Genomic DNA, 135,281 nt, shown 5'->3' with positions numbered 1-135,281 from the left:
ATTTCTGATATTTGATCAATTAAATAAGTTATTTATTAAAGGAAAATGTACTGGTTTCAGCTTCTCAAGTGTGAGGATTAGCTGCTTTTCTCTGTTTTATATCATTGTAAATTGAATATCCGTGGGTTTTGGACTGTTGGGGTCGGACAAAAAAGCAACTTCAAGACATCAGCTTGTAAATTGTGATAGGCGTTTTTCACTATTAATAAAAATAATATTGTTAAACATAAATAAAACTGGGATGAGGCCTCGGGGAAGACCCAGGACTAGGGGGAGGGATTGTATCTCCAACCTGGCCTGGGAACGCCTCGGGATCCCCCAGTCGGAGCTGGTTAATGTGGCTCGGGAATAGGAAGTTTGGGGTCCCTTGCTGGAGCTGCTACCCCCGCGACCCGATACCGGATAAGCGGACGAAGATGGATGGATAAATAAAACCATTATTGCTGTTTAATATTATATTATATTATATAACTGGTAATATATCCATTACAGACGCTTGATAGCAGGAGTTTAAGTTTTTATTGGGGTTTCTTTACGAAAGGGTTGGTACATGGCAGTAAGAAAATCTAATTTCAGCATTAGACACTATCACAAGATATGGTGTAAATAATGGATATAAAAAAGTCTCAGAAGTTCTATATAAAAAAGGTTAAAAAAAAGGTCCCAGGAGACAATCCCATCTTCCGAACTACCTTTTAAATCTATTGAGCATTAGTCTCAAATTTCCAGACCTATCTCCACAGCGCTGTATCAGCTCGGTAGTATGGTCTGGCTACACTGCATCAACATGGGATAGGAGAAGAAAACGCTGTTTGTATTTCTTTTAAACAATCACAACTATCCTGGGCGGCGCTTAGCCCAGATGTAGCGGCGGTGCCCTTGCAAAATAATGTGCAAAATAAATGCCGGATCAGGCTTTATCCCAGCAATGTACATCCGTTGAGCGAGACTAATTGAGCACAGACTCACAGATGTTATCTCTACCATTGTATTTACCCGAACTTTCAAATCTGGAGCTTTTATTTCCAATGCCTCAAAACGATTCTCATAATAACTGAAAATGCACATTTTGATATATTCTGAATTGTAGATCTGTTCCCCAATAAACATAAAGCAGCAAAAGAACAAAACCAACAAACCAGGATTTCCTTAACTTTCACCCAGAATGGTCTCATTAGTGTACAATGTAGGAAAGATCCCACCTGACAAATACATAACAATTAAAATGTCCTTATTATTGCTTACAACTATATTATGTGTGTGAAAATTATTATATACTGCTTATATAAATGCTAGAAATGGGTAAAGATAAATAATGTAATGTGAAGTAGGCCTATTTGATGAAGACAAATAACTTGATGGGTAAACAAAAGTTGAAACAAACAATGGCAGATTGAATTCAGGTTACTAATGAGACTATTTTGAGATAAATGTATTTATTTTTCAGGTATAAAAGATCACACAGTGCACAGGGGCTACGGTGAGAATGCCTCTAAATGTTTTTTTTTCCATGATTCGGATCACTGAGCAGCACATAAAGTGTTTAACCTCTCCTCGCTTTGTAAAGCTGAATTAATTTTTCTTGCAGTGTGCCTGAATTCAATTTGTGCTAAGTTGCAGGGAGAGATTTATGCATGAAATCCCTCTTAGAGCTTATTTCACTCTTTCTTTGCTCCATAATCCCTCCACCACTGCCGCCTTGTATGACTTAGTTATATCATTATTGATTTACAACAAGTGGACACTGTCCTGATTAGCACAGTGCGATTTGCAAAGGATTTGGACTCCAGGAGCACACGATAAAGCTGCGTGTACATTTGAAATGATGTCAGACAGAATGGGAGTATATAATACAGTTGTAGAGCTTTTCAGTTGTTATGCAAAGTCATTTCATGATCCAAACACTATTTTTAATCTTGTTTTAATGGAAAAAAATGTAAGTTCTACTAGGGCTGCACGATCAAAATGATAATCACGATTATTTTGATCAATATTGAGATCACGATTAATTATCACGATTATTTGTTGGTTTTAACCAAAACAAATTTTATTGTCACATAGGCTAATTATAACTGCTTTCACATCCATATTGTGCTACATTCCTGCTAATGTACAAATATGTGCATCACCACGGTAAGATTTTCTCTGGCTGTTTGGATTTTTTGACGGTGTAACATCTCCATGACAACGCCTCGTTGTACTTCCGTTCTACTTCCGTTCTACTTCCGACTTCCAGGCTTTTTGTAGCTAGATATATCATTTGTTTCGTCTATGTATGAATGTGGATAACGTTTGTGATAGTAAGATGCTTGCTACAGTTAAACTACTTGTGATGAATCGGCGAAAACACGTCACGGCTTTGTTCTAACGTTCTTTTTTTATTAACGAATTTCTTGGCCCTCATACATTCATCGTATTGAACTTTATGGTGTTTTTTTAAGTGGTTAAAGAGGTTCGTTGTGTTGCTTTGTGGCGCCAACACAACTTTACGCCACTCTTTGCATATGACCTGTTCTTGTTTTGTGTCACTTGCCTTGAACCCAAAATGCTTCCACACAATGGATGACGATCCGATTCTCGGGACAAGCCCCTCGGCCTCGCCCTCTGCTACATTAGACATTTTTTTGTTTCTTTATGTTTATAGCCTCATGACGGATGGAATTTTCCTCACGTTACTCTGTCCTCTTTGACTGTCTACATCTAGAAACTAAGCCGCACGGTGCAGGGAACAACTCTGATTGGCTCATGGAGGCACGTGATCAGACAGTGGTTTACGGAGAGCTAGAATGGCTTTGCAAAAAAAAAAAAAAAAAAAAAAAAAAACTTTGATATGGAGCGTTCTATGAACGGAATGACACATTTTAAATATCGCTCGATTGCGCAAATTTGACCGTGGGAAGTCAAAATCGTGACCCTGATTAAAATTCGATTAATTGTGCAGCCCTAAGTTCTACCCTCTGGTCCTGCATGAATAGCAGTGATATAATATCAAATGAAAATATTATGAAGTTTTTCTTTTAGGTAGAATACTCAGTTTCCAGTGTTCAATCGCATATTTTTATCCAATGTAAAAAGATAAAATAAGCTCCTTTGAAATGTACTGAGCTGAGCTGTTTTATTTCTGTGCACTGTGAAGTGTGTGGGTCCACAAGGAGAGTCCCCCTTTTTGCTTTGTAATTCAATTTCTCTGCCTGTTGTTTATTTCATAGCTCCCCTGTGAAGCATCAAACGCGGATGTTCTGTCAGCCCCTAACTGTCGTATATGTTTGTCATTCACAGCCCTTGTTATAAGAGGAGGGAGAAAAAAGGGAGCTTGACTCTTTCCTTTCCCCAGCTGAGAATTCCCAGAAGCAGAATTATTCTATTTAGATGGAAACTTTTTTGTCACTTTCCTGTCTAAATTGGCATATCTGTCTCTCTCCTCTGAAACCAATAAACTGTGAACCTGGATGTAACTGTCAATCAGGCTCAAATTGACTGCAGCATGCCAGATGACAACAGCATCCTCTGGAATATAAATATACAGTATATATTATTTACTGTATGATATATATATATATATATATAAGTGCGATGGGATGATCTGATTGGCTCTAATCAGCACCTGTCACTGTCATCGCTCATCAAACATTTACTTCATATAAAAAATCTACAGTAAAAGCACAAAAATGACGTCTCAGATAGACTGACTCCAAGTGCAAGCTTACATATAAAATTGTGCAATGAAACTTTAAAAACTTATTGCATGCATGAAGACATTTTTATTTAGATGAAAAACTAGTTCAGTAATCAAGTTAATGCACGAGTGCTGAAATCTTGATTTACTGCACATTTTATACATGAAACGGGCCGTTGCAGCTGTGATTTTCTATACTCAATTTCTTGCTCCATATCTAACTGTGACGTTAAAGTTATTACTCCTCATTGGATATGCAGTAATTATCTTAATGTGTATAGGCCTCATTCTGTAGATTGTTGAATTAGTATGCCTCAAAAGTTGCAAAACAAAAAATCTATTTTATTCTATTATATTACGACTTATGGATTTATGATTTGTTAAATACTGTTCATCTATCATTTTTTTAAAGAAACAGGTCTGAGAGTTCTGACAGCAATCAGAAACCTCTTCTATTTCAGGTATTACAGTATAACAGTGAACCTTGTCATGCATATCTTCAAACCACAGTGTCAGATCTAACTGTTGACCTTTCGAGCTGCTCCACACTAATAAATGCTGACTGAACACTCTCTCTGTGCGATTTGTACAGTAGTTCTATGAATATGCCGCAGCAACTGAATTATAATTTGGTTACTGGTGTGTCAAATGTACAATAAATCCTCAGGATGTTATCATTTGCAGTGACACACCAAGACGAGGGGAGGGGGTGTGGAGAAAATATGAAAATGCATTTCACGTCTTTATATCTGCGCAGTGGTTTGGACGATACGAAAAGAGGGAATGGATCTGCTGCTTTATGTGCTGTATCTAATTGGATATGGCAATATATAATATGATTCTTCAGTATCCATCAATTCCTGTGTTAGACCTGTTTGTATGGCCGTGTCACTGGGGCAGCCTAGCTTGTTATGATGCCTGAGGAGCAATTATGAGGTAATTTTTGACTCTTGCTGTGTGAGACCATCCAGAGGATACTTGAGGGGAGGTTCTTAATGAGTGAGCATTGATTGATTGGACATAAGTGTGCTGCTTGACTGAAAGAGAGTGTGAGAAAAGAGGGGGGGGGGGGGGGCGGCAGTGAGATTTGGATGACAGGATATTTCCAAATGAAGCAAATGACCAGCGATTAGATTTGTGTTAGCGTATAGGTGAGCGCCACACCTCTGCCAAAACAAGGCTAGCTGCCTGGCTGGCTCAGCCCAGCGCCAAACCTCATTTACCTTTCACCAGTAAATAATTACCCTAATGGCTATTGTGTGATACATGATGCAATTAAAGGCTAATGCAATGCACCTCTCTTAGTGAACTTGTCAGGTCCCACATAACAGGTGCTGGTGGTCCTGGGCTAACGGGGCTCGCTACCTGACTGGCCAGTAATGAGGATATCCTCCAAAGCAGAGAGAAGAGATCCCTAATCAGCTGGATCTGTCATCCAGGCGTGTTTGTTTGCAACCGGGGGGAGCTGGGAAATATTCAGAGAGAAGTGAGGAGGGAAAGCAGAATTTGATGCAGGCTATTCCTGTTCGCAGAAGAGGGAATAATAGAAGCGGGTAGAAGAGAGGGCAGAAGCATCAGCCCCCATCCCTTTCCCCTCTATAACCCCAGCTTCTCCTGCCGCTCCCCTCACCCTCACCTCCCCCACCACCACACTCCCAACACCCCAGTCACTGTCAGGCCAAACACATGATGAATTGCCCTGTCAACAGAATTCATTCAGGGACCAATTAATTCAGCAGAAATGAACTAGAGCCATCAGTCGCTGAAAAACTCTGAGCAAAGAGAGCAAAGTAGCTCTCTTTGGAAGAAAGAGAGACAGTGTGTGTGTGTGTGAGAGGGAGAGAGAGAGGGAGAATGAGAGTGAGGGTGCCAAGGGAGTGCAGTGGAAGTTAGCCTGACAGGAATTGGTCATTTAATGCTTTAGCGCACTGGAGACAGCCCCTGTCATAGAGGAAGCCATGACAGGACTCCCCTGGTACTTTATTTATTAATTATCCAGAGCAGCAAGGGGCATTTAACTGTCTCACTCCAGGCCTGTCAACTCGACTTCTTGTCATTTCTCCCATAAACAGGTCCTTTAGAAACAAAACCAAATCAAAGCAGGAAAAAATGTAATTATTCACAGAGCAGACAAATATTTGTGTTGTGACGGCTGTTGGATTTTGAAAAAAAATAAATCAATTGTCATGCCCAGGGTTGTTCTGAAGTGTGATCTTGCTTTGAAAATGTAAACACTTAATGGTCGCAGAGGAAACAATATCTGGCATTGTGTTACTGTATGTCAGCTGATCAGTTGTCAGCAGTGAAAGGGGAGTCAGGTCACTCTCACGACCTCTTCACACAAAAACAACACAAACATAAACACCCCTCCAAGAACGCATTCTCCTGTTAGAAAAAATGCATCTAATACAGTGTTGTATATGAGCAGTACACTCAAAGGGTGGAACTTGGATAGGTAACAATGTAAGGTATTTCACAAAAAAGAAAAGATTGGAGAAATGTGTGACAAATACAAATGGTTTTATGTAGCACAATTTAGTTATTTTATCTTTTCTACCTGGGTGATCAGCTTGTGACCATTTAGAGTCATCTCATGTTTGGATCCACTGATCTAATGCCTCATTTCCACAGTATGGTTCAGCTCGACTTGACTTAACTCACTTATGGTACCAAGTCCTTTTCACTATTTCGTTTCACCTGCGGATAGTACCCCCCTATAGGCGGGATTCTCAGCTGATCGCTAAGTTTTGCAGCCTGCCATTTTTTTTAAATATGGCTCGAGTGAATAAAAAAAAATTGTGGTCACTATTGACGCTTGGCTATATACACATTAGGGTGACCAGACGTCCCGAAAAATTCGGGACAGTCCCGAAATCCAAGCAGTTATCCCGAATCCTGCCGTAATTGTCCCGAGAATTAGAGCAAAGTCTCAAGAGCAGACTCTCAAGTAGCTATAGTCTGATAGAACATTAAAAACTGTTGCTGCTCATTGGCTGCAACAGTACGTAGGTGGCTAGGTGCGAATTCTGATAACACGCATTGCTATTTTTCATTCATTCATTGTTGAAATGGAGGCTCAGGCTGGTGTCCCGGGACCCGATGAACACTTAGCTAAAAAGCAAAAAGATCTCTGCAGGTACCGGGAGGACTGGGTAGGGAAATACCCCTGGATTACTGCACTTTTACGTGATGCAAAGAAAGCATTTTGCAATGTATGTAGGAAGGAGTTTGGTATTTCACATGAGGGGTAGTCAGACGTCAGGCTGCATGCTAGCAGCAAACTACATATAACTAACAGCACAACTGTACAGACCAACACTTTGGTCTCATCCTTCTTTAAGCGGAAGGATGACTCCATGTATAATAAAATAGCTGCTGCTCAGCTGATTTTTTTATTTGTATTTTCGGGTTTACATGACAGACAGTTGAATTCCTGAATAAAAATAATAAATCATTTTGGTGCAGAGTTTTGAAATTCATGTTACAGCCTCCCCCCCCCCTGTCTGTCCCGAATTTTTACCCATTCTCATCTCGTCACCCTAATACACATACACATACACACAATACAACTATTAGGGTAATGATTATCAATTATACAACAGCCTTTCTCAGTGTAGCCTTACATTAATTAACCAGAAACAAAGAACCAGACCAGATAAATAAACAATAAAACTCATCAATAATAACAAATGGAACAATATTAAGCTACATCAATTAAATAACCTGATTTATAGACAGAACAGCAGAATAAAACATCACCAAGGCAACAACATGTAGACTATCAACAATATTAAACCATAGACTGCATACTCCACTGTGGAGTCTGTGCCACAAGCACACATATTACAGCAAAAAGAGAGTGCAGTTTTAGCGCACTGTGTAGTGCGCACACACGCGCACACGACGCTACGTTGCTTAGCAACATCGACATATGCTACTCGAGTTACATCACTATTAGTTTGTTGGTGTACTTACCTGTCTAAACGGATTTGTGAGTGTTGAGCACCAAGTCCTCCTCAATCTGCTCCAGGTTCAATCCTCTGCACGTTCATTCTCAACACATACCAGTCCATTCGGCCTCACTGTCCCAGTATTAACCAGTCCATTCGGCCTCACTGTCCCAGTATTAACCAGTCCACAGTCCATTCGGCCCCTGTCCCAGTATTAACCAGTCAATTCGGCCTCACTGTCCCAGTATTAACCAGTCCATTCGGCCTCTGTCCCAGTATTAACCAGTCCATTCGGGCTCTGTCCCAGTAGGCTATAACCAGTCCATTCGGGCTCTGTCCCAGTAGGCTATAACCAGTCCATTCGGGCTCTGTCCCAGTATTAACCAGTCCATTCGGGCTCTGTCCCAGTATTAACCAGTCCATTCGGGCTCTGTCCCAGTATTAACCAGTCCATTCGGGCTCTGTCCCAGTATTAACCAGTCCATTCGGGCTCTGTCCCAGTATTAACCAGTCCATTCGGGCTCTGTCCCAGTATTAACCAGTCCATTCGGGCTCTGTCCCAGTATTAACCAGTCCATTCGGGCTCTGTCCCAGTAGGCTATAACCAGTCCATTCGGGCTCCCTGTCCCAGTGCTCTCTCTCTGTCACTATGACAGAGATTAACAGCCACAAACAGAAAGTCCTCACACACCTCACTGAAGGTAAAAGTTCCTAACTGAAGCAGAAATCACCTGGAAAATCCATCACGAGCATGTTAGCATGTTAGCATAAGCCACACCCAGCATGCACCTGTTCAGGTAACGTCATGGGTGTGTTTGATTTGAGTCACTTAGCGTGCTGATGGTGCATTAAATCACTGCTGAATAAAGATAAAGGCCCCTTATTTTAGCCATTCAGAGGTACAATGTTGCTAACATTAACCCATTATGACGTAATTCTTCATTATATTGCACTGTTGTATTTCTTTATTATGAAAAGGATGCAACTTGAAATGATGTAGGCTACAGTACTTGAGATTAAAAAATAGGCTACCAAGAAGAATAAGGCCTACTGATTTTTAAATTACTCAAAAAAGTACACAAAAAAAGATTTTGTTAAATTTGTACTTCTACTGAAAGGCATGGGTGGCCTTTCAGTAAAGGGACATTAATCTCCAAATCATAACAACACAACAATGCAGAGAGGGCTAACTAATGGTGTTGTATTGTAGACAATTATTATTACAATATTACAATTATTAATTTTGATGATCTTAATATGAAATCTACTGATCTATTTGAACAATAGGCCTACATATTGGCAGGGTAATAGCAAATGTTTTTATTTGTGAGAAAGATTTTAAATAGTTTGTAACGTTGTAGACGTTTTTGGCCTAAATGGATTAAAGGTGGGGAAAATTAGACATTGCATCATTGTCCAGAATGTGTGCAACAGGCCTATTTTTTTTATTACAATATGCTGTGTTCTCACTTCAACTAGGAACTCATCAATACAATTCCCCTACACCTCAGTGTTCATTTCAGCCCTTTACTTTTCTAATGATTTCCTTTCTTTTATCTCCTTTAGAGTTACAAACCATTGACTTCTTGACTACAAGCTGATTGTAATGATCTGCAAATTGTGGCTTATTGCACTCTAGCATCAAATGTAAGTCACTTTGTATAAAAGATAATCTGTGAAATGAATGACTGACTGATCAAACTGTTACAGGACAGCGCTTCCTTTCTAAATGTGGAACACAGGGTCAATATGAAAGAAAGCTGCTTTGAGGGATGACATCAACCCCAGGTACATGGAAAACTATAGCGAGATTTTTGAATGCAAAAGAAACTTTTGGAAAAGAAAAAAATAATAATAGCCAATGAGGATTTCCAAAGAAGGAAACAGTGCAACTGTTGTCTTCCTCTGGCTGATACGGTTCTGTTTACTCTGCTGGAAACTCAATGAGTGTGGTTGACCTATTCAGTCAAAGGTCTGATCTTTCACTATTGTGTCGTGTCGATCAGGTGGTAAATATTTGATGAAACCTTTTCTTTCGCACGTCATGCATCCCGGTGTAACAGGAGGATGAAGTGGCAGCTGGGAAGCTACTTATGCCATCAGGTATTCCTTACCAAGATGACACAGCAACCACCAGCCAAACAACAACTTCACCTGCCCTAACAACTTTACAAAGCACTTTTACAAAAAGGAACAAACTTCCTCTCAATGTTAAAGTCTCATCCAATCATCCAATCATCCCTTCATCGTGGAAGTCACACTACTTTAAATAAACACCTTGTACTGACTCCTTATCCAAAGGTATAGGCCGATGTCAGATCCACACACTTTCACAGTTGTTTCAACCCTAAACTAAGCACCAACACTTGTTTTCTGAGAGCTGATCTTCTCTGCAAGTTTAAAAGAAAGGCGATGAAATCCAGAGGAAGCCAAAAAAAAAGGAGATGTGCTGCAGTATATAATTAATTAAATGAGACTAATTAGGAACATGAGAGCAGGTGCCAGGCTATGGGCTGACAGCACCGACAGCCAGACAACAGGAAGGGGGAAAAAACTATGGGTAAGGGGTGTAACGTGACAAGAGGAGGGACAAAGCAACTTTCTGTGTTTTGTCACATGAAACCTCCAAGGAATATATATGTGACAGAAACTGTAGACCCAGACGCCATGGGGGTCTTTCCCTTTGTTTAAGACAGATTTTCATTTCGCCAATTTGAGGTTGATGTAAGCAAGAGATTTTCCTCCTCATTATTTCCCAGCGTGGATTGAAAAAGAGCTGTACGACTGAGGGACTAGTATATGAACATGTGCAGTAGCTCACCAGAGACAGCATAGAGATGCCATGCATTTAGAAATACTATGCATATAAATGGTAGCGCAAGGCTTCTATCACAGACTGCACAGCAGCCTCTGGTTAAATAGAGAATTCCTGCATTATAAGCACCAACACTTTTCTTGAATAAAGTTGATTGAATTGATTGAATATAGATCCCAAAGAACTCAACGTTATTTTCTGTCATTTTTAGGTGATAAAAGTAATTTCAGCTTACTAGTTCCTGTTCCAGAGTGACATCAGGAGTAACATCACAGTTATTCATATGAAGCATTCTGTTACATTACTAGTGTACAAGATAGAACAAAACCTGTATTTTTGCCACAAAAAGCACCTCTCATCCTCTTTTTTCTTCCATACCGATGTGGTTCCCAACATTATGGAAAGTCCAGCGTGTGCAGCAAGAGACGCTCAGAAGGGGCATCAGCCTATTTTATCACAATTTGCTCGCTAACCAGTTACAAATGTGGCATGTGATGACAATAATGAGGCTTGATGTCACTTAGCCTTTGGGCAGTGTGTGTGGAATAGCAAAGCAGGATGTCAGGGTGCTGCAGGTCCTCCACTCTGGCACTGAGAGGCCTCCTGCACGCGAGGTGACAGACACCACGGTTAGAGAGAGAGCCGCCTCTCTAACAGCATTATAAATTACTGTAGATCCTATTTGTGTCAGTGAAGGCAAGTGAGGGGAAAATTCAACATCAGCCTATTTATCCATTTACTTATTCCCTGGCTCGGTCAGGCTCAGTGCTGCCGGAGAGGAGCTCTGCAGTGCCACTCTGCCTCAGAACAAATGCTGTGTGTTTACAGGGACACATGGGCATTTTATTTTAGAGGCACTGGTGATATCAGAGTCTATCAGGCCATAGACGGGAAAGCATTACAGTACAGTTGATTTTTCTTTTCCTTATATAGATGGAGCCTGAATTTCTAAACAACCATAAAGTGTAAATAAACCTGCAAGCATAGACAGCATGTCCACCATGGGAAAAAAGTCCTTCCTGAGACATGACAGAAATGCTGAGAAGAATTCACTCACAGATCTTTTGAAAAAATCTTTATTTACAAGTCTGCATACTTTAATGACAACATGTATGTGGAAAGGTGTATGTGGAAACATGCTATGTGTAGGTTGTTTTATAACAGAATACAACCCAACCAAAACCAATAGGTTATTTGTCCAAAATGATCCATTTGATTATCACAAAAACTATTAAGATGGCCGTTTTCCAAACTTTCCTAAAACATTGACAGCCAAAATGTGGTAAATTAAAGTCTTGGTAAGTGAGAGATTTTTTGCTGCGTGCTCAATTAACAGGCTCACTGAACGTTCAAAACAAGAATGTTAACAGTTCTTACTTTGCGTGATCAATAACAAGCGACAGAGAATGGATTCACAAAAAAAGTCATTTCCCAGCTAACAATGCCACAAGTGATTTAAAGTAACAAAGTGGCCGCAGCTCGATATGTTTTGGCGTGCACTTGTTAATTCACCAAAAAAAAAAAAAAAAAAAAAAAAAAAAGCTAATACAGAAAAAGAGATGGAGCTTTCGTTTAATTATCAAGGGATGGCTTGGACTGTGCATCATCATTAGTTTGACTAAATAGCGTCGGTCAGTGACTCAAGTAGTGGTAAATGGTACAATTAGCAGGCTGAGCAGGGAGAGGTATATTCAATTAGAAAGCCTTCTTTCTTGATCCATCTCCTATGATCATGAGAAATGCTGAGCTATGGGCTTTTACGCTTAATGACATTAATCAGGTTAATTCCAAGTAAAATGTCGACATTGTAATCAAGAACTAGCACACTCCAGCAAAACGTAAATGCATGGACAGTAAATTGAAACATCGCACAGCTTTTATCTTCCCCATCTCCATCTTGTCTTTTTGCAGAGATTCCTCTGTTAGAAAGTTGGCACATTTCCTCTTCAGCTGGGCATATTTGATTAACAGCTAAGAAAAAAAGAAGCACAGATTAGTTTGAAACCTACGTAGCAACCAGCAACAATGAATAGCTTAAGTACAGACACCAGGGAGGTGTTGACATGCTTCCTTAACATGAATCTGTTGTTCCTTGTTCTCCTCCCAGTGCCCCAGTGCTTAATCCCTCAGTGCACTTGCTCTGTAACCCCAGCAGGTGCAGTGGGAATCTATAAACACAGCTGGTGCGTCTCAGCGTCAAAACTCTCAGATCTTCCCTAACCTCGCACCTCACCCCACCGAAAAACCCACAGTTTACCCTGAATACCATGCATAACCCAGATTCATGATGCTGGCTGATTCTTTTATCAGGGCTGCAGGCAAGAGTTCATGTCAACTAATTACAAGTACTCAGTGTTTCCGTCAGGATTCTTAGAAATCTGTCAGGGTGGAAAAGCCACTGAAACAGCTTAAAGACCAGTATGGGACACTAAAGCTCTAAGAATTAAATCAATTCTTCTCCGGTTTGCACCTTTTTTATTCACTTAATACTGCTTATGTGTGGTAGTGTTTAGGGACAAACCCAAACTTTGATTGTGTTGACACTGACAGGCTGATGTCAGTATTTTATTTAAGGGGAATTTCCTATGAATTCATTCTACAAAGGAATGTTGGTGTAAATGGAAACTACAAAAATCAAGTCCAAGACCAAAACTGATGAAGTTCAATTCGAGGTGTGTGTAAAAGAGGTTCATAACTTAGACTAAGGACCTAGAGTGGGCCAAGTCCAGTTCAAGACTGCCATCAAAACCATGTATGTCTCTGCCAAACATAAAATATAAATATATAGGGAATTCAGTATGGATAAAAAGAGATTTGGAACTAGTTGATGAGTTCTGCTCTAACCTTCAACATCCAAATAGGTCAACAAGTATATCTAATATATACATATAAATTTCTAAATGACAATTGTTTTTCAAAATGATCCATATGAGCATTACAACACTGTTTTCTTTATATTTCTGTTCTGATTCATTTAGCTACAATTGTGGTCAAGAACTAAATATGTGTGTGAGGACATAATACAACAAATGACACATTTTTAATTACAGCCATGATGAAAATGTGATGTCTTCTTTATAAATCTCTACTGTACATGTGCAAATATGTTTTCTCTACAATATGCCTAGGACCGTCTGTTCTGCTATTTCGGATCACGTCATTACTCAACACGTATCCGCACAAAATTTGTACAATATAGTACACACATGCCCCGGCTATTGTCTTCCGAAGTTTGTCCAGTGCATGCATGCATCAGTGTTGTTGCATGTGTACAAAATATTCTGTACATTCATCACCCTTCACCTTCTCCCTGAGAGAGTTGTGGCATTAAAACATCACACTACTTTCAACTCAAAGTCAGTCTAAAAGAAGTTAAATATATTGGAAAAGTAGAGGCCGAGACTGGAAAATAAAACTTTATACCGTATGTTTAATACTGTGCACTGCACCTGCTTCCCTGTGTTGTATTTATGTACAGACGTGTCACCCACTGTCTTTTGTCTTTTGCCTGATGACTCTGGGTATCGGTTGTCTCATTCACTCTGATTTAATGTTCTACTTGGCTTTGCATTTTACCTCGTTAAAGTGTCGTAGTCTATACCTGCCCGGGAACGTTAGTCCTGATTGCTTAGGAAATTCACCGCTGCCTGCCTGTAATGAGAGTGGACAGAGGTTAGAACAGCTCAATAGAAGAGATAACCAGTCTTTGATCCAAACAGCCATGCAGAACATACAGGCAATACCATCAGAAAATGTACTGTCAGGAATTTTGGATTTTAAATTACACCTGATTAACCGGAAGGGAAGTGGAAGACAGTTTGGTAGACTTGGACATGCTGGAAAGAAACATGTGGACACAAATCCGGTCAACTTTCCTGAAGACTGAAAGCGTTAAAGGTTGAGACAAAGAAAGAATTCATGCTAAAACATATACAGTTGCCACATTTAAAAATAAAATACAAGCTCTTGGTGATGAGGGATTTTATTTCATGCACCTGTCATTCACTTCCATCTCAAGCGCTGCAGAAGTGTGAGAACAGCCCTTGATGATCAAGATCAGTGAACAGTCTCACGTCTGCAGATGTCTGCTGTGCTATTATCAGAAAACAGCTACACATCAGACTGCTGCCATGAAACATGCATCCTAGAGAGGTTTGATTCAGTCTAACTGACATTTGAATTATCCTCACTTTTTATAAGGAAATATTGATACTTCAGCTATTGTGCATGTTTTTTTTCTCCAGTTTTTGGACATTTTTGTGGAAACTCTTCTCATGGCAGCTGTTGACTGACATCTGAGGGCCAGTGTTGCTACACATATTGAAACATGTTTATAGAAAACCTTTTCCCCCTTTTTTTAACCATCCTACATGACATCAGCTATCAACCAACAACGATTTAAGCCATACCTTTACAACAGTCAACATTTAGGAGGGACCCATCATATTGTTAAGTTTGTATTCCACTCAGAAAGTGGAAGCTAGCAAGCTAGGCCTACTAGCTTCCAGTCTAAAAGTGGAAGCCAATTAGGTTAGCTTGCTAACATTAGCACTGATTCCTACTGTAGAAACAATTCCAATTGCCATTACTAGACATTATTTTCCAGCATTACTGTAAATGTAATGTATTATGAGTCACCTTTCTATTTGAACATGTTATTTACTATTCTATTTTTGTTATTCTTGTTTATAATGTAGGCTCTTATATTAATTTTCTCACTGGTACCTACTGCCCTCTGTTTGGCCCCAAATTCAGTTACCAGTCTGCTGTAATAAGCTCCATTAAAATACCGTAACAGTTTTTTTTTTGTTGTTGAAATTGTGTTTTGTATTACATGTTAAAAGGGCTTCCAATTACCACAGCGGATGCTTTTGTGACGTATTGGTTGTGTGTAATTTGTTGCAGAGTAATTTTTTCAAGCGCACTAACCAGCAGTGAGCTTAATTATTTAATTCTTTATTTTAGTATTTTCTGGTTACCATGAGCTTGGCTATGAGAGACCTATCATTATGATGTTGTTATCAGGTACATACTTGTTTTACATTTAAAATGAATTAGCAATATACTGTATCCTGATCTTGTGTATTTTCTGGAGCATTGTTGTCATGAAGTTTGCTGTGGGAGACAACTGAAACACTACTAGATATTACTTTTCCTTCATTTCAAATTCACTCACTTAGCAATAAACCTGTATAAAACTACCAGTATAAACTGAGTTAATAAGGATAATAATTAAAAAGAGGAAAGTGATTTGTTCTTCTCTATGAGATAAAAGTGTCCCAAAGTAGTATTTCCCAGTAGACTGGCATGAAAAACATATCTGTTGATGAGATACCTCCTTTAATTAATTTTTTTTTTCTCTAATCAGGATTATGTTTTGACAAATCTCCTTGTCTGACTTTTATTAAAACTGTAAATTGATACTAAAACATTGTCTCAAATCCCTCAGCTCCTGAATATTCACGAGGGTCAGCTAAAAAAAAGATGCAGATCACCCAGAGTTGCCACAGTCTGACGGTGGCATCCAAAACACCTGAGGGGGGAAAATGATTTCCTCATCGCCAGGCTAATGGTGTTCATTTCTGTTAATCTATGGTCCAGTGTTTTCCAATTTGGAGGGTGTATCCTCACTCTCCACTATCTATTATGCTCCAGGGCCGGGGAGAGGCCACTTTCTCCCCATCTTGGTGGCACTTGAATTAAATGGAAGTCACTTGATCGCTGGGAAGCACACGGCTAAGCGATAAAGCAATTAAGATCGTCCAATTCTTAGCCAAAGGATGGGGCAGCTACAGCTCAGGAGATAATTAATTTGTATATAATGATATCCTCTAGTCTTTTTATTCACATTTTTGTTTCATGGCTCTTTTGCGCTCTTTTGTGTGGTAAGCACACCCCTCTCTTAGCTTGTCAGAGAGATGAAAACAAATCTGTGGTTAATAGGTCCTCTGTGGACAGAAGAGGTCTATTAGAGAGTTGTTTGGGAATGAATGGGAGGACCAGCCTGAAGAGACCAGAAGAAAGGGTGTAGACACGGATAACACACTGATGACTGCTGCTCCTCTGCAGTTTGATTACTGCTTAGATTCATTTATTTCAAATCACATTATTCAAAGTGTTATAAAAATGTTTTTGAAGGAGATACGGTTGTTTAAAATGAAATCCCGTTCATCTCCATTGTATAAGGGTGGAGGCAATATAAAACAGGTATCTCAAAACCTGAGCAAACAAAGCCAAAACTATCTACATGTATAGATGCCGTATGGGGTAAGTGACAAAATGTGTTTGTTTTTTTTGTAATTTGGGTTCATTTAACTTAATTCAGTTGATTGTAGCCAATTAACTTTGCACAAGGATGTAACTATACTTGTTCCAGAAAAAAAACAAAGGAGATCAAAGGGTGGTAATCATTTTCTAATCACGAGTGTGATGGCTTATAGACACTAAATGTTTGAGAGCAAACAATTTTCTCTCCAGCTGGCCTCTTTATAGATCATGAAAATATACTACTTAAATCAATGGGAGACATCCCACACACAATGGCAGCCCTGCTGTTCAATGATGGCTTTTGTATTGGGGATAATCTGCTAAGGTCATCAATCATGTCATGCATCCTCCACTCTGAAAAGAAAAGAAAAAAACGCTGGCAGATGTAATGGATTGAAACATACGTTTTATAAAACAACTCCGTTCTTCCATTGTTCACAAAAAGAAGATGAGAAATATCTGTAAAGAATATATATGTTTAGCTTAGCACCATGCAAGAAGAATACTCTACACTAAACACCAAGAGAGTCAATAAAGCAAATTGTTGCAAATTCACTGTCAGGCATGTGGCGAGACACACATTTTCACAGTAAAAGACTCCCTAGTTGAGCTGGAAATGTACAATTGACCCTGTCTGCCTTTTCAAAATGGTGCAGCATTATAACCTGGGGGAATGTGTTGTCATCCAAATGAGATAAGTTTATTTTCTGCGATGTAGCATTTGTTCATCAGGCAGGGAGGCTATAAAGCTAGAAGGATCAGCGGGGAGTCAAGCTCGGCACATGTGGCGTGAACGAGGAGCCCGACGAAAAGGCTTGGCCACCGCCCAAATCTCTGCCTCTGCCGTCTGTGCGGGCCCAGCCTTGGAAAGCAGGAGGCCACAATATTGTGGAACAAATTTCCTCTAATCTGAGCGTGCTGGTTTGGGGCTCCGGTGGGAAGGCTGCTCTCCTGTGCCCTCCCCACCTGTCCCAGAGATCAGCCCAGTTTACCCTTCACAGTGCCAACACACTGCAAGACGGATGAGATGTCGGCGGGGGGGTTAGAGCTGCCGGGATTCCGGCCCCTTCCGTGGACCGCTCATGTGTGCTCTCAGCAGGCCAGCGCTTTGCCCTGGAGAAAGGAGCTGAGTGGAGAAGAGCTGGCACAGGATTGGTCAGCTCCCACCTGCATCCTCACTGCCAACACTGATACAACTTCAAAGCATGTCACTGTTAGTCTGAGAGTAATAACATAATGAACACTAAAACCTGAACGGATGTTTGGTTTTTCTTCCTCTCTGGATGCTCAAATTAAACCATTCCATAGAAAACAGATGGTGTGAACTGGTCATTTTCATACTAAAAACCTTAAGTAAGAACATACAGTGTATATAATACATTTCCAACTGGAAAAATCCCACACAGCAAAGTGAGGATCCTCCCGTTGTCAAGGACTACATTTAGATTAAATGTGGTGCCATAAGACAGGTCACGTGTTCTGCTGGGGACTGTATCCATCAGCTCCCAGTCATTTTGCAGCAGCATGCAAGGCTCCTCGGCTCAGGATTGATCGAGACAGGAAAGGAGTGGGAGTGATGAAATGTATAGCAGATAATTATTTATGGATGCTCCTCCAGCACTTTTTTTCAGGCAGTTTCTCAGGGACTAAACAGTGTTTATACCCCAAGTTTGAGTGGGGAAAACTTTAAATTTAAAGCTTTAAGACGAATTCCTAAAAACACATCTTTGTAACTTGTGGTTGAAGTCTTAGTCTTGATTTGGGGAGTAGTGTTGAAAGGATCATCATGACATTACAGCAATTTGAAAAGGTTTAAATGTGTTTAAAATTAAAGCCGTCATCCTGTTGGTATAACCTGAAAAATGTGCATTAACAAAAGCTTTCTCATCATAAACTTCTTCATAACATGTTTTTTTATTAGACTTCATGCTATGTTTACAAAAAAAAGCAGATGAAAGATATCAAAATTATATATATCCCTCCTGCAGTTATCAACACGAGTTGGATAACCTTTTTTTTTCTCCTAGTCAGCAGTTCATATTTACAGAACAAGAGACATGATGTGAAGGCAGCAACTAAGTACCAATTACCTCATGATAGTTCAAATAATATATCTAATCCTCTTGAGGTGAAATCAGTGTGACTGTCATTGGCACCTGGTTAAGGATGTCATTATGCTAGAGTGCAGCTCCCCTTCAAAATAAAAGGCACTAAAAAAACAGATATGCAACATGGGGCAATGCAACCCAGTTTCACACAATGGCAACCAGGTATATTTGTATCTATTTCTTTGTTTGGTTGGTCTTTTGTGTTTGTTTGGTTGGTTGTTATGATTGTGTATGTATGAATATGTATGTGTGTGCTTATATGAATGCATATACAGCATATGTGCATGTATAAACCGTATATGTGTGCATATGTCAGTATATGTAGATTTATAAAGGATATATCTAACATGTTGGTAAAAAAAGAAAAACGAGCTGGGTTGGGTTTAAAAAAAAACGTATTTGCATACAATATACTTTTTCAGGCTTATTTAGCTGGAAACAACAATATAATAATCATTAATCTAAAATAACAGGTGTCATGTCTTCCAACACAGGTTGATGTCTTACACATCCTGTCCAAAATGTGCATGCATATGCATTGTTACCTGTGAATCGCATGTACAGGATTTAACTCCTACAGTGACAATGCAACCTGCCAGAGGGGCAATTATTATATAAAAATTCAAAAACATCAAACGGCTATTGTTGAACATAAATAGTATCAAAAAAGATTTGCTATAATGAAAAACATAAGGATTATAACTTTTGATATATCAAAACTATCCCGATAGAATAGATATTTATCATATTAATGATATATAAAAGAAAATATCTTACCAATAAACAGTATGTGCCTGCACTACATTCCTATCATGGATATTTAAAAATGAGGAAGACTGTTAAGCAAGGAATTTTTCAGTGTCCATCTCTAGCCAGCTTACTGGAGCCCATTCTAGGAAATTTTCCAGCTGTAAAGCTGAGCTGAGCACTGTTAAGCACCCAAGTGCACCCCGAGCCATTTTCCATTTGCAATAAACCCCGTTTGAAACAGGGCAGAACAACAGAAAAGTTGACTTGTTAACACAGGGAGAAGGAGGAGGACTTGTATGGTCTCAAAAGAGCAGTCTGGGGCATTTTCATGCACTCAGGGGGGTGGGGGGAGGGTGGGGGGGGGGGACAGGAGGGGACAGGCAGGGAAGAAGGGGAGCAGGGGGGGAGACAGGCAGGGAAAAAGGGGGGGGGGGGTTTCCATAGCAACAGTCAAGTCCCCAGCTGTCATGTTTGGGCTGAGATAGGTGCTGTGAGCATAGGGACCACTTAACCCCAGCCACACTTCAACTTAGGAAGTTAAGATGCTGCTGAGTGTCTGTGCTGTGCCTCACTTAAAATGCAAACTCTATACCCCTGGGAAGATAAGGGAATGCTGCTGAATTAACCCGAGGATACAGGAGCTATGCAAAAATCCTCCTCAGAAATAATTAACCATCAATGTTTTTGGATGTCATTGAATGAAGTGTAAAGAAAAAAACTCACAGTGGGAGCATTGAACCAGGAACAAACACAATCAATCCCCAGCTTATCGTCACGTGTCACTTGAAACATTTTGACAATTATAGAAGCTATAGGGTCTATTGTTTAGTAACCCACCTCAAAAGTAACACCATGAGGAGAATCTTTTTTACAAAAAATTATTTGTCAACGCTGATGAAATCCACCTTATACTACACTCATGAATACTAATTCAAACCTTTTAAATGGCAGCTTTAACATTGTGTAAAAACAACTCTAGTAGATCTAATCTAAGATGGAGTGTCAAAATAAAAGCTGTGACAAATTGCTTATTTAGCTATTTATGACCTGCACCATTCTCTCTGTAAGAAACTATACTCACCTTACTTCTTATTCTCTGCCACTGTCCAGATCACAGGGCTCATCTCTCCAATTACAAGCATCTGAGAACCCTTAAGTGAGCCAAAATGAATTCATATTATGTCTGAAGCTTAGACAGAGAACATGGTGTGGTTACAGTGTTTAAAGTGAGGCTCTTTAGCTGCTGAAACACACTGTAGACCAGTGTAAGCGCACAAGCATGAGAAGCAGTGAAAAGGAGGGTAAAATGTAGAGAAAGTGTATAATGGATAAACTACAACTGAGGTATTTTTTCAATAAACAGCAATTGCTGACAGGACATTTATTTTGACTTTCTCAACCAATAAGTTACCTCATTTTGAATGATTCATAAATTAAATGTGTATTTTATTAAATGAGCATCAAGGTTGAATGCATGCGATCTAGCTGGCATTCGAATATTGGGATTTAGTGTTATGGATTGCTAATAAATTTGGCAATTGTGTTCCTAAAAAAGATAATTTCTGCTTTAAATTTAAAGGAAAACATAATTCAAGTAGTATTATATAGTATTATATATTCAAGTATTTGAAACCCTTTAGACCCTTTAGGAGATGGAAGGAATAGTTCAACATTTTGGGAAATACGCCTTGCTCTCTTGCGGAGAGTTAGATAGGAAGATCAATACCACTGTCATCATGTCATTACAGTTAATGTGAAGCTACCCCCAGCAGCTGGCTAATTTAGCTTAGCACAAAGACTGGAAACAGGGGGAAACAGCTAGCCTTGCTCTTTCTAAAGATAACAAAATGTAAAAAGAGCGTATTTCCCAAAAAATATTTAACTTGTGCTCTAGAATTAAGATTATCCTGACCCTAACCTTTAAAGAAAGAGTTGAGAACCTGTTTAATAGCAGACTGTACAACCAGGATGTTGATTTTCATGTTATCTATGGTACATTCTTCACATATCCATATACTACAGTGTTATATCAATATACTGATATCCATCAATATTTAGGATGATATTAAATTATTTATATATTATAATTATTAAATCAAACAGGGAATTATGTAAATGTGCTCCCTTCCACACCCACCAGGATACGTGCACTTTTGTTTAAACGAAGGAGACTGCAGTTTGAGCAAGCAGTCAACTCTCCATGCAGGATCACTCAGTCTCCTCTGAGCTTTTCAAACAGCCTCCCACAACATAACAGATATTACTCGCGACAGGCAAGACAAAATGTCCCTGTTGTTTTGCAAGGGAAAATGTGGCATTGTCCCTCCACTGCGGTCCCCTTCTGGGTGTGAATGGCCATCTAATCAAGCTCTCCCTTTCACTGCAGCTGGTTTACTGCGAGCAGCGGGGCTGACCTCTGAGGGGCCCGCCTCCCCCCTCCCTGTCCTCTGGGACCCTTCAACAAGCTTTAGGGGCCAAATGAGGTGTAAGTCTATTAAAAGGGAGTTTGTGTGTAGATCACAGTCCCTCTGGGGGTGGGAGCCTTTGCCTTGTCATTCAGGTGCGGCTAATTTCCTTCTGCTCCACACGCAGACACGAGGTCTGCCCATGATCCACAACGCAACTTAGACGAGACCCGCTGCTAGAAATTCAAATGACAGCTTCTTGCAGAGGCAGCAGGTGATATATTAAAACAGAAGAGTGAAACAAAGAAACACTGCCTTTATGTTGTGGATTATATGCACAATGAATAGTGTGTAATGTTCACAAACCATGATCCAATTAATGTACAAGGCTTATAACTAACAGTGCAAATATCCCTGAATGCAAATAAGATGGGAAATCAATCATTCATTCAATCAAATCATTTTTAAAGCTCATATTTAAAGAAAAAAAGAAGCCAAATTTGGTCAGATTGTTGTCAGGATGTGATAAATAACTGCTGCTTATTGAACTAACTGAGAAAGGGAGAGGCTGGAGAAGCCAACAAGGGAAAGAGGAATGAAGGAACAAGGCCACAGGCAATGCTTGAGTGAATGTGAGTCAGAATTTGTGGCATAAATTGATTGGAAGTGAGGGTTGTCAGAATAACACGATGTTCTACCAATCAGGGTTCTATCGAGAGATCTGTTTATCACAGCACCCAGAGAGGCACCTTAAACCTCTCAGCCCCAAACACAGAGACAATCACAGTAGAGTGTAGTCAGGTAGTATCTGACAGGCACAGCGCAGTCAGGACAGTGATGTGGTTTTCTTGTCTTAACTGTGTACTCCAGCCGATAGATTTGAAAGGAAACTATGACTGTGAGGTTAAAGTGCTGACACTTAGCTTTAAGTTGAGGCTATTTACATCTATATGCAGCTATAGGACAATGATCCAAAGAGTTTTATGATCAAACAGTTAAGTGTTATTTACTGGCCAACTTCATTCCAGCTGATCATGTGTTTCATTTACTGAAGACCAGAATTAAGGCAAAAAATAGCGAGAAGCATGTGTCCGCTGATGTCTGTGTGTCATAGACTTCAGACAATTATGGATGACAAAGAATTTGACACAAAATATTAAATATGATGACTTTGTTTTAGTTGTATAGGTTATCTTGTCCAGTTATTTTCTGTCTCCTAAAATTAGGTACTACTGTATGTATAAAAAGGGCTACAATTCCTGCACGGTTCATCCAATGTGAATGTAAACTGATGTTAACACCCTCAAATTGAAGATAATTCTATATTTTTCTATTACACGGCTTGGTTGAATACTTGATTCCGATTGATCAATCACAGCATTCATGCTATTTCTGTATAACAGACCGTTGCTTAGTATATAAGAGACCATTGCCATGACTGAGTTGTGATCATAGACTCTGGCGGACCATTTTTAAATTAATACAAATCGTTTTTAAATCAATATTTGTGCTAATACAAACCTTATAGCGCTGATTAGCAGATCACAAAGGGAGAGGGTGGAGAAAATGGGGATTGCTAGCAGCGCTAATGGCTACAGTGCAAACAGAGCAAAGCTCCATGGTTAGCTCACTCACCAGGGCGACCTTGCTTCCGCCAGAGAGCTGTGCTGATCAGCGGTAAAGTTAACCGTCCCAACCGGGACACAGGCACCATCAGCAGGTAACCTCTGTAAGAGTAGCCGTTTTAATAAGCCGTGTAATAAACTGTGTAATAAGCGGGATAATGTAGAGCAAGCCGGTCATTATTGCGAATTGAACCCCTTCAGTCCTGCATCACCCTGTCGGGGTTCAAATTCGCAATAATGACTGGCTTGCTCTACATTATGCCTTACATAATGTGTATTTGTTATGATAACAGATCTAAGATCTAAGATGATCGGACATGTTGTAAACAAGCCAACAGTTTAGTAGCCAGATTATCTCAGCCACTTTATTTGGAGGTGAACCAAAAGTGAGTGCACACTAAATATCCGTTGCAGTTCACCTTTTTGTTTTCTCTTACAACTAAGGCAACCTGGGGGGTTATCTGATCATCTGATTACTTTTGTTTCATGCCCCATCTGCCCCTTCTTTTTAGAGTTGCATTCAGGCGCCCCTGATGAATCACAGTAGAGAGTTCACTCCAAAATAACTTTTAGTCACCACTTTCTAATAAGATAAGGGCTTTTCATGGTTAATAAATAATTTAGTAATGCTTTATAGAACTGTTTTAAGGCATTCATGTAAAGTGTCATGCTGGACATGAGGACAAACACCAGCCACAACCCAAAAGTAGTTTTTCTTAATGGCTTATAACTGTTCTAAACAGCATTAGTAAATGTTTTATTGACTGTTAATAAAGATGTTGTGTGAAAGTGGTGCCTAAGTTGTTTATCTTGTACAGAAATAAAGAATCAGTTGTGCATGTATGTTAAGGAAGATTGCTGGATCATCTCTGTACCATGAAAGCAAATGTATTTGGCACTTAGCTTTACTGCTATATTACTGGACTGTTGGACTTACATGTGAATCCTTGAACACCCCTCAAGCAACCTTCGGAGTGGACCGCCCTGATATTTGTCTGAGGAAGAGCTTTTCCGAATCGAGCATTGACAGTGTTTGTCAGAGGGGACCAGGGTCAGCCGAGCTGCATTAACCTCTGGGAGACCATCTCTGTGCAGTGCATTAGTCACATAGAGGAGGAGGAGGAGGGATGTCCTGTAATAGATTATTGACCAGCGGGCAGCGGCCTGCACCGCGCCATGTGGTCCTAGCCAGCGACTGACCTCTTCATCACAGATGGAGCAGCCCACCTGCAGTCCACACACGCACACTCACACATAAACATAAACACACACTCACACACTCACAGCAGTATAACCCCAACGACTAATGAGAAACACGAAAGTAATATTCTCTGTTTGGTTGCAAGACAGTTAGCAGGACAAGGAACCTGAGGGGTATGAAACCATATTCATAGCTATAAAATGGGAGTCCTTGGCTCATCAAATTGAAAGTGCTGGGGAAACAACAATTGCTTCCATGAACTTAGACTACCTAATTAAAGGCAGGCAATTTCTCTCAGAGAGTCACACTCAGGATCTTTAATTGAAATCAAAATGAATATCGCTGGAACACAGGGAGCAGGGTGGAGTGGGGGTGGGGATGGACACATCCTTTGCTATTTCACTAGTCTCACTGTCAGCTAATGTGTCTTCATGTTTGATTTGTTGATCGCTGAGAAATAGATTTTAAAATAAACCATTCGTTTTCCTGCTCTTTGGGCTTTAAACAAGTCATGACTCGCTGCATTACAGCACCCAAAAGCATGAAAACAAGAGAATAAAACAAATCAGAAGACAGATTGTCTTAACCCAGAAAGACAAGAGCATCTCCAAAACCATTGCCAATATCATCTGTGCTCTGTTTCCCTTTGGCTCAGCCCCGTTTTTTTTTTTAAATTGTTTGATAATTCATCTCCGAGCTCTAATTTACCCCCCATCGTCAGCCCTGTATGTTCGACCATTGTGTGAGACATTCAGCCGAATTTCAAATGAGCTCGTAGCATATAAAGTCTTTCTTCCAGGGAAAGCACCTATTTATGGACATGTTTGTTTGTTTTCCATCAACATTAACCCTTTGGGCGATGAACGTCCGTATGCCGTCTTTTCAAGAACGGTCCCGGGAACGTCCTTGGGCAGGAAGTCACACTGTTTTAGTTAGTCTGGTTTCTCAGTGACTCCTGGGGTGAAAATTCACGATAATTAATTTTGTTTTTTCAGCATCAGAACACATGACCTATAGAATGGTGTCTTTAAGCTCTTATCTTATAGCTCTCCGTGAAAATCACCTTACAAATTCTCTCTAAAGCGCATCATACATAGTTTTCTTTTGCGATAGGACATCCAGATGGGTTAGAAAACAAGGAGAGACTATTCAAAGGTGTAAAATAATAATATATCATTATCAAAATGAGTTGTATGATAAGGTTGAGTATGCGTGTATAAAGTCATGTCACGTCCAAAGGTAACAACAAAATATAACCCTTAAACAGTGAGCTTTAAAGGTGCTGGAAGGCAGGTTTTGTTACTGTTGGACAGAGAAAGGCTAGCTGTTTCTCACTGTTACCAGTCTTTGTGCTAAGCTAAGCTAACCCACTGCAGGGTAGCCTTAGCTGTAGGCCTTATATCCAACAGACAGGTATGAAAGTGGTATTGCTCTTCTCGTCTAACTCGCGGCACTAAAGCAAATAAGTGCATTTCCCCAAATGTCAAACTATTCCTTTAAGGGTTGGCAATGGCTGCATAAACTGCAGGATGTAAAGGTAAAAGGATTTTGTAATAATAATAATAATAATAGGAGTAGAATTTTGTTTCGGACATGGGAGTTTAACTTGCAAATGTTTTATTTTTTAAGGAAACGTCACACCATGATCGTTAACTAATAAATTATCTCTGACAAGATGAAACCTTCGTTGGTTTCTTGTTTTTCTCAGTTGTGGTTAGAGATCAAATATGAAAAACCTAAAACATATCAAGCGTTAAAAAAACATGTGTTCCCTGAAAACACAACAAACCTTGCTACACACACACACACACACACACATACACACTCAAACAAACACACACTCAAACAGGACTGAGAATATGAGGCTATCAGAGCCTTGCACATTACATTGACTGGTGGAGGTCTTCACTGTTTAAGTGGAGCTGCCTGCTGAGGTTTTCCTCCCCGGCAGCAGGCCTATAAGAGTGGTAAGTGTCGGTGATGAGACACTGTCCCCTGTGCCTCCTTCAGCTGCCATTCCCTTTAAATTGAAACAGAGTCTTGCAAATAAATGCCACATTCTGAGCAGGGAGAATGCCTGAAAGTTGAATTTCATATAAGCACCCATTGGGGAATTGGCCCTGGCGCAGTCTGCTTTATTCGCTCTGCTTTTTGTTATTTATATGATGAAGGAACAGGGCTACGTCAGGGTCATTCAGTGTTCATTTATCTTTTAATGTTGTGTTCTGAGGCAAGCTACTAATAGCCAGGCTGCCTATAGCGACAAATTCTGCAACATGACTTCCTTCCTACGCCTCTGAATATTACAGACAATCTTATTCTGATGCTTTCACCTCTTGGTATCAATATGCATTAGTTTTACCCCCTGTTCATTAGCTTTAAATGGTATCTCTCTTTAAGATTAATTGAAGCTGAGATAAAAGAAGATGGCTCCCAAGAGTGGCCCACTGTTTGTTATTCATGTTGGCCTAAAAACGGCAACAGTAAATCCTCTAAGTTGTTGTTAAGCTGGCTGTATTACCGTATGTGTGCCATTTCCATGGAGTGACAGACCCCCCCTGGATCAAATGGGGACTATTGATCCTGAAGCACTCCATTTCAAGTTAATTGTGCTTGAAATGAGGTGCACACACTCAAGCATACCTGCATTGGGAAGGCTTTATTTATTTATATTTGTCAGGGAACCCGTGTCAGATAAACAGAAAATATTCAATTCACGTCTTATTCAATTTTGCTCAAAAAAGCCAGTTGTGCTGAAGTATGCTGAAAGGGTTGAACCAGATTGAACCAGACTTAAGGTTGGTGCTCCATGGGACTACAGGCTGCAAGGGAACACATTTAGGCAATACAATGCAGGAAACTGAAATTATAGTTGTAGAGCAATGATTTAACCTCATCAGTGGAAAAACCCTAATAAGATTCTGACAATACTCTCACTAACCCCCCGCCAGATTCCTCCTAGGGCTTCCCAGCTCTATCCCCAGCTGGAGACGTATGCAAACCTGGCTGTAATATTTCAGAAGGGGTCAGGTGAAATCTGGCCTCTCCCTGACCCCTATTCCCTCTGACACTAACAAAGCAGGCTCTAAGGTAACCAGGCATGAAGAGCCTGGCAGAACTGAAGAGGCTGGAAGCACCGGAGTTCCTCAGCAGACATCCCGCTCAGCCTTCAGCGTGATCATGTGCCAGATTAGGACTTTGAATACACTCTGCACACAGCCTACAAATCATTTATCTCCCCACAGCACGGTGGGCTGAAAGTGGTGAACCTGGAGTGAAAAAGAGGCACAGGGAATTAAATGTTTCAAACACAATCAAATCGGAAATAGATCAAATCTCAACATATTCTCATGATGCATTATATAACCTCACTAAAAAAGCTAAAATGTCCCGCAGAAAATGTTATTATAAAAGAAAACGTTTGTAGGAAAACTTACTGTAAGGTGAAATGAAATGAAGTTATAACTAAAGGTAGACTGAACAGTTATAGTTTAAGGTAGCTGTGAGGGTAATTCCATATTTTCTACACCACAGCATATGCTCCCTCCACCGGCCCCAGGGTCACTGCATAAAGAAACAAGCCAACACAGCACCATTTGTAGAACATACCCCTCCCTCAGTTTGTTTATAAGCCTATTCTTTTATAATGGTATATATAAATAAGTGAAATTGTGTAATGGATCGCATTAAACAGGCAGGCATATTGAGGCAGGATTTAATTTGCATGCCAGATTAGCTTGCTATTGGCATGGGCAGTGCCGTAGGGCAGCCTATTCATTAATAGGATCTAGTCTCTTCAAATCCATTAAGTCAATTGAACCCATACATAATCTGATTTCAGAGGCACCATGTAAATGTTGTACTGGTACGCCTTTGGGAGCGCAAGTGGTGTGGTGGTATTTGCAGAAGTGAGGGAGCGCATGTAAGCAAATAAAAAGGTTAAATAAATAAAAAATGTTAACATAAAAATTGGCTAGCGCAAAGTGCAGTATGTGTTGTTAGGCCTTCCCTAGTCTATATCCTTCGCGTTCCACTTCCGGGATTGCTCCGGTGCTGCAGGAAATTCCGCCGGATGTATGTATTGTACGTTTCCTTCCGCTTTCTTTGTGTTGGAATTTTAAATTTGGTGGATTTATGAGGACTATTGTTGACTGAGATCTCTGCAGGGTAAATTGAGACAGCTAGCTAGACTATCTGTCCAATCTGAGTTTTCTCTCGCAAGACTATTTTGAGGCAACTCTGTGCGGAGCTTAGCGCCGGCCACGACGATGCTGATTGGTTTAAAGAAACCAGAGCACGTTTTCCTCCCATCCCCGAATGCTATGTGGAGTAGCCAGACCCTCCTTCAGAGCGCTTTGGAGGAGGGTCTGGCAAAGCGAGACTAGGCCCTCCCTAATCCCTTCATCTGTAATTTGAAAAATGTCATTTAGTTTTAAGAATAACCCTATAACCCTAACCCTCAAACAAGTATTATCCTTCAAACAAAACATCACAAGAATAACAGCTGAACTTGAGATGCTTCCTGAGTTGCCTCTGCCACTAGCAGCACAAAGGTGATGAAAAGCAATAACTTCTTTTATTCTTTTACCCGTCACTGAGGATGGAGGATGGATTCTGGAGATGTGACTGCACTCCTAACAGCACCACAGCTAGATCAGGAACTGCATATAAAACATGTTGTTGTCTCTTGCCCTCATCCTTTGTGAAATCTGAACTGACTTTGTCCATCATAAGGAGTATATGATAAGGAGTAATGTCAGCCGCTCATTAAAGACTCACAGCCACAACAAAGACATTACAGTATACGTCCAAGCAAGCAATTCTGAATGATTCTGCAAAACCCTGGAATACATTTAATGACAATGGGTTTTAGTTTTTTTCATCCAATGCTAATGTTTGTACAGTTCTCACTTTCCCCAGTCTCTGCTCATGGCAGGTATGGTTAAGGTCAAGGATATATTTTTTATGGTTCAGGTTTCATGTATCATAAACAAAGAAAGAGACATTGTTGAAATATGTTTGGATTTCTCTCTTCATTTTTTTCCTGGTGTAATTTGAGTATTTGCAGTGTGTAGATTTAGTTATGTGATGGTATGTTGTTCAAAAAATGTTCAATCAATTCAAATCCATCCTAGTGAAAATTATATTGCCGACGTATTGTTTACAGTCTGTGTCCCCAGGTCGGATCCAGGAGCAGCATGGTTTCTGTGTGCTACTTGATATTATGACCAAATGTTGCCAAAGTAAGGCACTTTTAAATCAAAATATATATATAAAAAATGTGTTGGCAGCCATAATGCCAATTTTTTTATTTGGGGGTGTTACAACAAAACTAGTTACTATCATATATGTGGCATGTACCGTATGAAATTAGGTACCTAAAAAGTCCAGCCGGCTCCAGCAAACATTTCACAAGCCTAAAAGAACCAAAGTACTTACTCACATGAAACTAAAAGGTGCAATCAGTATGGTTACAGACTCTGGTATAGAATTAAACGTTTTGCAGAAACAACACTGGTAAACATCTTAAACTTCACGTCCACAGATCATCAGAGGCAGTCACTCCCAGTCATGGGTGATGCAGGGGGGGGTAAAGATGACCTAAATCCTTGTTTGTGAGGCTGGCTGGTTGGAGCTGAGGAGGGGAACAGTGCTGGAGGCACTCAGAAGACAAGGCCCGACGTAGTCCAGGTCATGCCTGAGCGACCCGACTAGCCCCAGATTTACACACTGTACACACCCCAGCATCTGGGCCAACAGGGAGCCACACATGCACGCACACGCAACCAGCTCACAGATACACACACATGCACACACTGTAGATGTGAAGAGAGGACAGGGACTCACCATGGGGAAATCTATACAGTTTATAATTGGGGGAGGCTACAGAAGGAAGAAGAGAACCATAACAAATCTACACAAGGGTGCATGAGGCTAAATAGACCCGAATGTCTAAAAGGAGACTCAAAAAGTGGGACAATTTCAGGAGAAGAGGTGCAATAGATACATTTGAAGTAGTGCTATCCATGCAAACAGCCAGATATCTAACTAACCAGCACACTGTATTCAAATATTATCAGTTTCCAGTTCCTCCAGTAATTTTTTTTTGTATTTATTTGTATTCGTTTTGGTCCATTTTGATAAAGAATTTAATAAGAAAGTAGCTTCTGCCTTCATTTAAAACATCCATATTTCTGTATATTGGCATACACATAAAGAAATAAATCTGGCAGCATTATGTAATTGGCTGGTTGTAGGTAAATACTGCAAACTCTTAAATAAAGAATCACAGTAAGAGGCAATTAATTACACCTCACCTGAAGACTCAAAGACTTCATTTACAGTCCTTAAACTGTACCACAGTAATTTCTATGTCAGAGGATTTGTCACCTCTGCTGTGAGGTCTTCCTGCTTTTCAAAACACACAATGGGGGAAAAATTAAATCCCTGGAGGAGGATTTAGACACTTATATAACTCCCCAATTATAAAGTTTTTTTTTCTTCATGAAGCCTCAGTGCCCTCCCTTCTGTTTATATGACTCACAAATATCTAATACTGAACTGTGTATAATGCCAGTATGCCCACATGACTGCAGAAAACGCTCTTTTGCTTTCTGCCCGACTGAGTTAGGCATAATGGGAGGCTTGAAAAGCTGCAAGCTTAAACCAGCGCGGTCTTGACAAAGCCTTGTTGGCTTGCTGGGAGACTGCGCATCCTAGGAAGTTGCCAAAAACTAATTTTCAAGAGCACTCAGCATGGTCTTAAAGCTATCTAATGGAACCACACCCAGACTGGACCTTAAATACCTCACTCCTGCATGGGCAATTTGCTGACAATGATGAAGGAAATGACTCCGTAGGCTACTATAACCACCAATAACATTTAAGAGAAAAAATGAGAAATAATGCAAATGAATGTACATTTTAATGAAATTCAACACTCTATTGCCATATTAACGTGTCAACTGCAAGAAATAATTTAAAATATAAAGATAGGCAAAAATATAGACACTTCAACGTTACACCCACTCATGTGATTGTTGAAAATCTATTCCCCGAACTATGTGCATTAATATGCTGCTATAACAGCCTCCTTTCCAAAAATGTTGGAAGCTGGCTGCATTCAGCCACAAGAGCATCAATGACGTACTGATGTTTTGGTGCTGGATGGTGCTAGTTGATGTCAGGGCTCTGTGCCTGTGCAGTCAACGTCTTACACACTCAGGCTGCAACTAATGATTATTTTCATTATCGATTAGTCTGCCGATCATTTTACGAATTTATCAATTAATCGTTTAGTCTAAGAAATGTTTTTTTAAAAAAGCCCAAAGTGGTTTTGGACCTTAGTATTTCACACAAAAATAAATATTTTTTGTTTGTCCGAAATATTTCATTGCTTTTGTATCACCTTAATAATCTTGTGACCCCTTAGATTTATCTTGGGAAACCTTGGGGTGTCCTGAACTAGAGGTTGGGAACCACTGTTGTAGTAGCATTACAATTTTCCTGGCCCAAACCACAAAAAAAACAGCCCCAGATTAAAAGTACTCTACGGTATAATGTGTCCACGTACTTTTGCCCATATAACGTACTACATATATCCTATCCAATGGATCCAGACCTAGACTGGACATTTAACCTATAAATAATAATAAATAATGCAAACTGTCTAATAAGTTAAACAAAACTGTAATTTACAGCGCAGAACATTTACATCACTCGATAGCTTGTGGAGGTGTGATTATAAGAAATTACATATACAGTATTCAAACTTATGACACATCCCAGAGATCTGAAACATGAGCAAAAAATCATGAGGTCGCACCTACCTGATAAACTTACACATCCTATACATTTGTTCTCTACAGTCTAAGTTAGAAATGCATCTGATACAGGTGAGAGAAGCTTGTAAAAAGCAACATTGTTCTCCTACAAGACATATTTTATGATAAACCAGGACGCCAAGTCATCGAGAGGTCCCAGTCCCCTCTGATCCCCCTACCTGCGAGCCTCTAACCTCCCCTTCCCCCTTTACTTAAATTTCAACCCACCTTGATGTACCTGTTCACTTGGCTGTGGGTGGTCTGGCTGATACTAAAACAAATTTCCTTCCACCCACACTGGCAGATCCAGGAATAGAGTATACCTGTACATGCAATTTCAGGAAACGGCTAAACCTGCCTGCTTGTTTTGCAGTTTACGGGTATGAAAGAGGCAGAAAAGGATCGAGGGTGGGCACATAGAAGGAGGTGGATCATTCAGCGAAAGAGTCCCCTGGCCAGGCCTCAGGACCACCTAACCTGTAGCTGCTATTCCTGACCCCATAATGTGTGTGTGGGAGGGGGGATATTACCTTTTCTCCGACGGTGCTTCCCCATATTCCCTGACCCCACAGAGACATTACAGTGGGCAAATATAAAGCAAGGCTTCATGAAGCCTGAGCTTATCTGGACTCTGAAAGTATGTGAGACATGCCTGGGAACAAAAGGCCGTCTCTCAGCCTGGGAGCAGGCCAAGGGGATCTCTTTCAGCAGCCACAGATTGCCCTGTGTTTTCTTAATTGACAGACCCTGGCCACATTTGATAGAAATGACATGCAGCTGGCAGGGAGCCCCGGCCTTCCAGGTAGACCACCTTTCAACAAGAAAATTGTCCTCAATCTAGTTCATAAAGAAAGTTCGATGGAGGTCTGCGTCATAAACATATTGTGCTGTGGTGGGTTCAGCTCATTGTGGATTAGGCTATACACCTGCGTGGGAAAAGTTGGTTAATTCAGAGTGTGGGGTCAGCTTTCCAAAGCTCTCATCTACACCCACTGATGAGCTTGGTGGCAATTACTTCACAAAAGCTACTTAGAAAATATCAAAAAGCAACATCTATTTAAGGTCTACAGATCCAAATGTATTGGCTTAAAGTGTTCTAATTATCAAGGAAACACCCACATTTAACAATAAGTGCTTATTAATATATATATATATATATATATTACTGATTGTATTAAACTCAGACCTTTTTCAACTCTATATTGTCCTCTACACTGTACACATTACACACCCGCTTGCTGTTTATAACATAACCAAACTCATTCTACTGTATATAGTTTGTATTGGTTTCTGTTCACACATATTATCCCATCTCCAATGTGTTTTTCTCTATATGGACATTTGCTACTGTTTGCATTATCTGGGTAGATGCTAAACTACATTTCATTGTATTGGTACTTACTATGTGCAATGACAATAAAGTTGAGTCCAATCTTATTGCTGGATTTTTTTTAGGGGAGGCTACATAAAGCTATATGTTCCCTTTTCCCAGTCTGAGGAAAGCATGTCCTCCGCTGGCCAGATACAGTAGTGCACCCTTTTTCATTTTTCTTTAAATAGCCTTTGTCAATTAATCCTGAGAGATGTAACCTTGCTTGATCTGTGTTTACACATTTAAGACCAAAATGTAATGTCCAGTAAAATACAAAGCTGGCTGCTGCTGATGTTTTGGGATATTTTAGAATGATGATGTCTTGTTCTGTCTTTCGCTGTTCTCATGTTTCTCTTGATTTGATAAGACTACCGGATTTTAAAAAGAATCACTGAAAACACACACTGATAATACTATTCCATTTGAATCTTAATAAGCTCAGTTTCATGTATTTGTGTCGACAGATACAATCACCTCCTCAGTGCTGAAAAATGCAAATGAATCTCAGTGATGTGCCAGTAACCACAAACAACAACATGAACTGCCAAAATGCCTTTGTCACAGCACATATTGTCAAAATCTCTTGTGTACATTTAGATGCTGGGCATCCCAAAAGCCCAAACTCCACAGGGAATAAAAAGGGGCCATATGGCATCCATGTCTCAAGCCCCCCGTGATCCACCCAGGCTGATTTCCCATCCGGTGTAGGAAAAAGGATTTCAGGGTGCCAAACGCTGTTGGTCCCCTGTGGATATTAGTGGGCCATGGAAGATAAGAAACTAGCCATCCTAGACAGCCAGTTCCATCAGCAGATAAGAGCAGAAAAGGCCCCTCAGCTACACCTGAACCTCCAATGATCCACTTCAGGCCTGATGTGTTACGACTTTAAAGCATTTATCCAATACCAGTTTATACATAATATATACATACATTATATACATATCCATAAGCAATATTTAAGTTTCAATATCTTGAATGGTGTTCAGGATCAATTACTTGTTAATTAAAACTAAATAATTCTCAATTCCAGGGGTGTCAACATAAAATACCACTTATAAATACATACATATATATATATATATATATATATATATATATATATATATATATATATATATATATATATATATATATATATATATTTCAACAGAGCCTCTGTTCACACATATTATATATTTATTCCAAAGCATCTTATGGTTTGCCTCATATTTAGAGGTTCCCATCAAATATTGTTTCTTCACTTAAAATGACACTTCAACTGCTTTCATCACTTACTCTTCAACTGACATTATCATTCTTACCACTATTTCAACTACTTTCAATATTTGTATTCTTTGTACTTCACTTAAATTAAAAGTGCGTAAAATGTTTCAGTGTTTGAACTATTTCAAATGTCAACTGCCCATCTTCAGCAGCGAGCACATGTACATTTTCTCTAGCCTTTTTTAGCATCATTTCAAAATGCTTTTTGGAAGCATGCAGCACATTTCTTAATCTTACATGATCTGAAACTCTATACTCCAAGGACTCTGACTCTAAAATACTCTGAAATATCAGCATTGAGCTTATGCAACAAATCATCAGGTTGGGACCAAAAAAAAAAGCTCCAGATTATTATGAAACTCTCTGCACAATACATCCTGGTGGAGCTCCTGTCACTTTGAGCCATGCTGATCCTCTCCCCAGCTGCCTTTCTGCACAGGGAACCCCTTTTTCTCAGAGGCCCAGTGAAGGCAGAGGAAGATTTTTTTTAGGCAAAAGATGGGTCACAACTTCCCTCCCTTGCTCTGCAGATGCTGGTCGATTAATGAAGTAACAACAAATTGGGCCGCAGGCTAATTTGGAGTGGCGTTTCCTGGCCCCTCTTGGCCCATAGAGATGTGTTTCATTTTCTCTTATCAGTGATTCAGTCATGTGGATTTACGCATGGACGCCTCTGTCTCCCCCGATCGCTGTGCTAATGGAAACTTCGTTAATGTCATTAATCTACGGGCCGAGACATGTACTAAACACATATTTTGCTGTTTGCTCTCCGTTTGTCAAATAATACTAAGAGCTCCCTTTGTGTCAGAACAGAAGAAATGAAACAGAGGAAGACAACTATTGTTATTATTGCTTCAAACATGTAGACTATATCCCACTACAAATGGTCATATTCACTACTATCCACAGACATTGATGGTCTATGATTTAAATTGCACAAGTAAGGAGCACAATGAAAGCCTCTAACCACTGTGCAGTGAATTCTTTGTCTTGAATCAGATCTTAATCTCCATACAAAGTAAATGACGAGACGGCCTCTAGCATCTTTTAAGCATAACAAGATGTGATCTGTGATTACGGCAGAACGCTGAACTCTGATCTCTGCTGGCTGGAGGACACAAGTTCAACACTGTTACTTACAATTTAGCAGCACAGATTAGTCAGAGGGAAAAATGCTCCTGCCAGGACGAATCCTTGTCATGCTTATTGTATACATATTCTCCATTAGGTAAATCAGTGTGTTTATATTGCAGGCAACTGAGCATAGCTACAAAAACTTGGCCTCTGGGTGCTCAGAATTGGGCTGGACTCAAGTCTGGATGGCAGAAGGCTCAAGGTCAGAGTGGGACACTGGCAGGAGGAAGGTCACCTCTTAAATAGCAGGACTAAAAGCTGAGAAAAGGGTGTAACAGAACCATGATTTGTAAAGAAAATGAAGTGACTCATTAACTGATCAGTGAGTGCCAGAATGCAAAGTGCTTATTTTCACAAGATGTAAAAGTAATAATAATAAGTTACACTATTATCACTTCACAGTTCAAAATATCATACTGTAATCAGAATTGTATTGCAAAATACATCTAGGTTACAAATGGAATGCACTATTTTGCACAGGAAATTTGAGTTTGAACTTCGTGAAGCATTGTGGGACTACTATACTGTAACTCTACAACAGTGATGTGATGGGTATTTTACTGTAAAATCACTTTTATTAGTTCAATGCAGAAATACTACAGTAACAACAGCTACACAACATTCATTTGATTCAATAATTGACAGTAAAGTGACAGTATAATTCATTGTCAATGTCATTTTACTACAATTTACTGTAAAATGTCACAGTAGCTGGCTGTGAAAGTAATGCAACTAGTAGCAGTAGTACAGTGAAATATTTTCCAGTGTATGCTCCCTATAGACAATACTGTACTACAGTGATTCCCAAACAGGGGTACAGAGTAATAGATAGTGGAGCAGCTCAGCTGATTTGAAAAAGTAGAAATTATGATTTGATGAATGTGGGAAATGAAGACACATATAGGATTACTAATTGGTGTGATCTTTAGTACAACCTCTTTTATAACCCCACATGCTGCAATTGAAAGAGTATGGAAACTAGTAGGCAACCAAGCAGTTGTCAAAATTGACAGAGAAAAATAATGGATTTATGGTTGAAATATCAGCTTCTGCCACTCCAAGGGGCAGTACAAATGCAAACTTGACCAAGAAGAAACAAAGCCTGAACATCGACAATTCCAGGATCACTGTGTATTGTATGAAAACTCATTGAGACCATATTCACTTTTATGTAATAAATGGCATTAAATAACACCCAGTTTAAAATCACATGACAAAGTCTGCAACAAAGTGAAAGTGTCTCAATGCACAAGCAGCTCTTAAAGGGGAACTTCACTGAGTTTACACACCAAAGTCTGTTAACAGATCTTAGGGGTACAACTGCATGTGAAAAAGGTTGTATAAAGCTTTTTGTGGCTCCAAAAGGAGCAACGTGAAATCTGATAAACCTTCTCAAGTGATTCACAAAATTGTCTTTATCAAATCTTGATAGGATGGGAACAAGTTCACAAAATGATCCACAAAACAGAACTGGGCCAACACATTCTTCACCCAAGCATTGAATATTTGTGAGTCACACGATGCTACGATGCTCTATTCATTCATAAACTATGTGAGTAACTAGCGGGGCTAGAGCTAGCTGACCGTGTGTTTCCTGTCCAGTCTGGGGTTAGGAGCACAGTAATTAGGAAGATGCTAATGGGTCTGACAGTTATGAGTCCTAGAAAAGCTGCAAACGTCGCTTCAATTAGACGCCAACCTGAAGACATCTTGTGTGGCATCGTCATTCATTCCACTCAGAAAACAAAACTGCCCTCGGCCTGAATCTCCTCATAATAGCCTTTTTTCATTAAAGCTTCACACCCATGGCACACATGTGAACCATGAGGAGGTAGTTTGTTCATCAGTTCATCAACACCTTCCAAAATCTTCCTAAACATGTTTATTCATGCTGATGTTAAAATCCAACATTATTTCTTGCTTGGTTGATCGACATTTTGATGGCCGTGCTCGCAAAGCCACTTTAATGTTGTCATTAGTTATGCTTCTCTGGTGGCCAAAGGATGGATCCCTAAGTCGCAGGATCCAATAAGGTTGTACGTGAATGGTTGGAGGAGATAAACTACATCAAATAAAGGAAAGAAAGACTCATTCACTGATGGAAGACGGGAGGTAAAGTCAGTTAATTAAAAATATGAAAATGAACAAAATCTCTGACACAGTTTTGGGCCCATCAGAGGAGCCACAGTAATTCTCTCTCCACCTTATATGAACTTCATTTAATTAACAGGAAGCTGAAAAGTGGCCTAAACCGATTTCTGATTATTTTTTTGAGCAGGATCTGCTGAAGATGAAAAAGATTATTTTGTATTTATATAAATAACTAAAAGAAATACATGAAAATTGCTTGCAAGTATATATATATATATATATATATATATATATATATATATATATATATATTCCAAACTAGAATAGGGTCTTATTTACAGGTTGCCTGAAGTAAAATTGACATTATGTCTTTTGTTTGACTGTGATGCTTTGTGACAGCAGACAAATGGCAGTTGACCAGTAGATATAAGGTCAACAGGGATTGCATCAAATACTAAAGCATATTCTTTTGGTGGTCTAGAACTTGCTATAACATCATTGCATGACTAGAATTGAGGAGCTGGTTAACTAGATAAATTCCATGGACGAACAAGGATATATTAATAATGCTGGGGAGGGCCTTGCTTTTAAAAAAAAAAAATGAAATATAGGATCCAGCCTCTTTCCCCACCCCAATAACTTTCACACAGTCCTTTACTGACACTTGCTTAACAATTAATGTTATTACACCGGTGCTTTTTCCTATGACAAGTCAAAATGTCTGCAGTGAAAAAGACCTGTTCAGCTGCCAACACACATGAATGAACCTCACCAGCCTCTGAACAGCCTCAGTAAGTTACTCTGTCAGAGAGGACTTTAACAGCAGCCAGAGATTAAACTTAGATTTATTCTTTGTTTTAATAAGAACAGTATATTACACGCTGCCAGGGGCTAAAACTACATACTGAATAAAATGGACCAGCTTCATTGTTGTGCCTAGGTATAAAATGATCAGTTGCTATTGATCAATAATTTAGACAAGTGCTAGATTATTGACAGGAAGACAAAATATGTTAGGCCAGCTATGTTTGAGAAATCCCCCCATACATTCAATCACTGGAACAGAAATTGCTCCATGGTATATAATAACGCAGCTATGTTTCTTTCCCCCCTGCAGATCAATGCTAATTGAGGTCCTACATGATGAATGTAGTCTGAAACGTTTTTAACCCACCGACTGCTGAGCAGCAACAAGGTCAGGCCACTGAACACTGAAGATGTTATTTATACTAATAATTGTACAGATGAGAAAAGTTATTTTTTATTTCATTAACTGTCTTACTTTAAATTGAAGTTACCTTTTCATGCACTATAATACAAGGATACTATCTATATTGAATCATTTGGTTAGCATCATGACTTTTCCTCCTCAATATAACAAACTCTTCACTCTGTAATTTTTGTTTTAAATGTGAGGAAAAACCTGCTACATTTTGCTAAATCTACTACATGATAAGCAGCGCGAGTTGCTTCACAAATTGAAATTTACTTTATAACTAATGATGTTTCCTCGGAGTCACGGCGGTACAATATGATGATCAACACAGCTAACAGAAGGATGCTGGTCGATCCCTGATGCCCTCCAAACACAACTCTCTGTTGGTGCAAATTCAGCTTTGTGGACAGCATGCAGCAGATGGAGTAAACCATGCCATCAAGTGGAAAATAGACCTGTTGTGTTGTCACAGAGACAAGTTACAATATAGTCTGCCAATCGGACCACCAGAGGAAACTGCAAGAGGGAGTTTTAACACATAGCAGCAACGGGAAGCATTATTCTTATTGTGCATTCACTGCATCAAGTGTTAACAAGATCATAAAGCTGTTTACTTTTGCAATCTGCCCAACCTCAAACAATTCTCATTCTCTAAATCTTAGAGTAAGAGATTCCTGGCCTTTTTATTTACACCTGACACTGTGTTCTGACATATTTAACATTGTAGACTATCACAATGGTTTCTGAATGTACTGTAGTTTAGTCAGTAAGTCATACAGCCTCTCAAACAACAGAATTAAAACATATCCTGACTCATTGCTGCCACCTTGTGTCACTTTGAGTCATAAAACAGCTTTGCATTGAAGAGGTGAACCCTATCTTTAACTCCACCACTGCAATGCTTTTTCCTTACCCTCTTATGCTTGACAATCAAGGAAATTATAGGAATTATAGGGATCCTGTTACTCACATCAGATTACAGATATGGGCCAAATTTGTCTTATTTTCATTAAGAGGCTGAAATAAAGAATAAAATAAGTAGGCCCTGGCCATTGTTTTTAATCATTTTTAAATATTAAGTCTGTCAAGGTATGTGGAAAAATCAACTTTGCCTCTTAATTTGCTAAAAACCATGTTACATGTACTTGAAGAGTACTGTTTTACTGTCTTTGTCATATTTATCACTTGCTTGGACAAATATCCACCAATCCACATTGTCATTATAAAATTCTGTGATTTTTGGTACATTAATTCGGTAATGGCAGTTGTTGATTTTAGCACCCCAGAAATCTTTCCCCTCATGTTACCTTGAATAAAAACTATTTAAACGTATAGAGTGGGAAAGTGACAACAGTCGTTTCTGAAGGTATTTTGCAATTTAATATTTCATATATAATTTATATACTGTATTACTGGGCAACAGCATTTTACAGGTACTTTTTACAAAGCTCATTTCAAGGGTTTAATGGGTCATAATAAATTCCTATACTTATTTCAAACAAATACCAGGCTATACAAGTAATCATTTATTAACAATATGGATTATGGGTTGCTTCACCCACGTCACAAGAAAATGTATAAACATTTTCCCACTGAGCTCAACATGGCATCTAGCCACATGCAGATAGTTTTGGGGTTTCTGTAAGCAACAAAACTTGTCAACAGTTTTTATAGAGAAGCAGTGAAACACGGTGAATTATCCTGAGGAGCCAGGACATTGTTTCTGGAAGACACATGGTCAGCACCACTAGGCATGGGCCGGTATAAGATTCTGACGGTATGATAACCTTCAGGAAAAATATCACGGTTTCACAGTATTACAATTACAGCTTTAGAATGTTTTAGTTTTTTTTAAATGCCTGGGTAAAAAAAATTTTTTTTTCCATTCAACACAATGTATTTAACCCACTGCACACTGGCAGGGAGAGAGATTTCTAAACTGCACTTTATGTCCTTCACAAAAAACAGCTCATACCTTAGGAACGGTATGACAGAAAAGTTCAGTGGTTTTGAAACTTTTTCAAACCACGGTACACCTTGAAACCGGTAACCGGCCCATGCCTAAGCACCACTAACAAAATTGCATTCACCTTCATTGTATTTTGGTGAAAGCAGAAGTCTCAGTAGTGCAGACACATTAAAAAAAACCTGGACACATGAAGGTGCAAGTGAGAAAAAATGTTTTTGCGTGATTTGGGTGAATTTATACTTTAAAGGTCCCATGACATGGTGCTCTTTGGATGCTTTTATATAGACCTTAGTGGTCCCCTAATACTGTATCTGAAGTCTCTTTCCCGAAATTCAGCCTTGGTGCAGAATTACAGCCACTAGAGCCAGTCCCACAATGAGCTTTCCTTAGTATATGCCATTTCTGTGTCTGTAGCTATTGAGGAGGAGAGGGGGGGGGGGGGCAAGGTGGAGGGTGGGGGTGTGGCCTTGACCAACTGCCACTTTGCTCGTTTGAAAGCCATGATGTCTCTCTCTCATGGGTGGGCCAAATTCTCTGGGCTGACAAAGCAGAGAAAGGGGAGGTAACCTTGCTCCTTATGACCTCATAAGGAGCAAGACTCCAGATTGGCCCATCTGACCTTTCAATAGGCTCGTTCGAGATGAACTGCGCCTCGCCTGTAAAGTGGACGAGAGCAGGCGGGAGCAGCCGGGGGCGGAGACAAAAAGCTACGGTCAAGTCGGACAGTTTCCAGCCATTTCCAGCAGCCTTCGGGATGAGCAGGAAGTCACATAAACACTCACATCCTGTTAGGTCCGAATCCGATTTAATAAAATGTTATCAGACCCATATATCAGCTCGTACACAGTCTCCAGTTGTTATTATGACAGAGTAGCTTTCAAAATGCTCTACATGCGATCTGTTGCTGATTTGAATTAACAACACACTGTAGATGATCCGTAATCCGAACAGATTTAGTCTCTCTGACTTCTAAACGTCACTATCAGCCACACAACATGTGGTTTGTACAGAATAAGCCTTTAAATCAGACAAATAGCAGTTAAAATCCCTCCAAATCAAAATCAATAAAAAGTTTATATAAAACGTCATCATGTTGAGTCGATTCTGAACCAATCAGCTGTTAGATCAGCTGAGAGGCCGGCGTTTCCCAGCATGCCCTGGGTCCGCCTGGGTCGTGCAGTCGGTGAAAAGCAACTGCGCTGCCTGCGTCTCAAACTATCGTTGCCCACGTGTGCATGACGTCAGAGCAAGTCGGGATCAGGTCGGACACAAATCTAACCGCCACGCATTGGGCGGCGATTGCTGGTGATCGATTCTGCGCAGAACTGGCTCATCTCGAACGAGCCTATTTTCTCAAAGGTAAAGCAGGATACCCAGGGCTTGGTTTACACCTATCGCCATTTCAAGCCACTGGGGGACCATAAGCAGGCTGGGGGAACGCATATTAATGTTAAAAAAAACTCATTTTCATTCCATGGGACTTTTAAACTGGCACATACATGCAAAATGAAATGTTTAATTAAACTCAAACATATTTTTTTAATGTTTCTAAATGAAACATAAGATTAAATGTTTCTTAAAGTGTCATACACACAAAGTAAAGTATGTAGTTTAACAACAACAAAACAATACACTTTACTTAATTGTCTGTACTTAAATAGCCACATTATTACAACACTGAATGATTACCAAATAGTGCAGTGACATCTTTTGGACATGAGGCAGAAATTCTTAAAAGTACATGGCTTTCTTCAGTCATTTGCAAATGCAAACTTGTTTTCAGTTTCATCTTAAATATGCATTTTTGATCACACTCCAGTGAGTGTTTTTGTCGACATTATTTTTAAACTTGAGTGTGAAAACATCCAGGTCTGCTTGAATTGTCTTGACGTGAGAGCAACTCACGTACACGTGATGCAGCAGAGTAACTGCTTTGATGAGGACACCTGTAACAAAGGAAGGTAAATGTTGATAATTGACTGTCACTACCAGTATCTTCTGCAAATTGAATAATAATACATTCATTGTGGTTGAGTTCTAGCCCTTTTTGGATATTTATACAGACAGTTTTTGATATAAACATGTCAGAAGTTCAGAGAGTAGATATACTGCTCATATTACCTACCTGTGTGCACTTGTTGGACAGATAGATGGCCCTTCGGCTATATCTGGAGATTGATAAAGGGAGCAAACCCCAGCACATCCTGAAGAAGCACCAGAGCCCTCTGTAAAGGTGGCTCAACGTCTATCACTACATTGCGCTTCCGTAGAGGATCCAGGCTTGACTCTGTCACATTGTGACAGTGATTCACCTTCAAGGACTGCAGCTTCGGGCAGTACTCTGCAAGAGTCCTGTGAGCACAGCATCCAGAGGATATTATGGATGGGTGCACAAGTGAGGTGGTGCATGTCAAAGTGTGGGCAGGGTTGGCACAAACTTAGCTGGATTACACTTTGAAAATAAGATATGATATACCTGATGGACTGGTTCCTGACCCGCAGGCAGCCTGTCAGGTCCAGCTGCTCCAGGCCCCTGCAGTTTTTGGCCACCTCCTCCACTGACTCATCAGTGATGTTGGCGTTGACTGCACAAGATAGAGACCTCAACTTCAAACACTTCTTGGCCAGGTAGCAGATGGCGTCGTCTTTGAGCTGGCGGCAGGCGGTGAGGTCAATGGACTGCAGCCCCCTGCAGTGGTCAGCCAGGCTGCGCAGGGACAGGCTGTCCACCCACTCGCAGTGCGCCAGCCCGAGGTTCTGAAGGTGCATGCAGCTCAAGGACACTGCCACCAGGGAGTGACGGGTGAGCCAAACACATCCGCTCATGTCCACTCTCTGCAGGTGTTGGTTCTGGCCGATAACTGGCAGCAGCTCCTTGTCTGTCACCCAGGCTGAACAGTTCTGGAGTGACAGGCTGTGGAGAAGTTTGTTGTCCTTTAAGATGGAGCAAAACGCTTCCTTGGGAATGGATGGTCCAATCTGTAAATATCATAACAGAGCAGATAGCAAACTTCCATTACCATATCTCTCAATATATGTATAGGCTACTAAAACTCTCACACATCAGGACTTACCGAGGACAGATCAAAAGTCCTGCAGTTGGCCAAATACATCTGGATGAGGCTGTGGAACTGCTTGCTCACCCTCTGCAGGCTGACAAGGTGTTGCAGCGGCAAATAGCACAAAATGTGTGGAACAAGTACATCCTCCCAGGGCAAGTCCAAAAGATGACATCTGCTGAAGAAATCCAAGCCTTGTTTTACAACTTTGACACTGCATGCAGAGCTCAAAACAGTCATAAACACAATTAAATGTTACGAAACGTTTTTAAAAGCAAGAATAATGACAGTAATATTATATAACAATAAGGAATGTTATATCAGCCTCGCCATGGACATATATAATTAAAGTTAGTGGCCGTATATAAATGGGTGCAACAACAACCAGCTACATCCCTCTTTGACTTGGTTGTTGTTGCTATCGCTTTTAACGTTAGCTGACAGGCTAACCTGCCAGGGCCACTAATCCAGCTGCTTTTTAAACACAAAACTACCATTGTAAAAGGCACTTACGTTCGCATCTTTGCTTCTTCATCCATTGTGAGCCTACTATGTTATACAGAGTTTTTAAGGACGTGCTGTTCTTCACAGAGATGCCAAAATAATATATTTTCCTTTAGCATTTTGCAAGCGTTTGAGGTGTAAACCAAACCCAAGGCTGCGTTCATGGACTATCGGAATATTTTTATTGTGATCGGAATGGTACAGTAACTATCAAACAAAGTTGTGAATATTGCCAAATTTAGCATTTAGTGATGACGAGAGCCAACAATAGAAGGTACAAGTGATAAAACAACACATATATATATATATACTGTTATCACTGCCTTGTAGGCCATTTTCCCCCATTTTATTTTGTTGGTAAACCACAAAGTAGCCTAAATATGCGCTACTGGACTTGTTGTACAACAACAACTACCATTACCTTTTTGTACATGTGTTGTTGTTTACTATTTCAATTATGGTTCTTAAAGGTCAGAGAAGTGGTATTTTGGTGACTAAGGTCTAATGAAATCATTGACTTGACGTGTTTACGAAGAACATTTGAACGCAGCAGTTTAAATTTTCCGGTTTTACGCGTTTACGTCAATGAGATCATGTTAAAGCAATTTACATTTTGCTGTAAAGATTAGGCCTATAGCTAACTCTAGATCAAGATAACTCTTTTAAAGTTTAATAGATGCCTCCTATACTCTTATAATCATTACAATTATATAACAATACTATAAGCAGTGGTTGGTTTAATGTGGACTTTTAAAAACTCCTTTAGGCTATTTACAAAACAATATTAACGGTATATATATATGAATCAAAATAACGAGTTCAAAGATCTTATCAAGAAAGAATAGAAATAGCCTATATAGACCTAAATACATATAAATCTGTACAAAATACATATTAAATATTGTTATGTGCAGTAACTTGAAGAAGAACTGTGAATAAAGACTACAAAATATACAGTAGCCTAGGCCTACAGCACAATACAAACATAAAATTGAGGAATTCCTGAATTTCACTCTTAATGTCAAACTTCCTTCTGTAAGTGTCTGTTCTACAGAGGAAAGGATGGATCCAAAATCAGTGTGACCCACTAAAATAACACTACCTTGCCGTCCTCTCCACCCGACTGAACACACTTTATTGGCTTAGAATTACGGCAACAATCGCTAAACACACTGCAAACTCACGGTCCTCTCTTCCCAATTTACAGCCCCCCTCTCTACGGCCCTTGAACAGGCTACACGTTGTAAATAGCCGTGGCCCGCTTGCCTGGTCCTCCGGTAACATTAGCTAGCAGTTAGCCACGACCAGTTGGGATTACTTTACTGGCTGTGTCTCAATTGTTTTTGCGAGTAACCAACTCGGGTACTCTGTTGAAATGACATAAAATGCCCGTCCCTTGTAGCCGTGATAAATTAACCTGAAGCTAATGCTTATCTACTTCTTCAGAAGGAAATTAGCTAACTCTGCATCCTTTTGGGCTCTCTAAGCTGTCTCCATCTTTCAAATACATCTCCAATATTTACCCAGGTGTCTCTGGTCACGCAACTGTTAGAAACATGCCATTTTTATCTATCTCTGTTGATTGTTTGTTTGCTGCTTTCATGGCTGTACAAACGTTACAGCTGGGTTTACGTTTTTACAGGTATATGTATATATATGGCAACCCGGCCTGGCTGTCAAAACTGGGCAGTTGATAACAACACACAGACCAAAACACAAACAGAAATTCTGTCACGGAACGGAAATTTCAAAAGGAGAAAATACTGGCATTAGCATTGTTGTCAGAAAAGTGTTTCAACTTAGTATGTTTCCTTAGTATCTGATGACGCATTGGGGTCATTTGGGGATTTATTACAGTAAATACAGTGTATTACATATTGGACCTTTAATTGCCCAATGCCAATTAGCTGTCACCACATTAGCAGCCTTTTTTCCTGAACACGTGTGCTGAACAAATGACCATTCTGCCAGCTCACCTCTGCCCAGGAGAACAATGAAGTCAGTCATGCTGAACAATTGCTGACCCATGAGTTATGTTTCAGTGAATGAGATGAGCCAACAGGATAGCCGGGTGAATACTCACTCTTGACTGACTACAATCCCATATACAAGCTAAAGTACAGGCATGGCGAATAAATCAATCTATGATTTCTCTGTTGAGACCCTGGATGGACAGCCGGTTCCGCTCAGTAACTACAGGGGTAAAGTGCTTCTCATCATCAATGTTGCCACCTTCTGAGGGTCAACAATAGAGGAGGTAATATTCTACAAGAGCTGATTGATTAAGGTCAGATCACATTATCTCATAACACATAACTTGTTCAGTCATTTTTTATTAAAGGCATTTGAGTTTGTGTCCTGTTCCCTCAGTACCACCGAATGAATACACTCATGGAAATGTTTGGCGACCTCAACTTCACTGTCCTAGGATTCCCCAGCAACCAATTTGGTCTTCAGTCACCTGGTGGGTACTCAGAAGCTTTTAAATTGTGACAGAAATAACCGATTCCTGTATAATAAATTAAATTAAATTAAATTAAATTAAATGATTATTTACCTGGCAGTATACTGTACCAAGAGGAATGCTGTACTATAACTAATACTGTCTACATTAACTGTGTACATTTACTCAAGTACTGTACTTAAGATTAATTGGGAGGTATGTGTACCTAACTTGAGGATTTCCATTTTGTGCTACTTTATACTTCTGCTCCACTACATTTTAGAGAGAAATATTATACTTTTTTATGTACTACATTTCATGTTTAGCTATATTTTTCTATAGTTTCTTATTGTTATTAAATTAATTGTACATTACAATTATAACACATTATAAGCTTATTAAATGTAATACATTGTTTAAGATGACCAGTGATTGATAATTTCAAAACCTTTTGGCTGTGACCCCTTACAAAAAAAGCAATTTCTGGTTTGGGTCCATTGATACATTTCAAATGTCAAAGAGTGATTTCCTCTTACCCCATTAATCATCTTATGACCCCTCAGATTTATTGTGTGACCCTTTAGAGGGGGTCTGACACCTATAGGTTAAGAACCACTGAAACTAAACTACCAGACTGTATAAAGTTGTTGAAACTAGCACCAGCTACAATAGTAAAATGAACCTAATGCATTGATACATGGGAATGTGTTATCCTGCAGAATGAGTACTTTTTGGTGCTTTAGGTACATTTTGTTGTTAATATTTCTGTACTGTAAAGCAGGATTTTGAATGCAGGACTTTTACTTGTAATTGAGTATTTTTACATTACTGTATTGATACTTTTACTTACAGTAATTCAAGGATCTGAATACTTGTTAATACATGGGCCTACATTATGGTTTTCATGAAGCATTTTAAACCACATTGGTAATACATATTTGTCCTTTTAATTTTTTTAGAAGTGAATCATGAAACCCTCAATGTTCTTAAGTATGTGAGACCTGGTGGCGGGTTTGTGCCAAAGTTTCCTGTCTTTGGAAGGATTGAGGTGAATGGATTAAATGAAGAGCCTCTTTTCGCCTATCTAAAGGTACTGTGTTTTACATAGGATTTGGATATATGATTATGAATGACATTTCTTGTCATATGATATATTTGGACTGTCAGTGTTGCAGCTATTTTGCCCTGAAAAGTCCAAATACCCTGTCATTTTTTGTACACCACAGGAATCTTTGCCATTTGTGAACCCTGTAATTGGAGATATGAAGAAATTCTACTGGTCCCCAATCAAAGTAAATGATATCCGATGGAATTTTGAGAAGTTCCTAATTACTGCAGATGGCATGCCCTTCAAAAGGTGAAGTTATAGACCATAGCCTGCGAGTTAGAAACCCAATCAGCCCTTTGTTAGGTCAGATCGGTAACTATAATAGTGGCTCTAATGTTTTCCTTTTACTGCAGATATGAACTTCACTGCCCCATTGAGAATGTGGAGAAGGACATAGCAGAACTTCTCTAATGGATTTTCTTCAATTTATCACCGGTGGCAGAGTGACGATCCCCCAGTAAATGCACCCGTGCACCTGAGTTGGATCTGATGGGAAGAGGAACAGGCCTCAGGGCTTCAGTGCATTCACCCTGAGAACAAGTTCCCTTCAGCCACTGAGGAGTTTTCATGTCAATCTTACACTTTTCTCTAATGTGATAGTATCTGTTACTCAAAAATGAATACACATGAATAAAACACTATGATACGCATTTTCTAGTAGTTGCTTTTGTTGTCACTCCTGATATTACTACATAATGAATAGGTTGAATCTCTGGGTTGAATCATGGATGTATAAAATTGAGAGCTCACGCAGCAGATGTTTAGTATGGATTAAAATTGCTCCTTATGCCGACCCATACCCTATTTTGCGCATGCGCATTTCTTAGTCTGTCAGACAGCAGCAGCAGCCAGTAAACATGGCTGGTGTTGGTTTCCGACGGTGGGCCCAGGCTCTCTCTAAAGGGAAAGGTTCTGGCATTTCAGCGCTTTTGTCGGGATGTAGAGCAGGTCAGTAGTGCTATAGTTTTCGGTCATACTGTCTGAAGAATTTATCTTTGGACACATTCATGGTTTAAAGTTTAAAGCCTCGAATGGACGTAACCTTGACTTGCTAACGTTAGCTTACGCTAGCTGACCCGGCTAACGTTACCTCTATTCTGAACAAAGTAACACTGCTATTTCTTCATTCTCATTCACTTTCGAGATTCATAACTTTGGCTTGGTTCATTCAAATATGCAATTGTTTGTGGTTCAGCCTCTGGTGCGTCAAAGGATGGCCTACCTGGTCCATACCCGACGACCCCCGATGAGAAGGCTGCTGCTGCAAAGAAGTACAACATGAGGGTTGAGGACTATGAACCATATCCCAACAACGGCGAGGGGTGAGCTTTATTTTGAAAGAGACTGTCTTTCATTGACAAAGTCTTGTGATGGTTAACTAACTGTCATCGTTATGTTTTTGTAGCTATGGTGATTATCCAAAGTTACCAGATAGATCTCAGCATGAGAGAGACCCCTGGTACCAGTGGGACCACCCTGACCTGAGGAGGAACTGGGGAGAGCCGGTAACAGACTGATGACTTTATTTCCTGTTATTTAAATTATTTACTGTTATGATATCAGGTGCACATGTGCAGCCCATATATTTGTTAGGGATAGGAGCGTATCACAGATATAGCATGACTGTTGTATGTGTCAGGCTACAACTCACAAGAAATTGCAGTACATGGGCTGGTTCCACCAAATTCACAACATGAATATAATAATTCTCGTATTGCTCATTCTGACATGTTTCACTTATCAAAACAAACACCATACTTGCAACCCATGCATGAGCATGCCAGTTCGCTTTAGCAAATAAATCTGCAATTTTTGAGTGACTTTCATAAGTGAAGCATGACACTGCCACCATATGCATGTAATCAGTAGAAATGCTAAATATGTGTTTGCTGTAATTTGGAAACAGTGTCCCACTTGGTACATATCTTAAGACCAATTACTTAAAAAAGGAACATTTTAAGATAGCCCTATTAATAATGGTTGATGTTATGTGTAGTCATAGTGTATTGCTACTGCACTACAGAGACAAAACCCCCACATAATATTGTATAATTTCTGAAGATTGTACATGCATAATAGACTGTGTGGAAGCACCATTAGAGCTTTAGATTTTGACAGTTCTATAGATAACAAATACATTTCTGAAGTATACTATAGACACTATTGCTTTTGGATATTCTGACAGTATTAAGATCAGCTTGATTGTACAGAGACAATGCATTCTCTATACAAATCAGTGCCTTTGTACAATCACCAGTTCACTTAGATGACAAGATAAATAGTCCTTACAGTATGACATTGCCCGTTAATCAGTGATTCTTCTCTGTCTATTTATAGATGCACTGGAATTTTGACATGTTCATCAGGAACCGTGTGGATACATCTCCCAGCCCTGTGTCCTGGTCCACAATGTGCAAACAACTGTTTGGTTTCATCGGGTTCATGCTGTTCATGTTCTACGTTGGGGAGAAAATACCAGCTTACCAACCTGTTGTAAGTACAGACCAATGCAAGGATTTATTATTTGTACTTTGTACTAATTTAAGGAGATGTGAAATGACCTGATCAATTAATCAAAAAGGGAGAAGATTCCTGGCTTTAGCTCACCACTCTGGCTTGTTGAATTATTAGTTTTTTCAATTATTTAAGTTGTCTAATCACCTAACCTTAACCGTGATGTTTTCACCTGCACCTTTAACAGAATCAGATAACAGACACAGTAAAAACGTTTATCAATATGGTTTTAATTTCTTTCATCTTCTCCTTTTATTTAATATAAATGAACACTTTTCCCCCGTCTGTGTATATTGGGATATTAACATTTTGAATGTCATACATTTGCTTACTGCTTCAGTTATTCCATACCAACCTGTAAGAATAAAAGTTGCTCAAATTGCTTTCCTGTTTAACTTGTCTGACATACTGTAGATCATAACTGCTACTAAGTTCATGTTTTATTAAGAATATACTAGGGCTGCACAATATACTGGCACAATATACATATCGCGAAAGGCTGCAACATATCTGGATAGACAGAGATTTTTCGTTTTGGTTGAAAGAACATATCAGTAGAAAACTGCACTCAGAAACTGTTATTCTTATTTTAGTGGTGCCTTTTATGTTTAATTCAATGTTGAATTTGTTTAATAAAACAATGATGGGAATTATTATTATTATTTTTTAAATTTGTTTCAAATTCAACAAGCAATTTGTTGTATTTTAGAAGAATACTGAAAGCAGCATTATTCAGAACATATTTGACTGTAAAAGAAAACGCGGCTGTTTAATCAGCAGATAGGACATAGCATTGCAAAGTTCTGCTCAGACTTGAGGATTAGAAGGTTAGACAGACATCAGTTAAATTTACCATATAGTCTGGATACTTTATTTGCAAGTAAAGCAAAGTCTGAATACCAAAATTGATATAATACATTTAATAAATTTAACATAACATATTTCTCTGTCAACTAATTTGAGACAAACACCCAGGACAACTGTCAAAGACAGCTAGATAACAAGTTCTCCAACTAACTAATAGATCTGTACAATTGATTTTCTTATAATCTAATGTTTATTGCACTAAAAGGTGCTGTAAAGTGTCACTCAGCTTTACAATTGCTTAATTCCCAAAGAAACAGACAATTAGAAAAAGAATGAATAGTACAGAATGATTATGTCCAACTAGTAACTCTGACGTGTTTATATGAATTGTATTGTAATTGAATTGTAACTGTGTTTATGTGAAGTACCTTGTTTACTGTATTTTACTCTTTTCTGGCTGCCTCCATACTCAGTTTTGCAATGAATCCATTTCACTAATGAATAATTTTGATCAATGTGAGTTTTATGAACATTTGTAGTATATGTTTAGTAGTTTTTGAGTATTTTAATGTAACTTGTTTTAGTGCTGTGCCACCTGTATATGAGATGCTTTTTAATTGTGTCCTTTATTTATTAACATGCACATTTAAAATAAAGCATTTGCCTCTCTTCCAGGCACCGAAACAGTATCCCTATAATAACCTGTACTTGGAGAGAGGAGGAGATCCGGAAAAACAACCAGAGGAAGTCAAAAATTATGAAATCTAATGACTAAAATCTGATTCTACCTGTGTATATATATTTCTGTCAAGAATAAAAACTTATGTGAAGTTACATTTGTGTTGTTGTTTTGTGTATAGTAAGAATATCAACCTGCTAAGTACTTCACACATTAAAGGGTTGAATTTTGACTGACAAGTGACAAGAACATTTGACAATTCTTGGATCCCTCAATATGAATGCAAGCTATATACAAAAAACATTTTTGTTGGGTCAACGGTGACATTGGGGTTACCTTAGGCTGCTTCCCTAGTCTTGCATTGCCAGACCTGTCTTCACAGTGCTGGCTATACCACAGATACATACTAAGACAAAAATAAAATGCTCTGGGTTGTTTACATCTCTTTTTATACCAATCACAATTGTTGCAGATTTTTTAAGTGGAACCTGCAAAAGAAAACGGCACATAGAATAATAAATTAAGTTAACTGTTCACAAAATACAGTAATTGGAGCTATTTAAATTAGCTAAATAAATAGTTAAACATAATTTGCTCTGTATCGCCGTGTGTACTTTGTCCATAATTGCCGCCAGTCGATCCCGAACAACTGGCGGATTATGTTTACAGCTTTAGTAAATGCTGTTAACATATTCTTTGTAAACCTTTACAATCATTCAGCAAAAGTACCATGCAGGCCTGTCTTATTCACAATTAAAAATTTTCGTCAAAACTTGGCATTTTTAACGTGTAAAGTTAGCTTGCTAGCTCGGAGGTTGTTCTTGTTGTTTCCACAGCAAAGGGATTTTAACACCTTTTCACATCCAGGACCCCTAAACTGACACAAATTAGACCATTGACCCCAATTTGATAAGATTTTGTCCCAGGCTCCTGCATTTGATAAGATTTTAGCTTTTAGATGTTTTATTACAGAAAGTGTATGAATCCCATGACCAAAATAGTCATACATGCTGCCATTGTTTTACTTATGGGTTGAATTATAGTAAAAAATCAATTATTCCCCGTTTTGCTGGGGACCCCCCGTAACTCCCTCAAGGACTCCTGGGGGGTCCGCGGAACCCACTTTGGGAACCACTGGTTTAGGCCACTCCCAAATGAGAAATGTCCATGTCGGGTACCGTAGCTCAGTGACAACACAGCAGAGTACTTTGATCGGAATCTCCCTGCAGCTAAGCTAAGCTAAGCTAAGCTAAGCTGCTAGCTTGGCTGATAAGTAGCTAGTTCTCCTGTTTGTTGTGAATGCGGACAGTCAGGCTGTGATTAAGACAGTTGACGTGAGTTACTCTCAAAACCGTATTTATCTTTTTTTGCTGGGCCTAAACGTGTCTGACACACAGCTTCTCTGTTTAAATGTGGTAACAAGGGTGGTGGCTGTTTGATTATTAGCTAGCTAGAAGCAACATCGGCTTCGGTTATACATTGCAGGCAAGATGCAACGTTAACCTGTTAGCTCATATGACTTCTTATGTAGTGGCATGCATGAGACATCAACTGATCCCTTTAAACTATTGGAGTGATAGTTAGGTAACGTTAGTCGGCAATCAGATATTCTGTGTTCAATGTTATTAACTAACGTTAAGGCTAACGCTGAGTGTATGAAACGTGTTTAGGGCTGCAATTGTCAGGTTCGCTTACGTTGATTTAATTTCTAAGTGGTTTGGCGACAATTTAATATAGGTTATATAACCGGTAACTACAATGAAGGTACTGTGATGTCGTTGACTTATAATGTTGGTATAATAAACAGTGTGTAACACCGGTGGAAGCTAGCTGTACGGGCAAACGTAAGTAAACGTTAGCCATCACTTTCAGGAAATAGTCGGAGGCAATCTGTCAGTAAGGGTGGCACCCTGTTGGACCTAAAGTTAGAGGATTATTTAAATTATGAGGGCAGATTTGTAAGGTACTTAACGATGTATTGTTAACCCATAACAATTGTTAAAGGTACCATATCATGCTCATTTTCAGGTTCATACTTGTGTTTTGCGTTTCTACTAGAACACGTTTACATGCTTTAATGTTAAAAAAAAACACATTATTTTTCTCATACTGTCTGTCTGGATGTACATGTATTCACTCTCTGTCTGAAAAGATCTATTTTAGCGACTGTTACTTTAACCCCCCCCCCTCCCGAAAAAGCCCAGTCAGCGTTTCTGAGTCCTCCGCATCTGCGCACTCTCCAGGTCGTGTCCAGATAGTAACGCAAGATTTGCAAATGTCTGGCAAGATGGTTGAGGTTAGGCATTGACCTCAAATGGTAAGGTTAGGATAGATCGTCTGGCAGCGAATTTTGCAAGAGAGCAAATCTAGGGTTACTATATTGGCACCACCCTCTCAGCGTCTCTGCACCCTCATTGCAGCCGGGTAATGACTGTAACGCACTGTAGTGGCACTTTCTATATAGTATAGTTATGACATCACAACCGTGTACAAAAGTCCTGACGGCTCATTTTAATACGCAGTTTCTGAATACAGGCTGTGTGCGCATTTCTCTTTGTATTGAGCGTGATGGTACTTTCACAGTATTCATATAGCAACCCGACCTGCTTTATAATTTAAAAAAAGACATGGAAATCTCTCTTTTTACAATATAGGACATTTTAAGCAAATACATGTAGTATGTTTGATGTAATGGAGTCCTCCCCTGTCCAGGACTTGAAAATTGTAAAGGAATATGAGGCTGAAGGAGATCCAGAGGACTGCCCACCAGGCGTGGAGTCCTGCCGAACACCATCCTATCCACCTGGCCTTAGGGACATCAGCACAACAGCTTGATGCCTCTTTCAACACCACAGCTGCCCTAGAGATATTTGAGGTGGATTTCTCTGACCCATCTCTGGAGATGCAGCTCAGAGGGTCATTACCCACCTCAAACAGGTAATTTCTAGAGGTACACAAATAAGATACACGATACTACCACTGTCCATATCAGCCACTGTAGAGAAGGGATGTGGCTTTGTACTTTGATACAATACTTTGCTTTCTGCTTTATTTTGGTACTGGACTATCTCAGTTCTACCACTAGCCACCGATATTTACTGTCACAGAAGTAGGGCCTGTGTATATTTGGAAGCTCCAGTATTTTGGTAGTAGTCAGGATTAATTTACCATCCTGGTAACACAGAATATGTATTAATAAATTCAACACACACTTCACCCTTTCAGATCCACGTGTTATCAACCTTTGTTTAAAGTTTGCATTGGAGAAAATATTTGCTTGATTAATTTGAAAATTTAACCTTGAATAATTATCTTGACACATAAGTCACAAATCTTCATCCTTGCTCTCAGTCTTTTATAGTTTGAAAAAGCATGTCTAGTGTTCACTTCAAACTATTTGGGCAAAGTTTAAAACAAATCTTGGCTGATTCCAAATTTAAACACTGCATTCTTCTTAAATTCATTCCCATCGGATTTCTACCTATTTTTATTATTATTTAAAAAAAATTGATGAGCGATTTTGGCTCAGAAGGAGACAGTTAAACATATAGTGTTTGTAGCAGCATGCAGAGGATTTGCCTAGCTAAAGACCAAGTGCACTTCAGCTTTGGCTACTATGAGTATGCCATTTGTAGGAGATAACTCACTATGCTTTTCCTACTCCATAGGTTGCACAGTATTGTATGGGTGAATTTTGGAATGGGAGCAGATGGTACTGGAGGGAGACTGGTTGGTGGCAGTGAAAATGGCACATTAACTGTATACAACCCAGAGGTCATAATGAGCTCCGGTGTAGATGCAGTAGTGGGACAGTCTGACAAACATACAGGACCCATCCGAGCACTCGATTTCAACCCTTTTCAGGTAAGTGTCTTCAGTCAAAATTGCCTGTGTCCTTAGAGACAGTTAATACAGAAGGACGTCTCTTTCCTGGTGCTGTAGTAAACACTATTCATCATTCTCAATTTGTCCTCTCCCCAGAGTAATCTTCTCGCTTCAGGAGCAAATGACTCAGAGATATATATCTGGGATCTGAACAACTTTAGCAGTCCAATGACACCAGGAGCAAAGTCACAGGTGGGTGCGTGATTAAGAGATCATAGGTTTAATGAAGTTCATTTTCTGTCGTGATAGATGAGTTGACGTCTTGTTTTGATCCTGACCTAATTAAGTGTTGTGAGTCAAAACACCAAATACAGTATAAACCACAACTGGCAGCTTTCTTCTTGTTTCGTTACCTTTGTAGTTTCATGTCTGGGAGTTAAGACTGAAAGAATGTTTTGTTATGGTTTCCATTTCATGTGTCGTGTAACTTCCCTTAGATAATGGGGTTAATGATGCCCTGCCACATGGACATTTTCTTTATAAAAGGTTAATTTTTCAAGCAAGCCATTCATCATTGTCATAAAAGCAATTTACTTGTAATGAATATCTTGATCCTACATCACTATCAGCAGCTTACTCTTAAGGGTCATTTAAATAGATACAAACAGTGTCCCCATGGCACAGGCCTGGCTATATCATCATTTGAATATCTATCTATCTCAGACTCATAGTCAGGTTTGATTTGTCAGTAACAGCCTTCGTCTCTTCTTTCAGCCTGCTGAAGACATCAGTGTTGTGTCTTGGAACAGGCAGGTTCAGCATATCCTGGCCTCTGCTAACCCCAGTGGGAAAGCAGTCGTGTGGGATCTGAGAAAGAACGAGCCCATCATCAAGATCAGTGACCACAGCAACAGGGTTGGTGGCTTTTTTTTTTTTAATGGTGGCTTTTATACAAAATACAAGCAAGTCAAATGTTAACTTATGCAAAATCACTGCAACTTTGTCTTTCATGAATCAATCAATAAGGCTCATCTGCCACACTTCAGCAACATTTTCGGATGATTAAAGTGCTCATATTATGCTCATTTTCAGGTTCATAATTGTATTTAGAGGTTGTACCAGAATAGGTTTACATGGTTTAATTTTCAAAAAACACCATATATTTGTTGTACTACACATTGCTGCAGCTCCTCTTTTCACCCTGTGTGTTGAGCTCTCTGTTTTAGCTACAGAGTGAGGCATCACACTTCTGTTCCATCTTTGTTGGGAGTCGCACATGCACAGTAGCTAGGTAAGGACTACTAGCCATTAAGAAGCAGAGTTTGAGGGCGTACCATGCTAGCAGCTAGGCAAGCATTATAACGTGTGTTACAAAGTGACGCACGTTTGTCATGGAAGTAAAGGCTGGACTACAATAGAGCTGTTTGGAGCAGTTTGTGAACAGTGTTTTCTGTTGGAGATGGTAAGTCCCTTTGGGGTGGACTTTGGGCTTTTTCCACTTTGTAACCCTATAACATGCACAAAAAAGATATATAACACAATAAAGGAAAGGGAAAAAAGTCAAAAAGCATAATATGAGCACTTTAAACATTTGTATAGCAGTTATTCAGACTTTGTCAATTTGTACACAATGGCCATTGTTCCGCAATCAGTGCAGGTCTGATCGCTGGCCAGTCAAATCATTTTTATTTTATTGCATACAGTATGCAGTATCATAGGTACGTATACCATTACAAATTAATAATTTGTGGTTTTCTATAAAAGAAAATCCCAATAAATATGAATATTACTAAAAAAGAAAACATTTAAGTAGGGCTGCAACAGAATGAGAATTTTCGACCCTGCTTCTCTTAGCTATACCTGTGGTAATGTGAAATATATTATTCACGCCTGCTGTCCAGTTTCAGTAAAATCCAGTGCACCTGCAGAGCAACAGCCACACACTAAACTTCTGTTACAGCTTTCATGTCAAGTATCAGATTTGACCTGTGAGACTCAAGTTTTAGTGTCGCCGATCATCATCTATTTTGTGAAAACATCAGGTTTCTCGACTGATGATTGAAATCATGAAGGTTTCGGGGGCAGCCTTCATTTTGATCATCTTTTTAGGCCTCCCAGCCTTTGTTGTTGCACCATGTAGAAAAATCTCTTTTATCATCCTAAATCGCATCTTTTATGTGATTTCAGATGCACTGTTCAGGAATGCTCTGGCACCCTGATGTGGCCACTCAGTTGGTGTTGGCCTCTGAAGATGACCGACTGCCAGTCATCCAGATGTGGGACCTCCGTTTTGCCACATCACCCCTTAAAGTCTTTGAGAACCATACAAGGTGAGGCTTTAACAGTTTGTGCTCATTTCAGTTGTTTAGTCATGTTGCAGAATATACTGTATGTGGCTTCTGTTGGTGTTTTCTTCCAGGGGGATTCTGTCCATATCCTGGAGCCAGGCTGACTCTGAGCTCCTACTGAGTAGTGCTAAAGACAACAGGATCCTCTGCTGGAATCCAAACACTGGAGAGGTATATGACGTAAATTGCTGCTTCGCTGTTATGCCGGAATTGCCTTGCGTCGCCTCATTATTGTAACTTAATACCAATGCCATGGATTCTCACGTAACATTTCCTTCCATTTTAGGTGATTTATGAGCTTCCGACAACAAACCAGTGGTGTTTCGATGTCCAGTGGTGCCCCAGGAATCCAGCCCTGCTCTCAGCTGCCTCATTTGATGGGAGAATCACTGTCTACTCTGTTATGGGAGGGAGCTTGAAGGCTCAGCAGCAAAGCACAGCCAATAAGGTAGTGGCTGCTCTCACTGTGATGTATTTAATCCCGAAAGGCTGTGTGCTGTGTTGCATTGTTTGTCCACAAGATGGTGTTGGTGTGAAGGGATTGACATTGACTAATAAACACCAATATAAAATTGAATTTGAAAGATAGTTAAACGAATGCCTGGAATTTCAGAGGCAATTGACTGAAGTACGGCTGCAATTAACAATTGTTTTCATAATTTATTGATCTGCTGATTGTTTTCTCAATTTAGCGATTAATCATTTGGTCAATACAATGTCAGACAAATAATTAGAAATGGCCATCACATTTTCACAGAGCACAAGTTGACATATTTAAATGTATTTTTGTTTGACCAATAGCCCAAAACCCAAAGATACTCTATAAAAGATACTAATTTTGACATTTTTGCTTAATCATTACCAGAATAATTGCTGATTCGTTCAATCGATTATTGTTATAATTATTATTATTTTAGCTCTGCCCCAACGAGTTGCGCTTGTTTTAACTTTTAACATTTTATTTTACAGATATCCTCCTCATTTGATTCAATGGATCCCTTTGGTACAGGGCAGGTGCTGCCTCCCCTCCAAGTTCCTCAGCCTACAGTCCAGGACACCATAGTTCCCCCTCTGAAGAAGCCACCTAAGTGGGTGCGCAGGCCAGTGGGGGCTTCCTTTGCTGTAAGTGCAACATTAAAATATATTTATAAGCATGTTAATGGAAAAGGCATTTATGACTCTGAATCTGTTGTTGTGTTTTTTTTTCTCAGTTCGGTGGAAAGCTGATAACCTTTGAGAATCCCCAGCTGCCTCCGGTGCAGAGCCCCCAGCCTGTCCCCAGACAAGTGTTTGTGAGCCAGGTTACCACGGAGACAGAGTTCCTCCAGCGCTCCAGGGAGCTGCAGGCAGCGCTGCAGTCGGGCTCCTTCAACAACTACTGCCAGGCCAAAATTCATAACGCTAAGTCTGACGCTGAGAAGGACATATGGAAGTTCCTCCTGGTGGGCCCTCGCGTTGTCTTGATATGAAGACATAACATTAAGTCTGTTAGTCAGTGTGGTGTTTGTTTTTTGTTTTGTTTTTAAGTGAATTTACTCTCCCCGTTTACAGGTAAACTTTGAGGATGAAGCCCGCGTTAAATTCCTCCGACTTTTGGGTTTCAGTAAAGATGAATTGGAGATAAAGGTATTCTTCCTCTGATAATAAATAATAATAAATGTAGCTGTTACTAGGGATGCACTGATACCACTTTTTTTAAGACCAAGTACAAGTACTTACATTTGGGTACTCACCGATACCAAGTACCGGCCTAATAAGCCCTTTGGGGTCCGAGGGTGTTTTCAGACACACAGATGATTCTGGCTCTGATATTGTTGTCAATTAGAACAAATCAGAACAAAGCAGTATTTTCAAAGTACCATGTCTTTTTTCTATTCAAAGCTCAGTGTCCATGGGCTGGCCATTTCCCTGAGCTAGTGTCAATAAAATGAATCATATCATTCCTAATATCAAACTACAGAGTGAAATTTAGAAAGAATGAAGAACGCAAAGTCAGATGACGTCATTTACGTGCATAGCCGTGTGGATTTACCGCTCCAGTGGAGAGGATGGTTTGTTTACACCAGCAGCTAAGTTTACAAGATTTTGTCCAAATTTAAAGACTTGTGGCTATATAACTATATAAACAGGTAGGCTACGAACCGACAGCTTTTGTTTTATCTTGTTTGTAAAACATTTTTTTTAAATCGCTGTTTGCAGAGTAGCGCTTCAGTTGGTTAAACAACGCTGTGTAGAGACCGCATGTAGACGGATCAGATTGAAATATCGTTCTCTTCATGTTTATGCCTGTTAAGCTGATGAGAGATATTGGGCTGACACTGCTACTCCAAATATCAGTGGTGACGCTTACGGCTAACAGGCTGCTGATGTGCTTTTTGACAAAGCATCTTTGGAATCACGGTTTCTGTGATGTGGTGACGGCTGGGAAGCTCATACCTCGGCTCCAGTACGCTGAGAAGACGTCTTAATCAAGTGCAATCATGTATTGTGTTAGAGCCTCTATTGTTGCAGCCAAAAAATCGGCTGGCATTGCTCCTCTTCCGTCGCCTATACCTGCTCGACGGAGAAGTTAATGTCACGTTGTTATGAGGTAGTATCGGGTGTGGTAGTATTGGAGTAATTTTATGATTACAAGTACGAGTACATGCGCACGGCATCGGACCGATATCCGATATTGGCATCGGTATTGGTGCATCCCTAACTATTAGCTGATATCTTTCATGTATATGAATGTACCTGTGACTCATATCCTTTATGTCTTAGCTCTAAAACTGTTGTGGTTATTCAGATTTCAAAATGCCTGGGGAAGAGTCTTCAGCACAATGGACACGGAGTAGATGCCAAAGATCTGGCAGAAAAGATGCAGCGGCTCTCCACCGAGGTCAGCAAGTCTGCACACAAAATGTTTAAATTCAAATATTTTTGTTGTTGTTTGCATACCAAGTTTTGCAGCACTTGTTTACTGTAAAATATATGCTCTGTTGTATTTACAGAGGTCTGATGTAGCAACTGCGGTATGTGATGCTAGAACTTCTGGTTCTGTTTCACCGGCAGACTTCTTTAGTCAGACCCCAAAGGAGAACGCCAACTTCCAGATCCCTGTATCATGTGGTAAAATCCCTCATCCGCACACACATATTACTTTTTTAGATATCGTACATCTCAGCATTGAGATTGCAAATTAAACTGCAGTTTATGTTGCTGTGTTGATGGCTAATGGCCATGTCATTCTTTTGAAGATACTAATGGTTTAATAAGCCAGGCGCTGCTGGTTGGTAACTTTGAGGGAGCTGTGGATCTGTGTTTGAATGATGGTCGTTACGCTGAAGCCATCCTGTTGTCTATCAGTGGAGGAGAGGAGCTGCTCAAGAAAACTCAGCAAAAATACCTAAGCAATCAAAAGAACAGCATTTCAATGGTAAGTGTGTTGGATTCATTCTGTTTCAGTTGGTGCAATCACAGAGGGGAAAACTGAATTGAATTTGTTTGCAACTATAGCTCATATCGTCAGTGGTGACCCAGAACTGGAGAGACATAGTGCAAAGCTGTGAGTTGGACAATTGGAAGGAGGCTCTCGCTGCTCTGCTGACTTATGCTCACCCTGAAGATTTTGCCCGCCTGTGTGGTAAGTTGCTCACAAGTGTAGCAGCACATTGTTCATGCTGCGACTTGCCTCGCTTTCAGGCGAACTCTTCTGTTTCAGGAGTACTTGTTTTACTTGCTGAATAACCTTTTTGTTTGTATTCATGCTACCTTATATCCGTATAATTCTGCAATTCTTCTTGGTAGATACCCTGGGAGGCCGGTTGGAGCATGAGAGGACAGAGAAGCGCTGCCTGCAGGCTTGTCTGTGTTACATCTGCTCTGGGAACATTGAGAAGCTAGTGGAGTGCTGGGCCTTGCATAGAGACTGCTCTTCCCCTCTTGGTCTAGAGGTAAAATCTTTGTAAAGGTTTTCTCTGGGGTTGGCATGAACAAAATACTTTTTGTTTTAATGAAAGTGTTGCATCAAGCACAAAAGCAAATGTGAAATATGTGTGGAGTCTTGTTTTTATGTGCTACCACATGTGAAAATGATCGACAAGTAGAGTAGAATATTAACCAAGGAGAAGCTGATAAATAGTTTTCATGGTAATTATTGATTGGTACTTTACTTCTGTCTACCAGAAGGATCCCACTCGTGTGCTTGTACTGACATGCAAAACTGTTGTAGCAGTTTGAGAAGAACTTTTAATAGAATTTGTATTGGCTGCAATTACAGCGTACCGTTGTAGCCTGAAGGTAAGCGCACTGAGGAATGTAGCAGTCACATTGACATGTTTGTGTCTGTGTATTTTTCAGGATCTGGTTGAAAAAGTAATGATGCTGCGTAAGTCAATCGAACGCCTCCGCAACAGCGAGGTGGCTGTCCAGAGCCCCATCCTGGCCGAGAAGCTAACCTGCTACGCTGGCATACTGGCTGCTGAGGGCAGTCTGGCCACTGCCATGGCCTACCTGCCTGAGAACTCGGAGCAAGTAAGAGGCATAGCAGTAACCTCATTTCAAAACCCCAAAGTCATAGCTTTGCGCCATTAGGATTGTGATAAATACCTTTTGTGTGTTTGCACAATTTTGCCTTCCTAGGCTGGGATCACAATGCTGAGAGACAGGCTGTTCCACGCTCAGGAAGAGGCTGCCGTTGGACAGCAGCCTTCAAACTCCTTCAACAGAGTGAATGTGTCCACAGCTAAGCCCACTCCTGCTGCTCAAGCTCCTGCACCAAAAGCACAAATTGTGGTATAAATTCATCAGCAATCGAAAGCGTTAAAGCATACATGCACCATTGTGTAATTATTGATGTTTGAACTATTCTTTAAGACATAATGTTATTTTTCCCCCCAACTTTAGAGTCAGTACCAGCCATCTGCTCCTTACCAGGCTGCCCAACAGCAGCCTCCTATGCCGTCGTTTTTTACCCCACAAGCTCTAACCAACACCGGGCCTGGTCTGCCACCGTCTTCTCATGTACTGCCGCCCAGCGCGACTAGCCCTGCCTTGAGGCCTCCCTACCCCCAACATAATCCTCCGGCTCCAGGTTTGACGTTGACTATTTGTATTCTACTTTCAGGTGTTTCAGGCTGATTTTATTTGATGTAATGGACCTTGTCCTTTCTTAGGTTTCCTTCCTCATCAACCATTCCAGCCTCAGCCTATGTCCATTGGCGGACGCTCAGTCTTCTCTCCTCCAGGTCCTTCTGTGTCAGCTGCTAACTTATCAGGACCCGCACTACCGCCTCCGTCATCGACCCCTGGGGTGCCACCGACAAGCTTCATGCCGTCTACCTCTTTTCCTTCAGGCCCCATGCCACCCAGCTCCCAACCCGGAGCCCCAGTTCCCATGTACCCAGGTGGCCTGCACAACCAAGGGCCTGCAAACCCCATGGCATCTGGTCCCTATGTCCCTCTCGGATCAGGTTATCCACAGGGAGGCCCCGGAGCTCCTGCAGTAAAGCCCTTCTCGGCCCCAGCTGTGGCCCCACCTCCTACAGGTAGATGCCACTTTGATTTCTAGAGAGAGATCTACACATAACAGATGTTAACAGGAATCTGTTGCTGATGGTTATTGAGTTTTATTCAGCTGTCCACCTCATTTGGCTTGCAGGATTCTTTCCCTGGCTGAATTCCCAGTCTGACATTCGAGGTGACAGAGTTAGGGTTGGATATGGAATAAGAGTGCATCGAAATATACACGAGTGACCAGAAAAACATCAGTACAACACAAAATCCCTGCATTTTTTTTCTCTATTAGATTGCATTCCATCGTACAGGATTTCTATATTTTTCTGGTCACTTTATGTATTTTTGGTGGTGTATGCTTGTGCTGCTGTATGCTTGAGGGAAATGTAGTAACTTTATATATTTGTATGGATGTCCGCTTAAAACGCAGTAAACAAAACCACAGTTTTTAGGCTTGAATAAAGATACTGTCGGTCTTATTTTGGATCATACAGTGTCAGCCCTTTTTAAAGATAATATACACTGTCATATGTTAGTAATGGAGACATATTACAACATGTTCAATTGATACATACATGTTTGAGCTCAAAAAGATATGCATGTGATATGCGACATTGTTGCTGTTGAGTGATTATTAGGATGCTGCCTGAATATTTGCCCAAATTTGCTGTTTTGTTTCTGCATAAACTGCTGAAATATTTGGCCTAATGGCGTGTTTTTGCCATGTAGACTAACCTTGGCTAAAGAAATTGTCTTGTGTAGACAATACCTGACTGCTTGAGTGTGAGCACAGGAAAATAATATGCCTCTAGTCATTTAAATTCTCACTTATCTACTGATTTAGGACCCCATGAAGGCTGGAATGACCCACCAGCAGTACGTGGTGGACCCAGGAAGAAGAAGGTACTCGTGCATTTATGTGCAATATTTCCTTTTATATATCATACATTGGAATTATAAACTTGCATATGTGTGAGCAGACTTTCCTTCATTTAGTGTTCCAGTCTACAACTATTGCTTTTAGCACAGATCGACTCAAACGTATAATAATCAGGGTTCAACATTAAGCATGACACAAAAAGTCTCTTTGTGGCCACCAACTGTCCCCAGCAGGTGGCCCCCTTTTGGCCACCATGCACGTTTCTCTTGAGAATGAGACCGGAGAACGTAGAGTCCCTTTCAGTTCAAAACAGATAGACTGAAGTAAGAGACTGTGAGAGTATATATAGCCTATGTTTACAAATAATTTGAGTTTTCAATTTGAATAAATATATATTTTCATTCTGTTAATGTCTTCTCATTTATGGAAGTGTTACAGGAAGGCTGTGTTGAGTTGTCTTTTCTGTTTTGCCTACATTTGGGCCACTCATAATGTACTTTGGCCACCAAATGTAGGGGCTTGGTGGCCCATGGGGCCATTGCGTGAAAATATTAGCGTCTATCCCTGATAATTCCTCTTTGTTACAAAAAATCAATCCGAGGTTCTTCTTACCCTGTAAAAAAACAAGAGTTCGGCCACAAACCATTGCTAATTCATTATTTTATAAATTTTTTCAATCAAATGATTATCAAATCAATCCAATTTATTTGTCACATATACAGTCATACACAGTACAATGTGCAGTGACATTCACTGTGTACCTGTTCCGTCTCAATAAAAACAATAATAAAATCCATAAAAATAATAAGATTATTATATTATATATTACTCAATCTTTCCACGTATCCCATGTTAACAGTAGAAGTACATCTTAGAGTGAAAGTACCACTCTAAGATGCATGGTATATGTAGTACAGCGCTGTGTAGTAGCACTACTGGGCAAAGTAAAATTATTCAACCAAGGGCTCAGTTTAATTATTTAATGTAGTGTTCATTCTTAAAGCTGCACTGATGAATATTTGATTAATAACAATAAGTTAAATGACTAGACGTAATTTGAAAGGGGTCGTGCAGAGTGACAAACCCTCAGAGAATTATGACTCTACTCTCATTAACCTAATTTCCATCAGCAGAGGGCGGATGTTTTCAGCAAACAAGCTTTGATAAACCTGCTACCTGGTTACCTGGCTACCTGCTAATACCAAAAATCAGATGGACAAAGTTAGCAACTACAAACGGACTAAAGTTGAACATCCAGTCAGCTTGTTGTGGAGTTCTTCTGCCTCAAAGTAGCCAAAAAAAAACCAATACATTTTATTATCAAAGCTTGCTCAGTTTCAGTGTTTTCTAACCTTCCTCTCACTGACTGGATGTTACTGTTGTGTGTTCGTAGGTCCCTGATAACTACACTCCACCAGCCCCCATCACTGCCCCTGTGATGGGATTCCCTGTGGAGGCCCCTCAGTCCCACAACCACGCCCAGGTCCCCCCTGGAGCCCCACAGGAGCCCAGCGTGCAGGTTGGTGTGTGACAAGGGGCTGTCATCTGAATTCTCACACAGCAAACACGTCAACACCTTGTATCTGTGTCCTTGTTTTCCTCAGCTCCTCCAGCAGCTGCCAGCAGAGAGGGTGGAGCAGAAAGAAATCCCCGCTGAACACATGGTTCTCAAATCCACCTTTGACAGCCTGGTGCAGCGCTGCCAGCTCGCAGCCGGAGACCCAGTAAGTCTCACTGTGTTTTGCTGTTTGCAATAAAGCTTGGATTAGTTCAAGCAAGAAGTTTGGGTTTCATTGGGTATAAAATGACCACAAATATTTCCTTTTCAGCAAACCAAAAGGAAACTTGATGATGCAGTCAAACGTTTGGCATACCTGTACGACAAGCTGAGAGAGCAGTCGGTAAGAAATGATTACATGTGCACCAGGTTATCAAGGAAAACCACATTCCCTCTAATTGAGACCTTATTGATTTGTCCTCTTAAACTAATAAAGATGCTGGTGTTTATTACCACTAAGAGTCTTTACAGTGCACCCAAATCACACAAAAACTGTGTAACCATATACACGTTGCTGTTTGCTCAATTTTCTTTTTACTTTGCTTTGAGCATCACTAACTAATCTCCCTCTACCGACATTGTATTTGGGTGGCAGAAGTGTAAGAATTGATGGTTCACATTGGTACGTTTGCTTTCCAGATATTATTTAGAGCAGCATGTCGCAATGTTAGGGGAAAAAGAAAACATACAAAAAAACTCCCCAAGCTGAAGTTAGTTTGTTAATCAACAGTTGACACACCCCTGCTAACCAATTTCCTTGGTTAAATGACAACTTTGTAATTGAATTCCCTCCTTCTCTTCTAAAAACAAAACAAAAATCGTGAAAAAAAAAAAAATTAAAAAAAAAACATCTTCAGAGTAGTTACAACCTCCATTGACAGAAAATGTATTTCTATTTCTAACTTGTAAGAACACACACAGCGAGGTGCAGACCAGTGTAAGCTTCAATGCAGGTTCATCAAAATTAAAATATGTCGCACAACTCTTCTCCAGCACACCACTGCCTATTTCACCAAAGATTTTCTGCTGTACTAACAGTTTTCAAGACCTCATATTATGCTCATTTTTAGATTCATAATTGTAAATGTACAGGTTCTACTAGAATGGGTTTACATGGTTTAATTTTCAAAAAACACCATATTTTTGTCGTACTGCACATTGCTACAGCTCCTCTTTTCACCCTGTGTATTGAGCGCTCCGTCTTAGCCACCGAGTGACGCATCTCACTTCTATTCCATCTTTGTTGGGAGTCGCACATGCGCAGTACCTAGGTAAGGACTACTATCCAGTCAGAAGCAGAGTAGGGCGGGCCCTGACAAGCAAGCTAGTGTGATCCAAAACAAACCCGCTGCAGCCGGTAACCATGGCTTCAGCTCAGCCGTACATGTTCGAACCCGTGTCTGATCCCAAAACACAGGCAGAACAACCCGTACCAGCTTCACAACCTAGACTGGAGCAAGAAGTTTCAGAGTGGTAAGTTATTTAAATGTTAACAAATTAGTCTTTCATACATAACATTTTAATTCTGCACTATCTGAACTCTTCGGGCCTCCGCTCTGACTAGCTTGGTTAGAGGACGTGCCACGCTAGCAACTAGGCGAGCATTGTAACATGTTTTACAAAGTGACGCAAAGTGACGCAAAATGACGCGCGTTTGTCATGGAAGTAAAGGCTGGACTACAATAGAGCTGTTTCGAGCAGTTCGTGAACAGTGTTTTCTGTGGGTGATGGTAACTCCCTTTGGGGTGGACTTTGGGCTTTTCACTTTGTAACCCTATTACATGCACACAAAAAGATATATATATAACACAATAAAGGAAAGGGAAAAAGCCAAAAAAAGCATGATATGAGCAGTGTAATACTCATGTATCAAGTTAATTTATCAAAAATGAAAACATACTCAAGTTTTGGACTGTTTTCTGACATTTTGTAGACTAAATATCTGGTGCTACATAGTAACATGTAATATTTTCGTCTTTTAGCTCTCTCACAACATCCTGAACGGACTCCACGAGATCAGCCGCTGTGTGGCGAGCCAGAACTACCAGCGGGGTCTGGAGGTCCACACCCAGGTGGTCAGCAGCAGCAACTTCAGTGAGATTTCCGCCTTTATGCCCATCCTCAAAGTGCTCATGACCATTGCCAACAAGCTGGGCGTCTAACAACACCAACAACTACACTTCAGTGTTATCATTTTGTTATATATGTATTTATTTCTTTTTGACCTGATGGCGTGCTTTGATAATGAGAATATTTACTGATGATATCGCAGGTTGTGGTCTTCATTACTTACATACATGTTCCTTCCTGGAGGCTGGTGTGGGCAGTGAGGTGGATTTTTGTAGAGATTTGTCGATGTTGCTGTGGTTATTTTACGATTAAAAATGAATGTAATTCTGAAAGTTGTGATTCTGTGTAAAATCAACAGTTGATGTAATATAAGTTTGAATTAAGGCGGTGTTTGTACAAGTAATTGCATTTTCATAGTTCACATTACACTCCACACCCATGCATATTTTTCCTTAAATAATTTGGGATTGAATACATGCAGTGCTCCAACTGCAGAAAACAAATTAGCAGCTTTTACATCCAAGGTAGGGGTGGAAATGGTAAGAATAAAATTTGGGTTGCACTTACTATATATCCTCGCGGTGTAGTTTGTACGAGGGAGAAACCAGGCCGACACTCATTTTCTTTCTACTATATAATTTCACAACAAGCATCAAGGAAACTATGTAACATAAATACTGATTGTTCTCTTCACCTGATGTAACAGATTGTGTCCAGTTGATTGTGCCGTGAGGGGCTTTTGGGCTGAAGAATGCTAAACAGTGATTGTCAAGTTGCTGTTTTATTTTTTTCTCCATTTTGTGTTAACGGAGAGCCCTGTTAGCACAGGTAATTTCCTGATAGCCTGTGTGAGTGACTGAATCTTTTTTCTTTTTACCCCCTGACTTGCCTCAGTGTGCTGAGTTCACATGGCAGCTCATAAACAAAAATTACATTAATTTATGTTGAACTGCGAATGAAATGACATCTGTGCTTTTACTCATCTTTCTACTTCAAGTCTTATCCTTTTGTGACACTGAATTAGTTTTGTTTTTTGTTTTAGATTAGATCATATGATGATACCAACTTAAATGAACTGACAAATGATATTCTGAGGTTTGTAGCTGGACGTAAAGCTGGATAGTTTGGTGTATCATGGCAGCAGAAGGCAGTAAAGTGCCTCAGTGCCCATTTTGGTTGCACAGATATTTATACAATCCATGTTGCTTACTTTACTCATGTCAGTATCTTTTTCAAATAAAACTTCACTTCATAGATTTTGAGACTTGATTCAGTTTTTTATTATAAACATATTGATACATGTGATTCCCATTTGAATAAGGCATCATTCAGAAAGGGTAGCTAATGGCTTTATTAAAGGACAATTCTGGTGCATAACGAACCTAGGGGTTATTAACAGATGTGTACCCACTCTGTCGTTCTCTGGGACATGTTTTCATGCTAATCGAATGTGTTTGTAGCTTGAAAGAAGCTAGCGCGGACCGCTGATTAGCTTACAACGCTAGTATTCGGGGCACAGGGAAAGTAAAAACAAATCGCTATTTATACCACTAAAAAGGCTCAAAATATCACATCTCAAAATGTATAATACTAACACTTTTATTATTTATTTTGCTTCTTTAAGTAACATTTTTTAATGCAGGAAACGGTATTTTAACATAATGGCACTGTTGCTTTTGTTTGTTACTTGTTCTCAGCTATTTCCATTTTGAACAGCAGATGTCTCTCTCCCTCTGTAACATGTTGTTTCAGTGTTGACGCACAAGTACCACCAGCACAGAGTGTTCTGCATCTACTCCTACTATTTTATACAGTCTATGCTCTACACCCACAGGTAAAATACTTTACTTTAAGATTAAGATTAAGACAGACATTGATCCCGCAAGGGGGAATTACATTTTTTTTCACTCTGTTGTTGGTTATTACACACATTACACACAAAAAAACAGAGCTGATGCTCTATTTTCCTACTTCAACCAAAAGCACTTAAATGCACCAAAAAAGACTTTGAGGGGCGTTTCATAATTTATTAGATTTCATTCACTGTCTAATTCCGAGGGTGTGCTCTGTTAGTCTGCAAACTGGCACAGGTGATTCACACCCCCCTCCACCATTGGTCCAGGACAGAGTAGACCAGGAAAATCATGAGTCAGGATCTCGCTGCTGACTGGCCGGTTAGGGACGCTGCGAGCTGCGTGGCGTGAATGGGTTTGAACTGCAGTAACCCCCGGTAACCTCCCGTCATATCCGTGTGGGGTGATGCTAATATGCAACTTCACACCACACATCACCAGATTTAACACACATCGTACCACAGAAGCGCCCTAGCTGAGTCATGCTGTACTCTCCCTTTATGGGGCATGTGGCCTCAGGAGTTTAATAAAGTTGCAATGCGCTGAGTAATAGCCTGTGCAATAGTACTTCATTGAGCATCCTGCCAAAAAACACTCAAGTCATTCCATTCTATGCTACTTCATACTTCTTATCCTCTACATTTAAGTGGAACATGTATATATTTTTTTAATCCACTACATTTGTCTGACAACTGTAGTTACTTTGCAAATTCTCATTTCTATTATAAAAATATAATCAACGAATACATTCTTATTATTATAGCTAACTGGCAGTAGTAGTAGTAGTAGTAATAGAAAGAATTAGCTCCACCTTCACCAGCTGCAACATTAAAGTGATGCTTACACATTTACATCAGTAATTATTATCCAATAATATGATAAATACTCATCTGAAATAAATCTGCATATGATGAGTACTTTTACTTCAGTTACTTTAAGTATATTTTGAATGCACAGTAGAGTATTTCTATAGTGGTATTGCTTGAGTAAAGGATGTGAGTACTTCCTTTCACAAAAGATGAGCAGTATGGCGGAATGTAACTAAGTACATTTACTCAAGTAGTGCACTTAAGTACACTTTTAAGGTTCTCTTGCTATACTTGAGCATTTCCATTGTCTGCTTCTTTCTATGTCAAGGGAAATATTGCATTTTTCACTCCATTATCTGACATCTATACTAAAGTAGTACTAAATACTTTGCATTATGGTTTTATATAAAAATATATCAGTTTATAAGATAGGATGCATTGCTATAGATGAGACAACATATAAAGACAAAGACAACCAACAAGCACAATAATATAGAATACTCTGAAAGGAGGTACTTTTACTTTTGATACTTTAAGTATTAAGTATTTTTAAATTGTGGTATTACTACTTTTACCTAAGAAAAGAATCTAAAACACTGGATGTGAGGGCTGCAAACAATTACTTTTTTATTATCGATTAAGATGTTACAATGAATCAGTTGTCAGAAACAAGTCAAAAATTCCCAGAATGAAATGCAAAACAAGATATTCAAATCACAATTATGTAATCAACAAATTGTTTCAGCACTGGGGAACATTGAACACTCCTCAACCTAAAAAAGTCAGATGTAATATTAACTGGTCTCTGGTCAGCACACTGTTCCTACATTCCTCTGCCCTGTGTAAACTATTTGACACATTTTGAGAGCACTTATTTCATCTGCAGGCGAGAACTAAGAACTGCAGTATTAAATAGTTGGAATATATTTGAATTGCACTCTAATGTCAGCAGAAAACCAGATGTGTTGAGTTATTTATGACAGAAGGCCAAAAACAAGCCAGAGAACAGAAAATCCCCCGACAAGTCTGAGTTGGATTATTACCAGAACACTGCAGATTGCCATACTTTGAATCCTCACACAAATAACAGTGGTGGTTGAAGTATTCAAGTTATTTACTTGAGTAAATTTAGCAGTGCCAACATGTAAACAATACTTCATTACAAGTAAAGGCTCTGCATTCAAAAAGGTAGGTTACTTAGATATTCTTAGGTATCAAAAGTAAAAGTACTCATACTTTAGGTTGTATTCTTATATATATATATATAATGTGAGTTGAATATTAAACGTGATGAATGGATGTGTAAGTAGCGTTTCTGTTATAAAATTGAGCTGTTTTTAACGACTTTAATGCATCAATAATAATGCAGCTGGATCATCTGTTTCACTTACGGCAGACCTGCCATGAAAGCTAACATAAAAAGACCCAAACTAAGAACTCAAAAATTACAAGCAAGATCCAGATTTTAGAAATGTCTTTAAATTTGTACCAAAATCCAATAATAAAAAAAAAACTAATTTAAAAGCTGTGGCTGTGTGTAAACAAAGCCTATTAGTGGAATTACTAAAAAAAAAAAAAACAACACACACACACAGAAAATCCAAAGACTATGCCGTGCAGATTTATATCAGAGACACAAAGAAAAAAAAAAAAAAAAACAGAAAAAAATAAGAGCAACAACTGTTAATGGAATTACGTGTATTGAGAAAATTGTTTTAATGTCATATTAGAATACAGTTGAGATTTGACATTATCATTCAGACTGACAACCTTTTGATCCTCCTCGTCATTAGGAAAACGTTGATTTTGGCGCTCTGGGGAGCAGGAGTTGTTTGCTTGTGATATTGTCAGGTTTTGGTAAGTGCTCTAATGATGCTCTAACATCCCTCATTGACAGCACCTTTGTTTGGAGGTTTTCTTACTGAGATGCTGTGATAGGTTGAGACTATGTTGGCACATCTGGGCCCATATTTTGCAAGTCAAATCTGACGTTTGAACATTTGCACCAGGCGTTTTAATTGGTATCAGATTATTTGAATATCAACCTCTATCCTCTTTCTGCATTTACAGCACCTTGATGTTGTCATGCTACCATTTGCCTAAATTAAATGTGTTTTTAGAAGAAGAAAAAACAATGTTCCACCTGGTGCTTCAGCCTGTAAACATGGACCTTGGTCAGATTTGTTTTGAGCATTTTATCTTCACCGGCGGCACGTGAAGAAGATCAGGAATGGATGCAAGTCATAAGGCATTAGGTTATATCCTGACTCTTGGGAAAAAATAAACAAGTGCTCCAATTTGATATATTTTACTGCCAAATCTTGGAGTGCAGAAATCTGGTGTAGGTCAGAGCAACCTCTTTTTTTTAGTCAATTAGAAAAAAAACCCAAATAAATACATAAATAACATAATATAAGCATTCCGCACACCAGAATTGAAGATGAGCATAAACATCGATGCACCTGAAATTTAGCAATGACAATAAGCTTTGTCGGACATCAAAGGGAAACCAGACCCCGTCTCAGAAATCACCACGACAACAGTTCTGATGATCCAAAAAGCGATGCAGCTCCACAGTACGTTACAAAAATAGACACAGTTCTGTCATTAGAATCACCGATAAAACACCTCACTACAACACTGACTACAGTATATCATCATGCATGGGTGGCATGTTGTTTTGTAACACCAGAACTGTCACACGACTGGCTGCTACATTGACCAATGAGATCGCTGCTGCAGACGTTTCTGGAATATTGAGGGACAAGTTGGATAAAGGAGGAAGGAAAGCCACTGATGTTAAAAAACGTTCATAATGATGTTGAGTGAAGAAGCAATATCGACTGTGTGCTCTAGTGGACCATTAAGATGGTTATAAATATGTCGACAATTGGCACGCTCTTGGCACTATAAAATGTTCATTAAAAACACAAAAAAAGTTGATTAAACATTGCATGGTTCTAAGTTAAAATTACATTTATCGTTTCCTGTTAATATTTAACGGCAGTTTTAATTTAATGATAAATGCATCACTTATATTGTCTTGAGAACACTTGATCCATTCACTACACAGACATACAGTATGTGTTAATCTTTGCCTTTTCTACATATTTCGGTTCTGAAGAAGAAAACCAAGTTACACACTGCATTACTGTTGTCAGTAAAGTCAGGTTATACATTAGAAGAAGGTCTGGGTTCCCTCACTCTTCCACCATGTGCCATATTTCATTAAAGCCAGCAGCTTTTTAACAAATCATGATTCAAACTCTCATCCCTTTTTTTCAGATCTTAAAGCGCTCAAAAAGTTAATTTACTGTACATTAAAACGGTAAGAACTTACTGTGAACTGCAGTAAACACAAGTCAGTCTCCAATCAGTATCCTACCTCATCCATTGAAACATTGTTACTCCATATTTTCAGTGCTCCACTTCTTGTCTATATTGATTAATAATTGAGTAATACTTACATAAAAATAATTGGCTACATGACTGACCTTTCATGAAGAATGCACACCAAAGTGGCAAAAACAGTGGAAAATGAAGTGGACTTTTAAAATTGATCTACTTCAAATCTAAAACATCTTTGCAAGACCTTGGCCTGCCTGAACAATAGAAACCAAGGCCAAGAGCTTAGCAAAATGTGTTTTTTTTTTTTTTAAATTCATCTTGATTAGCTACAGCTACGAAAAAAAACACAAAAACAAGCAAAATGTGGTCAAGGCTCTCATGATGATGACTTTTATCCTCAGAGGATGAGGGATGTATAGCTGTCAGAGGACTGTGAAGCTTTTTCTCCTCGGTTGTTTTGCCTTCGATTCATCAATTCATCAATCTTAGCCGCATCGGTGGCTTCCGTCTCCGGTACGCTGTACTCGGGCCTGGACCAGCTCACGGGACCCTCTCTTGCAGTCCGTGGCCAGGCCCAAGAAGCACATGGCGTCGATGAAACAAGTGGTAATGTTCAACTTGCAGCCAAACTCGCTGGTTGCATAGTCAAAGGGGAACGTGTGGTGATAGTTGTGAAATCCCTCACCTGTAAGGTATAAGAAACAGTGGTGAACAAATCATACCAAATACTACTAATACTGAATGATCACTAAAAAATAGGATTAAGGGCTTGTTTAGAGTGAATAATAAGTGACAAAAGAAACAACTTCTGTGATTGTAAGCAACGATCCTTTTAGCTCATGCTGATTAAATCCACCAAAGAGGTTGTGTTGTTTTGTTAATACGCAGGATATCTTAAAAACTACTTGACAGATCTCTAAGTACAATTTAATGGAAAGTTAAGCCATGGGTCAAGAAAGACTAGTTTTCGGTTTGTAAAGGTCACCATTTGTTCTGGTTTGTAATCGTGCAAAGTTGGTGCAAGAGTTAAGTTCTCGTAAACCACTGTAGAGACCTATAGTAGGGTTTCGTTTTTTTCACAAACAGCGCTGGGCTCTACTGGCCACATTTAGAATCCCAGGATCCCAGGATCCACTGGTCAAATTAAGAATAAAAAGTCTTGAACAGCCATATAAGTAAATTATTGTCACATAAGCTTAAAAAACGTTTTTGGTGAGCAACTTTCATTGGAATGAGCTGGGTGCCATCTTAGAACATCCAGTTCCCTCTTTAAAAATATCCATTGCTGCACTAGTGACTCCTTTTGCTTGGTCCAGACGCCTGCTTAGTGGGGGGTGGAGGTGGATAGAGTGGGAACCAGGCATATAGATTAACAAAACAGGCGCAAATAAATAAAACAAATACATTCAATAACTTACATATTTGATTTTGATCATTTTAGTAAATCTTCAGCATACAGTACATAAAATGTTTCAATGAGCCTGAAGAAGTTGTTCATTTGTTTTATGATATTCCATACCGTTTCCCTATCATTGGTTGCCGACCTAGTTTAGGCATAACTTATTAACCTGCTGACGCGTCTAGAGCAAGTGAGCTAAACAAATTTTATGCTCGCTTTGAGGCCATCAGCCATCAGTGGGTGGGTCCTCAAACTGTGTGCTGACCAACTAGCGCCAGTATTCACAATGATTTCAACCTGTCACTCAGGTCAGTCACTCAGTCTGTCATACCCATGTGCTTCACGAAGTCCACCATCATTCCTGTGCCCAAGAAAACAAGAGCAGCCTGCCTGAATGTCTACGGCCCAGTGGCACTCACCTCTGTAGTGATGAAATGCTTTGAGCGACTGGGCAAGGATTACATCTGCTCCTCACTACCCAGCATAGTGGACGCATTACAGTTTGCCTACCGTCCCAACCGATCAACGGAAGACGCCATAGCACACATCCTCCACACCACCCTATCTCACCTGGAAAAGAAGGGAACCTATGTGAGATTGCTGTTCATTGACTACAGTTCAGCGTTAACACCATAGTCCCCCCCAGGCTCGTCACAAAGCTTAAGGACCTGGGATTAAACAACTCACTGTGCATGTGGATCCTTGACTTCCTGACAGGCAGCCCCCAGGTGGTGAGGGTGGGTGGACACACCTCTTCCACCCTCATCCTTAACACCGGAGCACCCCAGGGCTGTGTTTTGAGTCCCCTGCTGTATTCCCTGTACACACGACTGTGTGGACACTTTCAACTCCAACACCATCATCAAGTTTGCTGACGACACACCTGTGGTGGGCCTGATCACAGACAACAATGAAAAGGCCTACCTGAAGAAAGTAGAGGACCTGACCCGCTGGTGTCAGGACAACAACCTCCTCATGAATGTCAGCAAGACTAAAGAGATGATAGTGGACTTTGGTCTGGATATTTGGACTTTAATATCCACGGGTCCTTGTGGAGAGGGTGGACAGCTTTAAGAACCTTGGTGGCCACATCACTGAGGGTCTGACCTGGGCGTTGCACACTGACTCAGTGGTGAGAAAGGCAAGGCAGAGACTGTTTCGCCTCAGATGCCTGAGGAAATTTCAGGTACCCCTCAAATACTGAGCAATTTCGACTCCTGCATCATTGAGAGCACCCTGATGTGGAATATGACTGCCTGGTACGGAAACAGCACCGAACAGGACCGCACGGCCCTGCAAAGAGTGGTTTGTTGGCTGAACATACAATAGGCAATGCCCTACCCTGCCTAGAGGATATTTACACCAGGTGCTGCAAGACAAAGGCTAGGAGAATCGTTAAAGATCCAAACCACCTGGGTAACAGCTTTTTCTCCCTGTTGAGTTAGGTAAAAGATGCTGGATACACCAGGTCAGCACCGAGAGGCTCAGGAGAAGCTTCTACATTCAGCCACTAGTATCCTAAATGGAGACACTGCCTTAAGCTAGGTTTATGGTCGCCGTGGTGTTCCCGGTGCGAGATGGGTGTCCAGCTTGAAGGCTCTGCAAGTTGTCGCGGCGCATGGTCGGGCACCTCTGAATTTTTGTAACTCGGCGCGCACTGCGAGTTCCATTTCAACATGGTCAGCTGGGAAGACCGGCAGGCCGAGCTGGTTTTCCTGTACAAACATCTGTATAACTCTTCACGTACAGACAATAGGAACAGTTAAACGGCCTTAAATTCGTTGTAAGAGAGGGAGCCAACACACTGGGAAAAGAAAAGGCATTTTGCTGGAGTGTGTGAAATCGCTTTGTCAAAGCTTAAAAAACGGTCTCATGAGAAGAGTGTTCATAACCTCGAGAGACAGACAGTAAATTTGACAGTAACGTTAATAATTAGAGTAGACAAATGCAATGTTTGGCGGTACATTAGTGTTTAAGTAGTGATGGATGTGTTAACTACTGTTGCCAGGCAGCCTGCTTTCCTTTACTTCCGCTCTCTACTTCTTCTCTTCTACTTCTTGCTTATTCATGGATTATTTTGTTTGTACTCCCCCTGGCGTTTCGAAGAATACTGCAACGAAGAATGCGCTGAGTCTCCGTGCATGCTCATAGCTCGCACACCATCTACCGAGGCCCGCGCCACAGTGTCTTGCGCGAGTATAAACAAAGCTTAAGACTGCTCCCCCCCCATCATACACACACACACATATATATATATATATATATATATATATATATATATTATTACTGTTTTTAATGCATACATTGTAGGAACTGGCAGGATTACATTCCACTAGAGTTGCATTTTAAATGATTTCACGTGACAAACTCTTGAACCCCCTGTGAAGCCAAAAGTAGGCAACAGGTGCACCTATCAGCTCTAGTGATCCTGCAAAATTGAATGGCGTTTCGTCTAGAGGTGGCCCTATCCTGACAGTCATGAGTTCAACCTAAGTTCCTGTTTTAATTCTTTCTTTATCTTTTCTTTTGTTACCCTGAGAGCACAGGCTCATGTGTTTGTCATACCTATTGCGCTGAACGTGACAAACTTGTTCTCCCTGGGGTTGATGTTCTTGTCATAGGGCCGGTTCCCCCACATGTGAGCTGCGCTGTTGACCAACCAGGCGGCGTTCAGTACCAAGGTGTACCTCAGCAGAGCAGGGATGAAGTACGCCACCCACAGAGACTCCCCCCACAGGTACCAAGGCACGAACATGGGGATGAAGAAGCACATGAGCAGCACAGATGGCTTGTAATACCTGTCGGAGACAGAGTGGGGGGAGAGTAGAAAGAATGGAGCTGTTTACTCAGTACAGCATAAACATTTACTCAGTACAACATGAATATTAAACACAAAAATGGCTCTGCTTGTCAGGGATTGTTCACTCTATCACTTTTCTCAATGTGACAGTTTGCATTGAACCCAGGGCTGGACTGGGGTAAAGCAGGAAACCACCCGTCCTTGGACTCCCCCTCAATGCATTTACATACCAGCAGGGTTCAACATTAGCACCATGTACCAGCCAAATGCTGGTTAAATATTCAAGTGGTTGGTAGATTTGCTTCACTCGTCAGCCAAAAAAAACAATGGTAAATTATTGAGTGGCTGGTAAAATTTAAACATTCACTAGCCATTCGGCTTATGGACAAAAAATTAATTTTGAACCCTGCATACCAGCCCCTAATACTGCTACTTAGCCGAGTGGTAAATAAGATAGTATGATAGTTTACTCACTGAGTCAAAATGGCTGCCTGGCTCTTGATGGCAAGATGGCTAAAGGTTGAGGGTGGAGCATCAAGATGTCTTGTATAGTAAACAAGTCAAGTCTGTATGTTAAACTAAAGCTGCATTTGTACACAGTATGCAACTTCTGTTAGTTAGTGCAATGTGGATAAATCTGAAAGCTTTAGTATTATGTTTGGAAGTGCCTTAGCTTGCTAATACATAACTAACATTAGCTTACTAACAGCTAATTTGTCCTCTCTGGTAGACAAAGGGTGCTAAAATATTCCTTTGACATGCTTAAATCTCGTGTTTTTAGCTAGCTACACTTTTTGGAGCTGTTTTCCCCGCCAGGGGGGTGGCGGGACTTAAATAGGCTCTGTCTCTATGGTAGGATGGAGGTGGGCTGATGTAGGATGTGATTGGCCAGTGTTCAGATATGAGATAAACCAGTGGGCCAATGATATGATCTCTCTCCAATCCATGCCTGATTGAACCCAACCTTGAGTCAGTCAGAATCAGAATCAGCTTTAATGGCCAAGTAAGTGTGAATACAAACAAGGAATTTAACGCCAAAATTTTGTTGCTCTCAAAGTACAGAAATAGACATACGGCTAAAAACAACGACAACAAAGTTGAAGTGGTGCAACTGAATGAGTATAAGTCTCTTCGGCGCCCACGCGCTTTACCATTGGTTGTTTGTTTACATAACTCATGGGGATGCAAATGTTGCTACACCGATGACTTCAGGGAAGCGGGAGGATTTTCCAGTTCTGTTGTTTTTCTGACATCTCTGACTCCGGCAGTGGTATGGTGTCTGGAAGAGTGCAGCTGCAGGCTACCGGTATGCCAATGTAATGTTACACTGTGTCTTTAGCTGCATGCTACCAGCTGGTAAGCTGCGCTGTATTTGTTGTTTGTTTTTTCTTCGAACCTGCGCAAATAGGCGATGGTAGAGAGAAAACAATACTGGGGAAAACGCCGATCCTGCTTTTAATTTCGTTAAGCAAAATCGAAAGCTCATTTCAATCGATTTTCTATTTAACTTTGAAATTGTGACACCCCTAGTAAACAGTAATCTAATAGGACAATGCAAAAGTGCAAATGGTGCTGGAATAAATAAATAAAATATTAATATAACATTTTGCTTATATATCTGAGGCAGGTGAATATGACCGTAACCTCAACATGCACAAATACATAAGTAATTGTCACCTTGTTAAACCAGGAATGACTACAGATACAACTCTGCAGCAGTGGTGGGTTAAAGTTCTTTTTCTCCATTTTTTATTTCTTTGCCCTGTATTTGTTCTGTATGTGACATATCAGAAAAAACTGTTTACTGTCCACACTAACTGCCATATGAGTAAAGTGCAATTTTTTTTTTTAATCTTAAAGTTCAATAATCAATAAAAATCAATCATTGACTGAAGCCACTTACTTCCGTTGAAACATTACAACTTTGTCAGCCTTTAGGTCACTGATTTCCAGCTTGCGTCCTTTTTCAATGACATCAGGGTGTTTGCGTACCAACAGCCAGCCAATGTGAGCAAAGAAGAAGCCTCGGCGGGCGTTGTGAGGGTCAGCATCTGTCTCGGAATATTTGTGGTGAACCCTGTGATCTCGAGCCCACTCAAAGATATCATTCTGTGGGTTCAAGTAAAGACAGAGATTACATACACTGTAGACACAACATGGTACTTACACAGTAATGAAAACTGCTATTATCACAATGTTAAGTGTGTGTGCTTGTGTGAATGCAGATCTGTGAGTTTTGGGTACCTGAAATGCCATTGAGTTTGCAGCACCAAGAAAGATCCTAAGAGGTAATGTTGCCTTGTAGGATCTGTGACTCCACAGGCGATGAGCTCCTGCAGTAATTCCCAAAGCGCTTATCAAAAAACAAAGTGCAGCTGTGGAAAGAAATGCATATACAAATTAAAGCAGCAAGCAGCATTGGACGGGCCCTTGCATAAGGTCTTGAGATGGCACAGACACATTTTGAAATCTATCGGATTCATTTTTTTTAAATTCATTCATCTATTGCCAGCAGGTGGCGCTATGATTAGGGGTCAATATTGGCATGTAGATGTCCTCGGGGTTGGACTTATATGAATCATAACAAATTTGGAGCAGATGGGGCAATGTATACTAGAGTTACAACCACTTCCTGTTTTGATGGCAAAACGCACAAAATGGACGCCACGCCAATAGGTCTTAAGATGGCACAAAGATGACCAAACTAGAAGTCAATCGGATGAAATCTCTAGGTGGAGTTCGTTTAAGTACGACACATGGTCAAAACTGCACATATTTTGCACAGTCAGTTGAAATGGCGGACTTCCTGTTGAGTTTAGGGTGGGGCTCCAAGAGGCTTTTTTCTACATCTTGACATGATAGAGCGAGCCGGTAGTGGAGTTTAGCCAGAAAAAGTGAGCGTCATGCGGCGATGACAGTTAAGTTTAGGCACCAAAACAACTAGTTAAGTTAAGTTTAGAAAAAAGACTGTGGTTTGGATTAAGACATTCCTGAGGAACGAACGTGCATTTCCTGGGTGAAAGTATTTTGTTTTTGCAGCGAAGTGAACTCTGCTCTCGGGCTTGAAAGCACTGTTTTATGTTGACACCACGTTGTGCTATGTCATTTTGAGATTATTTTCCATCAAATAATATTTAAGTGTTTTGGCATGCCTGGCTGAGTGGCACTATATCAGTGGTATTGAAAGGGGAATTTAATTATTGCATGTTTTGTTTTCAGGGATTAAAGTATTCCAGCACCGTGCCGGATCTCCGGCGTGCGACCATGTGTGCGACCATGAGGAAAAAAAATAAAAAATTGGGAACTTGCATGCGGTTTAATATTTTCGAGTCAATTGATTTCACCTACCAATCATATGAGAGGAACGCAGGTCTAACTAACGCAGGGCTTAAAGTACTGGGCCTGGTGCCGGATTGTTTAATGCGCTGGATTTAACCAGTCATCGAACTTCCACCTACCAAAAACGAGTTCTAGCCAATCAGATGCAAAGTAGGGCGGGTCTTTGCCGAAATGTGAAGAAAGTGCTTGCTAGTCACAAAGCTTCGGTCCGTGCACTCTGTCATAAGAGTACGTTACCGGCAACGACCGCTACCGCTACCACTGCGACTGATTTGGAATCAGCATGGCATATTTAAACATAACGGCCTTGTCCCAGAGTTAAGACGTCTAGCTATATGAAAAGCTAAACAATGCGACGTTTTTAATAAATGATAATGTCAACATGGACAAAATCATGAATGTACTCATTCGCTTTTTTTAGTTCTTAAAAATTATGACATTTATTATTGTGTAATGTAAGAAGAACTTTAACAGTTTTGCCAGTCAAATAAACTTTAATGAGTGCATATTGAAATATTAGACTGCGCCCCCCCCCCCCTTCAAAAAAAGTTTCAGGCTCAGGATTATTTTTCACTTTAAGCCCTGTGTTTTGTTGTGAATGATCAAAAAACTCTTGTTACTCGTGAAAGTTAAAGGAGGAGGCTTTTAACTGCTGAAAACTGTTAAGGGTCGCTAGCAAGCCATTTTTGCACGCCTATTCACGAAACCCATTGAATATGTACATTTTCACTGCAGATTTTGGTGATTTTTGAGTATGTTTAGGCCCTCAAAAAGGCGATTTATTTATAAAAAATAAGAAAAAGAATAATTCTAACAGTTTCGGCGAAGTTCGGCGAACTTGCCGGCGAAGGGCCTTCGCCGGCAAGGACCTAAATAGTACTAATACATATTAATAATTACTTAATGAATAACTAATTAAATGCTACACATTGCAATGTCTATGCATCAAATGTTTTTGTACACTCTGTACTGTCACTGTTAGGGCTAGGAGGATGATCCTGCAACCTGTGATATATTGTGAAAGAGTTATCATGTCACATTATCACATTTGCTTTCCTGCACAATTTGTATAGCTGAAGATCATTCAAAGTTGCCTTTGACTGAACTGTTTTGTACTTGCCTACGTGTTTCCCAAGAGCTTGAATAACCACGAAGGAAGCAAGTCATGTTACCTGACACTTTGTTACTGTCATGGTAATGTAATTACGTCATATTAGACGAAGACTGGATGGACAAAACAATTGATTGCATGTACAAGACCGGAAATCTATTTTAAGTGCAGCCCCTGTGGTTTTGTTCATGAGAAATGCACATCTCAATGAATTCTAAGAAAATGTTTAGTAAGTAATAATGCAGCATGCCGTTTGTGTAAAATTACTTTCCATTTGTCCTGTGAGACTTTTACTTAATAAAAAAACAAAAAAAACACGATAGTTGGTCTTTGGTAGAAGTACAATTTTTCTGACAAGAACACACTGTACAGTTTGCAGCTTTAAAACACTTGCTGTGACATGGTAATATATGCCCTGATCTATAATCCCACTACATGCAGAAAAAAGAGAGGATATACAGATCCGGGCCGACACATTTTAGCATGCAGCAGTGGTGACATAACAGCCATAACTTGGGTACTGTATACCGAAATAAAAAGCCACGAACAGCCAGCTTGTGCAGCAATACTGTAACAGGTAGTATTTTTACTTACACCAAAGCAAGGTCAAATGAGATGCTGTAGGAATGAGGAACAGGCTGTACACGGCACCTATATGCAATAGAGTCATCAAAAAGACATTTCTCCATACGATGACCATGGGAGGTTTGTGGCCTTCTTTCTCTTTGTATGTGTGATCAAACATGTCTTCTGTGCTGCTGGCCTCTGTAAAACCATTTACGTTGCTCGACTTGTTCTCCAACGCCTCCGCCTGCGTCATCGTTGCTGCGGTTTGGTGATTGTCTGAGCGATACAAATTGAGAGAAATCGTTAATTTTCTGTGTTTTTGTGACATGCGACATGCAGGCATAAATGGTGAATACGTGAATTATTTTTGCGCTATCTAGCACAGTAAGCAATCTGGCGCTGCTGGTCTGCGCTGGTGAGGAAGAGGATGGTAACGTTAATGTAACGATGATGCTGACTTCTAGCTGACATACGACATTTGCTGCGTTGCATTACACTAATATTACACATGTAGAACAAATAAACGAAAGATAAATAACTCACCAAGGAGAGGCATACGAGTAGAAAATTGAATCCGACTGTTAAAAGTGAAGATGAAGCTGGTGCGTTTAAACCAGAACTACAGCAACCCAGAAAGAAAGAGTGATGCGTTCGCTACGCAGCAAACGCATCAATAAGAGCTGGAGTTCGAGGTGCGACTGACCAATCAGCGCTCGGATGCCGCCCCAAGCACGGACTCTGATTGGCTGCCGATTTATCTGCTGTTCACCATTTATTCATTCTCCTGCCAGATGTATACCTCCTCTGGAGAGCAGCCGCTACTGTCTAGACATGTATTGAATTAACCGCTCACATATTTCCATTCACGCGTAGATTCAAACGAAACCAACGAGGTGTTAAAAAGTTACTTTACAGTTTACATCAATCCAAGCGGCAGAAGACCCCCGCCCGCCTGACGTTACACTGTGAAAATACAGGAATGCTTGTTTTGTCAAGTCATAATCCCAAAAAAGAAATCCTTATAAACAAAAAAAATCATACAATAGAAAAATACTATTAAAATGCAATATGAGCCAGAAAATACTATAGCAGTAAATCAGGACGCTTAAGTCACTGCGCCACAAATGACATAGGCTTATTTTTAGGAATATATGTTCAACAGAGCAGTAAAATATATTTAACAGGATCCAAATTAAAAAGTGTTGACAAATCCATGAGTTTTCACCGGTTTCACCTTTATGACCTAGCTACATTGAAAGACAGATGTTTTGTCTCCATCTAGTGAAGAAATTACGCAGCACAAAAGTCGACAATGTTATCGTCGATCATGGTCTCCGGACATCAAAAGCAAAAAACGGCCACAAACTTATACATTTATGTCACCAACTGTGTCCAAAATCACTCACTTATTTACTACTCCCTTTTTTATTGACAAAATGCAATAGGCCTACATGTAAACAACATTAGGGCATATAGATTAAAAATAATGTATACAAAAAATAGCCTATGAACATAAAGAATAATGACAAATGACATTTAAAAAATATAACAACAACAGTATAGCCATACATCCACAAGTAAAATCATTCAGAGGATTCGAGGGGGGAAAGGCTCTAGTTTCCAAGTTATAGCCTACGAGAAAAGGTCCAAAAAAAAAGGTAGCCTAATGAATTTGAAAATGTCTGTCTAAACATAAATTGTACAGGTACAAATGACATAATATAGGCTAAAAGTAGAATATAAAAGTAATAAATTAGGGACCGTTCGGTATTTATGGAATGGACCACCGGAGGAAAATATCCCACATAGCAAAATTTGTCTGGCCCACCACAGGGCCACATCCTTGCTACAATTCTGGCCCAGTTCTGGCTGGGTCCCCGGCCCAAAACTGGTCCACACATGGAAAATAGACACAAAAACAGTCCCTCCGGCCCAGATGAGGCCCACACCCTGTAAAATGACTTGTTTTGTTTATGTGGTCCAATTCTGGCCCAGACACTGTAAAGTGACTTGTATTGTTTTATTTTGGCCCAGTTCTGGCCCAGACACTGTAAAGCAAATTTGTTTTATTTGGCCCAGTTCTGGCCCAGACACTGTAAAGCAACTTTGTTTTATTTGGCCCAGTTCTGGCCCAGACACTGTAAAGTGACAGTGTTATGTGGCCCAGTTCTGGCCCAGACACTGTAAGACAGATCTGGCTGAGACTCGGCTTGGTCCCCGGGCCAGATGTGGTTCAGAAACTACGACATTTTAGCAGGAAAACAAGAAAACACAAATTCAAACATTTAAAAAAGATTAAAGGCTTTTATTTTTTAACAATTTTATTTTAAACAATGATCAAATAAACTTTAAAATGAACATTTACATTATAACATAACATTAATAACATTAACAACTCATTTTAAACAATAATATTAACAACCCATTTTAAACAATGAAATATATTTATAATATAGGAAGGAAAAATAAACTAATTTTAAACAATAATGTTAACAACCCATTTTAAACAATAACAATAAAAATAACAATACAAATATATTTATAATACAGGAAGAAAAAATAAACACAAATAATTCTCACATGCACGCGCACAACACACAAATAATTCTTACAGTTACATGCACGCGCACACACACACACACACAAATAATTCTAATTTTTAACATTTCGTCTATCCATGACTTTGTAATGACCTGTTTGTTGCTGGTTCCAATGTTGACTCTGGAGGAAGAAATGACACACACACACACACACACACACACACACACACACACACACACACACACACACACACACACACACACATCCATTAATGCCAAACCAAAACACTTTGAGTAAGCAAACTTTTCTTATTATATTATCTTAATATTATATTAATATCTATTTCTCTATCTATCTATCTATCTATCTATATATATATATATATATATATATATATATATATATATATATATATATATATATATGTATGTATGTATGTATTATGTGACCCATTGAATTATGTGACCATAGTAGGTGCTAGTGACATAACCATAGAGGACATAACCCACCATGCCGTCACTACAGCACCTACCACTTATAGTTTTCACGTGACGTCACACCAATATAGAAACGCCCTCCTGGAGGGCAAAAGGCTTTCCTCCATGATTGCCCGTAATTTTTACCAGGTTAGTGCTAAGTAGGCTACTAATTAGTAGGACAATTATATTAAAATACCAAATTCAGTATAACTCATTGATTAAACATAGCCTACTGTACAGGAAAGCAGATAAACCCCGAATATAAACACTAAGTGTTTTTCCATAAAACCATTTTGCGTTACGTTCATCACCTGCTTGCCTGCATAGTATCTTCAATCAGGTAAGTTATACTGAATTTGATCTTTTATAATCACTGTTATAAATTGAAGCACCTTTCACACTGGGTGTTTTAGAACGTCATGCTGTTTTATTAGTTGAAATACTGCAGCAGCTAGGTGCTGGATATGTAATACTGGCATTTTATTAAAATGTTTTTGAGTTTCTTCTTTTGAAATGGAAAATTGACAGTTCCGTAATGTAGTAGCTACGTGTGCCCTCCGGACCTCCGTGGTAGTCTCGTAACTGTAACAGCTAACATAGGCCCAGCCGTATATACTGTCTATGGGTCCAGCCCTCCAGCAAGGTTGGCGGCCCACTGGCGTTTTGCTCATCGTTATTCCAGCGGACCACCAGCGACGCTTTCCCGACGGTGGTCCGCTACGGAGCAGCTGGTTCATAATAAGTGTTTTCTGGCAGACCGACGGCATTTTCAGATTGGTCGGGTTGCCGATCCGACCGTGTCAAGCCGCTGACTTTGTGCCGCCAAATAAACGCTGGTGGACCGCCAGGTCATTGTTAGCTGACAACAGAATTGGCTAGCTATGTAATTCAATGGGTCACAGAATGCTAGGCCTGATATAGCCCATTCATTCAACAGATGAATCGACGCTGTCGTTGAATGAGCTAACACTCAAAATAACTCCAAATCATTGGATTAGCTAGCTATAGTGCACTGGAGCAGTTATAATAATAAAACAAGATAATGTTAATTAAATTTACACAATGAGATCGCACTCATCTAGCCTGTGATAACATATCAGAATGTTCTGATATGTTATCACAAACGATCTAATTGTTATAAAGATATTAAAATACAATTCTTCTTGACATTTACAACATCTTCTAAATGTAATACAACACTGTAATGAACATTAAATTAAATTACTTGCCTTTTCTGCCGCTGAAAATGTTCCTCCCGAAAATGAAATCTTCTGCAGACTGCAAATCTACGGCTGAGTCCTAGAATTTAACCGCCAAAACATTTTTTTTTTCAGGCGGCTGAGTTCCATAATTCTCGTTGTGGCCCGACTGTGACAAAACGAACTCGGGCCGACGGTAAATATACACAGCTACACCGAGTACGGAACTGACACTAGTACAACTGCTTTTGGCCGGCACTGGCCCATTTATAAAAAGCTGTATATGAGCCAGCGCGAGTAAAACTGCTTTTAGCCGACACTGGGTCTTCATAAAAAGCCGTATGTCAGCCAGAAGTGTTGTGTACACAGTCGGCACGACTCTGGCCCATTATCTTTACTCCGATGCCGACACTGAGCCGACAGTAGCGCTTTTCAGCCGGAATCGGCCCAAATGTGCTTGCTAAGGGAGGGTCATGTATTTTTATATTTTGCTGAGGTGAGGGTCATCCAACATTTTTTAGTCTGGGCGGGGCGGGGGGGCTCACCCAACTTTTATGTTAAGAGCAAAATTTCAAAGTGGCTTGTTTGGTGCATATTTATCCATGTAGCTCTCAGTCTCGGCCCCCTAGCAGATGGTCTGACCGCATACGTGGAGTTTGCTGGGGGGGGCAGGAGGAGCACTGTCCCCCCTGGTGGCTCAAACAGGTAATTGCATTGTTTAAAAAACGAGTGGAATAATAATAATTTCTGGCATGACCAGATATTAAATAAATATCTTAAATAACACAAAACAACTAAATGGTGATAGGTAATACATCTGATTTCATATAATGCTTTGGTAAAAAAAATATTACCTGGCTGACGATGGGAGCAGCAGGACGCAAAAAACGAAAGTTACTGTTGCACTAGTCTGGACATCTTGCCGTGCCAACCTTGCAATAAAGGTTTCCTAAATGCCATGTATATAAATGGGATGTCAGCTTACTAATTGATTGCGGGTTTTGTGTAGATTTGGACTTTTATACGTTTATTCCACTTTGTTTAAACGGTGAAGTGGAGAGGCCTCGTTCACCTGTTTGGAGCTGGCTGCTGAATGTGACGCTCGTATAGGCCTTGCTGGATACACCGTATCGTTTACCTTTTTGTGGATCTACTGATCGCTGTGGATTACTTTTTTTTTGTTATTGGATTACGGCAAAATATGGATCTTTTTTCTCAACGTGTCTTAACGTTTTATGGTGAGTTTGGAGAGGCATCTCAACAGACTGTAGGTCCAACACTGATTGTTCACTGTTAGATTTTAGTTGAATTTAAGCGTCTGTCTATTGCATTCCAAAACAGCCGTGCCGCGATTGGATTTCATAAGGGCGAATTGTTAAATTGTTACAATGTAACTTAAAAACTTTAAAAATAAACATATATGTTTTGGAATATAATGTTCAGCTTCGGCAGCTTTACCTATGTGCTAAAATATACAATGACGATAGTGACAAGTCCATAGCAACCATTGTTGAATTGGTTATATCCCAGCATCCCATTATTTCATGTGAATACTAATTTACTAGAGGAGTAACTTAGTATCTGAAGTAATGCAGTAATGCATGAAGTGTGCATTTAGTTTCCATGCTTACTGTGTTTCCACAACAATGTTAGTGAGTAAATCTACTGAAATGGCCACCACACCATAACAGAGGAGTGTGATGTGTAAGATCAGAATGCAGAGGTTAACTCCTGTATGTCATGGCTGTAAAAATCAAAATGGTATCTGTACTTCTTTGCTAAGTGCAAACTTGCATGCGAGGGGAGGGTCATAGGAAAATTATTGTCGACTTTATTTACTTCATTTAATTATTTATTTTGATTGCTTTTTATTGCGCAGCTATTTTTAGTCATGTCATAATGTCTTTTATTTATGATGTTTTATTTATTCTTCTGTACAGCACTTTGGTCAACTTTGGTTGTTTTAAAGTGCTTAACAAATAAAGTTGGATTGGAATCCTCCGTGTTCTCCTTGGCTACTAGCAACTGCGTGGAGGAGGGAGTGGGGGGGATCATGTGGACGCGCCGACAGTTTTGTTGTCATTACTTAGAATTCCTCATGGGGGCGGCAGAAACTACGCACTATAGCTTTAATTAAATATTTATGAGTAGATATTAGTTATTAAAATACCTTTCTTATTTGTTACCAGTTTAAGAGACTCAAAATACATATACATTTCGATTAGGAAAAGTTTAAAACATGGGGTTGATTTAGAGAATGTATAGCTTTGTATGGGACTTACCTATAGGCTAATAAATTAAAAAAAAAGATTTACAGTACACAAGTTCCTATCTTTACATTCGAATAGGTGATAACATTTTTCCCCTCAACTGTGATTGCATGACTGTTTTAGATAGTATGTAATTTTCAAAGTCATTCCAGAATGTATGACAGAGCCTCGTTCTTCTATGTGTAGCATCCACAAGGCGTCATCAGCAGGCGCCTGTATTTACTTCTGGTCCAGTTAGTTCGCTGTCCGCTGCAATGGAAGTAAACAGGGACGAGGCGGAGCGCTGCATTGACATTGCAACTGCGGCGTTAACCAACAACCAGCCGGAGAAGGCGCAGAGGTTCCTGGAGAAGGCGCAGAGACTCTTCCCAACAGAGAAAGCGAAAGGTGAGTTAAGATGGCCGAGCCGTAGAAAAGGGGCGCTACAGCTGGGGAGGTTCGCAGCATCATCACCTGCAGCTGCTGCATCACCACCTGCATCCCGGATAAGCTCTGCAGCGCATGTAGCCGGGGCCTTTGATAACGAGCTAGCTGGTTTAGTTACTTTGTCATAATGTTGTAAACTCCTACTGTAGCTATTGTTTATGAAATATTCTATAGGCCTACCCCTGCTCAACATGAAGCAGACATGTGCTATGGGTATCCGTGGTATGCTTATATACTGTCTATGGTGGTATGTTATCAGTTGCTTTTCCATTAGATAGCTAAGCCTAGGAAGTAAGTTAACTAATGGGCAAGATTGGGAGGGGGCACAAAGACTCCTAGATCCTAGAAAGCCTGTTTCTTATGTATTATCACTCTGTTTATTAGTTTTACAACACATAATATCTCTAGACTCACCAGTCCCAGCTCCAGACCAAGAGATACTATACAAATACAATACATGGCAAAATCAATATACAGAAAAGTGAGAAATACACACACAAAATAATATACTGTATGTACAGTACATGATGTACTGTATATAAATGTGCCATGACGATACATACATAGCTTACCTAGATACGTACATGTACCCATAGGCCTACAGAGTATGATATGATACATCTCACATAATAAGAAATGTGTCACACACTCTGTGTCAGTACAGCAGCTGTAATCATGCGGCTATCCTGGGTAAATGTCCATTATACACAAATAACTTGGATCATGATACAAGTTATAATTTTATACATCCCATGTACAGTACAACACTCTGAGTTTATCTGACTGTCCTAGCTGATCTTCTCACTAGCTTTCCACATTATGTATATATTTTGGTCACACACATTTTCCTGTGTCTAAATATCTCCTGAAGGCACCCACAGTCATCCCTAAAATATTGTCACATTGATATGCAGTATTATCAACATTATGATATTTGGGTGTACAGTATGCAAGCATTGAGTAAAGTAACTTAAATCGAACATAGACTTAAGGCACTGTAATAATATGATATAACTCAAATGCGTTTTTGAGGCATCTTAAAGACTCCACTACTGTTCATTCTCAACTTATATTACTTATCTAGCCGTGTTTTCTGCTGAATGCACCAGTAGCCATCCTAAAATACTGTCACATAAATATGTTAATATTTAGACATTTGGTCTAAAATAGTGAGTTTTTCATGAATATGGGTGAAATGTTGATTGATTGATTGATGGGTGACGTATAGGTGAAGACCTTTTTCAATTTTAATTAGAATTTGCTCCCAATGCTTATAAAACCCAAATTTTAAATCTAATAGATAATAAAAAAAACCTAGATATTAATATGAGATTCCTAAGAGGCACCACAGTTTCTACTCTGACGATACTGTATTAAGGCTCTCTTATATAGCTTTTGAAGTAATCTAATAATCCATCCAAACAAACACTTTCTGTGATTGAGGTGCCTGTGTTACAGCCTCTGCTGATGTGTCCGTCATATGTTAACTACTAATGCAGGGACTTCTGGTGTCAGCTTTCAGCTGTACCTTTTCAGCCGCTACCATGTTGAATGCTTCTCTGAATATCTTTTTATAGTTCACATCACTGTTATTGTGTCCCTTCTAGTACTACTGGAGCTAATAGCAAAGAATGGATTTGCATCTAGACAAGGCGGCCACTCAGACTTCAGTGGGGTCTCGGGGCCTCGACAGCGGCAGACCAACAGCGAGGATACCAGACCGGAAGAAAAGCCTTCAGACACCTCGAAATCCTACACGGCAGATCAGCTAGATGCTGTGAGGAGGTAAGTCTGATAAATTGTGTAAATCTGGTATTTCCTCTATGGGTTTATTGAAATGGTTGACATACTACTTTTAGCACCTAGCACTGAGAATCATGTGTTCTCTACACAGGATAAAACAATGTAAAGACTTCTATGAAATTCTTGGGGTTCAGGCAGACGCCTCTGAGGATGAACTCAAAAGATCATATAGAAAACTTGCTTTGAAATTCCATCCGGACAAGAATCACGCTCCAGGTGCTACAGAGGCCTTTAAAGGTGAACTTTCATTCATTACTGATGTTGGTGTCATGCAGAAGCAGAAAGTCTAATTAGAGGCTATAATTATGGCTACAGAAGTTGTCTTTTAGCCCTTCTTTGTGATGCTCAAACATAATTTGACTTCTTAATTATTTATTTTCAACAGCTATTGGGAATGCCTATGCTGTTCTGAGTAATGCTAACAAAAGACAACAGTATGATCAATGTGGAGAAGAGAGGAGGCATCCTTCAACACACAGCCCAGACAATGGAAACTTTGAGCCAGATATTTCACCTGAAGACCTCTTTAACATGTTCTTTGGAGGGGGTTACCCATCAAGTTAGTGTCACTGTTTTGTGTCTTTAATACCAAGCTTGTGAGATAGTGTTTTTTTATTTGTAATACTTGGTATGATCTGTCTATTAAGTGCTACATGTGCTACATTAACCTAGGTAATGCTAATGTGTACACTAATGGGCGGATGCGTTACCAAAGGCGAGAGAGAAGAGAGCGACAGCGGGATGTGAGTTTGATGTTATCATTAGAGCTCCTGCCAACTGCAGATGTGCAAATAATGTAATGTTATGGTTAAACAGCACCGGGAGACATTGAGTCATCTGTAATTTTACATATTGAGGTGCATTCAGCAATATTCAAGTGTCTTTTAAAAGATTTTTTTAAAACAAAGCGAGTGTGTTTGATTCCGCTGTCAGATTTGGACACAGAAATGTTTTCTTTGCAGGGAGGCTTTGCGCTCTTCGTGCAGGTCATGCCCATCCTCATCCTGGTTATTGTGTCGGCCCTCAGTCAGATCATGATCAACAGCCCCCCTTACAGCCTCAGCTTCAGGTCGTGAGTGTGATTCCCTTATTCTGAACTAAGAAAAGTTGTTAAATGACACAAACTAACTGTTGTTCTGCAAAATTACAATCGACTTACACAATATTATCTTCACAATCCCAACCCAAGTGCATGTCATAATCGTTATTCAGTATTGTCTTGCTGTTTTTTTTGTACAAGCCAGAGAGCAAAGAACTGTCTTTGAAATGTCACTGACTTATAGATTTACCATCCTAAAGGGAGATTTACTTTCATAGTATTTGCAGTTAGATTACTTTCTAAGACAGATCCATTGTATTGACGTTTCAGTTTCTTGTTTGATTTGGAAATAACATCTCGATGCTGTCTCAGTTAATTCCAAATAATCACAGACCTCCTCTGTGTTTTTGCAAGGATTGCTGGATCCATTTGTCTGGCCTTTCTCCATGTTGTCTGCCTTTGTGTTTCAGATACACTTCTGTGAGCCATTATCAGCCATGAGTGATGTTAACAGAGACAGACGGTGCCAGATCTGTCAGCCCTGTGCTGCGTTCGGTCATATGATATCTCTCCCACACTTTGTCCTATTTTCACGCAGGTCAGCAGGTTACACACAGAGGAGGCTGACGGAGAACCTGAAGGTGCCATATTATGTAGGGGAGCAGTTCTCCAGGGAGTTTACTGGACTGAATTTGAAGAATTTGGAGCGGACGGTGGAGGATGATTATATTTCCAACCTTCGCAACAATTGCTGGAAGGAGAAACAACAGAGTATGTTTGCCAAGAAAACACATTGTATTTATTTACTTATTTATTTAAGTATGAATATTGACTGTTGTTTCTGCCTTTATCAGTTCTGTGAAAATGATTAAAGACATATTCTGATTTTTGTTATCAACTCATATATCTTTCATTAATTGTTTCTGTTGTTTCCTGCAGAGGAAGGCATGCTTTACAGAGCTCGCTATTTTGGAGACAATGATCTGTACCAAAGAGCACAGAGGGCTCGCACACCAAGCTGCGCCAAGCTGTCTGAGATCACAGCTTCATTACATGGTTGATGCTGCTTTCATAATTAAAAGCAAGGTCTCTATCTTCTTTTTTTTTTAACCTATTGCTCAACACATTTTGTTCAACGACCTGCATGTTTTGTTTCATTTCACAAAGTGAAAATGTTTCCTTTTGTTTCTTTGCTTCTTGTCTCCAGGTTTCCAGAATAAACACAAAAGATTATTGGCTGTAAATAGATGAGCTTTAGCAATCTAGAGACTGAAGATGACTCAACAAGCAAACAAACCATCACCAATGCACCAATCAGCATCACATTGACCACACAAACTGGCTGAAACCCTTTCTGTGGAATTTAGTATGTGAATTTAAAACATAATGTTAATATAATGTTTTCTCATAGTGTGTCCTTCTGACAAGATAGGGATTTGGAAAACCTCCAAGTCCCAGTTATGAATGGGAGGCAGTGGTCATTTCATGTTTTTTTGCGAGAATGCAGTATGAAATCAGAATGTAGTGAGATTAGATATAGTCGTACGGATGTTATTTATGTAGCAGTTTATTAGATACCACAGTGAACACTTCCTCTTTCATTTAACACAGTCAAATCAGCAGAGAACACAAGTTTGAGAGGGGGGGGTTTGCTGATTTTGCTGAGTTCAAATGCACATTCAGAAACTATGCAGTACTCATGTCTAGGGTTGGTCAGACACTTGAACACCTGAGATTTGTCTTGTGTGTGTGTGTGTGTGTGTGTGTGTGTGTGTGTGTGTGTGTGTGTGTGTGTGTGTGTGTGTGTGTGTTTACAATTAGGATATGTCCCTTTACACTTTGCCTCTTTTAATTGTATTATGGTTAGAATTTTATGCACTTCACAATGAAAGCCAAGAGAATGAGAGATATGCCTACCCAGAAAGTGGGACGTTCTAGTTTTTGAGCATAATTTCTCTGATGAATATGATCTGTTAGAAAAAGCAATATTTGTCACGTTTTAAGTTTTAGTATGCTATTTATGTTTTGTATTATTTATTTAAAAATGGATGATAAGACTAAGAAAACTACAGTTCTTGCTCACCTTTTCCACCATGTTTTTACTCCCAGATGAAAATAAATATGGATGCTTAAAAGGTGTTGGACATGACTCATCACTTAGAGCAGAATAAGCACAGAATGTGGAGACAAAAGCTCAGTCTGCACATTCAGCTCGTGAAGCCAGCCAGTAGGCTGGCTGAAACTGGAAACAGGAAACGTAGCTTTGTGCACGTACACATTTTGGGGGATGTGCAGCACGTGCCGGGCAAGAACTACAGCATTACATTCTTTCACCGCAAATGTACTCAGCTGTTTTTGGCAGATGTGCTGCTTTTTAATTTTGGCTTGCCAGAAATATAACTTTTTCTTCAGTTTGAAACTTTGTCATTGTTGTACATAATGTGGCTGATAATAGCTGGCTCATGTGCCTGATAGCTGATCTATATTAAGATATAGCTGAACATTACTCCTCACTACGGGTATCTAAGTATTCTGGTATAGTTTGTCAAAGTGCAGGCATACAGCTTCATATATGTGGTTGTACATTTAGCAGAATCACACTTTTAGCTCATAATGTTCTCAAATTCCCATAGGGAAAAAAAATGAATCTGGGTATAAAACTGCAAATGGATGATCTAAATCTGATATGTTAATAAAATAAGACAACAGAAAAGAATTGTTAAAAAAATAATTTATTTGCAGTCATGAAAGTACAAAAACAGTGCAATGTTATGAATATTTGAATGTCAAATAAATAAAGTTGAAAGCAGGACAGGTCTACACAGAAACAAGATCAAGTTGCATTATTTTGAAAACTTAGCCACAGCTTGCACATAAACGTCACAATGCAGGCATTGGAAAGGCTTTGTTCTTGAATTCAAGCAGTAACTAGGTCCCCTAACGATTTGCTTGGTGTACAATTCATCACTTGGTGTACATAACCACTAATGTATAAAAAGAAAAAGAAAAACACAATGGTCTTTAATGACTATAATCATATAGCTGCCGTTGTACGTTTCAATAGAAACTGAGGTACGCGCTTTAATACTCGCAAAACATTCCACATATATCATGTCATTTCAAACACGACACCTGCTCCAGGTGCCATAAACTCCCTTACAGTGGGAAAAATATGCTACATCATGACAAAGTCCATCCTTACACTTTAAAAAGGCATCATATACACGTAGTTAAAGTAATAAGGCCCTTCAGTGAACTTAACTGGGCGTTTTTAAAAGACAATAAAACATCAACAGTCCATAACATTTCTCAACATTCCTCAATGAGCAGTTCTTCAGAACAATACAGTTTCTTTCTGATCACTCGGAAACCAGTGCTAAGTTTAATAGCTTGTCTCACTACTGGAGTGGAAGGAGACTTTGTGCTAAAAAGTCCTTGGATCTTAGGCCACAGCCCGCCAGACTCTAGCCTCAACACCAGAGTTAACTGAAAGGTGGGGACAAGGTAGGGGTCCACAGATAGCTGTGCCATGCTCTCACAGACAGCCCCTTGCTCCACACAAAGGTCAATGAGAGCCCCTCTTAAGCCGCAGGGCTCACTAGCTGCCAGGTGAAGGAGCTCCTGTCCGATGTGCTCCAGAAGTTTCTCAGGGATGAGCAGTTTGGCACATCTTAAGGCGCAGTCTGAGTCTTTGGCTTCTCTCAGGCTTCCTGCAATAAGGTCCACTACTTCTTTCAGGATGGTCTCCTCCATTGGATCATAAAACAGGTCTTCATTACATGGAGATAGGTCACTGTAGATATCTGATCCTGTTAAAGAGACACAATGGGTTAGAACTGAATAAAGAGGAATGGCTAATCCACCTCTAAGTAACATTTGCAGCGTTGTTTACCTGAGTCTGAGAGATCACTCCTACTGCCATTGTTGGACACTGACTCAATACTGCTGCTGTTGGCAGATGTGCTGAAATCAGCCAATCTTTGCACCAGTTTACCCCAGGACAGCCTCCTGTGACTGCTGTCCACTGGAGAAGGGGGTGAACTGCCGACAACAGTGGGTGCAGAGAGAGCAGGCATGGTTGTCCTATTTGCAGTATTCAACAGTATCAGCTGCTTTTGTGGTCAGCTGTTTATGAGGAGACAAAAACAACAGATAAGCACTCAAACTCGAGATAAAATACAGTAGTTGCAAGTTAAACATAATTAATTAATACACAAGTAACAGACTTTTTTAGTATAGCCTGTTAAGGAATGTATGAACAGGACAAGTTTACAGGAAGAACATCTTTGTTAAACGTTAGCTGTTAAACTGTTCAAATTAGCTATCAGGCTAGCAATATCAGCAATTATAACATAGTACTTACAGCTTCTTTGACAACGGTGTCGTTCAAGTCCGTTGTCGATGTTTAAGAAAGTTATTTGAAAGGTTATTGTCTGCAAAAACAACCATTTGGGATCTTCTTTCTGCTAGACTACCTCATTCATACACCAGCTACCGAGCTCTGCGTTTTGTCCTGCAACAATGTTTTTATAGTGGCTATTAGGCCACGCCCACCCATAGCCAGCCAGCCAATCAAAAAGAGAGGCACGGCATCGGAGCTAAATCTTGCCTGGTAACATGCCAGCAGGGCAGAAAGAAAAACAGGAGGAGGAGAAGGGGGGTTGGGGTGATGAATAGCAGACCCCAGTATTGTGGAAATATACAGGGACTTGCCTGGGCTTGCAAAGATCATATTGTATTTTCTTTGTTTAATATCCTCCATAAGCATAAATAAATGGCTTTGCTGTATGTGCATCCAGTCAGATGGCATTGTATAAAGTCAATGCAGGCTAGGCTCAGCTGGTTGAGTGTTGCAGTGCACATTACGTCACCTGTTTTGCTCAAGCATTACATCAGAATTTTTCATCTGCTACAGAGAGGTGCAAACAACACACAGACAAGCAGCTGCATATTACAACACTGGGAACATGACAATACGCTAATAAGTGTCAAATGTTTGTCAAATACTGTATATACTGTCATAACCACCTCAGATATATAAGCAACCTGTTATATTGTATTAATATGTATATTTATTCAGCACCATTTGCACTTTTGCATTGCCCTATTGTAATACTGTTTACCACCCTCATAGAGCTGTTTGTTTACATGTGTGTATTATGTACATATGTTTATGTATGTATGTATGTATATATTCACTTTTTTATATACAAATCTGTACATAGTAGTCAAATGTTTATCTTTACATAGCATTGTTGTCCTTGATTTTAGCCGTATATCTATTTCTGTGTATGTACTTTGAGAGCAACAAAATGCCAGAGTCAAATTCCCTTGTATGTGTTCACACATACTGGCCATTGAAACTGATGCTGATTCTGAAAGATGTATATCTTCCTAAATTTGCCCTCAAACGGAATGACAATGAAAACATGCAGAGCAATAGGAATGCACCAAAAGGAGATAGCTGACAATACTATTTAATTATTTCTCTAGCCTTACTGTCCCAAAATATGTTCTGGTACTATAAAAGTGCTTTAAGATAGATAAATAGATAGATAGATACACATTTTTATTGTGAACAGCGTGATTTTTTTGTTTCGTAAGATAAAAGCAGAGATTGATTTGGTAAATATGGATGATGCTCAAAGACTGAGATGGCTGTTCACATATGAAACATATAAATTAGCCAGTTATCTTGAGAAAGCTTGGGAGAAGAGGAAAAAAAGCTCTTTATCGAGATGAACTGTAGATGAGGATTTGTTGTTTGTATGTAATGTGTGTGTGTGTGTGTGTATATATATATATATATATACGTATATGTATATATTTGTATTCATGTATTTCTCCGAATGATTTGTATATGTGACAGGAAGATGTTTGTTAAATAAGTAAGTTTGTGGTGTCTTGTAATCCCATGTGGGATGGGCCAAAATGTTTGGCATGACATAGAAATAAAATATAACTAACTAACTAACTAACACAGATAGATAGATACATACATAGATAGATAGATATAGATATTTATTGTCATTGTGCTCAGAGTACAGTGACAATCTGTTCAGCAGTGTGCATAAAAAAAACAAAATCAAGTAAACAGAAGAAAGACAACTAGAGAAAATAGGAATAAAAGAAAAAAACAAGTTTTCTAAATAGTGAAACATAAAACACTGTATATGAATTTCATTTGTTACAGTAAGCGATGGCATGCTAGATGAAACACAAGCAAGTTGCAAGTTTGTCTTGTTGGGCTGTACTGTACATAACACATTCAATGTTTGCTTAAAGAAAATAAAATTGGAAAGCAGCCAGATATATGCTGTGCTGCTACACGTGAGTGGGACAGAATGTACTTTAATTCAGAGAGGAACTGAAAAACATAAACACGTGTAGGTACAGTATGTTCTGAGGGGGGATGTTATGAATTAAGATTCGTCAGAAAGTTTTGATGGGGAAAAGATGTTAGTTCCTCTTTCCTATACATTAAAGTGTGGGCCAAAGTTCATGTAAAACCAGAAAACAGTTTCAATTTTAAGAACTATGAGCAAACAACTTGTAAACTAAAGTTCCTAGAAAGAGTGATATCAACCTTTTGAACTCTTCAAGCTGCCGCTGGAGGCGGGTCTTATAATGTCCAGGGCCGTCCTTAGTCATTGACACCGAGAACAGTACATTCTGTACATTCCCACCCCTCATTTGTTTGAAAACAGTCATTCACTGAGCAAAACAACACATTTCCTCGCCGCCAACAGAGCAGAGAAGTGGCACGGAAGCAGATACGGTTTAGAATCCTTGACGGAAGCAATCACATCAGTGAGTTTCAGACCTTAACTCATTTGAGTAACAGAAAAATTGTACATTTTCAACACAAAACAAACAGCACAAACATTTAGTTGCCCATCTTCATATTAGAAATGTACTCAGGGAAGAGGGTTAGGACAAAGTATACAACACCAAGCAAACAAACAGTACAAGGAATGTCCAAGTATGACTTTATTTACAAGCTCTCTTTGTTCTGCTCCAAGTGCTGTTGGAACGAGCAGCGATGAACAGGCAGCAGTTTTTCAGATTTATGAGTTACAGTGCAGCCATGTGGAAACAGAATGCCTCATTTTAAGGTATTTAATACTATAAAGATTTATTATAATAAAGATATTATTTCTCTTAACACTGGAGGCTAAAAGCAGATTGGACTTGTAAAAAAATCTATTAACAGTCTATTACAACATTTTGAATTGTTTACTTGATAGTATATAACAAGGAGATATTTGTTGACACTGGTTTATAATAATATACTGGGTAAAATATAACGGGTTGTTTTAAAAAAAGAAAACCATGCTCATACATTGGTCAAAGTGATAAAATAATACAACTCGTATTCAGTATCTCCAGATAATATTTCACACTTATGATATAGAATAAACCCATAAAGAAGGAATACAATTTATGAAGTGAAATAAACCTTTTTCTTCTACTTGGCTGATTTATTATCCAAAGGCATCTGGGTCTTTTTTTTTTTTTTTTTTTTTTATCTAAGATGGTGTGAATCCCAATAGCTGTTCAATTGGTTTATACCGCCACTCATCTGCTTCCAGCTCCTCCACCAAGCTCGCAAGTTTCTCCATTCGAGACACTTGTTGATCTGGAAGAACACACAATTGTTACTTTATTATTAGGGCGCCAGGTTTTCATGGATCAACCAAAACAAGCGCATTTTGCACACATAGAGTTATGGACTTACCATGTTTAACCTGTTTTAGTGTGGAGGCAACTTGGTAGCTGAATACAGACTCGCATAAAAACCTGTCAGAGCCATCTAAAGAGAAACACACAAAAAGTAAAGAAGTTAAATGCTGGTGAAGACAAAAACCGCAGCCTTGCTGTTCACTAGGCTAATAACTGAATGTATAATACCTGATATGTTATTATAAAAATGGAGCTTTCAAGCTACTCCATTAAAGAGAAGTTCAGATGAAATATTATGCCATGTTCAGCCTTCAGACTTTTAAAATAAACTAGAGATAAAGTTAGCTGTTTATAACATTGCAACACTCTGTGCTTTTATACACAAGCCAAACTAACAACATTAATTGTATGTATTTTGAGCTAGACAGGCAACAAAGTAGATGGATAGATATTTATTGTCCCATAACAGATAACATAAAGACAGGTATATAGACACAACAGCGACACCGGATCTATACAAAGTCAGCGAGATTAAACTTCAAAACTTCTGCCAAAGCGAGTCCTTCTACACCACAGAGTCCTGTATCTGCGGCCAGATGGCAGCAGTGTAAAGTGTGGATATAGAGGGTGATTGGTGTCATTGACAATGGCGAGGGCAAGGCGTGTGATGGCTCTATCGTTCAGGTCTGAGATGTTGGGTGTAGGAGAGCTGATCATTTCGGAGGCGACGTGTGTGATATGGGGAGTTTGTTTTTGTTAGAAATGGTGAGCATGTTATAGAAACAGGGGGAACAGTACAGTAGGATGGGTTGGATTATGCTTTTGTAAATTAACAACAGGAGGTGTGGGGCAACAGAACGTGCTCGGAGTTTACGGATGACATGTAATCTCTGCTGAGATCGTTTGGGGATATCGGTGACGTGTTGATCAAAAACTCTGGTTATTGTCCAAAGTGAGTCCAAGGTATTTGAATTTGTTGACCTGTTCTACCAGTTCTTTTGGTTTCTCTATATTCAGATGGAGGTAGTTGTCAGTGCACCACTGTGTGAAATGAGAGATGGAGTGTTGATAGGCTCTAATGGAGTTGTCATTGAATAGAGTCTAGACCCAGTATGGCAGTGTCATCTGAATATTTATAATATGTAGTGACGTGTGAGGGGCTGATGAAGCCAGATGCCTTTTTACTCCCAATACACAAATCCTATGTGGCTTTGTGTTAAGCAGAAAATTGCGAGATACCAAAGACTTTACTAATGTTTAATTCAGACACATGTTGACAATGGATATATTTCGGAGTACTATATGGGAATTCAGTTAAAAGAAAGAAGAAGCTTTGTGATGTGACTTTATTATTGCCCCAGGTTGTGCCACTCATTGTTTTTTTCATGAGACTTTTGCATTGATGAAAAACAAAGCATCTGCCTTTCTAAAAGACAAATAAAAGCCAAAACCTTAAAAAAAAAACAACCTGGAAAGTAATTTTGGCATTTCCAGCTTCCTCAAAGGCTTGAATGAGAAGAGTAGTAAGGAGAGCTTTGTTGTCTTAGTTAAAAACTTGGGAAATGGGTTAAAGGGACTTCATTGTGCAGCCCACTGATTTAATTGTTTCATTTATTATAATTTTGTTGTTATGGCTTGATAGAAGCGGCTTCTAGGAATCTGGAAATGTCCTCAAAACAGCAGCAAGACTTGTCAGAATTTTTCTTGTATGTATCATTCCGAAAAAACAGATGCTTAGCTCTGAGATCCGCCTGGGACTAACTTATTTGGCCCAGTGCTTTTTCAATATAAATGACCTGTAATAAAACTAACGTACAGAGTTGCAAAATAGTCTCAATATGATTCTCATATCCCCTGTCTTGTTGGGAAGAGACAGTTAACAGTTAATGACAGATGCCTTTAGCTGTGTGTTTGATCTTACCTTCCATCATTTCACCTGCGCCTTTAGGATATGTGTACAGGACTTTTCTTGGAGGGATGAGCTCTGAAGCACTGAATCCAGAGCCAGTCACCGAGCTGCCGCTCACACCTCCCGCAGAGGACGACGAAGAAGACGCTGCCATTGCCTTCGAACACTTTAAAACACACACAATAGAAAAATCTATTTTACTGTTACCGTCGTATATCGTTTCTAGTTTTAACGAAGGCCGTTAACTATTAGCCATATCAGCTTAAGAAAGCTAGCTAAAGTTAGTTGATTTCCTAGCTTGTATGGTATAACGTTACAATCTGACAGCAATTTATTAACTGCGACACCAAAATAGGCAACGGGCATTCGCCATTAATGTTACTAGACAACATGGCAATAACCTTTTTTTTCTTAAACTTACCGTCGACGCCCCAGTAAATCTATTTTAGACTTTGAATCCGCGCAGTTTGCTCTATTGTTTTGTTTATATGTCTTGACCCTAGTTTACGACAAAGACAGCATTTTACGTTTGAAGCGGCGGTATTCTCGCCACAGATGTGGGATCAGGCTCCCCCATATTAAGCAGCGGACAAAAGTCGCCTAAATATCGCTGTCCACAGATTGTCCTAGATTAGTAAGAAAATGTATGTATTAGCAATAACCATGATAACGAGTCAGGCAAATCAATATTTTAGTGGTTTAAGGGAATGCAACTGGTGCATAACAAGTCTGGGACAGAATCATAATATAAACTGGAAATAAATACTGGAAACAGCTATTGTTTAGAAGCTCTGCGCAATAAAATACACACATTTTCTTTGTAGCGTCAGTTTAAGTTAAATTAAGCACACTGAAGTTGAAGGAACGACTTTCCAACTCGGGAAATAGGACCTTCCCAGGAGCACGTGAATGCAGCACTACTTAACAAACCAGTGCCGTAAACCAGCCAGGCCCCTGTCTGTCGTAAAGCAGGAAACCGATATGTAAACGTCAACTAACCCAACTAATAGTTAGTTGCTAGAAAAAAGGGGTTAAAAAGCGACATAAGCTAATTCACAATTTTTGTTTCCTGTAGCTAACTTGCTAGCGAGCAATTCAAATATTTATTTGTGTTGTTAGGTTTGCTAGTTTACATTATGGACGTTTTACGTCCAGCTCTTATCAATATAAATGGAAGAATATACCGAAGGAATATCATTAAGGAAGAAAATTATGAGGAAGAAGAAGAAGAAGAAGATGTATCTTGCATTGGACCACCAGGTAAGTTAAGTCCTGTCAATGTAAACAGCTAACGTCAGTATAAATGTTTGAATGAAGTCACATAGAGTGCTGTCAGACTGTAGTCACAATGTATTACAAAAACCCAATAATATCTGCATATTTGTGGTTTTAACATGTTTAGAGAGTGAAGACTTTGCAGATGATGAAACCTGTGATGCCAACTACATTGAACAGACTGATAAGGGATACCGCTGTGCTGTTGATGTCCCAAGTGTTCTTTACAAGTGAGTTATCTATAAAATGCACATTTTGATTGTTCTGTATCATCCTAACTTTAAAAGCACAATAGGTTTTGTTTCTAAGAAGCATAATTTATTTGTTCTACAGATACATCATTGGGAAAAAAGGAGAGACACGCAGACGTCTGGAGTTTGACACAAAGACATCTATCAGCATCCCAAAACAAGGAGTGGAAGGACAGATTGGTGAGGATTAAGAGCATCATAAAAGAGGTTAGAGAGTGCTCTCTGAAACAAAAGATTTTCTCTTGACTTTCTTCCTTTGTCTGACAGTTATCACAGGTTCCCATAAAGCTGCAGTCTCATCTGCAGTCACACGGGTTGAGGTCCTTGTTGAGAGTTTCCGGAAGAAGCAGCCTTTCACGCATTTCCTGTCATTCCCTTTGAATGATCCCCAAATTCAAGAAGGATTCCTGAGCTTTAAAGACGAGGTGTTGCAGCAGTGCTCACAGGTATCGTAGAAGGAATATGAATGGTAATGATGAAGGGCAGTGGTGGCCGTGTATTGTTTAAGGTTACCACATTATTTCCTTAATACATCCTATATTGTTGTTACCTGATGTGTAGGATCATGGAGTAGAGGAAAGCATCTTTCAGAACCCTGCAAAGCTTCACCTGACAATCGGCACCCTGGCTCTGTTAAATGACACGGAAGTGAGAAAAGCATGTGAACACCTCCAAGAGTGTCAAAACTTCATTAGGTAGGGGCCAAACAAGTATTTTTTTTTTTTTTTTTATCATACTAAGATTTTGACATTGTAACTAAAAATCATTTAAGATAAAAACAGGACGTAATGGAAACAAAATCAGAAGTACTGCTTTAATTAAAGTATAATGCTATTGGTATTTTATATTTTTCTTGTTGTTAACAAAGCCCATGAAAACTAACAATGAATTGATCCTACAAACAAGTAGCCAAAGCCTGATATAGCTTATTCTTTTGTGCCATAGACAAAAGCATACATCACACACATCAATGAGCCACACTGTTGCACTAGGTGACACATGCGTGACTCTGAATGTGGTGACTGTAGTTTTTCAGTCTATCCTATATACACAATCCTGCTGCTGTAAATACGCACTAGTGCACCAAATCCACGGCAGAAAATAGTCCCCAACAAATACAATGCTTAGAAATCATGTAGCCTTTAAAAAATAAATAAATATGAAAGTATATATTTGTGACCCATTTTTAAAGATTTACATCTTCAGTAGTAACGCATGGAATCTAGGCTTTTGTAAATTGGAAAGTATTGAGACACGGACTAACATTGTTTGTTTTGGTTTATTCATTGAATTTGTTGACATTAAGAAAAATATAGAATAATACCAGCCTTATTTTTTTAATAACTAATGATCTTATGTCATTGTTACTTTTTAAAGGATGGATTAGATTAGATTGAATCAGATTAGATTACATATTATGATTGGATTAGAAAAGATTACAAGTGAATTCAGTTTCACATACACAAGAAAAAATACTTACAGCACAACACAGTATTACAAACAGACCATTGTATTGCTAAACATCCAGTCTATGAAAACCCTTACATTACAAAAAACTAAATTATAAATCTGATATGCCAGGCGAGTCACTGCAATCTGCTTTTTTTTCTGTCTGCCATCAGAGACATCACAGAAGGAAACCCTCTGTCGTTGGAGGTGACAGGCATAGAGTACATGAATGATGACCCAGCCATGGTGGACGTCTTGTACGCCAAAGTCAATGTGAAAGACAGATCTGACAAGTAAGTGGATCAGTAACAAATCCTGTGAACAAAATTAAATACATTTACAAAGTTGACACCCCACGATTTTTTTTCATTGCTGCTTTTAAGGTTGCAGATGATTGCAGATCGGCTGGTAGAGCACTTTGTCTCAGCAGGGCTGATGGTCAGAGAATGGGACAGAGTGAAGCTGCACGGCACTGTGATGAACACTGTGTTCAGAAAGAACTCCACAGGTAGAGACATTACATGCAAGCAGCATATGTGGCAGTAGCGAAGCTAAAAAACAATGTTATTGACCTGTTGGAGCTTCATTGGTAGCTTCTGCCCTGAACCTATTTGCCAATGTCCCCTTATTATATTTTGGATCTGAGCTGCAGTGACGACTAAGCTGAATCTTGAATAATTAACAACAAATTCCTGAGGATAGGCATCAGGCAGCCAGTTCTCTGTTTGGCCACAGCTCTGTTTACGTGCACCAAGCAGCGTGTTTTCCAAGTACTGACAATGGCTTCATTCAGTTTGGCCATGGATAAAGTCCAGCTCCAGTTCTCAAATTTGTACTGAGCTGACCAACAACACAGCACAAGGGAGGGGCCGTATCACTGCAGACCATGTTTGCCAGAATGTAGACGATTAAAATTCAATGTTTTTTCTTCTCCTCAGTCCCTGTTTCACAAACACATTTCACAATTACATGACCTTGATTGTCACATTGCTATTGCCTGCTGTAGCAACAAGTAAACATGCCTATTTGTACAGGAGATAACATGTTTGTTTTTTGTTCTGTGTAACATTGTTCAGCTTGTCTTTTTACACTCTGGTGTTTTTCCAGTTGATGACATGGGCGGCCCAGGAAGACAAACCATGAGTGAACGAGAGGCTTTTGATGCCAGAAACGTATTAAAGGTTAGAGGCCTGCCCTTTTAAGTACTGCTGGATTACAAACCTCCAGATTTGTGTTAACTGCTTGACTGATGTTGATACCAGATGACAATTACACATTAGGCTTTTGAAAGTTTTTATCCATAGGCCAGTCAAAAGTCCTGAAACACCCTTTTTATTATATAATAGTATAAAACATAGGTAAAGTATACTATAAGAGAAATGAGAAATGTTTAACTAAAATATATTTGGAAATTAACTAGAATTTAATAACTCTATTTAGCCACCTGCAGCAATATTGCACCATACACTGTCCACAGGTTTTTCAAATGTGGTTGACATTTTTATTGCTTTTGGAGTCCCATTGGGATATGAGAGCTTGCCAATTAATAGGTCTTAAAAATAGAGCGATTTAGGTCTTTGGGGGGGGAGACAGAGGATAATCAGGTTCATTTTGGGCTGACTCACTCCTACTGATCGTAAGGGTGTTTTGATTTTCGGCTTGTACTAAATGATCATGTTCCAGACCAGCTGGGACATATACTTAGACGTTAACCCACCTGATCTACTTAGAAGCCAGTTATGGTCGCTCCAATTTCAAATCACAACATTTATTTTAACTAACAAAAGCACAGGTGTGACTAATAACATTAACACATTTCTATTCAGGTGTCCCAGTAAGCCGTGACAGTGAGCCAGCATGCACAACACCAGTACACTGAAACTGATGCAGCTAAATTGAATTCAGCCATCTTTAATTTGATTATTTGAACCTGTGCTTTTCCGTACTGTGACATGTCAAGGTGTCTTTTGTTAAAAAGGCCTGTTGTGTGCTTTTTTTTGTCCTCTGGTGTGTGACAGGCAACATTATATTACATAGAAAATGCATCTAAATGCGGAAAGAACTGCTACACATGCAGATCCTCCTCATTCAGGACTTTTAATAATAGTAATCTTTATAAAACTTTATTTATACAGCAATTTTCAAAACAAAGTTACAAAGGGCTTTCTCTGCTTGAAACAGGTTTAAATAATTTCAAGACTGCAATGAGGCAAATAAAGTCAGGGAATTAAAAGTAATACAAAAATTAAAAGGAATAACACAACCAACAATAATCTAAGATAAAAACAATAATCATAATAATGACAATAATTATAATTATAATAATTACTGCTCAAGAGCATATTGATTAAACCTGTTATTTGAGGGTAACAGGACTACGCCTGTATACAGTTGCTCAAAGATGAGAGTTTTGATAGATTTCTGTTAAAGCAGCACTTGTCAGAACAAGACTAAAATTCTCCAGGTGCAGTTTCTTTGTGTGTGATGACTGAAATGTGACAGACAACAAGTTGACACTGCAGATAAAAAAAGCTCTGAAATTCACATTCCCTTTCCTCTCTGGTGCAGAGAAGATCTTTCTTTGAATAACAAAATCCTTCATTTTCTTTTCTCTGAAAATAACACAAGGGTGCCAACTAAATGCTCAGTTGCCCATCACCATGGTAACACCATGTTTGTGGGTGACAGCTTGTGTTTTTTTCCTCCACAGAGTTTAACAAGTAAGGTCGACTTTTTAAACACAGTGCTGGCTTTCCGAAATCATTTAGTGGTTAGACTACTTTTGTAATCGGGAAATATTGTTGAATTGGCAAAAATAAGGTATAATGATGATGACGTTTTGTATTGCTGAAGTTTCTATTATCATGATTTGCTGTTTTCATTACAGAAATTTGGTGCTTATCGTTTTGGAGAGTTTGAGCTGAATACTGTCCTGCTGTCCCAGAGATATTCGACAGATTGTACGGGCTACTACACCTCTGCAGGGAGCATCAACTTCTCATGAGCGTGAACAGGGCTGAGCATATTCTGAGGTGGGAAATTAATAATGAATCAAGTTTCTAGCTTAGCAGAACATTGAAGCAGCCTTGACACTGTTGTCCAGTAGGTGGCAGCATAAGGTTTGGGTTGTTTTTTTTATTTATTGCAAATGACTTGTTCCACCTATAACTGAACCAAATGCTTTATTTTCTGAAAGCCCTTGGGAACAGTTCATGCAGAAAAAATAAAATGATCAGACTACAGAATGATTGAAAGTTCGGACGAAATCTCACTCAAAAGGTGAAACGTGCATTCAAAATCACTTTGAAATGCTCTTGGTAGTCAGGTTTTGTACTTTTGTCTCCAGACAATTTGTTCTCTTCAGGGAATCTGAGTCAAACAACATCAAAGTAAATGACTCCAAATACATACGTAAATACAAACATGCATTCAAAAGGAAAGCAAGAATTTACATACAAAAACTTCACTGTTTACTTATGCCTTGATTTTGAAAATAGAATGTGGTTACTTTTGCATGTTTGAGGATATGTTGTTCACAATGGAAAAATTTTATTTTGGATGGGAGTCACAGTAGAATAATTGAGGAGGAGATGATTGACTTTGTGTGTGAAATTGTTGAAGATAATCAGTCAGATAAGAGGTGGGCTTAGGCTTTAGATCAGTCTTAGCTCAGGTTAATGTCAGGGTTAGATTGTTTTTAGAGATGTATCAAATATATAATAAGTGGCATTTTGTTGACGAATTACATTTACTCTACCTACTGTACTAAGGTACACTTTGGGATACTTGTACATAAGTATTTCCATTTAATTTAAATTTGTTGTTTATACCTCCACTACATTAAGGCAAATATGGTACTTTTCACTCCACTACATTTATGTGATGGTTTGCATATTAGGATTTTACATCCAAAACATATTATAGTATGATGTATTATAGATTAAACTACTAACAGTATATGAAGTAGTTATGAAAGCTCAACCTCGACCAACTACAATGGTAAAATGAATACCTCAAAAATATAATACATTTGATAATACAACACTTTGAAAGTTGGAGTATTCTACATAATGGTAGTCTATATCCTTGCCGCAGGAAAATCCGCCGGCTGCATGTATTTTCGCTGATTTCCTTCCGCTTTCTTTTTTGTTGGAATTTTAAACTCCGGTAGATTTATGAGGACTATTGTTGACTGCTCCTCAGATCTCTGCAGGGTAAATCCAGACACTAGTGTGCCGTGAGAGATCGTCCTGTGTGCCTTGGGAAATTATCAGATTTTACTTAATTTATCCAACAATTTTTTTTGATTGAGTTACTGCAAATAATTTGCCATTGTTGCGCATCTGTGCCTGCAGTGTGATGACTGGCAGAGAAATTAAATACTATTCTGTGTCAGTAGGTGGCAGTATAGCGCAATAATGACCTTGTTGATTTAAGACAATAGAATTACTGCCACCTGGTGGCAGTGACAGGATGTAAGCAGTAGGGCCGAGATCATCGATGTAAGCCTGCAACAGCGATGGATACATTTTTAAAAAGGAAAAATGCAGATTCTGATCTTATTAGGCTACAATGTGTAATTTTGTAACATTTTTGGTTGGTGGTGTGCCGCGGGATTTTTTTTATGTAAAAAATGTGCCGTGGCTCAAAAAAGGTTGAAAAACACTGAGCTAGACTATCTGTCCAATCTGAGTTTTCTCTCGCAAGATTATTTTGCAGCAGCAAATAAACCAGAGTACGTTTTACTCCCATCCCAGAATGCTGTGTGGAGTAGCCAGATCTTCCTCTGCTCCGCAGCGTGTGGATGGTCTGGCAAAGCGAGACTAACATAGTGGTAACTTTTATTTTGGATACTTGAAGTACATTTTGCCGACAATGCATTTACATTTTGAAGCCAGGACTACTTTGTCTTCTGAGTATCTAAGTACTTCCCTTTTTGACACCTGGTAGGTATCAACATCCAAATACAGTGTTACTCTGCAAGCTGGCAAAATGTCCTGACCTGTCCATGCTTGTGAGTTTATTGGCCCGTACATCTCACATACAGGAAGTCAGTATAAATGCCATGTTCTGAATAATTTAAGGAGTCTTGCTGCATCGTCTCACCTGTCAGCCATGGCAGCTGAAATAGCTGATCAAAGTTTTCTCACCGTTCTTCCTTTTCCTAGCAGATTGTGAGGCTTAAACATTTCATGATTTAGCAAATGTGAGGTTTAAAAGGAAATAGTTTCAAAATAAAATTGTGTGCAAAACTAGAAAACTTTCAAAGCTGTCAAAACATTCTGGTTTCACACTGATCATGACCAAGTATTACCCATTTCCTTTCATCTCACTGCCTCATGAATGTGTTAATGCGTCACTGACATGATTTATTACACCAGTCTTCTTTCTTTTTTTTTTTTCTCCGTCTTTTTTATCAGTGGCCTCCCCACACAAAGCCTTGAAACCTTGTTCCCAATCCCGTCTGTCAAATGTGTCAGTGAATACAGACATCGGACACAGAGACTGGCCACTTGCTCTCGCTGTCAGATCTTTTTCAGCCCTCCCCTCAGCTGGCGATGCGCTCTGCTTGGCATGCAGGAGGGCAATCGCAGAGCAGCCAAAAGTTACACTGATGGAAACTGAAGGCGCTTTTTGTTTGTCAGCTCTGCCATCCTGTGCTGTCCACCCTCCCATTTCAGCAGTGGCGTGACTCCCCCCCCCTTTCCCCTGGAGCCATGTCAACAGACGCCATTAGACAGGGACATGCAAATTCTGTCATCGGGAAAACAGCCAGCCAGCAGAGCCAGCCGTGCATTGACCATGGCACTGTCTGGGCTTAAAATGTCTTTTTTCAGACCCAGGAAAGGCGCCTAATTATCCACTCCCTGCATCCTGAGAGTGTGCTTGTTACTGGGTCAGGAGTACACATCCAGCATAACGCCACTCTCAGGTAACAGAGTGAGGACTCTGGTAATTGCCAATACTATTGTTTATAAGCACACAGAGAGGCAGAGAGAGAAGATGATTTGGAAGTTAATGAAATTCATTGAGAATGTGCATCCTTGTTTCTTTTGGCATGGACATGATTAAGGATGCAATGGGCAGATGTGTTCACCAATGATCGTACGAAAAAACCCATCAAGGAACATGCGTCATCCGCAGACAGATTCAGACACTGAAGACATATTTAATTTGTCACTCTATTTCATTTTAAGACGTTCGGACTATGTGTTTATTTAAATGGCGATATGTGTGTTTTGTTGCATAGATTAGGAACATATTGGACTATAGGGCTGCACTGAACAATCGTTTAGTCTATAAAATGTCAGAAAATAGTAAAAAGGGCCATTTATTGAATGTTTATATACTGCTTATCAATGCTAGGTGCCAGGTGACGTCTTTAAATCACTTGTTTTGTCAGACCAATAGGCCAAAACCCAAAGGTAGTTAAATTACAAAGATGTAAAACACAGAAAAGTGGAAGATTCTTACATTTGAGACGCTGGAACCAGCAAATGTTTGGCATTTTTGGTTGATAAATTAGTAGAGTCAGAAATGTGACAATAATTCTAGACACAGTATTTGTTTGATTTCCATATATTTATCTACGGTGTGGGAAATGATTTAGATTGACTCAACAAAATCATGTTGCTATGTTGTCTGTGGATGAGCTTGCTTACGCAGAGCTCGACATGCATCTTTTTTCTGTCCCTGCCACATCTGTCACCCTAATTAGTCAGCTCTGTGCTCCTTGCTGTGCGGACCTATTTCCTCGGTGGATCTGCATCCTTATTTCTGAAGATCTGAAGAGACACAAAAGCTAGGTTTGAATTAAATGTCAAACATTTTAGTTGGCTTTGCAGACAATACTTCATTTACTGTACATTAGAAGGAAGAAAAAGCTGTGATTTTGAAAGAGGTGAAATCAAAGCAACCACTTAGATGAGCCTGTAAAACTTACATTGAAGCTTTCAATAATGAATTATTTTATGTTTGGTAACTGAAGTCGTGTGTTATCTCAACCAAGTATTGTTTAGGCTTCTATCCAATTAGCATATTTAATTTCATGCCAGTTTTCAAAGTCTTACTTGATCAATTTAAGCTTTTGTTTAGCACATTTTGGGTTTTGATATTCAAAACCGCACTTTGCAATTTTTCATAGTATGATTAGAAATCAAGTTTTCATTCAGAGGAGCTGGCGTTAACATCTGCTGAGGAAAAAAAAGAGGATGTTTGGCAGACTTGACCTTTTTAATACAGTAGATATGTTTGATTTGGATGCTCGGAGTAATAACACACATGGAATCCATTAAGCGCCTAATTACTTTTTAAGGTCACGGTAAGTTTTACCCTTACGTGCCTTATAACGCAAATGTTGATCAGGTTCATAAAATATTTTAATCCACGTCCAATTAACTGAAAGGGTGAACTTGACAGCAAGAAAGCACTGAGATGACATTTCAGTAGTAAGCCTCATACTCCGGGTGTCATGTATTCCCCTTAACAAGCTTGAATCCTAAGATTGTTTTTCAAGAGGGTGTTTTGATCGATCAAACACATCTATCCACGAGAAGTTACAAAGTTGCTCTATAAATGATCCTGCTAGACAAAGTCAACAAATCTTTCAATTTAGATATTGTTAGCGGTGAAATATGACAGCGCGCCTTCCTTTGATTATTCTGTCATGATGTGACTCTCCAGCTGAGTGTCACCGCCGTTTGAATTTCACACTAATCACTCTGTCACTAATGGGCATGAGCGGCCTTGACGGACAGCCAAGGCTAGAGTATTTGAAATGTCTAATCTGTGTCTCCAGTGAGGACGCAGGTGATCCCTGCAGCAGCTCTTTATCATTCAGAGTGCTGAGTTTGGAGGCTGCCTGCAGCGGTCCACGTCTGTTTACTGCTGGAGGCGTTCACGCAGGGAGGAGAGGCACAGAGCCAAGCGTTTGAACAGCAGGTAGTCATTCAGAGCTGCTGTATACTTTATGTACGCTTTGCACGGGGAGAGTTTAAAATAGGGCTGCAACAAATTTTCATTATCGAATCATCTCTCTGTTACTTTGATTTATTATAAATTATAATTAATTATAAAATGTCAGAAAATACGGAAAAATGCCCATTACAATTTGGCAGAACCCAAGATGATGTCTTGAAATGGCTTGTTTTGTTCGACTTACAGTCCAAACCCAAGGATATTCAATTTGCAATGATAGAACACCGAAAAGCAACAAATCCTTAAATTTGAGCAGCTGGAACTAGTAAACATTTGGCATTTTTGCTTATTAAATTGCTTAAATAATTAACGTTTCATAAAATTTCTGGTTGTTGTTGCACAGTGACATAAAAGCAGACAGTTTATATAGCAATGCAAACTTATGAAATGTAGAGGGAGGATGACGGTCTTTATTTAAATTTCAAATTAATTTAGTCAGTCGGGACATTAAAGCAGCGTTAATTGATTTTCTGTGTGTGCTTGGTGGCAACAGAACAAGCTGTTAACCCAACACTGACATATTATCACCTTACAACGTTGTTATGGCAAATGTGTTCGCAAACAGTTGCCTATTTCCTCTTGCAGCATTCAAGGAGCAGCATTAGCATTCATTTGGAGTCGCGTTTCTGGCCACCTGAAGAAATACAAGTCCAGTATTCACTCTGTTTACAGCTCTGTTTCTGATCTCCATCAACTCATATGGGAAATATCCAGCTCATCGGCAGCTAAATGCTTCACTATGTTCACCAGCTAGTTGCTACCAACATGAACGATTCTGGTTTAATATGCAGACGTTGAGCTTCACTGCTGTAAACTCTCTCTGTATCGGAAGCTATAAACTGTTCTCTTCCAAGTGTTTTATTCATCTACTCCAAAGTGTTGCCGTGTTAAATCCCTTCACACAGCACTTAATGCTGTTTCTTATTGGTAGGATGGAGAGTAGTGAAAACTGATGAGGATTTGCCATTTATAGTATATAGTGGATATGCAGATATAACATAATCATCTACTCAGACTGAGCATGTCAAGAGTTCAGAATATCAGCCAGCTTCTGTCTATTGTGTATTTAATTGAAAAAAGTGCTGCAGTCTGTTCCACCCCTGCTGCAACTGCCTGCAGTGCAAACACATCAGCTGCAGTACTTTCCTGGCAAATCTAAACTGCTCTCAGACAGCTCTCAACTAACTTTGCACTTTTAATAGCTGTGTGACCCAGTTTGAGTCCAATTGAATTAGATCTATACGCGCTTAAAGCAGCTCCACTTACAGCTGTAAGTCACTTGAGATTACTTATTAAATGCCTCCCGATGTGGTTTATTCTCTACTCAACTTTCAAAATAACTTCTTTTGATGGTTCTCCCATCCAGGAACTCCCTTTTAGGTTGCTATTTTTTTCCACCGTGGCAGCACCTATCACAGGAAGTAACCGCTCTGTCAACAAGCAGTGGTGGCTGTAGTTGTAGAAATTTGTTTGTTTTGTTGTGTCCTCAATATTTAATGCCTTATTGTACAGGCTTGCACTTAAAAATAACATCATAAGGATTGAAATTACACAAGTTAATAACTTAACAGAATATAAAGGCAGGGATGTGATGTAATGCAGCACACTATGCTTAACCATACAGTCTTTGTGCTTAACCCACTAACATTAATACAGTTTTACTTAGTCTATAAGCTTAGATTAGTGTTTGTCTTTGCCTTCATATCCTGACTGAATTAATGCAAATTATAAATATATATAGGTTGTCATCAAACCTTTTTTGTTATAATAAGTAGTAGATTATTCGATTGGATTATGAATTGATTAATTGTTTTAGGCATTAATCAAGCAAACATGTCACTTGTTCCAGCTTCTCAAATGTGAGGATTTGCTGCTTTATTTTGTTTTATATCATTGTAAATTGAACATTGTGGGGTTTTGCACTGTTGGTCAGGCAAAACAAGCAATTATAAAGACATAACCTTGGTCATTTTCCCCCATTTTCTGACATTTTGTAGACTAAATTATATATTGGTTGATCAAACAAAATAATCAACACAGTCATTGTAGATTAAACAAATCATTAATGTGGCCCTGGGGTGCTTTAAAGTACAAATATTGATCACTGACTATGTGTTGCAGGTCATGGATGAAGGTCATGGCAGCAGCATGGGAAATGTTCAGTGTCGCTGTCTGATGAAGAAACTCAGTTGACAGTAAAGCACTGTGGGAAACATCAGAGGATAAACACGAATGGACAAAGTGCAGCTTTGCGGAATCTTTTGTTAAAATCTGTTTGAAAATGATTGTCTGGATTGTGTTTGTCTTAATGCTGGAAGGAGGTGCTACATTTTAAACATTCTGTTTCAAATCTGGCAGGAATAAAGAAAGAAATGTGTAAAGCATCCACCCTTGGCATGTTGCAATTAATTGTTGTGTACCAGAAATTCCTAAAGCGATCCTCGCGGAGTTGTTACATCACGTGAGAATATGTAAAGCCACGATGAGCAGCGGAGCTCGTGTTGGGCCTTCAGAGCTATTTGTAAGACAGAAAAGGGAATTAGTTTAATTAGTAGACAGCACATATTTACAGATAAGCAACCCTTCAAATTGTCTCCCTGTCTGATGTTATTCAAATGAAGCTTTCCTCCCCTCAACTCCTTTTGTGTAAACTGATCATGCTTGGTGAGCAGCATAGATATGTTTTATCATCATCGGCCTAGAGAGGAAGATGGGGAACTGATGACATCAGTTAATCTCCTTACAATTAAGGGCGCTCTTCCACAGCGTAACTCTGATATGTAGAAGAATATGTTTAACTAGTTGTGTGGTGGAGCTGCTTAAAATATAAGATTAGGGGACTGTTATATCATGTGAACATACACTAGTTTTAGTGATTAAGATAGTTGATTAAGCTAGGCAACCCCTGATTTGGTCAGTGATTCAAGGTCTCTGCCTGCTGTAGAGCCCACTGTAGTTTATAGAAAACGCTGATACACACAGGAATAAAGAAGAGAAACAAGAATAAAAACACAGCAGTGAAGTCATAATTTTAAAGATTATTTTTTGGGGGCATTTTTAGGCCTTTATTTTCACAGGACAGATGAAGACATGAAAGGGGAGAGAGAAGGGGAAAGACATGCAGCAAAGGGTCGCAGGTCGGAGTCGAACCCGCGGCCGCTGCATCGAGGAGTTAACCTCTATATATGTGCGCCTGCTCTACAAACTGAGCTAACCAGGCCACAGTGCAGTCATAATATAGCCACCAGAACTACTACAGAGAGCTGTCACTATAATAGAGTATGTGCTAATGGAGGTATTGCAAATATAAGGTGAATATGTCTTTATCACTGTTCTCGGCATGTTCAATTGAACCCGCCTGGTCGTTTTAACAAACACAGAATTCATATTTAACATTCAAAAACAACATTGCATAAAGGGCAGAAGGGCAATCAAAGTGCTCAAATGTGACTTGAATTCATGACATCTGAGGCTTTTCACCACTGTCATCAAGATTTAGAGGCACAAATGGTCACTTAGTAATTATGAAAAGTGAATCTGTTTGTCAGGGGATTCTCTGGAGCCAGATATGATCTAAATTGAGCATATAGACAGGGATCTAAGGTTGTTACTACTGCATTAAATACAGGGAGGGACCAGATTGATCTCTGACTGAGAATTCAATCTGATCAGTGAAGCACAAACATGCTAGAAAATCTTTTTTGCTTGTACCCTAATGTACTGTAAGTATAGAAGTGGTTGGCTGTGATCACTCGTCCCTTGGGGCTCCTGCATGGTCACTGTGCTGCTACTTCAGATAATGATGGAGCTGAAGAGGCAAGCTCATAAGAGCTGTCTGCAATTAAAAAAAGATCCCTTGAGACTTCTCATCCCTAAAACGTAGCATCTTAAGAGATGAAACACTCACAGCTTTCGTCAACATGTTTTCCATTTGCTGTTGGTGTTGTTGCACATGTAGGGCTTTCCTCAGGAGACCAGTGTCCAGAGACAGGCTTTCCCAGTTCTCACACAATCCTTTAAAGCTAATGGTGCAAAACAGAACACAGTCTTTTAATGCTTCCCGGCTCAGCTGTGTGACCATTAATCTGCAGCACATTCATCCTGATCATGACATGACTGGTGGCGACCTCTTGATCAATACATCATGTCCGGCACCTTGTACTGTTGATGTGCACGGCTGGCTGACACTGCGGGACGTTTCTCCTGCTGCCCTTGCTTCCCAATTCTGGAACTCTGCACACTCAGGAAAGCATCTGCCAGATTGACTGTTTTGATGCCAGTGTTAGTCAGTTCGACCAGCAAATCAGCATCACAGGAACGCAATCCTGCCTTTGGCTACTCTGCTTCAGTCTATATTAGTAACCTTAAACTCCAAAGAATCTGAGCAGAGCGCTGGATTACATTTATCTTCATGGGGATGAAATAGAGAGCGGAGGGAGCGAGGGCATGGAAAGTTTAGGGAGCAGCAGGAATAACGTGGCTAGACTTAAAATGATGTGCACGTACAGCAAAACCTTTCTTGAAGGAAAAAGTAGCATTACAGCAGCAGCTAAAATATATCTAACCTCTTCAGTCACATATCCATCCATTATATCAAAGTGTTGTGCAGACAATCGTTGTTCAAACCCATGAAAGATTGCTTAAAGTTTTAGTCAAGGACTCAAGGTTTTGATATCAAATAGGCTTATGTTATGCTGATTTACAGGGAAATGTGTAAATGCACAAGACCTGCATAAGAGTTTTCTGATGAGCACACTTCTCAACATTTAAGGTGGGTCCTGCAGTAACTTTGTGTCAAAATCCATTTTTAAGACCTTGTTTTCCTCAGTTTTGTGCTGATATTTAGCTTATTCCTATATTATCTGTTTAATTAAATTACCACAGAGTATTCATAGGGTCAGGTAATATTCCTACATAGAAAACATGTACACATTGCACAGATAGTGGGAAGAACAGGGAGTTGACAAGGGCCAGGGGCTCATTTTTGCCCCAGGGCCCCTAATACGTAGGTTGTTCTGGGCTGGCCATGGTGGAACAGGACTGTTCAGACAAAACAAGACATTTGAAGACATCTCCTTGGGCTGAAGAAATGAATGGTGTAATGGGCATTTTTCTGTATTTTCTGACAGTTAATAGATCAAACGATTAATTAAGAAAATAATAAATTGAGCCAGTTTTAACCTCATTTGCCCTGAGGCCAATTAGGAGTCCTCCAGTGACACTTCCACGAGCCCAGTTTGGGCTCCACTGCTGCCTTATAGTATTAGCTCAACGGCCGCAATTTCCCACATTTCTTTCAACTTTATTGTGTAATTGATTCATTCCACTGTTTGGTTCTGTTTTTGAGCTCAACTCACAGTGAGCCTTATATTAAATATTGTCACTTTCCAAAAAACACATTTTAATACAATAAAGAAAAGTCTGATTGATTATAAGTGCAACAATAAACATCTGTTTCACTTACAAGTCATTTGCAGCTGTGTGTGTGTGTGTGTGTGTGTGTGTGTGTGTGTGTGTGTGTGTGTCCGCGTGTGTGTGCTTTCAAATAGAAAAAAAGACAGTGAAGTATTGAAACCAAGTAAGCAGAAAGAAATTATGTGTGAGTGAAGGATCTCTCCTTTAACTGTTTCTCCCTCTCCTCTCCTCTCCTCTCTTCTCCTCTCCTCTCCTCTCCTCTCCTCTCCTCTCGCATTTCCATTCGGTTGAAGCAGTAGCAGTAGCAGTCTTGCATGTGGATCCTTGGCAAGAGGGCAGCAGCAGCAGGAGATACATCCCAGACCAAACTGCCTGAGCAACATGGTCGTTTTAAGAACCGCCGCTTGCCTGTGCCTGCTGGTGGGCTTCTCGCTTCAGGTGGACCTGAAAAGTGGGAAAGAGGCAGGAAAAGCCGGGAATTTCATGGAAGATGAGAAATGGCTGTCAACCATCTCCCAGTACGGGCGTAAGATCAAACACTGGAATCGCTTCAGAGACGTGAGTGGTGTATTTAGTGTACTTAAGCGTGTTTGTCGTATCTTATCTGGTGTTGCTTGAGATGCTGTCTGCGAAGGTAACGCGGGTTGTTTTCTCAGGTAATTTTGTGTCCAGTTGACTGTCGCTCCGAAGTGCATATAAACGTGATATTAGCAGTTCATGTTCATATATCGTAGGTGATAATAAACGCGTGCACCATGAAATGGTTGATAAATTCATCTTTCTTTTTGGCAGGGTGTCTATTCTCTCTATATGCTATTCATTAACAGCCTTTGAATTGGCTGGCTCATTTTTATGGTTGAATTGACACTTTCATCCGTGGAGCTTTTTATGTGAGAGTGAATAAAATACAAACTTAAAGGAAATCTATCACACATCTATCATTGGCCCAAGTCTTTCCAAGCTCCTTCTAGGTAACTGTGATATTCCGAACTGTGTCTGTATTCACTGATCAATACCCATTGATCTGCCATATTGCACATATACATCATGTAGGGCTCACAGTGAGGATGCTCCTAGAGCTTTCAAACCACACACAAGACATTGCTTGTATATTCCCTAAATCATAAATATCAAGTATAAGGGAACACACATTTCTTATTCTCATGTGCATTGTTTGTTGTTCAGACTATATCCTGGGCTGTAAAACGTATTTGTTTATTCTGTTCAGCCATGACTATTCACTTGACACAGTAAATTAACTTATGAATGTATCCTTAATAATTTTATGAATCTCCTACTGACCTAAATTTACTCAAATCTTTTGAGCATTTTTTTGACATTTCATAGATTAACAGATTAATCTAGAATATAACCAAATTAAAATAATCCTGATCGCAAAGGCTTATCGTAATCTTTAAGTAATACATTGTTCATAAAGTTAAACAATAAAAATGATAACATTTAATGAAGTTCAACCAACCAGTCAGCCCACTAGTCCAATCTACGAATGGGTGATCATATTGATTAAATCTTCTATCTCTTCACAATAGCAATATAGGCCTAATGTATATTGTAACACAGTAAACTTAAGGAAACTCAGTTGAGACACCATTAGTAGACAAAATAACCAGATGGGAGTGTTTTTTTTTTTTTGTTAATCTATATTAATTACCTGAGAAAGGATAAAGAATACATTTGCACCATTGCCCACAATGGCCTGATACAAACAGATACCACAGGAATAGCTGTGGCAGTGTGAACACTAACTGTTCATGCTGAGGATGGTTCTGCTGATGATTAGACATTAGTCTTTCATTAAATGTTGGTGGGTAATGATGCGGCTCTTATTGTTTTAACCGTTGCGGATTGGTTGGGCTGGTGATGGCTGGATGTACGCCCGGTGTTATGTCATGCTGTCACTAAGGTTGTTTTATGTGAGCTTGTATGGAGTGCTTTAGCAAATGCTTTACATATTTTGGGGTTCTGTGTTTTTATCTGGCTGCAAGACAAATGCCCCTTCTGGGACAAAAAAGATTCCGATACCACAATTCAGTAACGATTTAATACTAGTCCTCTCTTTTCCCCCGAATTTTTAAAGACTGTAAACCTCACTGTGTGTAACTCATTGGAATATTTGTATGTAAAGTGATATGAAACCAGCTAATGGCACTCATTTTATATAATATTTGACATAGAAATTGATTTAAACGGGGTGCCAGATTTTATATCATCCAGCCTCGACTGTCTCTCCTGTCAGCATCCAAAACAAACACAACCAGCAGGGGATATGTGGGAGATGGGGGGTGACGGTGAGAAAAGGGTCAGGGAGTTATGGTATCGGGTGTGGGACCCCTCCCTGGTACCTAAAGACAGAACACATGGCATGAATCAGGAGGTGAGGGTTCTCAGAGGAGGAGTCGGTTAGCAACGGCTTAGATCCAAGCCTCTACCTTGACAACCAGACAAACTGTTTGATGTTATTGCTGAGGAATATCACCTCAGACAGATAGTCTTATCAATGTTGGCCAGACAGCTGCATTACCTTTGACCACGCTCTGTGGCATGCAGGAATCAGCCCCACTACCGTGGGGAATTTGTAATTGAATTGCAAATTTGTGTTGTCATGCAAATTTGAATATGATCTTGGCTGGTTTTTGGAATGGTTTGCCTCACCTTCTACTTGGATCGGTGCTGGACCGATGGGAGGTGAACAGGAAGGAATGGGTGGGGGCTTTCTGTGGGGCTTTTGGCGACATATTTGGGTCATGTACCCACACTGTCCTGAGAAGATTTGTTTGAAATTTCTAGAAGTTGGGTATTAGATAAATCAAATTTAGTTTCTGAATGTGATACATGCAAAATGTTGGAGAACATCTCCACCAATGTAATAGATTAATAGTTTTGTCTACAAAACGTCAGATCACATTTTCCAGAGCGGTGACATCTTCAAATTGCTTGATTTTTTTTCTTGAAACAGTCTGCCAGATAGATCAATGTAAATGTAAATATTTGATTCCTTGATTGGCAAAGTGATTATTAAATTGACTAATCAATTAATCAAGTATTTCTCCACTTGTGTCCGTAAAAGGTATTCACCCCTCTGACTTTTTCTTGGTTTACAACTTTGGATCTCAGTGGATTAATTAGTCTCCTCTGCAACTGATCATTAGAGAAAGTCTCTTAAATGTCAAAATAAAAACAAATCTGTTTCATTGAAATTTAATTAATGTGCTGTGATTCACATTTGTTAAACCCTAGAAGATGAAAAAGTCACAGTTGGGGGGGATGGATACCTTTTATGTCCACTGTGTGTGTGTGTGTGTGTGTGTGTGTGTGTGTGTGTCTGTTTGTGTGTCTGTGCGTGCGTGCGTGTGTGCGTGTGTGTTTCGTCATATGTGTGTCCAAAATGTAGTCCACACTCTGGACTTCTTGTATTTCCCTTTTTTAGATATTTTACTTGAGCATTTTGCTTTGGTTTAAAGGACAAGATGAACAACATGATTGTTAGTGGTTGGTGTAGATTTTGCTAACATGGGAAATTTCGCGTCCTTACTTATTCCTGTCTCTCCATGTGAATCTAATCAAAAAATCAAAGCAATGTTAATGTTGAACCTGATGAGGAGACAGGCAGCCGAGCTGGCTTTGTTCTGCATAGATAGGACTGTGAAATACACCATCAGAAATGCAAAGGGGGTTTATTTGTTTACTAGCTGTCCAGGCAAACAGGTGGTGTGAAATATTCATACTGCATCTTAAAAAAATCACTATGGGGGCTTAATAAAGCAGGAATGGCAGTTTGATTGATCTGACTGGATTTTTAAGTGGACCAGTGTACACAAGATTATCCAGCATCGAGACATAATGAGAAACGTTGAAAGAAAGAACAATAAGACCAAAAGCTGCAGAGGCAGGAGGTGTCGGGATAATCGACAGCATGTTACAGGGGGTTATACAAGCTCCATTATGATTGGCATCAATGTTAAAGCTGTAATCTTGGCGCACTGCGATTGTTAGGATGTCGAATCTCTCAATGTAGATTCCCAAGTTTGCACAGAATTCACCCACACAAAGCAGGCCAACAGGTTACAAATGTCCACAAATTCAGCTCGGCTGCAATTAGCTGATTGCATTTTCCTGAATAAGGTCATCAGTTAAAACGCTTCTTTGACTGCTTGATGTATTTTTTTTCCTTTCCCAACGCAAGTTCCCCTTTGCATTCTGGTGCGTTGGGTGGATCTGCTCAACGGGAACTCATGAACAATACCGTGCTGTTCATTCACGGCCATCTCTCTGAGCAATGCAAAGTGGGACTCATTAAGGAGCTGTGCAGCCTTTAAGCCATCCACAGAGAGCTGTTTAAGGTTTGCACCTGCTCTACTGCCTGCTACATTTTTAATGAGGAAAAATTGCTACATCTTTCTCAGGTAAATGGCTCCTCAGCTCTTTTAGCTGTTAAGATTATCACAGAGCGAGTAAAAAATATGAGTCATCGTTAGCCATATTGGTGCGTGCAAATTAATTTGATTAATACAAAATTTGATTACAGTGAGTGGTTCCTTACATTTTACTCAAGTCTCTCAGTGTGCCTAAATCTACGGTGGCCGACAGGGGCAAAAGCCCTGCAACTTAAGAAAACACACGCAAATAGACAAAACAAAAGCAAATTAAGAAAACAACTTCATTAATTTGACAACACATGCGCAGCATTCAGCAAACGCACTGCAAATATCACAACACAACCAAATACATAAACGCACTGCAAATAAAAAAACGATGCAAAAAGAAAAGCACGCAAACCCCGAAAAAAGAAGCGATGCAAAAAGAAAAACAACTTCATTAATTTTACAACACATGCGCAGCATTCAGCAAACGCACTGCAAATATCACAACACAACCAAATACATAAACGCGCTGCAAATACACACAACACAACCAAATACATAAACGCACTGCAAATACACACAACACAACCAAATAGATAAACGCGCTGCAAATATGAAACGATGCAAAAAGAAAAGCACACAAACCCCGAAAACAAACGAGAGAAAACAGATCTCAAACATAGATTTAATATTTACAGTCTATGCAGTTTCTCTCTCTCTCTCTCTCTCTCTCTCTCTCTCTCTCTCTCTCTCTCTCTCTCTCTCTCTCTCTCCTTCCCTCTCTCCCCGTGAGGTCGAAAATCCAGCTATTCCACTAGCTGCTCCCTCTAGAGGCCTGGAGAACTTCCGTTGTGTAATCTGGATGCAGCGTTTTTTTGTTGCATTTGTTTTCTGGGTTGGTGTGCTTTTCTTTTTGCATCGTTTCATATTTGCAGCGCGTTTATCTATTTGGTTGTCTTGTGTGTATTTGCAGTGCGTTTATGTATTTGGTTGTGTTGTGATATTTGCAGTGCGTTTGCTGAATGCTGCGCATGTGTTGTCAAATTAATGAAGTTGTTTTTCTTTTTGCATCGCTTCTTTTTTTGGGGTTTGCGTGCTTTTCTTTTTGCATCGTTTCATATTTGCAGTGCGTTTATGTATTTGGTTGTGTTGTGGTATTTGCAGCGCGTTTGCTGAATGCTGCGCATGTGTTGTCAAATTAATGAAGTTGTTCTCTTAATTTGCTTGTGTTTTGTCTATTTGCGTGTGTTTTCTTAAGTTGCAGGGCGTTTGCCCCTGTCGGCCACCGTATAAATCTACCTCAATATTTATGAAGGAATATGAAGAAAGAGAAAATAACTGCAATGTTGTATTCACTTTACATGTAGGCCTATAAGCTTGTGGACTGCAACTGTTTGTTGTGTTCAGGGGGAAATAGGTGGACCCAAATGCAGAGGCAAGGCAAGCAGGCAGGGGAAGGATTGAGCTCGAGAGTTTATTTAAACACAAAAATGCAGGAGATCCAAAAAATGAGGCAGACAAAAACAAAAGGAATCCAAAGAAAGCAGGCAAAAACTAAAATCCAAAAATAATGAAAACACGAGGAACAAACTAACAGCAAACTAATGGGAACAAAGTGAGAACAAAGGGAAGAATCCAAACCTGGTAAACTAGATGCAAACACGCTGGGAACAGACACAAACTGACTGGAAAGAACACAAACACCAACAATGATCTGACACAGGACAAGGGGAACACAAAGACTAAATACACAGTAACACAAGACAGGTGACACAAGGGCTGGGAAACAGGTGAAACACATTAGGGCTGGGCAGTACAATCAAAAAAGGCGGGAAAACACAAGACATAAAGTAAAACCAGACTAGACAAGACAGAAAACCAAACTATCAAAATAAAACAGGAAACTGAGCAAAATACAGAACAGAAACAGACTACCAAAATAAGATAAAACACACCAACCCATAACACTGTTGTGGATAAGTACTATTAGTCTTGTTTCAATTATATAATGTCAAATAATAGTGATCAACAGATCCTAGACACTAAGATGACACCTTTAGATTGCATGTTTTGTCCAAAAATAGTCTAAAAATAGCAGCAAATCCTAAGCTAACTATTGAAATTATTAATTATTAATTTTCTGTTGATTGAGTTATCATTTAAACACACTTTAGCCAGTGACATATAAGCACTTTATATGGCAACACATACATGACAGCAAGCAGGTTGGAAGAACTAATTGAACTCTAATAGGCAACCTGATGCTTCACCCAACTATGGATCAGAGTCATTATTTATCCGTGCTGCTGTGACTGAGATGATGGCGATGATGACGATGGCTCGGTCACTGATCCTACATCAACACAGCTCCTCTGTGAGAGCTCTTGGAAAAATTGAAAGACCATGCATGGGTTCACTCTGTTTTTCTGCGGAACATAATTCGGTTGCATCCTAAGTGACACTGAGCTCCGTTACTTAGCTCAAAGACACGCTGCCAGCTGTGGGTTTTTCTGCTCCTGTCGTCAACCTCAGCCATTTATTAGCCTCCCACAGGATTTATGCTCCTGCACTAACAGCCAGTGTAATTACGGATATGGAAAAAAAATAGCTAATTAGAGCAAGAAGACAGTATGCAATTGTAGAAAATATGATAATGAGGCTTTTTTTTCAGATAAAAGTGAATAGCAATGCAGGGGTTGAAAATAAGGATGAGAAAAACCATAACAGTTAAATGAGCTAATTGTTATCTGTATTTCCTCTGAAGATCAGCCTATCAAGTCAACTATCTGTGGAAATCTGCTCGTTGCACACTAATGAGATCAAAATGGCAGAAGTGGTGGAAAGAGACGCTTTCTTGTCCTCATTTCATTACCATGCATGTCTTTTACTGGAGGTGAATGTCGTGGTGGTGGTGGTGGTGGTGGGGGGCGGGGGGTTGCGGTTGCTGCAAGTGTTTGGACTGCACAGATACGATTCACAGTAGAAACGGAAGAAAGGAGATCCTGTTGGCTTCCCAACACAAGCGTGGGAGATTCCTAATTGAGTGGAGAGGCTGTTTTGTGTTGTTGCTCCTGTGGAAAAGCTCTGCTCGTCGGAAAGCAGTTCATGCTTTGCAAAAACGTGAAAGAAACACTGAGAGAAGCTCAGGAAAGCTTTTTCATAGGAATGTTCAACAGCACACAGCTTGTCCAAATACACAAAATCCCTTTTCTTTTTTTTTATGGCTGAGCACAAGGAAGCTACTTGCTGTGATAGGACAGTACACATAGATTAATGTGTTTAAAATAGAGCATAGCTGCACCTACTACACCACCAGCATTGACGGCCTGAATTCCATCATTTTGCTAGCCGTTAACTTCTCTGTGAGTTGCTAAAATGTCGGGCTGAATAATTAGCTGTTCCAAGGTTCTTCTTTTGGCTCTATTGTTCATGCATTATTTATAGTGGCATCTGTCTGAGAGTTGTCTCTATACTGGTGAAGCTCCTCTATGCCTTCCTACAGGCAGAGTGATAAATGCTGCCACTCTGCTTCTGTGTCTGTCTTCATTCATGGCTGTAATGATGGCACACCCAATACTCAATCAATGATCCAGCTTTTTAGCAAACACAGAACTATATCATCGATTATAAAGTGTCGATAATTAAGAACTGATACAGCGTTTGGTTTTTATAGTTTACTGGATCGCCTTTTGTGGTTGCTAGGCTTTTTGGGGTCCATGAATACACAATTACACAAGAAACAAAAAATCTTAACATTAAGAAATGGTAATTACTACTAAACATGGTCCATATATAGATCAGTCAAGCTCATTAATGAGCAGCGATGAACGTATGATTATGAATTATTTAATGTATATCTGTGACTGAATGTATGTATGGATATGAATGGAGGAATGAATGTATATTTATAACTGAATATATGGATATTCATGGAAGTAGGAATGAGTGTTTGTAAGGCCTGTATGGGAGAACAGAAGAATGTAGGAATGATGTTTTTTTTGCACAAGTATAGAAAATGGTAATTTGCAATTTGCATAGCTCTTTGAGTAGCCCAAATGTTTACTGTACATTTGTCTTTTAATTGTTTTAACCCTGTGCTTGTTGTGTGTCTCTGTTGTAACCCTTGCCGCAATTTCTCTCAGTGTCCAAAACAAATTTCTCCTTGGGGAGACTAATAAAGATACTTTGACTTTGATGTTGAGATATTTCAGTCTGGACCAAACCGACCGACCCATTGAATCACACTGCTGCTAGCCTGGCTAAAAAACAAAAAGAGGACTATAAAACGCAGAAAAAATGAAAGGAATAGGCCCAAAAAGATAATAACAAAGTTGAATGTTCATAATGAAAGACATTATTTTTTACATTTGTAAAATATGTGATCTGGTAACAGGCACCAGTCTGAAGAGGCTCTGTATAGACTTATGCTATTCAGATCATTTTAGGTTTTCTTTCCCTTCTTCGCATTCTTCGTAAGATTTAGATTCACTAAAACTGGCTGAGGCTCTTCTTAGAAATGTATTTCACAGGTTTTTAAAATAAAATGATAAAGAAAAAAATGATAAGAAACCCACCTGTATTTAATGTCACCTGGAAATTCATCTGCCCCTTGACAATGACATCCCTATCTGTTTATCTGCAATGACCTTTATTATCGCTCACAGACACGAGGCGGAAACCTCAGTTTACCCTTCACTGGGTAAACAAGCTTCACCAGCTGAAATCACTCTCTGTTATTTGAGTGGAAATTATAAAACCTGACAAAAAACAAACCCTGCAAACATAACTGTGCATGTATTAGCCAGGTGGAAATATATTTAGGCTGCATAAAAGTGCTGCCCTGAATATATTCAGGTCTGCCTGAGGCGTTTTTATGTTTTTGATAGATGTGTGTTTGGGGCCACCATTATAAGTTGTCTGGGACCGAGCTGCACTAAAGACATTGTCTGTGCAAACACAGCCATATCGCTTATGTTCAGTAACAATAGGTGTAATAATGCAAGGTGCTCAGGTTCAACCTGGCATTGATAGATTATTTGCTTTAGGCTACATATCACTCACTGTTAAAACAGCAGGGCAAGTTCTGTACAATTATAGTGCGTTCCATTTACCTCGGAACTCAGAAGCCCAAGCTGGGAATGACGTCACACCCGAGTTGAATGTGTTCCATTTACAAGTCGGATTTTCATTGTTTTCATTGCCAGGTTAGCCATTGTTAGCAATGCCAGTTTATAACAACGCATTACGCTGTTTTTGTGCATAGAAACAGCGTAACAACATGTCCCCAGATATAGAGAATATGGAGAGCGCTGCGTGTACGACTGATTTAATGAGACACAAATACGACAGAAGTGCTTATAACTGTATGTTACTACAGCTTTCACAACTGTTGATGCACGGAGCAGCCATGTTGGATTGTAGCTCGGGGTACTCGGTGGTTGCCCAAGTTCCGAGCTCAGAAATCCGAGGTCAGGGGGCATGTTTCCGACTTTGACCTCGGAAAATCTCGAGTACAAATGGAACGCACTATTAGGCCAGGCAGCTTCAAACACTGAGGACATGCTCTTGCCTGGGGAGAATCAGCCTCTTTTACTGTCTTCTGATGTTTGATTTTAATGTTGGACAAGACCGGCGCTTGTTTGTCTTTGGCTTGATTGTCCCAGATCTGCGTGTGAAGGAGCAGCGAGAGCTGAGCCTCCTCACTGTATTAACTGATAGCAAGAGGGAGGTGTCAAGGACAGGCTTGGAAGGGACTGTGATCCGGTCTGTGTTCAAGCTGTATTTAGTATGTGTGGCATGTGGTGGATATATTTGTTTGCGTGTGAGAGTGGGAGAGAGACAGAGACTGTTGAGTTGGCAGGGTAATGGATACACACTACAAAGTCATATTGAAATGACCTTAATCAAGCAAATCGTATAGCAGGCATAGGGCGCAGAGCTAAAGCACTAATAGCTTTTTTCTCAGTTGAAAGAGCTCGACAGAATCTCATTTATGCGTGATGTAGTCCTTCCTAAAGCCATAACGTGACATCTCAATGAGGCTCCCTGTTGTACTGTAATATCCCGCTGCCACTGCGGGAGATAAGCATTATCAGCAGCCACAACAACCCAATTTGTTCTCATTGCCATGGCAGAGAGAGGGAATTAAATGTAATCAGCCAGCTAGCATATTTAACTTAGCTACCCCTGTGAGCTGTCTCATGCAGATCCCTGCAGCATTTCAACTGGGATGGTTATCATCATTATCTTCTCTAAACCATGCTGCTGGTCTCTAAACTCATGCATCTGATAGTTGTAAAAGAGCTCTGCAGCTCTCTGGTGGACTTCTCATTGGAGTCTAATTCAAACAGCAAACACAATAATTATTGCAGGCACAGATAGATGGTGGTAAAATGATATTGTAATCAGAATTTTGGGAGATTTGGGAGAACACACATGCTGACGGTGCACTCCAGCATGCTCAATTGGATACAAAGCTGCTCAGTACAACAAAAATCTTTTCACAGGTCTTAATGCCAACCTTCCTACTTTCCGGGGCACTCAGACCCAAACTTATTAGTTTCTACTGAAGATATGCATCTTTAAAAACAAGTTACACATTTATAGTCTTATCTTTTAAAGAAGGCTCGGTAATAGTTTATAGCAAATGGACAGGAGTGAACACAGCATTTCTTGGGGACTATTTCCACATTTGGTGCCCTAGTGAGGATTTTACAGCAGAAGAACAGTGTGTTTTGGGTTTTCTTCCAGACCTTTGAATTGCTGTCCACATATTTGATTTGTTCAGAGCTTCGTAGATGGGATTAAGCATGCGGATGCTATCATACTGCATAGCTAGCTAGCCACATTACTACATCCACAAAAAATAGCAACAGAAAAGATGTCCTCAAGCATGGATGAGATCGACACAGCTGTGAAAGTTGGTTTCAGAAATAACCTTTAAAGTGGTATATTTTCAACCAAGCTAACAGTGACAACAACACATTGAAAACATTGAAAATGATGCATTTGTCCAGATGAAAGAATAGTCTGCCTCGACTACTGATAAAAAAAATAAATAATGAAAAGGATAATAGCAAGTCAAGATACAAAATTAGATACAAACATATCTTACAATAGCCAATAGATGACATACAAAAAACAGGTATAAACATTGACAGTATACTGTTAAAAAAGTGTGAAATCACTGGCACAATACTTTATGTTTGGTTTGTTCTTTCTTGCTGTTTTACATAGTTTACCATTGTTTAAAATTAAGATTTTTAAAAAGAAGTAGACTAGAATCTGTTCGTAAAATGTCTGTTTATTAACTTAACTTTTCCAAATCAATCACAACTCCGTGATAATCAATTCATGAAGCTAGCTTGTATTTTAAGTAGTAAAACCTGCAAGGCTTGTTTTTCTCTCCAGGGAAACAAGGTCAGCTTTTTAGAGTCTATTGGAGTGGAATTTGTTTTCAAAGCCTCCACTACATTCAATATTGATTTAAGTTTCCGGCGTTAGATAAGTATTCCACCACCAAACAAGATTTAAGGTCATTCATTTATTAATGTATGCTGATAACTTTTTGTTTTTGCAGATCAATACTGATGAGTCTAGCTACTACAAAGTGAAAATAACACAGTGTTATCAGGTAATTTTGTTTCTGCGGAGCCACATGCTTCAGCTTGTCTTAATATGGGTTTTTCAGCTAATATTGTATGCAGAAGCAGCATGGCTCAGCACAGTAAAGACGGCCCTGCATAAGCTGCGAGCTCCCTGGGGCATCTGTGTGGAGCTCAACCTGAAGGCTCGCCTTCTCTCTTTCTGCTTCTTTGTTTTGCAAATGGGGGGTAGGGAGCGATAAGATGCTGCAGAGACTCAGCTGTTCCAGGGTTCTGCTTGGCTCAGCAGTGGGGTTCAACAGAATCCATTTTTCTGCATTCGCGCCATCCTCCTCTCCAATTACTGCATCTCTCAGAGCATGCAATGCCTTGATACAACTGTGGAGTCTGCTACAGAAAAGTGAGCCCGGCCGGCGACTGTTTGATGTGTCACTTCATCAGTGATTTGGAGACCACAGCTAACGGCCTCCTGAGAATGGAAAAGGTTCATTTCTGTGATGCAACTTCATGTGGTCTTATTAGCCGAAGGCAGCAGCTCAGAAAAGAAGCCTCTCATTCGGAGGTTTTAATGTTTTCAGACTCTTGTTTCAGATTGAAAAGAGACTCTGATGCTAAACACACCTAAACCAGCCTGTGACTTGATAAAAAGCGCCATTGCCAGTTGGTTAAACCATCTGCATTCTTAAGAAAGAGCCAAACTCACCAGTCAGCCTAATTATTTCTGCATTTAAGCGCAGTGCAAATGTTTCAGATGGATGCACGCTTGACAGTTGGCTACTTTGTGGCTCGGGCAGAGAGACGTGCCCTTCAGTGTGCAGAGATGGCTGCAGAATGTGCTGGGTACTATACTGCATTGCAGGCAGGCGTCTTACCTTGTGAAACAACATGTGTCCTTCGCCAGGCAGGCCCCCGAGCATCCCTGCTCGGATGATCAATTTGATCCAGCTCTGTGCTGCTGGGCTGCTACTTAATCCCATAATGCTCCAGTGTTTTGTTGCAATTGAGACACCCCCATTTTTCTCCGTGTGTTTCTTATTTTCATTAAAGTGAGATGAAAAATCTCATGCTTCTGTCATATACACAGCATGTAATCACCTTAAACAGTCTGTAATACAGAAATTGATTATGTAATCGTCTGTCAGAGCGAATATAGTGTAGATATCTCAGACCTGTCACAGTTCAATAAGAGTAAACTGAGAAGGTGGCCTCTAGCTCACCCAGTAAGAGCGTTCGCCCCACATTGGCTGAATCCTGCAGCGGCGCAGGTTCAAATCTGACCTGCTGCCCTTTGCTGCGTGTCATCCCCCATCTCTCTCCCCCTTTCTAGCCTGTCCACTGTCACTGTATAATAAAGGGAAAAGCCCCAAAAAATAATCTTTAAAAAAAAAAAAGAGTAAACCGAGAAGTTACAGGTGCAGGAACCACATGTGTTGGTATGTGGAATCAATGTGAAAGTATGTCTTTGATTTATGGGTCATGTTCAACTGAAAACTCAATTTTTTGCCAATCTCAGGCTAGTGGGTTCAGGCTGAAAGACACACAGCATCATTTTGGAACACTCTAATGTATTTCTAAGTGGTTCAATCTGTAGTGGGTCTGCATCATTAGTGTCTCTCCCATTTCTCCGCCGTTTTCAAAGACGGTGGGGTACAAACAGAGCAAGACATTACCTCCGCCACTCAGGCCCCAGCATGCTGAATCGGGGCGCTATAATGACATGGCAAAGGCGAGATGCACTCCCGCTGCTCCCTGGTAACTACAGAGACACGGAGGGTGGAATGTAGATTCAAGACAGCCTCTGCCTGTGTGCCCTTTAGCAGCGATTTATAGTAGGCAGGGAGATGTAGCTAATTCAGCAACATTAATCAGGCAAAGCACATTACTGTGCAAATGACCGGCCGGGGGAATGATGAGCTGACAATGTCCTGCCAGTCAGAGAGGCAGACACACCTCAGTGATCTGATAGGATGACATAGCCCGGGCCCAAAGCGGAGCAATCAGCTGAGGAAAGCCTCTCGCAGGTCTCCGTTCATTACAGACATGACCCGGATCACCAGTCCATCCATCAGCCTGTGTTTATCCAGTCGCTGCCAGAGTAAATTACTTCATGAAGCTAGATAAATGACAACTGGAGGAAATGCAAAATGTCCGGATCATCATTTAACCTCTAACTCATATCCTGCTGCTTAAGTGATGTCTTCACTGCAAATGTTGTCCTCGGAATATCAAAAAGGAATATTGCGGAGGATGAAGCATGCATGTTATTGCTCTGAGAGACTGGTTTCATCTTTAAAGAGGGGCTTCCGAACTAAAACTTTTTGAAATGTGAATGTGAGGTAGAGTTCAGCAATCTGTGTTTTTTAAGATGGTACCAACACTTTGCTGCTGTTGAGACTGTTTAGAAATATGCCGCTAGATCCAAATCAGGGTCAAAATAAATATAGTTATATATGCTGATTGGCTGGTGTCAGCCATGGTTTTTAGACAATACATGAAGCTAAAGCCAGCAGCCGGCAAAGGTCACAAAATCCACCTACCAGCACTTCTAAAGTTCACTAATGAACATATTATATCTTGTTTGTTTATTCCATACAAAAACCAAAGTGTAAAAACTGCAATTTGCATTTGGATAGAGCTAAGCTAGCTGTTTTGAGTCTTTGTGCTAAGCTAAGCTAACCAGCTGCGGCTTGTGGCTTTATATTTACCGTACAAACTCATCTAAAACGTATTTCCTGAAATGTCGAACTATTCCTTTAAGGCAGGATAAGAGGCTGTTTGGATATAGGATCCATGGATAAAGAATCAAACCACAAAACATAATTTATGATCTCTTTGAATTAGATTAGGTAATATGATGTTCTGTGATCAGAGAGGAGCTTATCATCATATCAGCTGTAGACTGGTCGTTATCTCATATATAATATTTGTGTGTGTCCGGCCCTTTCAAGAATTCTTTGACACCCACCTTGGTTTTATTCCAAATGTTTCCTCCATTTTCAGCACTTTCTCCACAGCAGACAAGAGGTGTGTGAGTTGAAGTTACGAATTGGCTGTGTGTGTGTGTGTGTGTGTGTGTGTGTGTGTGTGTGTGTGTGTGTGTAAGTGTCCTCTAGAAACCCAGACTGTACAGGTCCTGTCACATTACATGGACAGATGAGCTGCAGTGACGGAGAGAGCGGGCTTGCACGCACGTGATGGATCATTGCAGCAGGGCGAGGAGATGCAGATTCTCGCTGTGACATTTCTTTTTCTCTGTGAGCATTTCTCTGGCAAGCTGAAGGGAGGTTGTGCTTTGGCGGCTCTCAGCTCGAACACTCAGAGCCCACAACCTTCTCTTTGATATCTTTGCTTGTTTTATTTTTGTTTACTGGAGATGTATACTCCCGCCATTTTTTAG

The 135,281-nt window shown here is 39.7% G+C and overlaps 10 protein-coding genes and 1 long non-coding RNA gene across 20 annotated transcripts in view; 7 read left to right on the top strand and 4 right to left on the bottom strand.

The window, feature by feature from the left end:
• Positions 1 to 40,352: 40,352 nt before the first annotated feature.
• fbxl15 (F-box and leucine-rich repeat protein 15) lies at positions 40,353 to 45,445 on the bottom strand. Of its 3 annotated transcripts, none has more exons than XM_031315667.2 (6): positions 45,238 to 45,445; positions 44,740 to 44,902; positions 44,142 to 44,644; positions 43,814 to 44,017; positions 43,147 to 43,581; positions 40,353 to 41,904 (listed from the first exon to the last, which is right to left on the bottom strand). In XM_031315667.2, the coding sequence occupies exons 1-4, from the start codon at positions 45,261 to 45,263 to the stop codon at positions 43,828 to 43,830; spliced, it is 882 nt and encodes a 293-aa protein (XP_031171527.1). In that variant the 5' UTR covers positions 45,264 to 45,445; the 3' UTR covers positions 40,353 to 41,904; positions 43,147 to 43,581; positions 43,814 to 43,827. The 3 variants fall into 3 exon arrangements, with proteins under 3 accessions (XP_031171527.1, XP_031171526.1, XP_031171528.1); XM_031315666.2 differs by having other exon boundaries at positions 43,147 to 43,611; positions 43,791 to 44,017; positions 45,238 to 45,444; XM_031315668.2 differs by having other exon boundaries at positions 43,147 to 43,611; positions 43,791 to 44,017; positions 44,740 to 44,899; positions 45,238 to 45,422.
• A 1,779-nt stretch (positions 45,446 to 47,224) lies between these two features.
• On the top strand, positions 47,225 to 49,432 carry gpx9 (glutathione peroxidase 9). The gene is made up of 5 exons (XM_035997935.1): positions 47,225 to 47,485; positions 47,599 to 47,692; positions 48,631 to 48,761; positions 48,898 to 49,028; positions 49,133 to 49,432. Exons 1-5 carry the CDS (start codon positions 47,354 to 47,356, stop codon positions 49,188 to 49,190), a joined length of 546 nt encoding a protein of 181 aa, XP_035853828.1. The 5' UTR covers positions 47,225 to 47,353; the 3' UTR covers positions 49,191 to 49,432.
• Positions 49,433 to 49,573: 141 nt separating this feature from the next.
• Positions 49,574 to 52,934, top strand: ndufb8 (NADH:ubiquinone oxidoreductase subunit B8). Its single transcript, XM_031315678.2, has 5 exons — positions 49,574 to 49,727; positions 49,975 to 50,101; positions 50,185 to 50,284; positions 51,117 to 51,272; positions 52,776 to 52,934. Exons 1-5 carry the CDS (start codon positions 49,637 to 49,639, stop codon positions 52,866 to 52,868), a joined length of 567 nt encoding a protein of 188 aa, XP_031171538.1. The 5' UTR covers positions 49,574 to 49,636; the 3' UTR covers positions 52,869 to 52,934.
• Positions 52,935 to 53,919: 985 nt separating this feature from the next.
• Positions 53,920 to 70,213, top strand: sec31b (SEC31 homolog B, COPII coat complex component). Of its 2 annotated transcripts, XM_031315595.2 has the most exons (26): positions 53,920 to 54,113; positions 55,492 to 55,716; positions 56,448 to 56,643; positions 56,761 to 56,856; positions 57,379 to 57,519; positions 58,792 to 58,934; positions 59,024 to 59,123; positions 59,239 to 59,400; positions 59,922 to 60,074; positions 60,164 to 60,394; positions 60,504 to 60,578; positions 61,741 to 61,833; positions 61,946 to 62,063; positions 62,192 to 62,370; positions 62,451 to 62,577; positions 62,742 to 62,887; positions 63,294 to 63,467; positions 63,576 to 63,728; positions 63,840 to 64,026; positions 64,109 to 64,480; positions 64,594 to 64,632; positions 65,293 to 65,351; positions 66,722 to 66,847; positions 66,933 to 67,052; positions 67,158 to 67,229; positions 68,869 to 70,213. In XM_031315595.2, exons 2-26 carry the CDS (start codon positions 55,514 to 55,516, stop codon positions 69,046 to 69,048), a joined length of 3,645 nt encoding a protein of 1,214 aa, XP_031171455.1. In that variant the 5' UTR covers positions 53,920 to 54,113; positions 55,492 to 55,513; the 3' UTR covers positions 69,049 to 70,213. The 2 variants fall into 2 exon arrangements, with proteins under 2 accessions (XP_031171455.1, XP_031171456.1); XM_031315596.2 differs by lacking the exon at positions 64,594 to 64,632.
• A 3,088-nt stretch (positions 70,214 to 73,301) lies between these two features.
• scd (stearoyl-CoA desaturase (delta-9-desaturase)) lies at positions 73,302 to 84,963 on the bottom strand. 2 transcript variants are annotated; one of them, XR_004107722.2, is made up of 8 exons: positions 84,726 to 84,963; positions 84,210 to 84,458; positions 81,410 to 81,540; positions 81,069 to 81,274; positions 78,931 to 79,163; positions 77,053 to 77,259; positions 76,785 to 76,935; positions 75,516 to 75,651 (listed from the first exon to the last, which is right to left on the bottom strand). XR_004107722.2 is itself a non-coding variant. In XM_031315658.2 (6 exons), the coding sequence occupies exons 1-6, from the start codon at positions 84,736 to 84,738 to the stop codon at positions 75,452 to 75,454; spliced, it is 1,032 nt and encodes a 343-aa protein (XP_031171518.1). In that variant the 5' UTR covers positions 84,739 to 84,963; the 3' UTR covers positions 73,302 to 75,451. The 2 variants fall into 2 exon arrangements, 1 of the variants encoding a protein (XP_031171518.1); XM_031315658.2 differs by lacking the exons at positions 76,785 to 76,935; positions 77,053 to 77,259 and having other exon boundaries at positions 73,302 to 75,651.
• On the top strand, positions 77,834 to 78,215 carry LOC116061463. Its single transcript, XR_004107723.1, has 2 exons — positions 77,834 to 77,923; positions 78,128 to 78,215. It is a non-coding gene; the product is annotated as an uncharacterized LOC116061463 (long non-coding RNA).
• A 5,883-nt stretch (positions 84,964 to 90,846) lies between the features above and the next one.
• Positions 90,847 to 95,343, top strand: dnajb12b (DnaJ heat shock protein family (Hsp40) member B12b). Of its 2 annotated transcripts, none has more exons than XM_031315650.2 (9): positions 90,847 to 91,058; positions 92,705 to 92,882; positions 92,992 to 93,137; positions 93,286 to 93,459; positions 93,573 to 93,643; positions 93,863 to 93,969; positions 94,538 to 94,710; positions 94,879 to 95,025; positions 95,147 to 95,343. In XM_031315650.2, the coding sequence occupies exons 1-8, from the start codon at positions 90,926 to 90,928 to the stop codon at positions 94,998 to 95,000; spliced, it is 1,104 nt and encodes a 367-aa protein (XP_031171510.1). In that variant the 5' UTR covers positions 90,847 to 90,925; the 3' UTR covers positions 95,001 to 95,025; positions 95,147 to 95,343. The 2 variants fall into 2 exon arrangements, with proteins under 2 accessions (XP_031171510.1, XP_031171509.1); XM_031315649.2 differs by having other exon boundaries at positions 93,863 to 93,972.
• Positions 95,344 to 96,654: 1,311 nt separating this feature from the next.
• Positions 96,655 to 98,469, bottom strand: ddit4 (DNA-damage-inducible transcript 4). 3 transcript variants are annotated; one of them, XM_031315675.2, is made up of 3 exons: positions 98,310 to 98,452; positions 97,832 to 98,072; positions 96,655 to 97,748 (listed from the first exon to the last, which is right to left on the bottom strand). In XM_031315675.2, exons 2-3 carry the CDS (start codon positions 98,013 to 98,015, stop codon positions 97,249 to 97,251), a joined length of 684 nt encoding a protein of 227 aa, XP_031171535.1. In that variant the 5' UTR covers positions 98,016 to 98,072; positions 98,310 to 98,452; the 3' UTR covers positions 96,655 to 97,248. The 3 variants fall into 3 exon arrangements, with proteins under 3 accessions (XP_031171535.1, XP_031171536.1, XP_031171534.1); XM_031315674.2 differs by having other exon boundaries at positions 96,661 to 97,748; positions 97,832 to 98,064; positions 98,303 to 98,469; XM_031315676.2 differs by lacking the exon at positions 98,310 to 98,452 and having other exon boundaries at positions 97,832 to 98,083.
• A 2,879-nt stretch (positions 98,470 to 101,348) lies between these two features.
• anapc16 (anaphase promoting complex subunit 16) lies at positions 101,349 to 104,081 on the bottom strand. Its single transcript, XM_031315683.2, has 4 exons — positions 103,953 to 104,081; positions 103,544 to 103,697; positions 101,678 to 101,752; positions 101,349 to 101,578 (listed from the first exon to the last, which is right to left on the bottom strand). Exons 2-4 carry the CDS (start codon positions 103,683 to 103,685, stop codon positions 101,469 to 101,471), a joined length of 327 nt encoding a protein of 108 aa, XP_031171543.1. The 5' UTR covers positions 103,686 to 103,697; positions 103,953 to 104,081; the 3' UTR covers positions 101,349 to 101,468.
• A 412-nt stretch (positions 104,082 to 104,493) lies between these two features.
• On the top strand, positions 104,494 to 116,768 carry ascc1 (activating signal cointegrator 1 complex subunit 1). 3 transcript variants are annotated; one of them, XR_004107721.2, is made up of 11 exons: positions 104,494 to 104,791; positions 104,934 to 105,036; positions 105,140 to 105,237; positions 105,325 to 105,503; positions 105,619 to 105,752; positions 106,680 to 106,799; positions 106,890 to 107,014; positions 107,614 to 107,687; positions 109,394 to 109,538; positions 114,305 to 114,447; positions 116,605 to 116,768. XR_004107721.2 is itself a non-coding variant. In XM_031315652.2 (10 exons), the coding sequence occupies exons 1-9, from the start codon at positions 104,668 to 104,670 to the stop codon at positions 109,508 to 109,510; spliced, it is 1,074 nt and encodes a 357-aa protein (XP_031171512.1). In that variant the 5' UTR covers positions 104,494 to 104,667; the 3' UTR covers positions 109,511 to 109,538; positions 111,927 to 112,616. The 3 variants fall into 3 exon arrangements, 2 of the variants coding, with proteins under 2 accessions (XP_031171512.1, XP_031171511.1); XM_031315652.2 differs by lacking the exons at positions 114,305 to 114,447; positions 116,605 to 116,768 and adding an exon at positions 111,927 to 112,616; XM_031315651.2 differs by lacking the exon at positions 114,305 to 114,447 and having other exon boundaries at positions 104,495 to 104,791.
• Positions 116,769 to 120,179: 3,411 nt separating this feature from the next.
• The window catches only part of LOC116061436 (testican-2), a 40,874-nt gene continuing 25,772 nt past the window's right edge, over positions 120,180 to 135,281 (top strand). Inside the window, exon 1 of the mRNA XM_031315638.2 lies at positions 120,180 to 120,456. Coding sequence (XP_031171498.1) covers positions 120,280 to 120,456 — 177 coding nt within the window. The 5' untranslated portion in view covers positions 120,180 to 120,279. The remainder of the gene's footprint in view (positions 120,457 to 135,281) is intronic.

Source organism: Sander lucioperca, chromosome 22, assembly GCF_008315115.2.
Source record: "Sander lucioperca isolate FBNREF2018 chromosome 22, SLUC_FBN_1.2, whole genome shotgun sequence".
Classification (NCBI taxonomy): domain Eukaryota; kingdom Metazoa; phylum Chordata; class Actinopteri; order Perciformes; family Percidae; genus Sander; species Sander lucioperca.
Note: the sequence above shows the minus strand (reverse complement) of the source record. Positions and strands in the feature narration are given on the sequence as shown.

Coding starts and splice junctions, on each gene's coding strand:
- fbxl15 (XM_031315667.2), bottom strand. CDS start 45,263: ATGGATGAAGAAGCAAAGATGCGAAC. Junction 44,903..45,237: donor GAAGAAGCAAAGATGCGAAC/GTAAGTGCCTTT, acceptor GGATTTCTTCAG/CAGATGTCATCTTTTGGACT. Junction 44,018..44,141: donor GTCAGGAACCAGTCCATCAG/GTATATCATATC, acceptor CTGTGCTCACAG/GACTCTTGCAGAGTACTGCC.
- ndufb8 (XM_031315678.2), top strand. CDS start 49,637: ATGGCTGGTGTTGGTTTCCGACGGTGGGCCCAGGCTCTCTCTAAAGGG. Junction 50,102..50,184: donor TATCCCAACAACGGCGAGGG/GTGAGCTTTATT, acceptor ATGTTTTTGTAG/CTATGGTGATTATCCAAAGT. Junction 51,273..52,775: donor TACCAGCTTACCAACCTGTT/GTAAGTACAGAC, acceptor CCTCTCTTCCAG/GCACCGAAACAGTATCCCTA.
- sec31b (XM_031315595.2), top strand. CDS start 55,514: ATGAGGCTGAAGGAGATCCAGAGGACTGCCCACCAGGCGTGGAGTCCT. Junction 56,857..57,378: donor CACCAGGAGCAAAGTCACAG/GTGGGTGCGTGA, acceptor CTCTTCTTTCAG/CCTGCTGAAGACATCAGTGT. Junction 60,395..60,503: donor ACATATGGAAGTTCCTCCTG/GTGGGCCCTCGC, acceptor CCCCGTTTACAG/GTAAACTTTGAGGATGAAGC.
- scd (XM_031315658.2), bottom strand. Junction 81,275..81,409: donor CAAACTCAATGGCATTTCAG/GTACCCAAAACT, acceptor TTGAACCCACAG/AATGATATCTTTGAGTGGGC. Junction 75,652..78,930: donor TGTCACGTTCAGCGCAATAG/GTATGACAAACA, acceptor TATACCTTACAG/GTGAGGGATTTCACAACTAT.
- dnajb12b (XM_031315649.2), top strand. CDS start 90,926: ATGGAAGTAAACAGGGACGAGGCGGAGCGCTGCATTGACATTGCAACT. Junction 93,973..94,537: donor TACAGCCTCAGCTTCAGGTC/GTGAGTGTGATT, acceptor ATTTTCACGCAG/GTCAGCAGGTTACACACAGA. Junction 94,711..94,878: donor CTGGAAGGAGAAACAACAGA/GTATGTTTGCCA, acceptor TGTTTCCTGCAG/AGGAAGGCATGCTTTACAGA.
- ddit4 (XM_031315674.2), bottom strand. CDS start 98,015: ATGCCTGCTCTCTCTGCACCCACTGTTGTCGGCAGTTCACCCCCTTCT. Junction 97,749..97,831: donor GAGTGATCTCTCAGACTCAG/GTAAACAACGCT, acceptor TCTCTTTAACAG/GATCAGATATCTACAGTGAC.
- anapc16 (XM_031315683.2), bottom strand. CDS start 103,685: ATGGCAGCGTCTTCTTCGTCGTCCTCTGCGGGAGGTGTGAGCGGCAGC. Junction 101,753..103,543: donor CGCAGGTGAAATGATGGAAG/GTAAGATCAAAC, acceptor GTTTCTCTTTAG/ATGGCTCTGACAGGTTTTTA. Junction 101,579..101,677: donor ACTAAAACAGGTTAAACATG/GTAAGTCCATAA, acceptor GTGTTCTTCCAG/ATCAACAAGTGTCTCGAATG.
- ascc1 (XM_031315651.2), top strand. CDS start 104,668: ATGGACGTTTTACGTCCAGCTCTTATCAATATAAATGGAAGAATATAC. Junction 104,792..104,933: donor ATCTTGCATTGGACCACCAG/GTAAGTTAAGTC, acceptor TAACATGTTTAG/AGAGTGAAGACTTTGCAGAT. Junction 107,688..109,393: donor ATGCCAGAAACGTATTAAAG/GTTAGAGGCCTG, acceptor TTTTCATTACAG/AAATTTGGTGCTTATCGTTT.